This window comes from Anabrus simplex, chromosome 14, assembly GCF_040414725.1.
Source record: "Anabrus simplex isolate iqAnaSimp1 chromosome 14, ASM4041472v1, whole genome shotgun sequence".
NCBI classification, from domain to species: Eukaryota; Metazoa; Arthropoda; class Insecta; order Orthoptera; family Tettigoniidae; genus Anabrus; species Anabrus simplex.
Window position 1 is genome coordinate 71,694,043 of NC_090278.1, and position 144,179 is coordinate 71,838,221.

The following is a 144,179-nucleotide window of genomic DNA, read 5'->3' on the forward strand; positions in this document are numbered from 1 at the left end:
AAGCATCTGTACACCCCGTAGAGCCTGTTGGGAGATGCGAGCAGTGTGTGGGCGGGCATTATCCTGCTAAAACAGAGCATTGGGCAGCCCCTGAAGGTACGGGAGTGCCACCGGCCGCAGCACATGCTGCACGTAGCGGTGGGCATTTAACGTGCCTTGAATACGCACTAGAGGTGACGTGGAATCATACGCAATAGCGCCCCAAACCATGATGCCGCGTTGTCTAGCGGTAGGACGCTCCACAGTTACTGCCGGATTTGACCTTTCTCCACGCCGACGCCACACTCGTCTGCGGTGACTATCACTGACAGAACAGAAGCGTGACTCATCGGAGAACACGACGTTCCGCCATTCCCTCATCCAAGTCGCTCTAGCCCGGCACCATGCCAGGCGTGCACGTCTATGCTGTGGAGTCAATGGTAGTCTTCTGAGCGGACGCCGGAAGTGCAGGCCTCCTTCAACCAATCGACGGGAAATTGTTCTGGTCGATATTGGAACAGCCAGGGTGTCTTGCACATGCTGAAGAATGGCGGTTGACGTGGCGTGCGGGGCTGCCACCGCTTGGCGGCGGATGCGCCGATCCTCGCGTGCTGACGTCACTCGGGCTGCGCCTGGACCCCTCGCACGTGCCACATGTCCCTGCGCCAACCATCTTCGCCACAGGCGCTGCACCGTGGACACATCCCTATGGGTATCGGCTGCGATTTGACGAAGCGACCAACCTGCCCTTCTCAGCCCGATCACCATACCCCTCGTAAAGTCGTCTGTCTGCTGGAAATGCCTCCGTTGACGGCGGCCTGGCATTCTTAGCTATACACGTGTCCTGTGGCACACGACAACACGTTCTACAATGACTGTCGGCTGAGAAATCACGGTACGAAGTGGGCCATTCGCCAACGCCGTGTCCCATTTATCGTTCGCTACGTGCGCAGCACAGCGGCGCATTTCACATCATGAGCATACCTCAGTGACGTCAGTCTACCCTGCAATTGGCATAAAGTTCTGACCACTCCTTCTTGGTGTTGCATTTGCTCTGTCAGTCAGTGTATAATAAAGTATAAGAACATATTCTTTATTTATTCCTAAAAATTACAATCCTTTTGTTACTTACCGTTATCCGGTCGATTAGATTAGAAGTTTGCCTTTTTCTATCACTACGAGCGCTAATGTGAGTCAGTGCAGATTTTCACTTAAGCCCTTATAACTACATAGGGTGTGGACATTCTTTAAAACATGAGGGTGCTGAACGAAGAAACGCATTACGAAATAATTATGTAAACAAGTTAATTTTTCTAGGATTTGAAAAAAAATAGGGAGTAAAGAAACAAGCACTTTGTGTGCTAAGTGATGTCTGCCTGTCAGGTCATCAGCCCAGAGGCTGGTTGGATCCTCAAATAGCACTACCAAAGGTTATGCGGTTATAAGGAAACCCAAAAACCAATGGCAGCACCAAAATGAGGCGTACTAGGCAAGATGAGGAGTGAGGTAGTTTGCCATTGCTTTCCACACTGGGTCAGAAAGTACTATTGCAGCACGACTGACCCTATGAGCAGCACCTTTCATAACACTCAGATGCTCTGAATGTCATTACTCAGCACTACCCATACCCCAGCAGCTTCCATATTGTCACAGCCATGGATGTTGACTGGGACTTCGGTGGAAGCTACACTTTACTCTGGCCTGTGCCAAGAGATGGATGCAAAAGTACTGTATCCATCAAGAAATGACAGCAGGCAGAAGTGATGTCTTCAACATTAAAATACCTTATCACAAAGCAAAAATTATTAATTTGGCCATTTTACTTCCGTAGTGATGAAATTTCCCAAGTTTGTTTTAAGTAAATTGTTACAGTGTAATAAAAGCTAGTTAAGGTAATTTACCGGGGAATCTCACTGTCGGCAGCCCTGAAGATGGTTTTCCGTGGTTTTCCATTTTCACACCAGGAAAATGCTGGGTTTGTACCTTAATTAAGGTCACGGCCGCTTCCTTCCAACTTCTAAGCCTTTCCTATCCCTTCGTCGCCATAAGACCTATCTGTGTCGGTGCGATGTAAAGCCACTAGCAAAAAATGTTAAGGTAATTTACTGATATTTATTATTATTGTTATTATTAACAGATACATCGCAATTGGGAAATATTCCGTTGGTAATGATCACTTACACTAGTATGATAATAAAGTTAAAACATAATTACCCAACAAGAACTACAATAGGAGTGCAACAAGCAATTCCATGGAAAGGAAATATTACAAGAAATACTACTTGTTTAACATTCTAAGTCCAGCATCATCATGTACAAGTACACACACAACTTAAATATTTCCAGTGTTTAACTGTACGGCTTAGAGTACTATAGGTTGAGCTTACTACTAGCTTAACATTACAACACAGTCTAATAGAAATCCACACGTAGCTTAAGTATTTCAAAATTGTACACTATGACTTACAACAACAACAACAACACCACAAAATTCCACTAAATACAGTAATTTTTAAAGTACAACGTCAACTTTACCTTGTACAGTTACGTATTATCAGTTCACATCAATCAACATTTGATGGTTTTGACTTAAGAGATCTTCAACATGTATTGCCCTTTACTTATGGATGTTTGCTAGTGCAAGGTCATTAAGCCAGTTCACTCCCATTGTACTTGTATGTTTTTAGCATACGTAGGGCCGAGAAATTTCTCTCAGTAGAGGCTGTCATGCCTGGAAGTGTGACAAATATATGTAGCATTAGTCTAATATTAGGGAAAATGTCTTCATTACATAGAGCTAATATATCCCAATATTTTGCCTTATATTTGGTTCTGGATGAGACGTTGTCCAATTATCTATCCATAGAGATTTTTCTGTTTTTAATTCAGCACTTGTTACTGTGCAATCTGCTTCATACATCTCTGCTGCTTTAATAATTTCGTCTACTGAAAAATTAGAATAATTACTGGGAAAACCCCTTCTGAATGGGTCACTTTGTTAACATTATCACGAAGTCTTATTAAGGGGTCAACAAAAGGCAAGAATAACCTATTACGTTCCTGAAGTATTCTTCAGGATTCTTAGTTGTCATATTCATTCTTTGAATTTGCCTGCCACAAATACGTGGGAGACAGATTACTTCACCCATTCGAGCCGCCATGTCACTTGCTGCATTAGAACATCTCTTTATTGCCCACCCTAGTTTACACCATCGGCTTACAGGCAATAAAGACAACGAAACGAAAAAAACAATATCTACTATAACTCTCTTAAAACTACTTAACTACATACTCTAACTAATTCAGCAGCGCCCAGCACGTGCGAATGTTAGGGCACCCCCTACATCAACTCTAACGTGCTAACTATTTATTTTACTACCTACAACTAATTAACAGAAAAACAGAAAAACTGGCTGGTCGCGGTATCGCCCTGGTAAGGAAACAGCCCGTCCAGTCCGTGATACCACTGCCAGTCACCTCAGTGGGTCAGATGTCTGCACCCACCTACACCTAGTTGGCAATGTGCTTCCCTCCCATCCTTTGCGTGGCGAATCACAGGAGGCGGAAACCAATCCATCATACGACCCGTCACGCTCTTATCTACAGTCCCGCCTACTGCATCCGAATCGTCTTTCTTACACATTGCCTGCACTTGATGCAATAAAAATGCCTTTACTTCACCCATTGAAGCAGCCAGGTCACTTGCTGCAATAAGAATGCCTTTACTTCACCCACTGAAGCAGCCAGGTCACTTGCTGCAATAAGAATGCCTTTACTTCACCCATTGAAGCAGCCAGGTCACTTGCTGCAATAAGAATGCCTTTACTTCACCCACTGAATCAGCCAGGTCAATTGCTGCAATAAGAATGCCTTTACTTCACCCACTGAAGCAGCCAGGTCACTTGCTGCAATAAGAATGCCTTTACTCCACCCACTGAAGCAGCCAGGTCAATTGCTGCAATAAGAATGCCTTTACTTCACCCACTGAAGCATCCAGGTCAATTGCTGCAATAAGAATGCCTTTACTTCACCCACTGAAGCAGCCAGGTCACTTGCTGCAATAAGAATGCCTTTACTTCACCCGCTGAAGCAGCCAGGTCACTTGCTGCAATAAGAATGCCTTTACTTCACCCACTGAAGCAGCCATGTCACTTGCTGCAATAAAAATGCCTTTACTTCACCCACTGAAGCAGCCAGGTCACTTGCTGCAATAAAAATGCCTTTACTTCACCCACTGAAGCAGCCAGGTCACTTGCTGCAATAAAATGCCTTTACGCTTTTCAGTGCTACTTTTCTTATTATATTCAAACTCCCTATTATGATGCCAATTTAAGACAGTTCAGATGATGAATGTTGTTGAGGATCTTGCAAGAAATTGCTTAGTTTCAGTGTTGGCCAAAGAGTGAACAGCTGTTTCCATACCAATGATGAATTGACTTCTTCTCAAACCAGCGCTTGAGACAACAGCTTTACTTATAAACATCTCGCAATCTGAATTTTCTTCTGGTTGTCCAAGAAGCCTTACAACGAGTAATATTAGTTCATGAAATACAATGAAGCTATCATGTCCTTCTACCAAATGAGTAGGAGAAAGTACTTTTTACTTGGTCTTTTTTGACTCACTAATATCATTACATAAAATGAACTTCATTATAAAGCCTGTATTGTCGTAATTATACTTTGAAGGTTGAGTCAAATGTTCCACCTTTACAATACCAAGATTCTTTATTATCTAATTATTTACATATCATTTTTTAAAATATGACGGGACATGTTTCGTCTAACTTGTAGACATCATCAGTCGCAAAAAGTCTTTAAGAGAAAGAAACAAGGACAAAGCAACACACTAAAATAATTCGGGTCCGTTGAAGACCCCTGTGGGTGGGGGCGGTAGAATAACACCCACGGTACCCCCTGCCTGTCGTAAGAGGCGACTAAAAGGGGCCCCAGGGGCTCTGAACTTTGGAGCGTGGGTTGGCGACCACGGGGACCTCAGCTGAGTCCTGGCATTGCTTCCACTTACTTGTGCCAGGCTTCTCACTTTCATCTATCCTATCTGACCTCCCTTGGTCAACTCTTGTTCTTTTCCGACCCCGACGCTATTAGGTTTGCGAGGGCTAGGGAGTCTTTCATTTTCATGCCCTTCGTGGCCCTTGTTTTCCTTTGGCCGATATCTTCATTTTTCGAAGTGTTGGACCCCTTCCATATTTTCCCTCTGATTAGTGTTAAATAGAGGATGGTTGCCCAGTTGTACTTCCTCTTAAAACAATAATCACCACCATCACCACCACTTCCGTTGAAGACGACCTTGCGAAATCAGCGGAATAACAAGTGTGGAAATCAACAAGAGCCAAAAGAACGTGGTGACATTATTCTCAATGAAGAAATCTTGAAAATGGCCGATGGTAGCAGTTGAAGAAATGCTTATGGAGAAAAATTTAAAGTCTGAGTCTACAAGATGAATACCGTCAGAATGAAGAGTTATGGCTTCACGTCACCATGTGTGCGGCACTGGTATTTTTGAAACTGGAGGACGTAGATGATGGATGGCTCTAGATTCATGCGGAAGCTCCCGACAAGAAAATTCGAGTTTTTCCACTACTTTTTGGATACATGGCTGCAAAATTAAGAGATCCCCTTCGAAATGTGGAATTGCTACGGTAAGAGACACAGAACAACGAATGCTATAGAAGTACGGCACAACAAATTAAATACTATCGTTGAAAAAACCCACCCCAGAGTCAACATGCTGGTGCAATTTTTGACGAAGAAAGCGGAACAAACAAATTGCATGTACATAAGGTTAGAAATACGTCTTGAAGGCAGCCCAGAAGATATTCTTCCGTGGTTTACCACTTTCAAACCAGGAAAATGCTGGGGCTGTACCTTAATTAAGCCCATGGCTGCTTCCTTCCCACTCCTAGTCCTTTCCTATCCCATCGTCTCCATAAGACCTACCTGTGTTGGCGCGACGTAAACCCAATTGTAAATAAAAACAAATAAAATCTTGAAGGGGAGAAGAGAGAAAGAGGAAATTCTTTAAAATGGACGACAGGATTGAGAAAACCATAAAAGTATATGAATAGAGAAGGGAAATTAGGTCAGCTTAAAAGCCATTTCTCATATTCAGAAATTGGACTAAATTACGGTAATCCGCATGTAAATATATACGTATGTAAAAAAAAAGACGAAACCTATAAAAGCCGATTTTAAACACGCCAAAATGGTAAGATGATCATTATTATTTTGACAGTCCAAAGCCTGTGTAAAGTGTGATGGAAATCAGTTTCAGTAAGTTGTATTAAATATTGTTTTATTTACAGGGGTCGCTTATATTACATGTCTTTTTTTCTTTTCGAATATAGTGTTCGCAAATTTCCGGCAACTAAATATTTATCAAGACCTGGGAAACCTTAGTCAGGTATTCATCATCATCATTCCGTGTCCGGTCAGCATTTCCAAAATGTAGCAACTCCGATGGCCTTGTTGTTCGCCTCGATCAGGTCCTGTGTAGTGCAGGGATGTTGTAGTAGGGGACAGATGAGCATTTGGTTCGGATCTTGTGTTACACCACACTCGCAGGATGCATCTCCATCAGCTGGAAGTATGGCCCATTTTTGCATGTTGGTCTTGCAAAGAGGTACGCCCACCCTAAGACGATTAAGTGATCTCCAAATACGGTAGGGCAGGTCATTTCCTGGAGCTAGCTCTTCCTTTGCAGGAGTATCAAGCGACAGCATGCTCTTCCACCTGATGATGCGGTTAGACTCAGGTGTTCCTACCAGTGGTTGAGTCCTGGTTATGAAGCTCTTTCTCGACTTCAGTCGACAGACTATAGACTGGTGATCATGCAGTGGGTGGCGAGAATCATTAGTCTGCTTTGTCCTCTCTGCATCAGCAGCAACAGCCCTTCTGATGGTTGGGGAGCTATTCCAACAATCGGGTAGAGTTTGTCAACTGGAGATGGCTTCAGACATCCCGACAAGATTCGTACGGTCTCTTTGATTGCAATGTCAACCTGCTTGGTGTGAGTGGATGCACTCCACACAGGTGAAGCGTAGTCTGCAGCGGACACACACAAAGCAAGAGCAGAGGTTCTCAGGACGTGAGGGCTTGCTCCCCAGGTGGTGGCTGTGAGCTTTCTCAAAATATTGTTCTGTGAACTAACTTTCAGCCTGGTGTTGTGGCAATGTTTCTTGAAGGAAGTAGTCAGGTATTAATAATCCCTAATATGCGCGAATTTCCGCTTTAATGATGTGTTCCCAAATTCCCGTGATCGTACTTTTCCGCACACCAACACGGAGAGTGAAAAACGCTTGGGTAATCTTGGCACCCCCCTCGGACCCAGTCGTTTACCTAGAAATTGCAAGAACTGCACTTGTACTTATCACAAGGCTAGACATACTGCAGACTGACGAGCAACTATAATCACGAAAACATTACCTTGGTCGTCTACCTTAGATTAGCATACACCAGATAAAACCGCTTCTTATCGAATGCTATCAGCTCACTAGTTTTCATACTGCATAGGCTTGCCACGTAATACGAAGGGCGTACTGTATTGTTTTACACTTTATTATTTTCTACCCAAATGGAGTACATTACACAACAGTTGTTACATCCGCCCTCTCAATATAATATCCCTGTAACGGTATGCATTTTTGCCATCGATGTGTCAATCTCTCCAAACCTTCCTGAAACCATTCTTTCGGAGTGCTGCGTACCCATGCCTTGACAGCTATGTCCAGTTCTGCAAAATCCGCAAATCGGCGACCATGTAGAGGTTTCTTCATGTTCCCGAACATGTGATAATCACTTGGTTCGACATTTATTTGGCGGTGGACTGCCCCTATGCTTCCATTGGATCGATTGTTGCTTCGTTTGTGGCTCATGGTAATGGAGTCATGTCTCATCACCAGTCACAAGCCTAGCCATGAAGTCGGCTGGATCTTGATCGTGGCGTTGCAAAAGTTCTCTGCTTTTCGTCTGCAGACAAGAGTCTAGGCACCCACTTGGATGACACCATCCCCAACTGTAAGTGGCCGTGCACGATCCGCTGCAGGGTGTTTCGGCTAATTCCCGTGGCTGCACCCATTTCCGTAAACGGGTGCGTTCATTTCCTTGGATGGCCTGTTGGCTGCTGTTGACACTGTCACATTCCTTCCAGAACTGGTTCCCTTGTCCACCGATGTTCGCCCTGTTTTCCAACCTTTCACCCAGTTGTAAACTGTTTTCCATGATGGTGCATGTTCTCCACAGACTGCCACCAAGCGAGGATGAATTTCTGCAGTGGTCACGCATTCTTCCCATAGGAACCAAGTCGTATAGCGCTGTCCCTGACAGCTGCTTTCCATGTTGTCTGCTCTTACGCTGACAGTGTTGTTATGAAATGACTATGACGAGTGCATTGGTTGGTCCCTGTGCGCGTGCTGCAACCAAACAACGGTAGAACAAGACACTAGTTACACGTCACCACCTTCAAAAGTGAAAGGTGAACCATATAAGGATGTACAAAAAATAAAGTATAAAACAATATAGTACCCCCTTGTATTTCTTTTCTTTCTCTACTAAGAAGAAAATTATATCTGTTCACTTTCCCTCTCCCTTGGGGAAAAAACTGAAAATTATCACCAGGGCTGAGAGGTTGAAGACCTATACATTGCTTAAAAAAGACCCAAAAAATTCCAAAAAAAAATTCAAAAATTTCCAAATTCATTCATAATTTTAGTTTCAATTTCCTATCACGCGAAATTTCATATCATGTTTAAAAATGGAAAATTCTGATGGTGTACGAGATGCAGTGCAAAACTATATGTGTGAAGTGCTTCTCCTTTCAGACATTACATATATTTCTTTTTAATGTAATTTAAAGAAAGGAATTCCGTGTTTGTAAAAACTGTACTTGCAGAATTCAGAATGAAACAATTGTCCATCTGGAAAGAAAACGAAATATGTATAACTGGATAATATTTGGTTTAACCACGCTAGGGTTACAGAAAATGGAAATCGGAAACCCTACATCAATGAGCTTTGCGGTATATCACAATACACTCATGCTCATAGAACAACTTGAAAGACTAGAGACAGTGAGTTCATATTCATTGGACATGCTCTTTAGTATGTTCTGTAGAAACGATTAGTATTTCAGCCACCTAGGTTCAGCACGTGTCTTATTGCCTAGTAGGCACTAGGTCCTCCATGGGCACTGATAACTTGTTCCATGAGTGATGGTATCGACGCGTATAAGGCGTGAATGGCATCCTGGGGTATAGTCATCCTTGCTGCATTCACCTGGTTCCACAGTTCATCTTTGGTGGTTGGTATTGGGTCACAGCGCCGCACCCGTCGTTTCACCAAATCCCACACATTTTCGATTGGCGACAAGTCCGATGATCGGGCAGGCCAGGGCAACAGTCTGACATCCTGTGACAAGAAGAATGCAGCAACGTGTGGTCGCGCATTGTCCTCCTGGAATATGGCGTCTGGGGTGTCGTGCAGAAAGGGTATGGCTACGGGTCCCAAGATGTCATTCACGTAGTTTACGCACCAACTGTGATTTGTGGTTGTACCCAATAGCACCCCACACCATAAGGCCTTGAATTGGCGCTGTATGTGTTGTGCGAATGCAGTTAATAGGATGCCTCTCCCCGTATCTGCGGCGAACCAAAATGCAGCCATCATTTTCAAACAAACAGAACATGGATTCTCCGAAAACACTATCTGCTGCCATTCCTGTCCCCAGTGACGTCGTTCCGTACACGATTGCAGTCTAGCATGATTATGCACATTAGTCAAAGGTAGGCGGAGAAGCGGACGACGCGCCGATAAACCAGACCGTAATAAACGGCGACAGACTGTCACTGATGACAGTGTACGATATGTTGCACTGTTCCACTGTTACGCCAGAGCCGAGGAGAACGCAGATCTGTCCTGCAATTCCATTCGGATGAGGTGTCGATCTTCTCGGGGGGGAGGGGGTTCTGGGGTTCTGGGTGGTGCAACAAGACCCATCTCGTCGTATTCTACGGCCTTCTGTGAACCATTCTGTACACACCCGTTGCACTGCCACACACTTCGTCCTACACGAGCAGCAATTTCCCGGATGGATACATCACGTTCTCTCATGCCATTTTAAACCCACTCATATGAAGGTCTGGTTCTCGCATACATCTGCGATGCATTTTGCACGTCTGATCAAGTCACAGTGATCCATTACCGTCGGTTTATAACGACAACGAGAGCCTCAGGCACATTTTGCCAGTCGGACCAGGGAGATCTACAGTACAAGCAGTCCACCGTGTTCTCGAATATATTGGAAATTCATTAAGGAAACCAAAAAGGGCACGCTTTCGCTGTATTCATAGACTATACGAAGGCGTTTGTTGGGGTAAACCGTAACATCCTCATAGAGAAGCTCCAAGTAGCTTTAGGACCTGAAGATCATTTCCTCCAGTTAATGATCAACATCATGGAGGGGAATGAAATAAACATTAGTGATGGTCTTCTCCAGTCAAAAGACATCATGCAAACGGATGGCGTATTACAAGGTGACCCCCTGAGCCCTATGATGTTTAATATGATCACAAATGACGTAGTACAAAATAGTAGTAACTGGAGATGTGAATATATACTTATATGCAGAGTATATGGTTATATTAAGCAACGGCAAGAACTCATTACGGGAAACATTTAATAGACTAGTGGAATGGTCTCAAAAGAATTATACGCATACACACCAGAATAAGGGGAAGTTAATGACGTTCCGAAAAGGAGGGAAGCTGTCATCAACGGATATATTTACTTGCGGAAACCAAGCAATAGAAATAGTCAAATCTTTAAAATATTTAGGGGAGTCTCTGCAAGTCACTGGATTCACTTTCACAAGGCATATTGAAGATAGAACAGTGGCTGCGATTAAGGCTGCCATGAAGATTCGCAATCTCAAATCCCTTTCACTAAGAACAGCAATGTCATTATTCAAGCTCAAAGTTGAACCGGTAGCATTGTATGCAATTGAGATAACATGGCCATAGCTTTCATACCGAAATTTGAAAACTTTGGACAGAACTAAAGCCAGATTCATAAAAAGGGCACTTTGCATCTCAACTTTTTCACCAAATCTTCTTGTATAGCAGCTATCAGAAACAACTTCCCTCATAGAAGAAATACCAGGCCTAATTTTCGCGGACGATGTCCTGCTGATGACGTTAACGGCCGGAGGCATGCAAAAGAGCATGAATGCTGTGACAGATTTTGCTAAAAAGTGGTAATTAAAAATTAACATTTCCAAGGTGAAATTTCTGATCTGTAAAAAAGGCTGTAAGCGAGCGAAGAATGAACAATGGACGATAGATGGATGTCATGTGGAGGTCACAAATAGATTATACTACCTGGGAATATATATAGCAAAATAACGGGAAGTGGGTCCACCAAAGAAAACACGCCAAATGGAAGGGTCTTGCAGCATTATCAATAATTAGAATACCGAGCTCGATAGCTGCAGTGGCTTAAGTGCGGCCAGTATCCAGTATTCGGGAGATAGTAGGTTCGAACCCCACTGTCGGCAGCCCTGAAAATGGTTTTCCGCGGTTTCCCATTTTCACACCAGGCAAATGCTGGGGCTGTACCTTAATCAAGGCCACGGCCGCTTCCTTCCCACTCCTAGCCCTTCCTTGTCCCATCGTCGCCATAAGACCTATCTGTGTCGGTGCGACGTTAAGCAACTAGCAAAAAAAAAAAAAATTAGAATTCTTGAAAATAAATTCCCAAATACAGATTACAAGATTCAGAGAAACGTCCTGCAAGCCGTAGTAAAATATCGAATGCTATATGGAGCTGAGCTATGGGGTGTAGAGAAACCAGGTTATAAGTAAGTTCTGTAAAATTGTAATGGGGTAACCAAATTGTACAGCATATTGTGGAGTAAGATGCGAAGAAAATATCCAAGTAGATATTCTTAACAGAATTTTGAAATATCTGTTGAGACTGAAAGGAAGAGAGGGTGGCGAGCTTCTGCAGATCGCAAATCAACATCAGAGAGAAAATACCCATTGAGAGTATTGGTTAACTAAAATTAAAAGTATATTAGACAGGTTGGGATACGGAAGTTATTGGGAGAGGTTGGAATGATCGACGAATAAACTAATCATTAGACGACTCAAAGATATTCAAAGACAGTGGTTGGTATCCGAGTGTAGAAGCAAGGCGACCCTCTCAGAGTTTAATAGGATAAGGCAGGATATGAACATAAATATTGTAAGTGTAAATAGAAGAGAAATCCGGGGTTTGATATGGTGGATGATGGCAATTTATAAAAACAAGGGGTGGATTGGGGAGAAGGGTGCAACAAGGTGCCTTCTCTGTGGTGAAAACAGAGAAGAATTTCACATGTTGAAATAATGTAAAGAAACCATAGCTGTGAGAAGGAAATTTTTGAATAGCAAGGAACAATATATAATAAGTGAGGATGAGAATGGCTATAGGATTATTAGGATGATAAGCAAAGAATGGTATAAGCCTGATAATCTCTGTAAACGGTTAATTGTAATTAGATATTCATGTCGAAGAGTGTTGAAAGAGCCTACAATGAGGGTAGGACAGATTACGGATAGATGATAGTGTTACGAACCGGTTAGTAAAGAATTTGCCAATAGTGGTATGTAGTACAAGGAATATTAGTATCAGTAGCACTGTAAAGTCGGTATTTTAGTAAGCCATAACGTAATTAACTGTTAAATTTGTTTGTAATGAGACTGGGGCCAATGGATAGAATGTTTCTTCCTCAGCTGCTGGCGATCCGTAGTTGTAGGATGATAACATTCACTCATTCATTCATTACTCATTCCCCATTTATTATTTATTCAATCATTTATTTAATTCATAATAAGGGCTCTCTCCCCAGTTACTGGTTATCCGTACTGGGAGTGATGAGTCTTCTCCTTTATCATGCATGCATGAATATTCATGTACCTATTCATAAATCCATCCATACATGTTTCCTCAATACGTTAGGGAATCATTAATTCATTAATTAATTTATTCATCCATTCATGTAGAAAAAATCGTAGGCGTGGCCCTTCCATGTGGTATGGTGATCCGAACGTGCAAGGAGGCACTGATTTAGGCAGGGAATCATAGTTAATTCATTAATTCATGCACTCATGTAAGGATATAACCGAAGTAGGATGGGATAGGACGGGCCTATCCCAATCGAATGGGTAGAGTGACTACAAATGCAACAGAGAAAGAAGAAAGGGAGGGGGGGTACATGGAGAGCGGGATTTTCGCTTACGTGTGCCTTGCAGAAATGAGGGAATGGTGAGAAATTAGTGTTTGACAGCTATTAGATCAGGTGGGGGTCTTCCGTTTGGGCCTCAAGAGAAAAGGCAGGGCGTGTTATCCCTGGGAAGGTGGCTCCTTTTCTTACCAGGGGTGGATAACACGACCGGGCAGTAGTTATGCATGATCCCATCCGTGCATTTATTCTGCGAATCGAATGCTCTCTCCTCAGTTGGTGGCTATCCGTGACTGGGAGAGAAGTGTTCATTTATTTATTCATGCATGCATGACAATTCAATTCAGTCATGGAATCAGTCATTAAAAACTCATTCAGGCATTTATATAGCCATATGTATAGTGTCTGTGAATATGGAGGAGAACTCTGTACAGACATATGAATAATAAATAAAATAAATAGTCAAGCAGCTCGTCTTCTTTCTCCCAGTTTTTCCCAGCACAAACTTTGCAACATTTTTGTAACGCTACTCTTTTGTCGGAAATCACCCAGAACAAATAGAGCTGCTTTTCTTTGAATTTTTCCAGTTCTCGAATCAAGTAATCCTGGTGAGGGTTCCATACACTGGAACCATACTCTAGTTGGGGTCTTACCAGGGACTTATATGCCCTCTCTTTTACATCCTTACTACAACCCCTAAACACCCTCATAACCATGTGCAGAGATCTGTACCCTTTATTTACAATCCCATTTATGTGATTACCCTAATGAAGATCTTTCCTGATATTAACACCTAGATACTTACAATGATCCCCATAAGGAACTTTCACCCCATTAAACGCAGTAATTAAAACTGAGAGGACTTTTCCTATTTGTGAAACTCACAACCTGACTTTTAAGCCCGTTTATCATCATACCATTGCCTACTGTCAATCTCACAACATTAATGAGGTCATGTTGCAGTTGCTCACAATCTTGAAACTTATTTATTACTCTATACAGAATAACATCACCCGCAAAAAGCCTTACCTCTGATTCAACTTTATTCATATATATATAAGAAAACATAAAGGCCTTGAGGAATTCCCCTCTTAATTATTATAGGGTCAGATAAATCTTCGCCTACTCTAATTCTCTGAGATATATTTTCTAGAAATATAGCAACCCATTCAGTCTTTTGTCTAGTCCAATTGTAAGTGCAAGTCGACGTAAATGGCGTCCATTGATCTAGAAAAGTCATCCGATAATGTTGATTGGACCAAGCTATTCGAAATTTTGTAGGTGGTCGCGTCCGATACCAAAAAATAAGAGCTATCTACAATCTGTACAAAAATCAGTCTGCAGTGATAAGAATTGAGGGTTTTGAAAAGAAACAGCAATCCATAAAAGAGTGAGGCAAGGCTGCAGCTAGTCCTACCTTCTTTTCAATGTATATGTAGAACAGGTGGTAAAGGAAATCAAAGAGGAATTTGCAAAGGAAATTGCAATCCACGGAGAGGAAATCAAAACACTGAGATGTGCTGATGATATTGTTATTTTATCTGAACGTGCAGAAGATCTGGAGAAATTGCTGAATGTTATGTACAGAATCTTGGGGATGGAATACAAGATGAAAATAAATACGTCTAAAACAAAAGTAATGTAGTGCAGCCGAACGAATGCAGGCGAAGCAGTAAATCTTATAGGAAATGAAGTCTTAAAGGAAGTAGATAAATATTGTTACTTGGGTAGTAAAATAACTGGTGATGGCAGGATTAAGGAGGACATAAAATGCAGACTAGCACAAACAAGGAAAGCCTTTATTAGGAAAAGAAAATTGCTCGCTTCGAATATTGATATAGGAATTAGAAAGTTGTTTATGAAGAATTTCGTCTGGAGTGTGGATTGTATGGAAGTGAAACATGGACGATAACTAGGTCAGAAAAAAATAGAATATTTTGAAATGTAGTGTTGCAGAAGAATGCTGAAGGTGAGATGGATAGATCGAATCACACAGGAAGAGATACTGAATCGAATTGGTGAGAGGAGATCGATCTGGCTAAATTTGACAAGAAGAACAGATAGAACGATAGGACAAATCTTAAGACACCCAGAACTTGTTCAATTGGTTTTGAGGGAAGTGTAGGTGGTAAGAACGGTAGCGGTAGAGCCACGTTATGAATGTGGCAAGCAGATGTAGTAGTTACGTAGAAATGAACATTTTAGCACCGTATAGGGTGGCATGGAAAGCTGCATCAAACCAGTCTATGGACTGCTGGTCCAAACAAAAACAAATATATTTATACTAACACAGTGCCATCTACATAGTAAATGCACACCTACACCTCAACAAAGTAAATGCCACTTGTTACAGGCAAGTCAATAAGCATCTTCAATGTTGCTCTAATTGTCTTCAGGTTGGCTCTATGACGTTGTGTGTTCACCAGCCGCTAGATGGCAGCGTTGTCTACGTCTGTGGTAGGTTTCAGCGTTTTCAGATGAGTAGAGTAGTGTTGGCTACTGAATGCATGATTCGAAGCAGTGTATCGATTCATTCAAGTGTCCGAGTGAATCGTTTCACAGCAACGGCGAGCTCACGGCACACGATTCTGCTTACTCCCAGCGGACAGTGCTGAGTGGCGCACTCACTGGACGGTGACGGGGAGCCGAGCTTCCGCTGCAGCGAGACAGTGAATGATGCGCGGCTCAGTGAGACACAAGATACACACGGCTCCTTATCGGCTCACTGGACACTGGCGGAGAGCCGAGCTTCCGCTGCAGCGAGACATACAGTGAGCCATGGCACCCCGAAAGAATCGTGAACGAGCACGGCTCAGTGAGACACAAGATACACACGGCTCCTTATCGGCTCACTGGACACTGGCAGAGAACCGAACTTCCGCTGGAGCGAGACACACAGTGCGCCATAGTACACTGGAAGAATCGTATGCTATAATGGACTCTCGAGCTCTGCTCATTTGAAAATAATACCCATTTGCATTCACTGTCCTCTTCTTACAGGGAGGTTTAAATAATAGATGGATTTATTTGCAGTGTTTAAAAGGTAGTCAAAACATAATTCTGAAGTAGCTAGTAAGTAGGTAGGCTATTAGATTATACTATTTATTAGTTTAATGAACCTTAGTATTATAATTTAGTTGACATTTGACAATTAAACTCGAATCTAGCCTGCCCTATGACTATGAGTCATGCTCATGACCATTCGAAAAGTACCTGTTTTATATTGGGAAGAACGGCTCAGTATTCTCTCAGTTCATATGTCACATCGTTGCACAAGTCTTCAATCATATGTGGACAGACGCAATAACTTAACGAACAGTATGTTGAATCAGAAAACCAGCGGGCTACTGTACATCTCGGGTAGCCTATACAAAATATGACGATTTAAAAAATGCTCAGCTGATAAAAAAATACATATTTTCAAATATGACTGAGCGAGTGGTCGTGCGGTTAGTATTGCGTAGCTATGCACTTGCATTCGGGGGATGGTGGGTTCGAATCCCACCGTCGGCAGCCGTTAAGATGGTTTTCCGTAGTTTCCCCATTTTCACACCAGGAAATGCTGGGACTGTACCTTAATTCAGGCCATGGCTGCTACCTTCCTAATCCTAACCTTTCCCACCCTGCGTCACCGGAAACTTTCGATATATTAGAGTGACTAGCATTTTTTTCTAAGGAAGGAGTTCATAGCATGAAGACCAGATGGCAGCTGCGAGCACTGAATGCTGTTGCTGCTGTCTTACCAGCACATACTACACAGATGCAGTAGGAGCGGTGACTAATGTGCCGTAAATCGGATCACTGTATCGATTCAGTAACGTGAACGGAATCAAATAAATCGATTCAGTAAAATGAATCGAATGTCCCATCACTAGAGTAGAGCTTGCGCTGTTGCGACGTAAAGATGGCCACGTCACCCTCTGTTTGCACCAAGGAAGAACAGCATTCCGTAATCCGTTTTTCGTGGTCTGTGGGTGTACCGGGGGCGAAAATTCATAGGAGACTTTCAGGACAATACGGGGACAATGTCTTGCCACAGTGGAATCAACAGTTGAAAAGGGATCGCACGAGCGTGAAATATGAGCATAGATCCGGACGCCCATTTTCAGCCGTAACTGATGCGATATAAGCCTGAATAACAGATGAGTGACTGTTCTATGAATTTCCGCTCCTGGTACATCCTCAGACCACAAAAAACAGGACTACGGAACGCTGTTCTTGCTTGATGCAAACAGAGATTGGCGCGGCCATCTTTACTTCGCAAAAGCGCAAGCTGTATTGCTACCATAGACATACACAATGGTACCATCAAGCGGCCGGTGAGCACATAACGCCATAGAGCCAACTTAAAGACAAATAGAACAAAATTGCAAATACTTATCGATTTGCCCTCGTAGAAGGAATACCACTGTGCAGTGTCCCATAGTATGAGAACCATAGTTCTAAATTCAGTTAAGTCATTTTTTCCTCTACCACGGACTCCAGACTTCATATAGAAACCTCCTATTGGTTAACGGGGTGCTTCTTTTTAGGTTTAACAAATGAACATTGTTCTATTTCTTCACATACATTTATTATTCAAGCCAAGCTGTACTAGAGCTGATGGACATGTATAGGGGTGCTCAATCATCCCTGTATAAATCTTCCAAAAACAAATCATCGGAATAATCACGAAAATCCCAAATTTGGGGGACCGCTTGCCAATCGAATTTGACCCAAGCGCCAATAAAGAAGACGTCTTCATTACTGCAAGTCACTCGAACATCGAACCTCCAGTCCGTATGCCCCGGCACCGCCCTCGGTAAGACAGCACTGTCCAAGTAGAAGTTCAGCATGTCGTATCTACCCTGGAAAAGTAGTTATTAAATTTCCATTTAGGACATTCAGATGATCATAAAATGTGGGAGGCGATGTTACCTAGCAACCGTGCAGGCTGTGATATGAAGTATTTATGGATGACAGTGATACACTGATCCACGGACTGTACACCTTTCAAAATACTGTTGCTAGGTTACATCGCGCTACTTCGTTACACAAATTTTCGGATGACACCAGATCGATACGAATGTACAATAAAATACTAGAGCAAGCCAAGCTCAGAGGAAATCTGGGTGTGGAATGACGCAAACAGTTATTTTAGACTGTTTTACGTTGAGCGTAATTAGATAAGCACAAAGAACACTTCACACTTATCAAGGCATCGAACATAGAATTTCTTCACAACATGGTTTCACACTTGTTTATAAAAACCAGTAACACTTAGACACCGAAAAATTATTGGAAGTATGCACGCATAAGGACTATACTCTGAGCCCCTTTGATGTTACAATGTTATAGGCTATAAATGCCTCATACATTACCTATCCGGTTCAGGACGAGAACCGAAATGGAGAAGAGGAAGGAGAGAAGGTGCTCATACATGGAAGGACATTTCCCTCAGTTCTTCTGTTGACTACCGGTATAACATCAAAGTGACCGCTTACGACTTGAGTTGACGTCGACTATAGACAGAAGACTGATTTAATAAGCTGATAAATTTCTAAAGATAAAGTTGAAGTAGGTGACACGTTATCTGATCTTGTAACAATTAAGACGGTGCTCCACAAGGCAGTATTATGGGACCCTTATTTTTTCTTACATACATACATGTTATGAGTAAAGAAATGGGATTACAGATACAGCTTTTAGCGTTTGATCTTACACAGTATAGAGTAATAAATAAGTTGTGAGTGGCTGCAAAAAATTATTTATTCTTTATTTTTTCCTCAAGATCTACAGTATTTCTACCTTATTGATCCATCAATGGAGAAAAATTAATAGTGCCCAACCTAGACAGGTATTATCTAAGATACACATAGAGCAGATTCTCATAAAATAAATAAAATAACATTAAATGAATTACTGCCAGTTGGCCCGCGGGCATCTCCCTCTTGGAGAACCGATAGCCATGTTAGGGCTGCAAAAATACCTCGACAAAGTTGTGACGTGAACAGCAGATAATGGGATATTGTATGTTTCACCAAGAGGAAGAGTTATCTCAGTTTTAATTATTGCTGTGTTGATGAAGTGAAAGTATCTCGCGGCGATCATTGTAAGTACCTACGTGAGAGGGGAATGCCCTATCCCTACAATGCTAAATTATCAATGTTTGACGTACCTCATCTCAAGTATATTCCATGACAAACATATGAAATTTTTATGGGTTTAGCATATGTATATTGATTAGTTAATGAATTGTGTATAATTAAAATTGTGCCTCAGGTTTAATTTTTAAGTGTGAGAAAGATGTGATTTAATGAATTAATGAATTTTTTTAAGTGTGAGAAAGATGTGATTTAATTAGCTGCTAATTTCTAGACGTTAGATCTGACAAAGTTGAAGTAGGTGATACATTATCTGATCTTGTAACAATTAATACGGTGTTCCACAAGGCAGTATTACGGGACCCTTACATTTTCTTACATACATACATGTTATGCGTAAAGAAATGGGATTACACTTTACTGAACATAAATTTATTAGGAATTGAAATCAAGCAAAGAGAGACCTTTGGTATATGTAGAACAATTTATTAAGCAAACTATGAACGTTTCAAGCTCATACATGGTACATTAAGTAATAAGAAAGTTAAGAAAAGTGTGCGCCTTAACTTGGGAGATCCTCCTCTTTAAACTGGTCTATCAGTTTTCTTTTGGGAGTTCTATATCGTTTTCTGGCCTCCTTGGTTAAATTCTGGAACTTTTGGTCAGCATTTTGGATTCTTTCCTTGTCGCATCGTAGCATGGTCTCAACAGTTCTATAACCGATACCCACTCCCAGCTTTTCCAAAACCTCATCTTGTTACATTTCCTACATTGAATGTTGCTGCTGCATCAAATACTCCGAAGTGTTGGGTATAAATGCCCAAAAAACACAGACTCCATATGGCATTGTTTACACTCTCGTTTCGATTTTGTGTCCATCAGTGCAGTGTTTTTTTTCAACAGATGAGGGTGTGTTAATTCTCTAAACACTGGCTTTATTATTCCCATCACAGCAAGATGTGGACTGTGTGGGTGGGAATCATCATCTATATCAAGTTATGTATACCATGCCAGAAAAACTGCTTGTCTTTTTCGGCAAACCATGCATCAAGCCATTCTCCAACTTCCTCGAAATTTCTGAAGTGCTGCTCTGCGAGCGCGTGCCCCATTGATGAGAAGAGGTGATAGTCAGATGGTGCCAGGTCGGGGCAGTACGGTGGGTGCGTAAGAATTTCCCATCCAAGCGATTTCAAGGTGTCTTTCACTGGTTTTGCTGTGTAAGACGGTGCATTGTCGTGTAACAAAATCACTTTGCCATGTCTTCTCGTCCATTCCGGTCGTCTTTCAATCAATGCGTGATTTAACTTAATCATTTGTTGGAGGTAGTGTTGTGCGTTAACGGTTTCACCGGGCTTCAAGAGTTCATAATACACAATGCCGCTATCAGAACGCGCACTGTCTTTCACATTGAAATCGCCAGGTTTAAGTTGTCTCAATGTTCTAATCGATGGGGCGTATTAATCATATATTTCTACGAGCAAACGATGAATTTCCACAGCATTTTTCTTTTGATTAAATTAGAAAAGCAATGCGTGCCGTAAATGTTCCTTTTCAGGCACAAACATCGAAATGGTCACTGAACGATACAGCACAGACGCTAGTGTTTGGCGGACTCAACTTGTGTGTGTTGGTAGGTTAATGTCAGCCGAACAAACTGACGTATGTGTCAAATTCATACGCTGCGCGCCATCTCTTAGTGAAACCGGAAAAGACTTATGCATACAGTGTAGCGGAGGTACTTACATATATCATTTTAGGCATTTTTACTAGATCCACTGAAGATGGAACACAGTTTCCGAAAGCGGGCTCCGGATCAAATGATTTTGGCGAAGTGTGCTGATACAGACTACATTTTAATTAGTTCAATCCAAGTAATGGAACATCAATGTCCTAAAATGAGCAAGTTTTTCTTCAGAGACAATAAATTAAACAACTGTATCTATATGGATTAAGACTAATGTTACCTTCTTTATTGGGCATGTCGGAGGGAGATTGCTCGCAGCGACCATCGTCGAATATACCTCAGCCCCCTGCTCCATGAGGTCACAACACTTGGTGGGAGGAATCTCCATTGTGCTCCGTCCATACTCTATCCCCATCTTCTCAAAGCCTCTCACACTGCACTGAAACATCAATCAGCCAACAACTAGAGGATTATCAACAGATATTAATATTAAGGAAATAATTTACTGAAATAAATATGCCTTGTGGCTTTGGGTCATCCAAAGCATTGTGTAATAGTAACATATAACAAAATGTGTGATATGACGTTACCTAGCCATAGTACCTTGAGAGCTGCACAGGCCATGGATCAGTGTCATGGCAATCCAGGAATATTTCACATCACAGCTAGCACGGTTGCTAGGTAACATCCCCAATTGTCAAAGAAACTGTTTCATAGTAGATTATGCAACAAGCCTATAATGGCAATAATTAACACACGAGTATGTTTCTAAAACGAGCGAAGCGAGTTTTACACTGACTGACAGAGCAAATGCAACACCAAGAAGGAGTGGTTCGAAAGGGATGAAAGTTGGGGAAAAAACAGAGACGGCACGGACGAATAATTGATGTTTATTTCAAACCGATATGCAGGTTACACAATGCGCACGGCATCGACTCAGTAGGATGTAGGACCACCGCGAGCGGCGATGCACGCAGAAACACGTCGAGGTACAGAGTCAATAAGAATGCGGATGGTGTCCTGAGGGATGGTTCTCCATTCTCTGTCAACCATTTGCCACAGTTGGTCGTCCGTACGAGGCTGGGGCAGAGTTTGCAAACAGCGTCCAATGAGATCCCACACGTGTTCGATTGGTGAGAGATCCGGAGAGTACGCTGGCCACGGAAGCATCTGTACACCTCGTAGAGCCTGTTGGGAGATGCGAGCAGTGTGTGGGCGGGCATTATCCTGCTGAAACAGAGCATTGGGCAGCCCCTGAAGGTACGGGAGTGCCACCGGCCGCAGCACATGCTGCACGTAGCGGTGGGCATTTAACGTGCCTTGAATACGCACTAGAGGTGACGTGGAATCATACGCAATAGCGCCCCAAACCATGATGCCGCGTTGTCTAGCGGTAGGGCGCTCCACAGTTACTGCCGGATTTGACCTTTCTCCACGCCGACGCCACACTCGTCTGCGGTAACTATCACCGACAGAACAGAAGCGTGACTCATCGGAGAACACGACGTTCCGCCATTCCCTCATCCAAGTCGCTCTAGCCCGGCACCATGCCAGGCGTGCACGTCTATGCTGTGGAGTCAATGGTAGTCTTCTGAGTGGACGCCGGGAGTGCAGGCCTCCTTCAACCAATCGACGGGAAATTGTTCTGGTCGATATTGGAACAGCCAGGGTGTCTTGCACATGCTGAAGAATGGCGGTTGACGTGGCGTGCGGGGCTGCCACCGCTTGGCGGCGGATGCGCCGATCCTCGCGTGCTGACGTCACTCGGGCTGCGCCTGGACCCCTCGCACGTGCCACATGTCCCTGCGCCAACCATCTTCGCCACAGGCGCTGCACCGTGGACACATCCCTATGGGTATCGGCTGCGATTTGACGAAGCGACCAACCTGCCCTTCTCAGCCCGATCACCATACCCCTCGTAAAGTCGTCTGTCTGCTGGAAATGCCTCCGTTGACGGCGGCCTGGCATTCTTAGCTATACACGTGTCCTGTGGCACATGACAACACGTTCTACAATGACTGTCGGCTGAGAAATCACGGTACGAAGTGGGCCATTCGCCAACGCCGTGTCCCATTTATCGTTCGCTACGTGCGCAGCACAGCGGCGCATTTCACATCATGAGCATACCTCAGTGACGTCAGTCTACCCTGCAATTGGCATAAAGTTTTGAACACTCCTTCTTGGTGTTGCATTTGCTCTGTCAGTCAGTGTATAATTTCCATACGAGTGTTGCATACGACTGTTCATGCTCGACGATAATTATAACTCTATTTTTTTTTAATATTCATGAATTAATGTCGAGATGTCGCTTGACAGTTGAGTTTACTGAACAGAGCGCATGCGCTGGGTTATTGATTTTCTGTGAGTGGATCAGAGACCTTGACAATGTCATACGTTTTCAAAGCTTTGACAGAAGGTTATCATAACCTAGCATTGTTTCAAATACAAATTGTTTATCGTACAGTTGGTGAAGTGAATTTGCGGGAATGTGCCGTGTGGTAGTGGAATATTGGAAGCAGAAGGTGCATTGATGTCAATATGTGTGTCCGACATGTTTGATTTTGCTATCCTTACCTAATTGGTCAAACAGTTGTATCATACTGAAAATCTGAAGTCTGATTGGTGGAGAACCTGTATCATAATGAAAATCTCAACTCTGATTGGTAGATAATCTGTATCATAATGAAACTTGAACTATAATCAGCCTCATTGAGATTCCGTTTTCTGGCATATAATATTTATATTTCGGCATCGTAGAGCATAAAAATAGTTTATGTTTGGTCCACCTTGTCAATACACTTTTAATGATTCAAATTTATTTATTCTATCATACATATTTCAGGAACAAGATGACAAGGTGGACGCAACATAATCTACTTTAAATATTTTCTTCAATAGATTTAGACAAATCAATACAGGATCAAATAAAATACTTATTATGGTTAAGTTTATCAACAAACTCCAACTATTCAACACTTTTTAATTATGTATAATTTTTATGGAATGCATGTTTCGTCTCCTGTGGAGACATCTTTAGTTCCTTAAGAGGTTTAGAATAAATCACAAGGATAACGCTTAAAATTATGTTTGCAGGTATCGTTTCTAAATTGGTTAAAGTCTTTAGTCTTAATAGTATCATGAGCACCAAACTTGTAATCTATTGCAATGGTTGTAGCGTCATCCATCCTTATATGCGACTTTAGGGTGGCTGTGACCTCATCCATATGGCCCATCCGCTTCCACTTCAACTGTACCACTCGTAGACAAGTCTTCTACGACGCTAGATGTATCCAGCCCCCGAACCATTATGGAACGTTTGGTCTCATATAAAGGTGGGAGACGAACGCGAACCACAGCGAGTGCACGTACGTGATTCCCGCTGAGTCACACTCCTCGCCAGGATATTTGTACTGTCTCCAGGTGATTACATAGCGTTGGAGGTGATTTCTACGTATCCAGAATCGAAAAGTTGGTTGACAGATGTTGTCATAACCGTGTTGCCTATGTGTAGGTGGTTTCAAAAATGGCCAAAACATGGAAGTGTAAGTTACTTTTTGATTCACCCTCGTACATTTATTTTGAGTCATACGGTATCAAGCAGGCGCGTATTATCGAGGATTTATTGTAATTGTAATCCATGATAAATAAATAGGAATGTCTTACCACAGCGTCGGCACAAAGATCCTCTGTTAACACGACCGATAAGTTGGCGATGATGGTAGTTCTGTTGTAGCGCTCTGCTCTAGCTTGAAGCACCTTGGCAGGGGATTTCTCCGCCTTCTCCCCCTTCATGTAGTTCACTATCTTCTGAAATTTTAATTCATATACGCCCTGGAACAGAAAGGTCAATAGAACCAGGAGTTTTATGTAATATCAAAGTTAGTAATATCAAATAAGAGTTTTGTCTGTACATTGCTCAGAATTTAAAAAGAATTGTATGTCTGTAAAGGTCATATCCACAGTAACAAGGAAATGCACATTTTCATTTTCCGTAATTCCTGTCTGTCTGTCTGTCTGTCTGTCTGTCTGTCTGTCTGTCTGTCTGTCTGTCTGTCTGTCTGTCTGTCTGTCTGTCTGTCTGTCTGTCTGTCTGTAGGCTATGTATAAACGCGCATCACGAGAAAACGGCTGAAGAGAATTTAATGAAAATCGGTATGTAAAGTCGGCAAATAAGTCGCTACAATCTAGGCCATAAATTATTGTATTCACGCCGAGTGAAATGGTAGTTTAGGGGAAGGCCTTAAATTTAATTCTCAAATATTTATGTAATTAGTGATCCTATCGAAAAATACTACATAACTCAAGTTATATAGAATTAAATTTACGATCAATTATGTCTTATACATTTTTACGTATCGGTTATAATAAGAGAGCTATTCATGAATTTCGGTTCTAAGTCCATACCAGCGCCGAGCCACGAGAAAACGGGTAAGCAGATTTTAATGAAAATCCGTATGTAAAGTCGGGAAATAAGGAACTACAATCTATGCTATAAATAATGTTATAAGATGCCCTAATATCACAGAGTCGGAAGAAAAGTAAATGTGAAGACGTACATGAAAGCTCATAAAATTGATCAACAATAACATTACTCTGACCATTGTTTGTTATAATGTGCTTTGTGTCTTCTGCTGCCACTCATTTCCGACAGATGGGATTACTGAAGCGTACCGAGTAAAAAATACTGTACTGGTACGTAAACACTGGTTCATCATTACATTCCAGCTATTCAATCCTTACTCTGAGGCACTGATTAGAATGAGCAGTGTTCATATTTAACGGGATAATGACAGAGGAATGTTCTCGGCTGACTGCAGCCTGGTCATTCCAGCACTGGAACTTTGGACTGTTAGATCGGCAGCGTAGAACTGTTCGTTAAAAGTGAGAAAATATGTGGTTTTTCATTTGATCGAGTATTTTGTATGATAACATCGCATTTAATCGCCACATTCCTACTGAGGTCCTTGTAATGTCTTAAGTTGACTTCAGTTGGGGAAACCACCACATCAGACAGACTTTCTGAGAATTCCGTAGCGAAGTACGGGCACATCAGCTAGTATGTGCATACAGAGTGGTAAATATGTGATGATGATTGTACCGGAGGTACACCTGCCCGGCGGATTTAAATTAGGCACCTTTGAGTAGGCCATCTGTAACTTGGACATCAAACTATGTTGTAGAAGAAGTTTGAACATTTATCGACAGATGTCGCTGCTATCAACTTATGTGCGCCCTCTGGGGTGAGGATGAACAATTAATTTTCAAAGTAATTTTTTTGTGTTAAGGTTTATTAAACTGAATTGTTTATAGTTTGTTTTTGGTGTTCTAAGGTTATCAGCGCTTCTATCTCTTCCCGCTACCTTAAAATTGTAGGCAATAGGAAATGTTGTTCCTTTATTTAAGTAACCAATCAGAGTTTTTTATATTTATTTGATTGTCCAGTGAAAATGGGGGGGTGTGTCAGGCTTTCGGCCCAGAGAAACCTGGGACCGTTCGGACCATGTTGTCTTTGTGATCGCTCCAGTCAAGAGGTTTAGAGTGTGTTCCTAGGGGCGGCATGGTGGTGGGGGGCTGCTCGTATGTCTCCGGAAGGCCCACCAGCTCAAGGTAATGGCAGATTTGCCCTGAAAGCTAGTTCGAGGGGAAATTTTCAAAATTCTTCACTGATGTAAATTTCAAACTTGAAATGTGAATTTCAAAGAAGTCTGAGAACTCTAGTCTAATTAAGGGAATAAAGAGTGAGTTACCCTCTTGTATTAACCTTCAACTTGATATTGAGGTGACTCAGTTTTCGTAAAACTTAAACTGATCTCATATTTTTGTAACTTAAAAATTTCTTTTCATCTAGTCTCCTCCGCAGTAAGGCTTAGCATATGTAGCTTAAGGCCATCAGCACAAATAGGGTTTTATGTATTTTTCAAGTGTATTTTGAGGAGTGCATCAGTTCTCCTCCTAACACTTTGAGTTTCGGCCAGTAACTGGACCTATTCTTTTCCAACTAAGGCCATGTAGGATGGGTACGTGTTACCCGTGTTAAAGTTAACTATTATTCATTTACCTTTAAATGTAAATCTGACTGTTGAGTAGTAACCGCAGTGGTCGCCGGACATTTGCTGTCACTGCAGCAGGGGTTGGGCCTCATTAGCTTAATCTCGGGGTATCCCCGCTAACCCGCCTGAGCACCTGCTCGCTCCTTGCAGATCAATATTTTTCTCTCGCGGGCGTTATTTATTTATTCCTTCAGCCACGAAGAATACATCCACGGTTACCCCTGCCTGTCGTAAGAGGCGACTAAATGGGGACCCGTGGCTCACAACTTGGGAGCGTGGGTTGGCAGGATCGAACCTGCCAAGTTGGGGCCAAAAGGCCAGCGCCTCAATCGTGTGAGCCACTGAGTCCGGCATTTTAAATTCTTTTCCATCCCATTTTCTCCAAAAAATATGTTAGAGTGACGTTAGACTACCACAAATAAATAAATTAATTAATTAATGTTGGATTAACTTTTGCTTTTTGAAAAATGAAGGACTGGTGCGGAATAAAACAGTGTATTTTACCTTGGCCTATATTTAATTATTACATGATAAATAAGAAAGAAACGGTTTTTTTTGTTTTTTTTTTGGAGTTAGCCTCTTATGTTTGTATATAAAAATTCACTTTGTGGTGTATTAGAGTTTAAATATCAAATATACAGTATGAGCTTATGTATCTGTGTGACTGTTTATATTGTGGTAGCCACGGTATCTTTTCGGGATGGTGGTGATTACTGTTTTCGTGAGAAGGTAGAAATAGCAAACTAACCAGAAAAAAATGAATAGGTGCGACTCTCTTTTAGGGAAAAAGAGAGTAAAGGCCCGAAGGACGTCAAAATGTAAGACTGCTTGGGCTTGGCAAACATCGTACCGTGGGGGTCGGAAGAGAACAAGAGCTGACCAAGAGAGGGCGGGTAGGAAATAGAATAGAATTTATCTACATGACTAACTCTTCTCCTTCAGACACACCCAGGTGACGATTTTATGTTGACTTTTCCTATACTTTCTGTACATACAACCATTTGCCTTATTAGTAACTGTCAAATCCATTACAGTGCACAACATTAAATACTTACACCAGGAAGTTTCGATATAGAATTGTGTTTGTGTCTGAAGGTATCAGTCTCCAAATAATGCCCGCGAGAGAAAAATGTTGATCTGCAAGGAGCGAGCAGTAGCTCAGGTATGTTAGCGGGGATACCCCGAGATTAAGCTAATGAGGACCACCCCCTGCTGCAGTGACCGCAAATGTCCTGTGACTACTGAGGAAATTCTGCGACTGGGCACAAGTTTATCTCATTGACCGCGAATGTCCGTGATTTTGTGATGACCGCAAATGTCCGGACACCACCGTAGTGTCTACTGTTGGTTTTTTTTAATGTAGAATGTGCCTTTAAGAGGCCTAAACCTGTAAATATTTTTGAATAGTCTCCTGGAGAATAATTGTATGGAGCAAGGACGCTTGTTTTCTATTATCGTAAATTCTGGAACTTGGTCCCCTTGAGTGTTGGTTGAAGGGAGCAGTAATGCTCTTGTTAAATTGGTAACTAGGACGCTTCAAGTTCATGTTGTTAAATTGTTGTTGATTTTTCTAATATTGGTACTGAAGCTCACGAGCTAGACCTTGTAACTAATTAATTGTTATTTGCTTAGCAAAGTGTAATGTTTAAAATTTGAAAAGTAACAGAAGATAAAAGGAAGAAATATAATCACAAATGTTTAAAGTTTTAAATTAACCTTCCATCTTTTCTATATCCGCCCATTCATACCCGCACCTTCTTTCACCTCTGCGTTCCACAGAACCCCCGGAATGAGTGGTAGCAGAGCGTGGTTGAATGGGTCTGGATAAAGCCCCTCTTGACGGCACGTCATAGAATTTGAAACCGAACTCTAAAAAGTTTTTTCTGGAATTTTCTAAAGTTTGTCAGCTTTTCACTCACTATGTCTGGTTATCGAGAAGCCCTTGCACCGGAGTATCGGCGCAAGGAATAATTAATTTATGAACTTTTAATTAGGAAGTTCCAGTCTGGTGGCACGGTTGCGACAGACATTGCGAAAGTTAAAGAATCTTTAGAATTTCCCGTCTATATTCCAGTATTTGGGGAGAAGGATATTGACGAGGCTCTGTCCGCCATCACTGACAATACCACTGAGCTAACGTCTGTTGTAAGTTTCTCTGAAGTAAGTGAGCCTTCTGCAAATCAGCTCAAGCGTGTTCAAGCGAGACTGTTCAATTTTTACAATAGGGCTAGGGACCTTTCCTACATGTCCAATAGGGTTAGTCAATTGTTGTCAGGAGCCGCTAGTGATAAAAGCGACCAAATTCAAACTGTAAATTTAACATTTTTCAATTACCTGCCTCATACTGAAAATCTGATCCTGACAGCCCCTGTGTGGTCTGAAACCACACTGGTTTTCATCCAAGTTCCTCTCAACCACTGATCGCATCCTCCCTTCCAAGATGCCAGTGAATACTCTGCCTGATATACTAATCACTGAAATACCTCGATGGTTGTTGCAATCCTTCCTGTTCCCTTGCTGATAGAGGTGTAGTTTCTGCTTTTGTCCAGTCTGAAGGTACCTTACCAACACTCCATGCTAATCTTATTATTCTATGAAACCGTTTCGTCCCTACCTCCCCACTATACTTCACCATTTCAGGTCTAATTTCATCTATTCCTGCTGCTCTATGAAAATGGAGTTTATTTACCATCCTTTCCACTTCCTCAACCGTAATTTCACCAACATCATTTTCCTCCTCCCCATGAGCTTGGCTGTTCGCAACACCACCAGGATGATTTCCTTTTACATTGAGAAGATGTTCAAAATATTCCCTCCACCTGTCCAGTTATTCCCTGGGATATATTATGAGTTCAACTGAATTACCCAAAACACTGTTCGTTTCCTTTTTCCCTCCTTTCCTAGGATTCTTTATTACTGTCCAGAAAGGTTTTCCCTGCTGCTTGACCTAGCCTTTCCAGGTTATTACCAAAATCTTCCCATGACTCTTTTAGGATTCAACAACTATTTGTTTCTTTCATCTACGTACAATTCTCTGTCTGCATCGACCCTTGTTTGGAGCCATTCATGATAAGCCTTGTTTTTACGTTCACAAGCTTCTCTCACTTCATCATTCCATCAAGATGTTAGCTTTTTCCGATCTTTACACACAGTTGTTCCTAGGTATGCCCTTGCTGTTTCTACTACAGCATCCCTGTACGCCACCCATTCTCTTTCTATATCCTAATCCTGCTTACTGCCCACCGTTCGGAACTTCTCACTAATTATATCCATGTACTGCAGTCTAATTTCATCGCCCTGAAGATTTTCTACCCTTATTCGTTTGCAGACAGATTTCACTTTCTCTCTTCTAGGCCTAGAGATACTTAGTTTACTACAGATCAGATAGTGGTCTGGTTCATCGAAAAATCTCCGAAAACCCGTACATTCTTAACAGATTTCCTGAATTCGAAGACGGTTAAGATACAGTCTATTATGGATCTGGTACCCCTAGCCTCCCGTGTGTAGCGCTGTGTAGCCTTTTGCTTGAAGAATGTATTCGTAACTGCTAAATCCATACTAGCACATAAGTCCTGCAAACGCTTCCCATTCTTATTAGATTTCATATATTCCCCACATTTACCAATCACCCTTTCGTATCCTGCAGTTCAATTTCCAACTCTTGTATTGAAATCGCCTATTAGCACTACATGTCCTTGCTGTTGACCCTGACTACGATGCCACTCAATGCTTCATGAAACTTATTAATGTCATCCTCATCTGCACACACGGGCGCCCATGCTCGGGGACAAGGGCGGGGGCGCGGCTCCCCCTCTAGCTCTCAGGAAAAGGAAAATTGTATTGTAGTCAGGTGTTTTCCTTTCAAGAAAATGATTTAAATGTCTGTATTACGTAGAAGTGGTAATACCGCCCCCCACCAACAGACAGGGGACACCGTGGGTGTTAATCTACCGCGGAATACAAGTCGCTATTCATCTTCCAAATATTAAAAAGACTACATGCCCCAGGTCTAGCCCCCCCCCCCTGCAAAATGTCATATTGGCGCCCATGTCTGCACCCTCACATGGTGAATACACTGATACAATTCTCGTCCTGATTCCTCCAATTGCCAAATCTACCCACATCATTCGCTCGTTTAAGTGCCTAACAGAAACTATGTTGCGTGGCATAGTATTCCTGATGAACATCCCTAAACCATACTCTGCCCTTCCCTTTTTAACACCCGTCAAGTACACTTTATAATCTCCTATCTCTTCCTCGTTATCTCCCCTTACCCAAATATCACTTACTTCTAGCACATCCAGATGCATCCTCTTTGCTGGCTCAGCCAGTTCTACTTTCTTTCTTCCATAATCCACATTAATATTGATAGCTCCCCATCGAATTCCATTTCGTTCGTTAAGTTGTTTCCACGGAGTCCCTCGCCTGTCAAATGGGAGTGGGACCCCGTTACTCCCATAGGTCCGAGGCTTGCTTAAAATGTTCTGAGCTCGATAAATTGACGAAGCAGGATGCTACCCTACTTAAGCATAGTCCAAGTGAGGATCTGTCCTCTAACGGGTTAGGACCACCTGTGGATTGTATAGCCCTAGCCGCAAGGAGGGCCATGACTCAGAATATCTCCGAGATGCCACTCTTCTTTCCAGAAAATGGTATGCCGACTCTCAGGACCCCTTACTAGGCCACTCAGCAGTCCCATGGTTCACGAACTAGAACGTGGCTATAGTAACCCACAGCATGAACCATAAAAAATATCAATATCTCGGTTATTTATCACCCCATGAGAATACGTAGCACATTATTTTACCAGGGGTATCATTTACTAATAGGAAAACAGAATACCGATATCTGTAATGGTTTAGCTTTTATTTTCGTGTAACATCTTAGGTGAATAACCCTGTATAATCCCAAAATATTAGTGTATGAATCTATGGGACGAAACCACTCCCTTGGCAGTAGACCTATTACTTGATATTACCTCCAAATCTGCTTTAATCTGCTTCAGGCCTGGAAGCAAGTATGTATATCCAGTGCTCCATCAGAATATCACAATCTACCATGGCTGAAAAACAAACCAGAGGGTTTTGATCTTCCACGAAAGACCTGGACAACCATCAACAGGATTCGTACTGGCCATGGCAGATGTGCTGACTCCCTCCATAAATGGGGAATACTTAATTTGGCAGCGTGCAATAGTGGTGCGCTGAAGCAAACATTTCGGCACATTGTGGAGCAGTGTCCTCTCACCGCCTACCAGGGAAACACTAGAGACTTTTTCCTGCTCTCACCTTTGTGTGTTGACTATGTAACTGGAACCTGTAAATACTTCACACTGTAAACATTATGTATTACTACTGTATTGATATGTAATGTACGCTAAATAAATAAAACCTCCAAACACTTCAGTGAAGGTCTTAATCGCCCAATAATCAAATGAGGGTAACTAATCAATAGAGCACTAAAAAGGATTCTTATGTAGTTAACTCTGCCTGCTGCCATTTCTTGAAGGATGCATGCTTTTGTATCCGTCTCTTGGCACAGGAAGTGTAGTTTCCACTAAAGTGCCAGTCTCATTCACTACTGTGACAATATGGAAGCTGCTGAGGTATGTGTGGTGCTGAGTAATGACATTCAGAGCTATAATACCAGTGTCTGGCCCAGTGAGGAAAGCAAAGGTAACACAATAGTCATAATGAAGAAAGGCGAGTACGGTACATAGAAAAAACAATATAATTTATCAACAACAACGTTATTAAAGAATTACAATGCGACCCTACAAATAAATTTCAAAACGAAATTAAACAAGCTATCAAGGAAGCGGACTTTATTTTTGCAAAACAAGAAAAAGAAAGCCTTACCATCAAAAATCCCGAACTCCCCACACTAAGAGCCCTCCCCAAAATACACAAACAGTCGTGTCCCATTAGACCAGTAGTAAATTTTAAAGATACGCCAAGTTACAATTTAAGCAAACAACTTAACCTAAAAGAGAAAATTTCACTTAAAGAAGACAGATCAATTAAAACAGCCTAGAACTAATTAAAGAACTAAATAAGCTTAATAAATAACAGAGGGCACACGTGTGATATCCTTTGACATCACTCACATGTACACCAACATACCAATAAATTAATCCATTAAAATTATCAAAAATCTTCTTAAAGAAAACACTCCTCTACAAAAAACCAAAGAAATTATTAGCCTTCTTAGAACAACACTACACCAAAATTGCTTTGCATTCATTTACAAAATCTGTTCCCAAAAACAAGGGTTAGCCATGGACTTAGCATTATCAGGGATAATAGTAAACATTTTTCTGAATAACTTCGAAAACATCTTCTTATGGGCCAGCATTCAAAAGGAATCTTACACTGGAGCAGATACGTGGATGGCGCCATATGCATACATGATAATGACATCAGTAATGCACACTAAATTCTTTACACAAGTCCATCAGTTTCATATTGGAGCCAGAAACTAACAAGAAAATAAACTATTTATACATCACAATCAACAGGAATAATGACAAAGTATACAGAAAGCCCACTCAGACGTCGCACGCTATTGACGAGTCGAACCACCCATACACACACGAAATAGCAGGACTGAATACAATGATACACAGAGCTATTTCCATACCAGTGAGCACAACGGATTTCAATGAAGAGATACAAATCATTAAACAAATCGCGAAAGAAAACAACCACCTTCCAGGCACAGTAGATAAACTATTAAATAAACACAAGAAAAATCACCGGGAAACCACCACACATGACAATGGAAAATACATGGTTCTCAACTACGTTAACTATAACGTAGCTAATATTTTCAAGAAACAAGGTTTAAAAGTAGCCTTTAGAACGAACAACACACTACAGAGGCATATCAGCAAGTGCAACCTAAACAATGAATTTCCATTTTCTTTGAAATCATTTAAGAAAAGTCTAGGATGACAACAGATAGGGGATCTGCCACCTGAGCGACTGCCCTAAATGCAGATCAGGATTGATTGATTGAAGAATGGCAAACTACCTCACTCCTCGTCTTGCCTATAGCTCATTCCACGTCAAAAAAATCAGTATTGCTCTTACGGACCTTAAAGGAGTGAACGCCCCCCTCTGCGGCGCCCATAATTCCTCGTGATTAAGGGATATTATACTGTACTTTGTAATGTACAGTATAGTGAAAGATAAAAAGGATGAAACATTTTTTGCCGTGAGTTATTAAAATAACTACATAACATCAATCAATCAATACTGATCTGCATTTAGGGCAGTCGCCCAGGTGGCAGATTCCCTATCTGTTGCTTTCCTAGCCTTTTCCGAAATGATTTCAAAGAAATTGGAAATTTATTGAACATCTCCCTTGGTAAGTTATTCCAATCCCTAACTCCCTTTCCTATAAATGAATATTTGCCCCAGTTTGTCCTCTTGAATTCTTTTTCACAAACATATTCGTAGGGAGGACGCACAATGGCAGGAACAGCCATCGCTTCGTTGCCTTCTTTCATTTCCCTTCTGTTGTGTTGCTCTGGTACAAGCATCGTGTAGTCCCGCCGGCAGATCGCTTCATTTACAGTATTTATTTGTTGCGTGTGTGTATTTAGGCTTTAAACCGGTGCGTACTTGTCTTGTGTTGAGTGAGAGCTGGTCGTATATTGCATAGTATTTATGTGTTCTATTATTTTCTTACTGTACAGAAGTTTTTACTGTTGCGGTGCGCAGCGATACGTCATGGCATTACTTGTGCCTTGTATTTAATTTGTGCTTGGTTTTGTAATTTAACTGTTCTTTCTTCAGAGCATTTTAATTTTAACACTTTTTTCACGACCACATTCAATTTTTACTATTGTGAGCGATACGACTGCACAGTAGCACCCCGCGTAGGCTGGGAACATTTATTAAATGCAATTAAATGCAACCCTCACCCTTCGAGCCCATAAAAATATTATTTTTCTATTTTCTCCCCAATTTGCCTTACACTTCAGTGGTGAGGTTTCTTACGTGCCGCAGTTTACCTCTGATTCTGTACAAACCAAAAATAGTCTTGTAAAGCCCCCGTAGTCTTTAATTCATAAAAATAATTTGCTGTTTAGTTTCTTCCGTTTTTTATCTTGAACTTAAATACTGAAATTCACAAATTTCTCTGCTGCTATTTTCCAGTCATGGTTTTGAGCACAGCGTTCGATACGGCAACCCTGTTGTCATACGAGCGATACTGTTTACTTAACATGGAATGAACTATAGTACTCCTCATTTTGGTGCTGCGTTTGGTTTTTGTTGATTTCCTATGGCTGAATAGCTTCTGTTGGTGCTATTTGAGGATCCAACCAGCCTCTGGGCTGATGACTTAACAGACACAGACATATAGGTAACTTCACACCCGATTATCAATTTCAATTTATCCAGTCATTGTAGCCAACCCATACAATTCAATGTTCTCTGACAATGCTCAAATTTACCTTCAGACGTCCCAAATTCCCCTCAAAGAAACGACCAAGCAAAGCTCACAGAAGGAAGAAGTGAAGGGAACTGACTACCTGCCTTACATTCACAACACCACAGATCGAATTGCCAGGGTCCTCCGCAAACACAATATAAAAAGCTTGTTTGGCCGTCACGAAAATTTCTCACAGTCTGGGTAAAACCAAGGACAAATTGTCCCCACTTTTACATCCTGGGTTATACGAAATTCCCTGCACTTGCGGTAAGGTGTACAGTGGCCAAACATGCCGGTCCATTGGTTCTCGTATCAAGGAACATGAGCGAAATATTCGTCCCAACCAGCCAGACAAATCAGCAATAGTTGAGCATCTATCGTCGAGTCATGATGCCGTGTTCCAAGAAGCTCGAGCTCTTACCCACACTAAACACTACAGGCGCAGGATAACACGGGAAGCCGTGGAAATACGTAGAAATCCTAACAATTTCAACAGGGACACTGGCTATCAATTATGTAATACGTGGTTTCCAGCCATTAAGGATTTACGTATGTAGTTCCCTACCTGTCCCTTCACTATTGTTATTTCGTTCCGGTGTTTTCCAAATTCGTACGTTCTTCATCGCCAGATGTTTCATTCCAGGCTTGTGTCAATGGCATACTTTCATATGTGTGTACACCCTCTCCGACTGATGGTTCCGTCAGCTTCCGCTTCGAACGCTAGCGCTGTATATTGTACGGTGAACCATCTGGTGACGGATGAACGTACCACTTCCACTTCTATTCTTAACCTCTAAATTAAAATTTCATTCTTGGAGAAGTCTTCCTCGTGAATAGTCGAGATTTTCTTCTGAAGATGCAGAGAAAAGTTCTCTGCGAAACGTAAACCTTATTTCCTTGACACGGCATAAGCCCAAAAGCCTTTATCATGTCTACAATTTTACGTTGTCTAATCACATGAAAATGCCCATAAAACCTAGAATTTCAAAATATGTTGTGATGTTTCAGCTTTATCATAATAATGTGGCCACCTCTGCAGTGTTATGCATTTTTGAGGCGAGATATCACTCAGTAATACAGGGCCCTAGCCTTAGTCTGCGACCTTCCGTATAAAAGTACTCTGGTAAAAAAAAAAATAACGAAATCCGCACCGTTCCTTCCAAAGCTAGTTAGTTTAGAAAAAGTACTTACGTTGTGGCCTAGGGACAGCTCCCATATCACCAAAGACATAATACTACTTGTATATAATATACGACGTAACACACTGCCGACACTCATGGTGAATTCTAAACCGGTCGTGCCTATTTCCTAGCGCCTTGTTCCTAAGAGCAACAGCCACGTCGCTTTTAATATGTTCCGATGAAGTCTTATCGATACTCTCAGTATAGCCTTATCTGTTCATACGTCATGTTTTTCGACCTAGATTTGCATGTCTCGCTAATTAGTGAACTTCTTCATCGCGTGCTCGGAAATGTATGTAAAATTGCACTTTGTGACGCACTTGAAGTTTCATAATTTTAAAACACTATGGTACATAGTACAACGTCAAACAGTCTTACTTACCACTTAATGTAATCTTTGATTTTGTAACATTTATGGTATCCACTTGAACGAAAGCAAATGCAAGTGCATTATTATACTGACGAATGTTCCGGAAGGTTTTACTATCATTCTTTTCCTAATTGATAATTACAGCATATTACAAAGACATAAAACAGGCGTCCCAGCGGCCAAAATATGACGTGGACGGCAATGATGGCGCGTATTTTCCTACAGCAACAGTATTTGCAAATCGCACACTTCGTACAATTTTTAAACACATTTTTTTAAAGAAATTATAGATATTTATGAAATGAGAGTGCAATTCGTCACCGCTAATGTCTGTTCTCTTTCTTTTGAATGCTAATTTGTCACGACCGGTTCCTTGTGACTGCCGCAAAGGGGATCTATACAACTGAAATAAAAGTAAATAAAACAACAAACAGATGACTTGGTTAGTGAAGATCAAGCAGGCTTCAGAAAAGGTTAGATCGCGTTCTGAGCAAATTTGGAGTCTGAAGACGATATTAAGGACACGCCGCATTACCACCACATTTGTCACCTTTGTGGACTTTGTGGACTATCGACAGACAAACTGTTCGGACACCCTAGGAGAGCTAAGTCTGGACAAGAAGACCACAGAATTAGTCCGCCAGACTCTCACAGACACAACATATAAAGTGAAGTTTCTAGGTGAATTATCCAGGCCTTTTGAAGTGCATACAAGTGTTGGACATGGAGATGGCTTCTCCCCTATCCTTTTTAACTTAGTGTTAGACAAAGTCGTCAGGGAATGGGGAAAAGAAATTGAAGGTATAAACATTGGTACTCGGCGAAAAAGAATAAACATGAAGTGCCTAGCTTTTGCTGATGCTCTAGCTATCTCTACCAAGACTAGTGAAGAAACCAGGTATGCCATAGAGAAGTTACATGAGATAGCATCAAAGACAGGCCTAGAAATATCGTATGAGAAAACTCATATTATGGCTAATGGGCAGCAGAATATCCAAAGATCCCCAGTACAGACAAATTATGGAATAATCACATAGGTCCCTTCCTTCAAATATCTAGAGAAATAATTGTACCATCCGGATTGGACAGGAAAGTTAATTTAAAAAGAGCCACCAAACTCCTGGAAGCATAGCGAATAACATGGAATCACTACAATAAAAGAGTGATGTCACGAAATGCAAAACTTCGGCATTACAAGACGGTTGTTCTTCCGAAAACTTTGTATTCCTCAGAAACCACATCTCTAGGAGGCCACTCTAAACTCGATTAAACTGAGAAACAAGAACGAAAAATTCTTAGGAAAATATATGGCCCCGTTCATGTAAATGGTATATGGCTGAAAAGAAAAACTGTAGATTTGTACGAAGCAGTCGACAAGTTCACCGATACCGTACGCAGGAGACCTCTGTAGAATGAACGACACTAGATCTGCAAAAAAAAAAAAAAAATGCTTGGTACAATTAATTCAAAGAAGGTCAAAATCAGCTGATTATGGGAAATAAAGCAGGAATTAAAAGAAATGAACATCACAGAAGATACTATCAGGGATCGCAAGGCTTTTGAAACTCTGGTTGCAAAGCACACGTTCACGGAAAAGGCTAAAAGAACCACAGGGAAACAATGGACGGAAGAGCGCAAGAAACAGCATAGCGAGTTCATGAAAAGATTTTGGGAGCAGGAGAAGAAAGGAAAACCATCATCAAGCTAACAAGTTCCAACGCGCTCTGTAAACGGGCATAACGAAGAAAGAAAGAAAGAAAGAAAGAAAGAAAGAAAGAAAGAAAGAAAGAAAGAAGAAATGAAATAAATAAAATAAAAGTAAATCTCGATTTTTATTACAGGACGAAGGTCGTGAAGGACTAAGACATACAAACGCTGTTACAGGAATTATCTGACCGAACGAGTTGGCCGCGTGGTTAGGGGCGCGCAGCTGGGAACTTGCATTCGGGAGGTAGAGGGATCGAACCCCACTGTCGGCAGCACTGAAGATGGTTTTCCGTGGTTTCCCATTTTCATACCAGGCAAATGCTGGGGCTTTACCTCAATTAAGGCTACGGCCGTTTCCTTTCCTTTCTAGCCCTTTCCTATCCCATCGTCGCCATAAGAAAGTAAAGTATGAGCGAGAGGGAGAGAGTGACACATGAACTCGCCGGCCGCCCCACCTCTAGGCCATGGGGATCTTAACTTGGCAGCGTGGGTTGGCGACCACGGGACCCTTAGCTGAGTTCTGGCATTGCTTCCACTTACTTGTGCCAAGGTCCTCACTTTCATCTATCCTATCCGACTTCCCTTTGTCAACACTTGTTCTTTTCCGACCCCGACGGTATTAGAGCACTCGAGGCCTAGGTAGTCTTTCACTTTCAAGCCCTTCGAGGGCCTTGTATTCCTTTGGCCGATACCTTCATTTTTCGAAGTGTCGGATCCCTTCCATTTTTTCTCTCTGTTTAGTGTTATATAGGGGATGGTTGCCTAGTTGTACTTCCCCTTAAAACAATAATCACCACCACCACCACCACCACGCGCCACCTCTACCTGCTTCCCACCGCTTACATCTGTCTATCATCATCATCATCATCATCATCATCATCATCATCATCATCATCATCATCATCAGTGTCTGAGGGCCAATATTCGCTGTCCTCAACTCCTCGTTTCATTTCATAATAAGAACAATAATGAAGACTGTGTGCCAAGTCTTGAAGGAATTTTTTCCTCGGTCATCCTCGGCCTTTTTTCCCCGTGATTTTCCCTTCCAGCATATTGGTCAGAAAGGTATTATGTCGCAAGATGCGGCCAGTGAATTTAGCTCTTCTTCTCTGTATCGTTAGCATCAGTTCTTCTTCCCTTTATTTTCTTGCAGAATGCTTTTCTTTGTTCTCTTTTCGATCCATTTAATCCTTAGCATTCGTCTCCAGACCCACATCTCAAACGCTTCCAGTCGTTTGCAATCCTTGTCTCTGACTGTCCAAGATGCACAGCCATACAATAGCACACTCCTTACAAAAGAAATCACAAATTTCTTCCTAGTTCCAAAATCTAAATTTGCACTGATTAAATGAGCAAAATTTGACACACCAAAACAGGTACTAATTTGGATATGGCTGAATAAAAGTCGATGTACCAGATCTCAATCAGATCGGAGACTCACATTTGGAAAGGTTTCCTTGTAAGTGACGATGTTCCCCAAGTACATATCAGTCAGGAAATGGCACAGACACCTTCGGGAAACGGGTAGATCGCTTTCGCTATTGGGTCACAACACCATGAACGCCGACGCCGCCGACGCGGGGAGAAGTGCAATCACAGTCTAATATATACAGTCACGAAGCTCTGATGATATTTTTCATCCGAGGCGACTACAGTGCTCCAAGCGGCGAGGTAGAGGCAGCTTGCTAGCAGACAACAGGGAACGAATTACCACTACAGTCTAAAATGGTCAAAACTTCTCAACCATTCATGCAAATAATGTCCTGACAAGGTTATTGTAATCTTTATGAAATAGTGGAGGAGGTCAAACAATTTATTTCGATGAGGAGTTCTAGGATAATATCGAAATATTCCTAAGAGCAACGGCCATGTCGTTATTAATAACTTCCGGCGAATTCTTATTGATACTCTCAGTATGTTGCGCATATCGAGGTGTATTAGGCCGGTATTACACTGTCAAAGAACTTGAATAACAACTTTGACCAAATAATTTGATCAATGTTTGACTCCATGTTGTGATCGAAGATATGCTATTCGGCTCGCTTCACACACACCGGTTTTGACCGGCCGGTTCATGTCAGACGAAGTAGTGGATTATGTAAAATCATTACAACTTTCACACATGCCGGTGTCCGGTAACGCGCAGGGTAGCAGCCGGACACAATCTCTGGAGGATCCGGTTGCCGGACGGTAGCAGGCCTACAGTGGTGCACGTGATTGTATGAGTGTTTTCAGACACACCGGTCATCAATCGTCCGTCTGTTCTCGGAAAGTACAGTTGAGTCAAGTGTGAGGACTCAGCCATTACAGCATGGTAGTTTGTGGTTCCGCCAGGACCCAAAATTATTCCGGATATACGAAGCATGTTTTAAAGTGAGTACCGTTTTTAAATATGGCCCCTGCAGGGCTGCGATCGTCGTTCAGAGATGCGTCCTCAGTACGTACATCTGTAGTCTAGCTACAAACGCCATTGCGGAAGCATTCGCCCGTACTTACGTTTGTTTGAGCGTATTGAAAATCCCTCTGACAATTAACGGTCCCGCCGAGTGTGCCATGATTCGATTTTTAAATGGAAAAGGCGTGAAAGCTGTTGAAATTCATCGGCAAATTAGTGAAATGAATGGAGAACACACTATGACTTAAGGAATGGTAAGAAAATGGGTTATAGCATTTAAAGAAGGCCGTACTAATGTCCACGTCGAGAGACGTATGGGCAACCGTCTGTCAATACTGTTGGTGCTAAAAGTTCAAACAAAGGTTCGAGAAAACAGATCAAAAGTAGCGTAGATTCACGGTGTTCCACACATTCTGGTACTACTCACAAGCATCGTACGTCACACAGGCAACGCATACCTATGCCGTTTCTCACATAATGGCGCCACTCATAGGCAACGCAAACCAATGCTGTTTCTAACATATTGGTTCCACTCATAGGCAACGCAAACCAATGCTGTTTCTAACATATTGGTTCGACTCATAGGCAACGCTAACCAATGGTGTTTCTAACATATTGGTTCCACTCATAGGCAACGCAAACCAATGCTGTTTCTAACATATTGGTTCCACTCATAGGCAACGCAAACCAATGCTGTTTCTAACATATTGGTTCCACTCATAGGCAACGCAAACCAATGCTGTTTCTAACATATTGGTTCCACTCATAGGCAATGCAAACCAATGCTGTTTCTAACATATTGGTTCCACTCATAGGCAACGCAAACCAATGCTGTTTCTAACACATTGGTTCGACTCATAGGCAACGCAAACCAATGCTGTTTCTAACATATTGGTTCGACTCATAGGCAACGCTAACCAATGGTGTTTCTAACATATTGGTTCGACTCATAGGCAACGCTAACCAATGGTGTTTCTAACATATTGGTTCGACTCATAGGCAACGCTAACCAATGGTGTTTCCCACATAAGTGTACTAATCACGGGCGCCGGTATCCCAGTGATGTTCCTCGCATAGTGAGTACTAATCGCAGGCAACGCAGACCCACGGCGTCGCTCATAGTGGTACTTATCACAGGTAGGCCCTACTGTAAGCCCGCAGTGAACCCACTCTTTGCTGCTACTAATCACAAACCTGTTGTGTATCTAACATAGTGGTACTAATCGCAAGTTGTTTCATGCTTCTAATACAATCATCCTTTGGTCACCCCTTTTAGTCGCCTCTTACGACAGGCAGAGGATATTGTGGGAGTATTCTTCATTTGCGTCCCCCACCCACAGAGGGTAGAGAGAGAGAAAAAAGGATGGGATCCGTCACTTCGAAAAATGAAGTATCGGACGAAGAAAGACAAGGACCACGAAGGTCGTGAAAATGAAGGACTACCTAGGCCTCGAGCGCTCTAATACCGTCGCGGCCGGAAAAGAACAGGTGTTGACAAGAGAGGTCAAACAGGGTAGATGAAAGTGAGGAGCCTTACATAAGTAAGGGGAAGCAACGCCAGGACTCAGCTAAGGATCCCGTGGTCGCCAACCCACGCTACCAACTTGAGAGCCCCTGGGGATCCTTTTAGTCGCCTTCTTCGACAGTCAGGGGATACCGTGGGTGTATTCTTCATCTGCGTACCCCACCCACAGGGGGTAATTTAAATAGGCACTAAAATGATAAAGGTGGTTTAATGTAAGCTACGTAACACATATCTGCATCACATTTTAATAATCTTACATCCCCCTGTGGGTGGGGGTGATAGAATAACATCAACGGTATCCCCTGTCCGTCGTAAGAGGCGACTAAAAGAGGGATCAGGGGTTCTTTGACTATCACGGTTCCTCTAGCTGACTCTGGCATTGCTTCCACTTACTTGTGTCAGTTGCTAGTTCTTACCTTTCCTCTCTGACCTCCCTTGGTCAACTCTTGTTCTTTCCCGACCCCGACGGTATGAGGTTTTCGAGGATTAGGGAGTTTTTCATGTTCATGCCTTCGTGGCCTTTGTCTTTTTTGCCGATATCTTCATTTTTCGAAGTGGCAGACCTTTTCCATGGATGGTTACCAAGTTGCTTTTCTTCTTAAAACAATAATCACTACCACCACTTAATCTTATGTAGCAGGGACGGGACCTGGCATCCCTCTCGACCATTTGGCGTGCGGAGTGAGTTTTCAGTAGAGATTTGTGTAATATTAAAAGTAATATATCGTTCGTGTAAATGTCACTTTTCAAACCCCATGGCACTACAGCCCTTGAAGGGCCTTGGCCTACCAAGCGACCTCTGCAGATTATGAGGTGTCGTGTGGTCAGCACGACGAATCCTCTCGGCCGTTATTCTTGGCCGCTACCTCGCTGTCAGATAGCTGCTCAATTCTAATCACGTAGGCTGAGTGGACCTCGAACCAGCCCTCAGATGCAGGTAAATATCCCTGACTTGGCCGGGAATCGAATCCGGGGCCATCGGTAAAGAGGTGGGAACCCTACCCCTACACCACGGGGCCGGCAGAAAACATCCAAAACAACTCAAAGAAAGGCAAACAAAGGTATTAAACTATCGAAGCTAAAACAGGTAAAAAGAAAAGCAAGATAATAACTCGTCCTAAAAAGACAAATACCCCTCCGTACAGGCCATGAAGCCCTTGGGGGAGTGGAACGTAAAGGCTTCCACCATTGTTAACCGCGGCACGTGATGGGGTAGAGTGGTTAGCTCTACGCCCGGCCGCCTTTGCCCCCATGAATTAACCTGGTACTCATTCTTGGTGTAGGCTGAGTGAACCTCGGGGCCACATGCACCTCCGGAAGTGGAAATCTCGTTTTTTTTTAATTTTACGACTTCCTGACAGGGATTCGAACCCACGTCCTTCCGGGCCTGGCAGCCCCTAATAACTCGTCCTATCGTTCCCAAATGTACGAAAATACATTGGTTTATTTTAACACTTCGATACAAACAAGCAAATAAAAGTGAGATTGAATCAAGGTGCAGCTCGCAGTTGCTATCAACAGTGTTCTGTAAGAAGGAAATCAGCTCCAGGACGAAACTATCTTTACATAGGTCTGTTCTCAGACCAACATTGCTGGGTGAACTCAGGATATCTTATTCATAAGTTAGAAATAACAGATATGAAAGGAGCGAGAATGTTTGCTGGTACAAACAGGTGGGATCAATGGCAGGAAGGTACTCGGAATGAGGTGATACGGGCTAAGTTAGGAGTGAACTCGATGGATGAAGCTGTACGCATAAACCGGCTTCGGTGGTGGAATCATGTGAGGCGAATGGAGGAAGATAGGTTTTCTAGGAGAATAATAGACTCTGTTATGGAGGATAAGAGAAGTAGAGGGAGACCAAGACGACGATGGTTAGACTCAGTTTCTGACGATTTAAAGATAATAGGTATAGAACTAAATGAGGTCACAGCACTAGTTGCAAATAGAGGTTCGTAGCGACGTTTAGTACATTCGCAGAGACTTGCAGACTGAACGCTGAAAGGCAAAACTGTCTATAATTATGATATATGAAGTATAAAAAGCATTTTGCGTAACTTCCGGGCTCTAGTGATAAATATTCAAAATGAAAACTCGGCCGATTCATGATTCCTGATCGTGTCTGCGTACAATGAAAAGTGCTCTATCTGAAATATGCACCGACTTTTCCCCTTGCGTGTTCGGACAGAAGTGTTGCAACATCTTAATCTGCTCAGTTAATGATCTCATACAGTACGCTCTGCGTGTATGCTATACTCCGCACGGCTCTACTTCTAAATTGACGTTTTGGCAGATTTTGGCTCCGTCCGGTGATTATGCACTGAAGCATAGGCATCCAACCAATCCCAATCTGCCATTCATATCGATTTATATCGGCAGAGCACGATCTCGAAACCCAGTTGCCAATTCTAATATTTACATTCGCCACGTGGTTAACCTATCTCACGCAAAGCCCATCAAATGATCAAGACAAGGCAACTTATCTCGCTCAGCGTGTATGGTATTTGGTATGCTTCGCGATCTTTTGCATTTTCCTTCAGTAATTAGTGTGTTTTTCATATTGCTGGAGGGTTCTAGTGACCGAGATCAGTGGAGTGTTCCCTTTGTAGGCCATAACCTCCTTTCTGTGCCAGCCATTAGCGGTGAGTGATGTTTTATTTCCTCATTCTCATTTATTCTTATTAATATATTCTCTTATTAGTGTCAGATGTTGTTAGTAAGTGTAGTTTTTGTGAATTTGTTTTCAATCCATATTCATTAGTTTTTTCTGAGTACGGTATTACATTTTACAAGTGCTGTTTACCGCGGTCATATTGCATCAGCTGTTCTCGCGGGCGTAGCGCGCTGGCAACAGAGGAAAGGCGATGCTCATTTGTTTTGCGAAACTTCAATTTAGAAGTAAGGCCGTGCGGAGTATAGTGTGTTTGAGCAAGGCCGCACTAGATAGACAGGCCACAAGGCTCGGACCGTGACGTCATGCCAGTGGCTGGCGTTCAGCATGGTAGTATACGGTCCGCTCTCACTGTCTCCATGATATTATTAATTTATTGAACCTTAACGATAAAATTGAACACGCCTTTAATTGTGGTTTTATTTAGGCTTGTGCACTACATCAGTTTTATGCGGGGGAAAACTAGCGGAACAGTTTATGTACATTTATTTGCGTAAAATTAAGCTGACATCTGTCATTTGTAACGGAACACGGTTTCATGCAAAAGATTAAAACCCATAATACGTATAAAAATAGTTTTAATGTTACTATGCAAATACATGATAGCAATTCACAACAATAGTCTGGAACCTTTCTTAGAAATTAGGCTTCAACTTAAAACTTATCTAACAATTCTTAAGGTTTCAGTTTATCAATTTTCCTTTTCTTTGCCGATTTATGGCTATCCTTACTTGAGGATTTCTTCTTCTTAGCAATGAGTTTGTCTGCGATAACTTTTCTATAGTTATTCAATAATATATTACAAAAGATGTATATACATTTGTCAACGTAATCTTTAAAACTACTTCTACAATCACTGCATGTTTCAAACATGACGTTTTCATTTTCCAGAACTTTGTTGACAAGCAAAATCAGAATGTTTCTTTGAGAATCACCATGTAAAAACCTCGATTCAAATTTATCTCTTATAAGTACACTAAATAATTTAAACCGTGTGATCAAAATGTTAACAATATAATCTGATGGATATTTCAAAGCTCCCCTGTCAATTATATTGAAATAAAAATTGTCCTCCGGCTTTAACACATCTGACGTTACATTATCATTGTTTAACAATAAAACATCTTGACAATTTATACATGTACAATTTTTCATAATTATTTTACAAATATATCCACCAATATAAACTAGACCTAACAAAATGTTTTCAGATACAATAACATAATTTAACTCAACTACCACATTTTCAAAATGTGAAATATCTGTTGGTTTGAAGCTTTTACAATCTGAGCTCTTGCAATCCACATACTTACTTAATGAAATATCACTAATATCTATCACTATCTGCATGTTTAGCAGAGTATGCATTAATTACCGTCAGGGCTTTCAATTTTCGTTCTGACTCAAGGATTTGCTTCACTGAAATATGGTAGCAGGCACCACTCATTTCCCTGTACTGCCCAAATCGTGCTTCCAGTTCGTCAGTTTGAAATTTCCCTAACAATACATACTTAAATCCTAAACTTGTTTTCAAGAAATTTATTAACTCTAAAATCGTTTTTGTAGTGTGAACTAAGGCTGTTTGAGTTTCATTAGTAAGTTTTCCATGACGACTCTCTGTTTTTTGTGTAATCTCCCCTTGAACAGACAGATTATCCCATCTAATTAACCATGTTAAAAACTTGCGCAGAAATAAAACATTGTCGTCATGAATTGAAAATATTGCGTTACATTGAGGGTCGTTAAATCTGTCGCCTTTGAAAGCATGCTTAACATTAACAATCTTCCACCACTGAAGAATTATTTCTAAGAATACAGCTGTGCTTTTAAAACCATCTCCATTTTTTAGTTTATCAAAGTGTTTTAAAGCGGCGACATTTTTCTTATCGAAGAGCTTAGAACAAAGGTTTACATTTTGTCACTCTAAAGAAGTTGGGTACAACACTTTTTGGTTCAGGGCAGGAGCAAGCTTAACTACATCATTCTCTTCTCCTCTGTGGACCTGTTTAAGGTGACCAACACTAGCAAAACATTTTTTGTCTGACTCAGGGTTGTCAAAGTCAGGAAACACGAAAGTTTGTAAGTTATCGGCCTGATTAAGCCAGTTATTTCTTAAGCTTTTAAATAAATGAACAGTATCGAACATTACAAAAATCTTTTGTGTTTCATCAAATGGATTTTGAAAAGTGGTTTGTAAATTGCTTTTGCACAGCTTTTCAAACATTTTTCTATTAACACTGTTATTATCAGAAATTATGCATACTACCTTATAACCTATATCTGTTAATACTTTAAGGACTTGCAAAGTTAGTTCTTCTAAGAAATGTGACGTTAGGTTTTTACATGGAAACAAACCAACAACGTCTTTATTTTTTTAAGAATGGATGACAACATAAAGGTTTGTACAGTTGTAGCTAATGTTGCGTTATTTTTCTCCACTTTTACTACTAAAAGCAACTCCCTCTACCTTTCCTCCTTTATAGTTAAGCTCAGGTTTTACATAGACTTCATCCAACAACAAGTTACAAAATCGTTCATGTTCATTTAACAATTTTACTTTCTTTTTCAAGTAATTCCAATGTGAATCATCTATACCCGAATTTCCCGTGCCTAGTTTTGAGGTAAAAGACTGCAAATACACAGGGTGAGGCATTGTAAGGAACGTTGACTGTCTTATCTTCTTATACGCCCCAGGAAATGCGAAAAATATTGAAGCGAACCATGTTATTAATATACAGGAGTAAGACACTTTCTTTGCAAAGGCTAAATTTAACTGTTCCTTGCAAAATTCTAATTTATCAATAATGATACAGTCATCGACTTCACTTTCAATTTCATCGATTATTTTGTTCACAGTTTCTATTTTGTCGTGGACAGTCACTTTTGATTCACAAGCAAGACTAAACAGGAAGTTACAGATACTTTCCAAATTTGACCATTTTAATATCTTGCCCCCGTTACCTAATGCACGTATATCAGGGTTATCATTCATGAAAATACCATGTTTTATGGCTTTAAAATCAAGAGCCTCGTTTAATGTTAAACAAGTACCAATTTTCGGAATATTTTCCTCAGTCATATAAATATTGAAAATACATAGACTTTGGCCGTCGAAATTGACAAAAACTTTGTCAAAATCTAATTTGCATTTAGTAGTGAAATTACCTTTAACGTCATCGAAGTCCTTGATCCTGTCATCTTCTTCCTCAGCTTTCTTTCTTTCTTCTTCCCGTTTTTCAATTTCTTCTTGTCTTTGAATAGGAGTTTTCCTCGGTCTTGGAAAATTTTTAGACAGATAGGCAGGCACATTTTCAAACTTAGTAGGAACAGCGTTGTTTGAGAGTTTTAAACGGTTACGTTTTACTGTTAAAATAGACCCATCACTTCTTTTAACAGAATCCTCCCTAATTACGAAACGTTCGTCGAAGTGTTTTATGCACACAACTGAGCTTGCTGAAGGGACAAATTCTCTTCGATGGATGCCTAAGATCCACTTTTGTTTCCGAACCAAATCAGTAGGAAATTTAAACACTGAAACACTGGGCTCTTCTGAACTATAGTTGCTTCTACAACCAGGTACACAACACGACGTGGGCATAATTCACAATGTCCACACACGTTTAAGTCATTCAACACCATTGATACCTTACTGCTGCGAGGTTCATATCAGCCTACAAGTCACTGGCGAAAAATGAAGCGGATGGCTCTTGGTGTGACGTAGCGCCGGAAGTGGAGGGGGAGCCTTATGGCCTGTATATCTAGTTGGCCTTGGTTTGAGCTTGGGTACACGCGAAGGAATTCAGGGACGAAATTAACGTGACTGGTGTATCGTCATAATATTGCGAAAATGTTGTGTCTGTAGTCGTACAAAGATATATTTGTCAACTGTTGACACAATTGCCATGAATTCGTGGATTGGTGAAGATTTAAATACCTTCCAAATATGTCCAAGCAAACTTTTTGTAGCGTTGCATCGAACATATATTCTACTTTAAGTATACAGTACAATGAGAAACTTTGCCCGTTTTTGCCCCCTTTCGACAATAAATAAATTGTTCTAAATTCGTGTGTTCTTCTGTCTTTTTCTTTCAGAATCTCAGGAAGAGACGTTAGACATAACCAGAATGAACTTAGATATTCTCATGAGGGGAACAGGGTACAAGAATATTCAAAAACAGTTCTGTTTCTTGAAAGAACACATTAGAGTATTAATGAATTGTCCCGAATCCGCTGGAAATGAACTCAGCTTATTTCTCAATTTGTGTCGCAATATAAGCAGAAATGGTTCGAATCACATAGAATGTACTAGAGATTTATTAATATAAATTAAAGATGACTTGAGACATCACTGTGCTTTTCTATATATAAAGGCAGTGGAGAGAAGAAAAGAGGTCACTCGTCAGTGTCTTTTTCTCGGAAGCTTCTGACTGCACTAAACGCAAGAGGACCCAAGAACTGCGGTAGACGTATTCATGAGAAGAAATAGGTATATGCCACTCAAACGAGTTCGCGAGCTATTGGTGACATAGAGGCTTCAAAGTTAGTGTAGGAAATTACTGTTAATGCATCTCCTTCCCAATCAAGGTGATACAGAAAAGCTATTCGGGATCCTACACAACAGAAGAACTTTACCCTGACTGGAGAGGAAAGTCTTTCCATGATTACAAAAGCGAAACTTTCAAGAAAACAGTATGAAGTTGTGAGATCTAAAGACAGAAATAGATTTCCGTCATATAAAGTGATCCAAGAAGCTATAATGCATTGCAATTTGAAGATCAATAAGCAAATATTGTGTTATTTATGTTGCAGTATCTTTATCCTTTGTTATTAACTCAGTTCAATACTGTTCTTCATTTCCCTTAAAATATTTTAATATCAAATTTGATGCCTTCTGCCCCACTGTGCTTTGGTACTGTTTCCAACGACTCGGCAGGTTTACTCCCAAGGTACATAGAATACAAGGTAGGGTCACGAGAGAGGTGCGCAGTAGTGATGGGACATTCGATTCATTTAACTGAATCGATTCATTTGATTCCGTTCACGTTACTGAATCGATACAGTGATCCGATTCACGGCTCATTGGTCACCGCTCCTACTGCATCTGTGTAGTATGTGCTGGTAGGACAGCAGCAACAGCATTCAGTGCTCGCAGCTGCCATCTGGTCTTCATACTATGAACTCCTTTCTTAGAAAAAATGCTAGTTACTCTAATACATCGAAGGTTGCCGGCGACGCAGGGTGGGAAATGTTAGGATTAGGAAGGTAGCAGCCATGGCCTGAATTAAGGTACAGTCCCAGCATTTCCTGGTGTGACAAAGGGGAAAACTACGGAAAACCATCTTAACGGCTGCCGACGGTCGGATTCGAACCCACCATCCCCCGAATGCAAGCGCATAGCCACGCGATATTAACCGCATGACAACTCGCTCATTCATTTTTGAAAATATGTATTTTTCTATCAGCTGAGGATTTTTTAAATCGTCATATTTTGTATAGGCTACCCGAGATGTACAGTAGCCCGCTGATTTTCTGATTCAACATACTGTTATTGCGTCTGTCCACATATGATTGAAGTCTTGTGCAACGATGTGACATATGAACTGAGAGAATACTGAGCCGTTCTTCCCAATATAAAACGGGTACTTTTGAGTGGTCATGAGCATGACTCATAGTCATAGGGCAGGCTAGAGTCGAGTTTAATTGTCAAAAGTCAACTAAGTTATAATACTAAGATTCATTAAACTAATAAATAGTATAACCTAATAGCCTACCTACTTACTAGCTACTTCAGAATTATGTTGTGACTACCTTTTTTTCTTTTTGCTAGGGGCTTTACGTCGCACCGACACAGATAGGTCTTATGGCGACGATGGGATAGGAAAGGCCTACGAATTGGAAGGAAGCGGCCGTGGCCTTAATTAAGGTACAGCCCCAGCATTTGCCTGGTGTGAAAATGGGAAACCACGGAAAACCATCTTCAGAGCTGCCGATAGTGGGATTCGAACCTACTATCTCCCGGATGCAAGCTTACAGCCGCGCGCCTCTACACGCACGACCAACTCGCCCGGTAATACTACCCTTTTAACACTGCAAATAAATCCATCTATTATTTAAACCTACCTGTAAGAAGAGGACAGTGAATGCAAATGGGTATTATTTTCAAATGAGCTGAGCTCGAGAGTCCATTATAGCACACGATTCTTTCAGTGTAGCATGGCTCACTGTATGTCTCGCTGCATTGAGCCGATAAGGAGCCGTGTGTATCTTGTGTCTCACTGAGCCGGCTCGTTCACGATTCTTTCGATGTGCCATGATTCACTGTCTCGCTGCAGCGGTAGCTCGGCTCTCCGCGTGTCCAGTGAGCCGATAAGGAGCCGTGTGTATCATGTGTCTCACTGAGCCGCGTATCCAGTGAGCCGATAAGGAGCCGTGTGTATCATGTGTCTCACTGAGCCGCGCTCGTTTACGATTCTTTCGGTGTGCCATGATTCACTGTCTCGCTGCAGCGGAAGCTCGGCTCTCCGTCAACGTCCAGTGAGTGCGCCACTCAGCATTGTCCGCTGGGAGTAAGCTGAATCGTGTGCCGTGAGCTCGCCGTTCCTGTGAATCGATTCACTCGGACACTTGAATGAATCGATACACTGCTTCGAATCATGCATTCAGTAGCCAACACTAGTGCGCAGTAGCAAAGCAGAGCTGTGACGTCACGCAGGACCCTCGCGTTGAATCTGCTCTGAACGAGGTAGAGGTAGTTCGAATAAGAATAGCTGTGCACGCAGAAGCTAGGTGCTAATAATACACGATAGTAACATATTTGTGATGTATAAGAAACCGTGTGTGTTTATTTTATGTGATAAAATGTAAAAATCAGTAATAGTGTACACTTTCCAGTACCATGCTTTGTCATGCCATTGCAGGCTGCACAAATCATAGCGGGCACGCAAAGGAACGAAACATACACTTTCATGTATTTCCTAAAGCCACTGACCTAAATAAATGGTGACAGAAGTAATCAATACATTATCGAAAGCTATCCTTATCAGCTTCGATGGTTCGGAAGGCTTATGACCATCCTCTTTAGACAGCTGTGAAGCGAAAGGTGAAATCATTGCTTCTTAGCCTCAATGCTTCCGAGGCGATAAGAAATTCCAACTGTTCTCCGGATGATTATGAAACATTACGCCCAAATATGTTACATGCTACTTGATGAACTCGATCAAAACTCGGATATCGTGTGCCAGTCTGAGGCCAGCGTTGAGCCCACAACATCCTATTCTTTACCGGAGGATGAGCAAGGGTTTGTTAAAGCCCTTGAAGAGCTAATGGAACAGCTTGATGACATCCGCGAAACCAAGGATCGTGATGAGCTGTTTGAAGACTTCACAGGCTATATTGTAACTTTTAGGGTAAAGAAGAAGAACCTTGATACAGAAAGCAATTACGGAGAGAAAACAGGTCAAACTACAAGGGATGGAAATTAGATTTCAAAAAGAGTTCCATTTTTCTGCAAGTTGCTGTGCGTCGCACCGACACAGATAGGTCTTATGGCGACGATGGGACAGGAAAGGGCTAGGAGTAGGAAGGAAGTGTCCGTGGCCTTAATTAAGGTACAGCCCCAGCATTTGCTTGGTGTGAAAATGGGGCAACCACGGAAAACCATCCTCAGGACTGCCGACAGTGGGGGTCGAATCCACTATCTCCCGAATACTGGACACTGGCCGCACTTAAGCGACTGCAGCTATCGAGCTCGGCAGTTTGTTTTACCACGGGAAAGAAGTGAAAGAGGGTTCTAACATCATCACAAACCTTACGGATATCCTGAAGAAGAAATTCCTCGAAATTTATGGGCTTGCAAGTTGCTTCGTGAGAAGCCGTTCTTTTATTCGAATGGATGCTTTAAACAAAAGTAAGACATTCTAGAGACCGAGTTTCAGTTAATACGATACCGATAAAGAAAGAAGAAAAGCAAAGAAATACCACTGATGCTATGGATAAGTGTGTTTGATATCTTTTTTTATATCAGCATTATATCAGGATAGGTTACCTACGAGAATAATGGACTCTGCTATGGAGGGTAAGAGAAGTAGAGGTAGACCAAGACGACGATGGTTAGACTCGGTTTCTAACGATTTAAAGATAAGAGCTATAGAACTAAATGATGCCACAATACTAGTTGCAAATCGAGGATTGTGGCGACGTTTAGTAAATTCACGCTGAAAGGTATACCAGTCTATAATGATAATGTATGTATGTATTTATTCTTTGTGTATAACATACCTGTTATTTTTATATGAAAGGCAATTTTATGTTGAATATGAAACCACTGCTAAGAATGTTAATATAGTAAGGTAAGGTAAGGGTTATTCTGCCCGAAGGCAGGTCCGAAGCCGGAGTTTACGTGCGGTAGGGTGGCCAGTTCCTTTCCGCTCCTCCATTCCCTTACCCCCCCCCCACCAAAAGCACCACGCCCAATGTTGCTTAACTTCGGAGATCTCACGGGATCCGGTGTTTCAACACGGCTACGGCCGTTGGCTAATGTTAATATACAGGCTCATTAATTTATATGGCCTATGTAATGTTAACGTGGAATTTGTCATTTCCTGCCACTTACTGTTTGTGTTGTTGACAGTGTATATCATCATCATCATCATCATCATCATCATCATCATCTGTTTACCCTCCAGGTTCGGTTTTTCCCTCGGACTGAGCGAGGGATCCCACCTCTACCGCCTCAAGGGCAGTGTCCTGGAGCTTCAGACTCTTGGCCGGGGATACAACTGGGGAGTATGACCAGTACCTCGCCCAGGTGGCCTCACCTGCTATGCTGAACAGGGGCCTTGTGGAGGAATGGGAAGTTTGGAAGGGATAGGCAAGGAAGAGGGAAGGAAGCGGCCGTGGCCTTAATTTAGGTACCATCCCGGCATTCGCCTGGAGGAGAAGTGGGAAACCACGGAAAACCACTTCCAGGATGGCTGAGGTGGGAATGGAACCCACCTCTACTCAGTTGACCTCCCGAGGCTGAGTGGACCCCGTTCCAGCCCTCGTATCACTTTTCAAATTTCGTGGCAGAGCCGGGAATCGAACCCGGGCCTCAGAGGCGGACGACAGTGTATATAGTTTCCCAATATTGTTTGTAACAACGGACATATTTCTTGCAGTCATCAAGCTTTAATGTTCGAGTCTGTAACAATTAGAGCCCCTTGTTATTGTTATCATAGGGGTGTTGAGAACATGAACATGAACATATGGACTGCGATCACAGTCTTAGCATTGTTACAACCTTTTATACAGATCGAAATACTTCAGAAACGCTGCTGGATTCACACTGTATTCGACAGTGACGGCTCGTGACGAAATTTTCAAGGGGTTCACAACAAAATTTGTGTTCACGTCTCAAATATACCAAAGTAGAATGCAAATACGAACAAAATCATTTCACTAAAAGTTCCTTGTACGGTAGCTTCTCTACTCATACTATAACCGAGGATACATTTTTCCGAGACTAATTTCTGAGTGTACAAGAAGATTAAAATTACGACTGCCGGCCTGAGTCGTTCAGGCTTTGGCTGAGGTTAAGGCTCTGGCTTTCTGATCCCGTGATTACGAGCACCTGTTCAGAATTACCTACTGGCGAAATCTTCCGGCGATGTAATGCAATAGTAACTTCTGGGAGCTGTGGCCAACAGTAACAGAGGAGGTGGCGTACCCTTGTGGTCAATTGTAATACTATCTCTGGTTTGAGTGTGGTCAAATACAGTAGAGACAATACACGACACTTACGGATTTCGCCTTGCTAAAATGGGAGACAATTCGACGGTGGCGCTCCTAGTGACTTGACCTGAACAAATCGCGCTAAATTCAAATATCAATGGAAATGTATATACGGAAATGGATAAATAAATTACGTCTAGAAAGACAGTGGTATTGAGATATTAACTTCGAAGTTGCTAAAGCAATTCTGGATAAATGAATAAAGAATTATTTAAAAGGTTATTATTCAAAGACTGAAATTAGACATATAAACAAGGTGTGAAATGGACTGCTGTGAAATGGCTTGAGCTTTCATTTATGCATTACTTTTTTAGCTTTAGCATACCTGCCTGAAATCTTACGGTTGGATTTGTCTTTTTTCCTCATTTAAAAACAATGTATCATCACATTAAGACATTTGTCAATAAAAATATCGGCACATTCCTTACACATATGATGCAATGAATTAACATTTAATAGCTGGACAATTTTCCTCTTAACATGAAGCCTACTAACAGAAAGAAAATCTATAAAATCCCGGCTTTAATCTGAGAAGAGGGATAAAAGAAAGAAAAGTTTGAAAATGTTGTCGATAGTGATGCTTTGAGGAATATTTACGTACAATTAGATTAAAAATGTAACATACCCTTGGCTGTATAGTCGAGGATTTTTAAAGTCGCTGGCCTGGAAATGATCTGAACAGATCTTATAATTCTTATACAAGCGTAACGTCCCTTCTTTCTTGTACACTTTACCCAAATCGCTTCTGTGACATTTCAAAACCCACAGATCACACCTACAACAACACATCGGTATTGAAGGTTAACTGCTGCACTATACAATAAAATATGCGTATTATATTTTAAGCCCGTTAAAACATGGGTCGAGCAGGTTAGAGGATTATGAAGTACTATAAAAATCTGTCACTGGAAGAATATATATGCAAACACAATATTACTTACATGTTCTTGTCACGAGGGAACCTGAAGAACGAGCGCGCATTTTTCTCTACTTTTTAATTACTGCAGCCAAACACAGCACATACCTTTCCCCTCATGTTGAGAGGAGATATCAAGAAATGACACATGCTACTATTTAATTATGTCAACTCACTGAAAACGCATAAATAACACCAAAAACCTCACACAAAAATACACGTGCTCTTATGACAGAATCAGTACCGTTCAGGTCTATCCGCTAGAGTGAGCTCCAATAGCTGTCCCTCGATATCTCGCTCAGTGTCGTGTATTGTCTCTACTGTATTTGGTGTGGTTGTAGAAGGAAAGGCACATTCCGTACCGTGCTCCTCGCTTATGGAGATATATGTGCATAAACCATGACGTAATCTCCATGCGCATGCGTATAGAATTAAGGCTTGTAGCAAATTATCCAGTGTGCTCCGTGGCATTGTCAGTCGAAACTAACAGCTGTCAGTGTAACGGAGCTTCGATATAAGTCGAATGCTTTCGATCGATTGACTAAATCAGGTCGCAAAAAAGAAGGATAAAATTTTGAATTACCGGTATCCATGAATGCGTGAATATGCGTTAGAACTGGGTGTTAACGTGCTCATGTGCTCTTGAGAGCCCACCGCCACTGGTATTCGATCTCCTATTATTACTCTACTGCAATAGTGAAGTGCAATGCCTTTCCTGAGGTGATGTTAAAATACCAATGAAGTTCTCTTATCTCTAATTTGTGGCTAAAACAGAATAGCGTACAGCAGGGTATTAGCCTACCTCATACAAGCCGCTGAGGGTTCACGTTGACGTCACCGACGGCCAAGCGTGGTGGGGGAGACCTGCGCGTGATCCCTACCTCTTTACGGCCACACTTGCGTGTTTTCCCGCAGCGGGACTGCGTGTTTTTCACCCAGCTTGACGACAACACGTGGCCACACTTGCGTATTTGTACGGCGTGATTATATTAGTGTGTTTTACATTGTGATGTAGGAGTAGCGTGCCTGCCTCTTACCTGGAGGCTCCGGGTTCGATTCCCGGCCAGGTCAGGGAATTTTACCTGGACCTGAGGGCTGGTACTAGGTCCAGTCAGCCTACGTGATTAGAATTGAGGAGCTATCTGACGGTGAGATAGCGGCCCCGGTCTTGAAAGCCAGAATAACGGCCGAGAGGAGTCGTCGTACTGACCACACGACACCTCGTAATCTGCAGGCCTTCGCGCTGAGCAGCGGTCGCTTGCTAGGCCAAGGCACTTCAAGGGCTGTAGTGCAATGGGGTTTGGGTTTGGTTGTATATTGTGAGTAGCAAAACATCGCCATTGCTCTTCATATGGAAGGCATTCCATTTTTAAATAATAATTCCGTTGTTGTGTTATGTGCTTGGTTGTTCTTCGTCGTCAGCGTCAGCGTCAAAGAAAACATTGGATCCATCCTGTATTAAGTGAGAGGTCATCAAATGGACAATTTGTGCTCTTACACAATAAACTAAAAGACAACCAAGATATTTTTTTTGAGTATTACAGAATGCCCGTGATCTCAATTGAACTGCTTTTCTGTATGTTGAAAAATGCTATCAGCAAATGAAACACAAAGCTGCGGGAATGTATTCCTGAGGAAGAAAAACTCGCATTGACATTAAGGTGTCGTAAAGGCATGGGTACCTTTGTACGTCCAAAATTATCAGTTCACTGTCTAACATTCTCCTACGTGTTAAACACGAATAAAACCGCAGCGTCTTCTTCCCGCAAGTGTGGCCAAGCACTGCTGAGCGGGAGAGCGGGAAACACGCAAAGAAAATGGACTCCGGCCCATTCTCGAGCGGGAGACTTTGAAGACGCGCCTTGTCCGTTGTCCCGCAGCGTCTTCTTCCCGCAAGTGTGGCCGTACCCTACTCTAGCTACCTTGGTGGGAGTATCTGCCTGTTTCCATGTCAGACACGTTACCAGGCGAGATTGTGTTAGGTATATGGTGTTGAAGTATGGTATTGAAGGGTCAGGGAAAAACCACATGGCAGAAAGAAGAAAGAGCCTACATGTAAAACCTGACATCTTTTGATAGCACATGCAAGGATGTGGGCTGGAAAAAGACCAGATGTTGTGTTAGTTAGGAACAGGTAACATGCACAAAACATAAACCTATTCCTCGCCATTCCATCATCTGGGGATCAGTCCGTCTGGGCACTGCTGTGACTAGCTCGGTCCTTGCCGGCTGTGGAGCCATGCGTCGAGTACCACTAGGGCCTGTCGCACGGCTCCACCTCCTTGGGGTACCTCGTACCCAGTCTCCGATCCCGGAGAATGAGGCCAAGCCCGCCGAGCAGTTGGCGCACACCGGCTCCTCCCTAAGTGTTGCGCAGGCCGTGTAGTGGTGATCACCACCACAGCGGTTGCACCTCACCTCGAGCCCACAGCTGACCTGACGGTGGCCCCACCTCAGACAGCGGAAACACTGCAAGAGCTGCTGAGGGTTACGTTTTACTCTCACCTGACTGCCGCTACCCGCTGAGGTCCTCTCCTGGTTGGTTCCTCGTTCGGCTGCTGTCCTGGGAGCAGTCTTGGGTTGCGGCTGGGCGGTCCTCTCCTGATGAGCCAGCATCGCCTTCTGCTTCCTGGTGCGGCGTCGTCGTCTTCTTCTTCTTCCCTGGGGCTGCTTCTCGGCTGGGGAGGAGGCCTCGTCCTGGTGGCCCTCCTCCCGACCTGGTGACCCCGGGGTGGCTGGTGGTTCCGCTGCGTTGCCATCTGCTTCTTCCTCCTGGCTGGCGGCGGCGTCGGTCAGTGCTAACACTCGACTGCGTTCCCTGTCCTGTGGGGCGCACATCGAGGTCTGCATCTCGAACGACATGTTGGCTGGCAGGGCCTGGACGGCGGCCTCAGCACGCCAAGGGGCGTCCTTGCCCACTGCCGTGCTGCCATCCACCATCACTGGCGGTCTCCTGGTTTGCGCCCGGGTTACAGGCCCCTCCTGGTAGGCCTGCGTCTGCGACCACTTCGCCTTGGTAGGTGGTCGACGATCCTGGTTGGCGGCCTTGTTGGTCTGCGTGTACTTCGTAAAGTACCGCTTTCCAACTGGGGTCGCGCCGTCGCTGCGCTCGAGAGCGCCGCCGTCGTCCTCGGTCATGATTAAAGCTTGGGAGAAAGAGAGTCTCACAGATGATTATGGTGAAGACTATTATCTCTTTAGGGTCAGGCTAGAGTGAAACATCAACAGACGATGAAAATGCCAATAGTGACTCAGAAATGAGTGGTGTGTTCCCTTTGTAGGATTATTTCCTTCCTTATGGGAAATTGAATCTAACAACAACGCTAGATATTCTACATGGTGAGTAGAAATTTAATGTAATATCGAGAGCGGTTCTGCTCTTTTCTTTAACATTGTAATTAGGAGCAAGTGCTCCTTGTACTTAGGGGTTTTCTTCCCTGTAGCTCTGTGATTGTGAGCTGAGAGCTCGAGAGTTAATGAATTCGGGCCGTAGCCCAGTAAATTGTGTACCTGATGTAACTTGTTGTTATTTGCTGTCAAAATTCTATACTACCATTGTTAAGTTTTGAAAATATAACCTTGTTAAAATTTTAATTCAGCTTTCATGCTTCGGTAGTTGAGACCTATTCCAGCCAGCACCTTCTTTATCCTCTGCAAATCCACAAAACTCCGTAACAAGTGGTAGCAGAGCGTGGTTGAATGGGTCTCAATTTAGCCCCTTTTGACGGCTAAAGATTGCTTTGGTTTGAACTCTAACAATTTTCTCTGTCGCTGGCATTTTTCGATTTTTCCAAATTGGTATTCTTCTGTCATCATGCCCGGTCCTCGCGATGTCCTCCATCCCGGCTATTTGCGCAAGGAGGAGTTAATTTACGAATTAACCATTAGAAATGTTCAATCTGGAGGCACGGTTGCGTTAGATACTAATAAGCTAAAAGACTGCCTTGATTTGCCTATTACCATCCCGACCTTGGGAGAAAAGGAGATCGATGACGCTCTCTCCACGATCACTGATAATGCTACTGAGCTAGCATCAGTAGTTAGTTTTTTTGAAGGGGGTGATCCATCACCTAATCAACTTAAACGTGTACAAGCTAGATTGTACCATTTTTCCAATAGGGTGAGTGATCTATTGTCTCTTAAATTGAATGATACTCAAGAGAAGGAGGCTAGTGCCGTCCTTGAAAATCTTTCCGATTTATCCAGTAAGGTTGGCCTACTGTTAACGGGGGCAGTGCCTCCCAAAACCGATAATCCCACTCTGGTAAACGTTGTCAGCGAGGAGCGTTCTCCCACCGGGGAAGAAAGTACTAAATCTGTTGGAGCTCAACAAACCTCTGCTCCATTAGACAACGAATCGGAACGACGTACCTCTTTGAATAATGCACGTTCTGAATTAGCTTCTTCGCCACTTAAACCTTTACCTACTATGTCACCAGGGTTCAGCAATTTGCCTCATCCATTAGCAATGTTGCTCAGGGGTATTTCTAAGTTTTCGGTTAACTCCACCAGTGACGTAATTTCATTCTTAAGGATTTTAGTTGAGTTTCAGGATCATGCCCTTGTTTTTTCTCTTTCTCCGTGTCAAATTCTGCAGATCATTTATCCCTATGCAATTGGTGTTCTCTCAGACAAGATAGTTAGGGCAATTGCTGAACAGTCATCCATAGAAGACTTCCACGCCCATTTATTGGCAAATTTTATTCCGGCTCGAGCTAGGTCATCTCTAATTCAGAAGTACTATTATAGAGTACAGCGTCTGGATGAAAATCTGGTGGACTTCATTCAAGATATCAAATTCTATACTAGGGTATTCGCCCTTCATTTTCCCGAAGATCAAATCGTTCAAGCCATTGTGGAAGGAATTTCACCCCCTTACATATCATACTTGTGTTTTGCGTCGCGTCCGCAAACTTTTGCCGAGTTAGAGGCTATGGCTGTTTCAGCCGAAGGAGTTAGATATGCCGATACCTTGCGTGTCGCGATGGAACCCCCTCCATCCTCTAGTAGTTTTCGGCCTTCACCTCGCCTACCTGTCACTCCCCGTAAATGTTATGCTTGTGGGTCTCCTGAACATCTTCGCAATAAATGTCCCTTGATTAAATCTAGTGGGACGAGGAATGGAGCAGGGTCATCTCAAGGCTGTTTTAGATGCGGCGCGTTTTCCCATATGGCCAAGAATTGCCCAAATTCGAATAGCACCCCCTCCTGCTCAACTTCTGGTGCAATTTCCACCAATGCCAAAAATAACAAGTGACTAATGGCTTCGGCTGAGTCGACTAACCCCTCTTTCCGAGGCTCAGCCCCAAGTAAAACCGCCGAAGTCCCAAGGAAAACTCAGTCTTCGCATTCATCTTTTGAAGGCCCTAAAGAATGTCTTAGATTGCGCGGATACCCCCGCACCTGTTCCATTTCTTAAGATTGAATTGAATAATGAGCCTGTAACTGCTCTATTAGATTCTGGCAGTGTTTGTTCTATTATTTCGGCTGAATGGTACTCTAAATTGAAAACTGTTTGCAAACTTCCTAATTTTTGTTCGACTTTGGTTCAATATGTTTCGGCTAATTCTTCTCCTTTAGAAATTTTAGGTTCTTTAAATGCCAAAATTCGTATTTCTAACTTTACTTGGAAGGTTAAACTGTTTGTGGCAAAGCACTTGTCTTGCCCCATTATATTGGGAGCAGACTTCATGTCTCACTCTGGTCTATTGCTCGACCTTCAGAGTAAGTCGTGCACATTCAAATTTGCTGCTAATTGTAAAATCCCCTTATTGAAATGTAGTTCTGTGTCATGTTCATCTATTTCGCCTACCCAGGATGAGATGTTCTTAGATCTTAGACATCTACCTGAGGAGCAGGCAGAGAGTATTCGTAAGCTGTGTCAGTCGTTTCCAGATGTTTTCTCCGATACTCTTGGCGTTACTGACCTTATCGAATATAAGATTGAGGTTACTGATTCGATCAACTTTTGGTGGACTTTAAACAGTTTTTTTCCCTCTTCAAGAATTAAAGTTTTTTTTGAATTCAACTCCTACGAACCTAGCGACCTTTCATCAAAATCTACTACAAAATTTTAAAAAATTGATATCAAACCTATCAAGTGATCTCTAACTTCTGAAAAAATGGGTATTTACTCTGTTAAATTTTTCTTTTGCAAAACTTGGACTTTGTTTTAAAGCAAAAATTTTGTTTTCTTCGGTGTCATCCCTTGGAAGGACTTTTGGGGGGGGGGGGGGGGGGAGGTCTGTACCGGGCGGTACACCTCCACGTTGCTAGTTCAAATATTGCGCTAATTTAATCTACTCTACAGGAGAAAGCCCGAACTTTGAAAAACTGTATTAATTCTACTGTTTCTCCGTAGATGGCTCTATGTGAGTTTCGAGGTGTTTTTGTTTGCTCTGTAGCAAGAAGTGTGGACATTCTCTTCTAGATGTCACTACATAAAAACTATACCTGTGCACTCTGGTGCTATGGAATGAACCTTCTTGAAGAAATATTGTATTCCTAAGTTTTATTTTTACTAAATTTTGTTCTGTGGTTTGGGGGGTTGGCAATATAAATCAGTTCTTTCCGCCCGTTTTGAATGTAACCAATCATGAATTTTCTAAATTAATTTTCCACCAATCCTAGTTTTCTTCTTCAGTTTTGACATGTAATCTTTGGCTGACCAATAAATGCTTGTGGGCGGGTGTTACCATTCATGAAAGGTCTCGAATGTTCCACGAGGGTATATAAACTGCTGATTTTCTGGGGTCGGGGCCACTTCAGTAACATCTTTCTTTGTGTATGGATATGTAGCAGGGGGCGGGAAGCGCCTCTTCCTTCAAGCAGCAGTTCTTCTACAAGGTAATGGCCTGTTAACATCTTCATTTCTAGCTAGCTCAGCAGTTTAACTCTCGGGGAAGGTTCGAAACCTTTAATATGTAACCGACCTTTTAAAATGTAAATTCTTTTCTGTCTATCTATAAAGTACAAGTCTGTAAAGCGGGGATAGAGAGTGCTTATCCCTCTCGAACTCCCCTTCATTTTTGTAAAAAGGAGGTGACTACGTTTTCATAACCGTTCTTCTCTTCTTTTATGTGGTAAAATTTTCTCATACGTGTCACCTCCCTAGTATGGGATTAGCCCCTGTATAACTGGCCGAGTGCCACCTAGGTTTTAGGCAATTTCATGTAGTAGTGCAAACTACGCCTCCAGTCAATTTGGTTTTCTGGGCCATTTAATTAACCCGACATTTTGTTTTCCTCATGTAAAGGCCCTGTAGGTTGGGTATTAAATACCCCTGTTTTTGGGTGTGCCTTGAGGGCAGTCTTAAGTGAAGGTTGTTGTAGCCTTTGATAGGCTTGTAATATCGAGAGCGGTTCTGCTCTTTTCTTTAACATTGTAATTAGGAGCAAGTGCTCCTTGTACTTAGGGGTTTTCTTCCCTGTAGCTCTGTGATTGTGAGCTGAGAGCTCGAGAGTTAATGAATTCGGGCCGTAGCCCAGTAAATTGTGTTTCTGATGTAACTTGTTGTTATTTGCTGTCAAAATTCTATACTACCATTGTTAAGTTTTGAAAATATAACCTTGTTAAAATTTTAATTCAGCTTTCATGCTTCGGTAGTTGAGACCTATTCCAGCCAGCACCTTCTTTATCCTCTGCAAATCCACAAAACTCCGTAACAATAATAATAATAATAATAATAATAATAATAATAATAATAATAATAATAATTTTTAAAAAAGTAAATATCTGCACTCACCTGATCTGTGAGTTTCACTGGGATTAACCCCCTGCCTGCGAGCCGGCCAGCTAAAACTTGTAGGCGTTTTAGTGCCGGGTGCAAACTAGGTGAATTCCCTACCCCAAGGGCCACACACAGAACAGGCCAGTTCATTAAACGGTCTTCCTTCATAGCATAAATATAAATGCTACACTCTCACAGTTTCATTATCTGCCATAATTCGTCAGCTAAGAGATAAGTACCCTTTCCCCACGCATTACAAATTTATGATACCATAATCTCATAACATCAAAATAATACAAATAACATGTTTTCCTCATGTGACTGCTAGCTCCTGTCAAGAAATACGGAATAGCTCGGAGACAGACCGGAGTACAAATTAAAAAAGAACGTAAAATGGATAAAACACTAAATTCCGCTATAATAAATCTAGAATTCCTCCAAAAACTCCGCTGTCCGCTAAATGATATATTTCTCCGCCGACAGTCTTCTAATTCCGCCAAATTTAGCGGAAAATCCGCTAAGTTGGTAACTCTGCCCACTAAGTCCAGCCTAAGTTCCGACAATATTTCCGGATGAATCCAAGAAGAGGAATGTGTCGCCGGGATCCAGTACTGACAACTCAAGCGATTAGAAAAGGAAGAATCAGACGGAAAATTTTCAAGTACAGTTTGCCCAAGAAACATAACCAAGGATGGATTCGTGGGAACAGATGCATCTGAATTTCATTGTTCAGACTCCATGTTTTCTTGTTCAATAAGTGAAAACGACGTAAATACACAAGCATGTATTCCACTTAATTTCGGTCTGGGAGGGGACATTACGAAACATGATAAAATGTGTGGAACGGAAGACCATCATTCAGACATCAAGGGTCTAGGTTTCCAAGGCTACAGTTCCATAAGGAACAATACACAAATGCGTGATTTAACACATGTGAACTTCAACGTCTTTGTCTTGCGTTATTACCAAACTGTAACGTTTCTAAATTATGTAAAGAAACCAGATTATTCATTTTCCTAATGAAAATGAAAATCGGACTGTCCTATTCTGCTTTGAGTGTGTTCACAGGACAACAATTCCACGTATTTTTACGACCGTGCTTATGCAACTGGCACTGCGTACGAAACATTTCATATTCTGGCCTAGTAAGGAAAATGTTCAAGAAACAATGTCTCCAGCATTTAAAAGAAATTACAGTAATTGTCGAGTCATTATTGACTGCACGGAATTTAGGGTTGAACAGCCTCCCCAAGTAGATCAAGAGATTGTATTTCTATTCTCAATACAAGGGTTGCTACACTGCAAAAGTTTTAATTGCAGTCACGCCTAATGGTATGATCGCTAAAATCTAAATGTTACGGTGGAAGAGCTAGTGACTCATTCATTTACTTTCCTTCAACCTGGCGATGAGGTCATGGCTGATAAAGGATTTAGGCATCAGAAATAACTTATCTGGCTGCGGTATCATAATCGTGACACCACCGTTCTTACACGACGGGAGATTAACAGCTGAGGAAGTTGAGAGTACTTACAATATTGCGAGTGTTAGAATTCACGTAGAAAGGTGTATTCAAAGAATCAAAATATACAATATTTTACAGAAATTGCGAACAGAACTTTTTCCACACGTGGATGACATCGTCTATGTGTTGCGTGTTAACGAATTTGCAACCTCATCGAATAATACGAACAACAAATGAACTTCCATAGCATTCTATTGCTTCACTTTCCATTTCACTTCCGTAAGAATGTTCAAAGCAGCTCCCCCAATTGGAGATTCATTTACAAATGCGAGAGCAAAAGTATCAAAGTTATGTCGCCTAGTTTTGATCCGATTTGCTTTCGTGCTAGCAGATATTCTTATCTTTTTTCTTGAAACCATCGAGGGCTTCCTGATTGAGATAGAGTGTCCAGGGAGATTTTAATTATATGATCTGTATCAACCTGCACTTTGCTGGTAAAAAACATTTCGTCACTCACTGTGCGAAAGGTGTATTTGTCTGGCAAGCGCACGTCGTTAGAGACTTGTAAATGTGATAGCTGTGTCACAATTTCCTCTCATTCTTCTCTCTCCACATCATTCAATACCCTGTCTATCAATAAGGTGACTACGGCCCTGCACGATTGTTCGATTTCAGTACTTGCTTCTGCTCGATGCTTTGTACGAAGACTGCAAGGGATGTGTTTTAAAATATCCTCAGATAATTCGAAGGAGGGGAAGAGATGTCCTCAAAGTCTTTTTACCGAACAGTTCTTCTACGCGTTTGCCTTTTCTATATTTTTCTGTTGACATTGTTTTCGGGCTCGGTTTTCCCCACTGTTGCGGGCGGTCTGTTTTGGAGACAACACTTCCATTATTTATACAATACACTACCGCAGCTACGCGTTTGCAAGTTCTTCTGGCGCCGGCAGGACAGGAACATTCGCTGGTAGAGATATTACGATTCTGGTCAACCTGAACACAAAATAAAAATGCGTACAACTTAGCAAACATGCATCAATTAATCCTTACTAAATAAACTATATAAATTTTTACCTAACTACACCTTGCCTGCCTCTAGTTTCACGATATAAGGCGGCAAATTGCCAGGCGTTTGTCGGGTGACTTTTCCTGTGATGTATCCGAAACTATTCGAAATTAACTCTTCAACGCCGTTCACGTGGCCACTGACAACAAGGTTTCTTCCTTTAGTGCATGATGATTCACTTAGATCCCCGAATTGAATCGCTTTAAACCCGCAACTTGTTCGGATGTTACACACGTTGTAATGAGACTCTCGCACTGCGCCACACCTCTTGTTTCAGAACGGGCCACTATGTACGCTAGTAGTAGCATTTCGATCTATCTGCATGGTGCCTATTCGTCCTGGTTACAGTGTGATTTATTACAAGTATTGGAACTGGGTGATATAACAAGCCCGTTCACTACTGGCTGCGAGTTGTAAACAACAAGAAGAAGAAGACGAAGGAGAAGAAGAAGTCATATTTACATGCATTCTGAGGATACTGCAAATTTTTAATCTGTTTACACACGTGTGTTATAGTAAATAATATAGTGTTAATATCGTTGATATGATTATTCAGTAATGAATGTGTGTGTAGTATTGTTAACCTGAAATACTCCTGTTTGAGTGTCGAGATATGGCTTTGCGCATTCAAGAAATATCAACATCAACTATGGATTTGCACTGAATAATAATTGCTGCTGTAAGTACTATATTACGGTTTATCAGGCATTACCGTTAAGAGTGCGTCATTGACGATGTTTATGTAAGAAAAAGTATGAAATCACTGTTAAGCTTAATGGTAAAGGAAAGAGGCCTTTGATATAAAGATCGCATATAATTTATTTTACTATTGCCTCTCAATTGAGGTAGCTCTATGGATTCGGCATACTCTGCCATAATATTGCTGTAATTATGGTAGAGCATAAGGGATTAGTCTTCTACTGTCTGGCCATGCTTGCCATGCTACGGTAACCGAGTAGACCGTACAGCCAGGGACTCGACGCCGAGTGTTGGGCGGCGGAAAATAACCTGACTCCCCACAAGAGCCAACGGCTTCGGGCGGATGAGCTCTTGTGGGAGGGTAATGGGCCCTCAGCAGAGGAAATGCTGCTGAAATACCATTGAGCTGCAGCGTCTGTACCCCAGAGGGGCGGCTACAAAAGGCGTCTGTTCTCCAGGTTAGGGGCGGCCTAATTATATGCTGGCAGCAGCTATAAAATGCCCTCAACGACAGACGAAGCGACCCGTCGGTTGAGGAATCATTTGTCGCATCTATGGCTACGTCTCTTCTAAATTCGGAACATACTAGGGCGTCCCCTCAAAGCGACGCGCGCCACTTACGCTCGAGTGACGTGATAAATGAGCAAGGGTTACCTACTCATGGACGGGGTAGGCTAAAGAAGCTAGTTCAACCCAAACAACTACTGAGATTTGCTACTCTCAATATTGGTACGTTGACAGGCCGACATCGTGAACTAGCAGAAATGCTTAAAAACAGATATGTCAACATTGCCTGCATCCAGGAAACCAAGTGGAAAGGTTCAAAGGCAAAAGAAATCGGAGATGGCTACAAACTCATCTATCATGGTACCAGTACACGAAATGGTGTAGCAATAGTCGTCGACCAGAACTATCGCAACAATGTCACCAGTGTCAACAGGATGTCAGATAGGCTTATGTCTATCAAGATTGACTCAACTTCCATCACTGCCCACATTGTATCTTGCTATGCACCTCAAACTGGATGCACTGAGGATGAGAAGGATGAATTTTGGAACAGTCTGGATGCCCTCCTTCGAGCAATTCCGAGGGTGATGAGTCCATTATTCTTGGAGGAGATTTAAATGGACATGTCGGGTCTCACAAAGAAGGATATATGCGATGCCATGGAGGACATGGGTTTGGTGTGCGAAACGATGACGGATGTCGGATACTCGATTGCGCAGAGGCTCATGATCTGATTGTTACCAACACATATTTTAAAAAGAGGCCAACACATCTGGCTACTTATACAAGCGGTGGTCATGCTACTCAGATTTATTATTGGCTAATCCGTCAACAAGATTTTAAGCTGTTAACGGACACTAAAGTAATTCCGTATGACAGCATTGACCCTCAACACCGATTGCTTGTCCTCGATATTCGTAGCAATGTTACACAACCCAAACCTAAACCTAAGACTGGACCTGACCGAATTAAGTGGTGGCGGATGAATGCCCAACGAAACGAGTTGATGACAGCCTTGGCAAACTTCTCCGTGAAGTCCGATCAATCGGTTCAAGACATGTGGAAAGATGCTGTGGAACCGATACATCAGGCGGCGACAAAAACGTTGGAAAAAACCATACCCGGACGAAAATATATTGATAAACAAACCTGGTGGTGGACAGACGAAGTCAAGCAAGCAATCAAGGAGAAAAAGATAGCCTACAAGACTTGGTGGAACTCACGTCTTGATACTGATCTTAAGCAATATCGCGACCTGAAATCTGCAGCAAAAAGAGCTGTAGCTGCAGCAAAGGACCATTATTACCAGTCACTATACGACCAGCTCGACACACCATCAGGAGAAAACAGTATATATCGTCTTGCTAAGCCCCGTCACCGTTCAACTCAGGACATTGGACACGTTATGCACATCAAGGGAGCCGACGCCAAACTGCTACGAGATCAACAATCCATTCTCCAGCGTTGGGCAGATTACTTTAATAACATCAGCAACAAAGAATTTACGCATCCACCAATTTCTAGTCCTGATCCTATCATAGGCCCTGTTCCCTCAATTACATCCGAGGAAGTAATGCTTGCCATTAGCAAAATGAAAAATGGAAAACCAACTGGTCCAGATGACTTACCAGCGGAAATCTGGAAAATGCTCGGAAAGCCTACTTCAGAGTTCCTTGTCTCACTCTTCAACCAAATCATCGCCGAGAAACAGCTTCCAGACTCATGGACAACTAGCACAACGGTTTCCAGTCTGGAAGGGTAAAGGAGATGTGAGTGATTGCTCGACCTATCGCCCTATACGACTCCTCTGTCATACTTTCAAGATCTTTGAACGTGTACTTGACAGCAGACTCAGATGTATTGTCTCTGTAACACCAAACCAGTGTGGATTTGTTAAGGGATGCAGTACCATCGATGCTATCCATGCCACACGCCTCTTGATGGAAAAGCACAGAGAGAGACAGAAGAGTGTACACATGGCATTTCTAGACCTAGAAAAGGCTTTTGACCGTATCCCACACGAACTTATTTGGCGAGCTCTTCGCTGTCATGGCGTCCCTGAAGAGTATGTAAGCTGGGTGCAACTTCTGTATCGCAATTCCACTAGTGTCGTCCGGAGTCATGCTGGAATCTCTCCGCGTTTCGATATCACTGTGGGTGTTCATCAAGGTTCTGCCCTTTCACCATTGCTATTCATCCTCTGCATGGATACGGCAACAGCTGACATACAGACTTCACATCCCTGGACCCTTCTTTATGCCGATGATGTGGTACTTGCACAAGAAACCCGTCCTGAACTCCAGCGTCAGGTTCAAACGTGGAAGGACAGACTGGCTGAAAATGGACTGCACCTCAATATCCACAAGACAGAATACCTGGAATGTGGCCCCCAAACCAGAGGTACCGGGCGAGTTGGCCGTGCGTGTAGAGGCGCGCGGCTGTGAGCTTGCATCCGGGAGATAGTAGGTTCGAATCCCACTATCGGCAGCCCTGAAAATGGTTTTCCGTGGTTTCCCATTTTCACACCAGGCAAATGCTGGGGCTGTGCCTTAATTAAGGCCACGGCCGCTTCCTTCCAACTCCTAGGCCTTTCCTATCCCATCGTCGCCATAAGACCTATCTGTGTCGGTGCGACGTAAAGCCCCTAGCAAAAAAAAAAAAAACAGAGGTACCATAAGTATCAGCGAAGAAGACCTGCAGAAGACCATGCAATTTAAGTACTTGGGATCCGTCGTCACCTCAAACTGTGACACCACTCCTGATACTCGGATGAGGGTAAATGCAGCTTGGCTCAAGTGGAGACAGGTCACTGGAGTTCTCTGCGATAAAAAGATGCCTCAATATCTAAAGGCAAAAGTTTATAAGAGTGTGGTACGGCCAGCAGCGATCTATGGGACTGAATGTCGCCCCATGACGAAACAACAGGAGCAAATGTTGACAACCATGGAGATGAAGATGCTTCGATGGTCCATGGGGCTGACCAGATGTGATCACATAAGGAACACGGACGTCCGGCAATGGTTTGGTGTTGCGCCCATCATAGACAAAGTGAGGGAAGCCCCTCTCCGCTGGTACGGCCACGTCATGAGAAAACAGGACGACTCAGTTGCCAAAACAGCGCTCCACATCAACCCAGAGGGAACAAGACCACGAGGAAGACCGGCAAAGAAATGGACTGACAACATCAGGGCAGACATGCACAGTGTTGGCTTAACACCAGAAGATGTCAACGACAGACAGAAATGGAGGAGATGTAGCAAAGCAGCAGACCCTGCAAGTCGGGATTAATGCTAAGAAAGAGAGATAAGGGATTAGTCTTCATTCAGGCTTTTATATAGGACTACATTGAAATTTCACAATTGGTCGAGATGAGTAGTTTCCAGTGAATGAGAATGGTAGTGGTACCAACTGTTCAAGAGTTTTACTGTAGTATCTAAATACAGTATGTGAGAAAATAAGAGAGTGTAGGTCAGTGACTTGTTGCTTTTAATTGAGCTGCAGGTCCTTGTCATCGACTTCAATCGTTACTTCCCAAGAGCCTTTGTAGGTTAAGTGGGTGAAAAAGCATATAAAAATTACGTAAAACGATACCTGAAGTAGCGTAGAAGAGGGATCCTACTTTTTTTTGCTTGCTAGGGACCCACCAACCTTCCCCTAGAAGCACATGGGAGAATTAAAATGGGTGCATTGTAAATCTCAGATTTGCAACCTTTTTCTGTGTTGCTGTATGCTTAATGGTAAAGGAAAGCTTGGGTTTTCTATTGCCTCCGATAGAGCTCACATCATGTGCGCCCACAAGGCTGCCTGCACCTTAGTTGAAAATAAGAAAACCATTCAGTTTCAAGTTGTCATGGTGTACGCCCATTTCAGTTCTTACAAATTTTAATTTTAGGTCCACCTTTCAATGCTTGATACATTAATAGGCCTACTTGCAATTTAAGAGATAAATTTAGTCATATTTTCTTTGGTACATGTTTTGACCTTTTGTGATCATTTATTTATTTTATTTTCATGCCTTCATTTGTGGCGAAGTTAAGGCTCACGGCCCTCTCTTACACTTAACCACATATCTAATAAACTTCATATAACAGAATAATGAAATAATATAACAAAATATAAATCCTAACCTCATTCATACTGCCAATCATACAAGCTGGTTATACATTTAATAGGTAATCTCGGCAAGACCGCTTGAAAGAAGCTAAGTAAGTGCAATTCCTAACACTAACTGGTAGGGAATTCCATAGCCTTGCACCAGACACTTGAAAGGAGTGGTTAAATGAAGATGAGCGATGCACAGGAATTGAGAGTGTAGTAGTCGATCGTGTGTTGTGTTCATGACAGGAGGAGATGAAATTAAACTTTGAGAATAAATACTGGGGTTTAGATTCATTCAACAGACAAAATACGAGAGTTGCAATGTGAAGATGTCGTAGTTTATCAATTTTTAATCAGGAGAGATTTTCATAATAGGGGGAGATATGAGTTGAAAATTTAATTGAAAATATAAACCTAATGTATGAGTTCATTGCCCTCCGTAATTTTAATGTCTGTTCCATGGTGGCATCTATCATTACAATATCACAATAATTAAGTATGGGAAATATGAGGGTCTGGATAAGTTTAATTTTCAAGCTTAGTGGAAGAAGTGATTGGGGGGTTTTGAGAGGGTGAAGTGACGAGTGAATTTTCCTACAGATGCTTATTATGTGCTCACTCCAATCTAGTGTGTCACTTATGATAATCACAAGATTTTTTACCGACTTCTGAAATGGTATAGCTACACCACAAAGCAAAAGTGAAGGCAATAACTTCTTATTAAGGTTATTTAACTGCCTTTGTTGCCCTATTATAATAGCTTGTGTCTTTTAAGGATTAATTAATAAACAGTTCTTATTAGAATAGGAGCTAATCAGATTTAAAATAGAATTCATCGGATGAATTCCAAACTCAATATCAATAGCTTTACAGTGATAATATATTTGTAGATCATCTGCATATAAATGATACTTACAGTTACTGAACTGAGAAGATATATCATTGATATATAGAGTAAACAGAAGAGGTCCAAGCACAGATCCCTGTGGGACACCTGTATGCTTCGTCTTCCACAAGACGAAAGTCAGATGCTACATTAGCTGGCGACCTTTTTGGAACTGGGACAACTTGTGCATCTTTCCACTTTGTCGGAAAATAACTACGGGAGAGGCATGCATTAAATAAGTCAGTAATAACCGGCAATATTATATCCATAATGTTAGGGTTCTCAGGAATGTCTGGGAGAATAAGGAGGTCCCTGAGGATTGGCAAAAAGGAATAATCATCCCAATTTTCAAAAAAGGTGATAAGAAAGTTTTGAAGAACTACAGGGGAATTACTCTAATATCCCATGTTGCTAAGATAATGGAAAGGATACTGGAAAGTAGAATAAGGTTGAGGGTTGAGAAGCAGATACAGGAAAATCAGTTTGGTTTCAGAAGTGGAAGGTCAACAATAGAGCCCATTTTTATTATGAGACAACTAATGGAAAAGCATTGGGAGTACGGGAATGATATGGTGATGACATTCATTGATATTGAAAAGGCATATGACAGTGTCCCTAGGACGAAAGTTTGGGACAGTCTGGTGCAAAAAGGAATTGGACAGGAATTAATAAAAATGATCATGGCATTGTATAAGGAATGGTGTAGTTGCATGCAAACACAAGTTGGCAGGACAAGTTTGTTCAAAATAACTAGTGGGCTGAGACAGGGAAGTGTTCTATCACCAATCCTGTTTACAATAGTAATGGATGACATCATGAGAATGGCAAAAGCAGCATATGGAGGAAGAGAAATGAACATGATGTTATTTGCAGATGATATTGTGATTTGGGGAGAAGACGACAGGAAGGTTCAAGAACAGTTGAATGTGGTGAATGGGAAGATTGGAGAATGTGGATTGAAAATAAGTGTAGAAAAGAGTAAAACTCTTGTTATGACTAGAGGGGAGAAAGAAGGGAAAGGTCAGATTAGACTTGCAGACAAGTCCCTGGAAGTAGTGGAAACGTTTAAATACCTGGGGAGTGAATTAATGGAGAATGCTCGACTGGATGCTGAGATTAGTAAAAGGATTCAAGCTGGAAGTTGTTTCTATCATAGTGTAAGAAATATGTTATGGGACAAAGATGTGCCAATGGAAGCAAAGGATACTATGTACAAGATGTATTACATACCCATAACAACTTACGGAGCAGAAACTTGGACAATGACAAAGAAGGATGAGAGTCGAATACAGGCAGCCGAAATGAAATTCTTGAGGAGTATGATACAGAAGAGTAGAAGAGACAAAATAAGGAATGAGAAAATCCGGGAAGAAATTGGAGTGGAAAAAATGAATGATAGAATAGAGAAGAGCCGACTAAGATGGTTTGGGCACATAAAGCGAATGAGCGACGAAAGAATGCCAAAAAAGGTGATGGAAATGCAAATCCAATGAAGGAGAGGCCGTGGACGACCACGATTGAGATGGAAGGATACCATCCAACGCAGCATTATAGAAAGAAACCTGGACTGGGACGCAGTGTTGGAAGAGGAGTGGTGGAAAGACCGAAGAAAGTGGAGAGGAACCATATTTGCCCCTACCTGGCTACAGCTGGATAAAGGGAAATGATGATGATGATGATGAATGTTAGTAATAAAGAAAATAGGGATTTCATCAGCCCCCGTTGCATGAGATTTAATTGAAATCAGTACTCGTCTCACTTCAGACTGTGAAACAGTTCAAAATTCGAAACGTGGGCGATCAGATGATTGTTGTCGTATTATAGACTTGATGGTGGCCTGTGTTCAGGAGTAAAAGTATGTTTTGAAAAGTGTCTATTAATCTCATCAAGCGGTATTTCTGGTTTAGCATGGTTCACAGGAGGCCTTCCAATACCTAATGGACGAAGTTGTCACCAAGTACTACCAGCATTTATTGTTATTGGATAGACGCCGGAAGTAATCGAATTTCTTATTGCGGATAATTTGTTTAATTCGATTTTGCAGTACATGGTATTGTTCAAATGTGTCAGCTGATAAATTTCGTTTGTAATGTCTATGTAACGAATCACACTGAGCCATCAGAGATTTAATTTCAGTTGTCAGCCACGGACAGGGCGGGCATGTTACTTTCACACAGCGCTTAGGAGCATGCTTATTGTAAAGTCCATGAATATGAGAATTAATATTTTCCAGTTTTTCATCTATATCATTCATTAGTATTATGTCACCCCAAGGAATAACAATTAAAAATCTATTAATGGATAAGTAAAATGATGGGTATCATGATTGGGTGAAAACATTATTTAAGAAACTCAGTAAATTGTCTGTCATAAAATCTTCTTGCTTCTGTCTGTATTAAAATTCACAGTATAACTGTTTAAACTCCTCTTGTTGATTAACAAGTCGTCTTTGGGAAAATTTCTTTATTCTGTATGTACGCTGATGACATGGTCCTAGGTTTGCAGACCAAAGGTGACCTTCAAGAAGCCTTGAATAAACTGAACATTTGGAATGAAAACAATAAATTTGTCATAAACCAGGAAAAAACGTACAAGTTATATAGTTTTCCAAAAAGGGGGCAGGGTACCAGCAGAAGACAAGATATTACTAGAAACAGAACAAATAGATCTGGTAAATTCATTCAGATACTTAGGACTAACTCTACAAGCATCAGGAACATCATACAGAATCCACATCAGGGAAAGAGTAACTGCTGCAATAAGAGCCATGTACGATCTGAAGAATATAATGAAGCCATCCCTGACACTGACTCTGTTCAGCGCTAAAATAGGACTGATCTGGGAATTCCTAACTATCAAACATCTAGAGACAATAGAAAAAGTAATAGCCCGCTTCCTAAAAAGAGCCCTCGGAATAGCAAAAAACGCGCCCTCAAGGCTTGCATAGGAACTTGCAAGAGAAACCTTCTTCATTGAGGACTTGAGATGTCACTTAATGCTGCCATCAACCAGTCAAAAGAGGAAACTACTGACCCTCCAACGAGACAAGCGGATGAAAATAGAAGAAAATTTCTACTCTACAGACGCCATGAATGATGGAGGATGGACAAAAGAAAACCACGACATGCGTTCTGCACTGACAAGGCAGGCAATACATGGATTGTACCACAGAATATGCAAGAATACGAAATACCATGAACCCAACAAAGACTGTTGATGTAGTTTGTGTGATCAGTTCTGTGACAAATATCACTTCTCCTGGTGCAAGAATTGCAAGAGAACCTTACTAGATTATAGCAGAGACTAACCACCCACAATTCTCTATGAACGTTTGTATGCACTTATTAATTAATTAATTAATTAATTAATTGAAGTGGACCTTGAAATTGTATAGACAGCTTCTGATCAATGAACATCAATGCAGAAACGTGGGTGTCATGAAGTTTATTGTTTGCAACTTTACTTTTTGCCACTTTGTCACTTTTTGTCACATTTAGCAAGACTCCAGGGGATGCTGAAGACCTCTTAACCTGTTTGCGGCCCTAACATGGGAATTTATGCTCCCAGATACTCTTTACTTGCCCCCGTTCCAGTGGTCTTGTCACCTGCTGGCCTAAAGCTGGCAGCCTTGTGTAGCATGTTGTGACATCGTCCAAGCCACGCCATGTTAGATCTGTAACTTGCCTTTCACGAAGGCTCAACAGAAGCTTTACCCAGTTTCTTGCAATTTATTTTAGGTACATGCATTTGTTGTTAATTCACAGCTTATGTAGTGCTAATGGATCATTACATTTTTGTGGGGTTGGTGTTGGCCATCATGCCTGTTTTTGGTACCGTAGTTAGCATGACATGAACATCAAGATAGGTCCAGGGTGTTGGTTGATTGTGGGTATATTGCAAGAACGAACAGAGGTGGTGATGAGGCCGAGAGCTGTGAAACATACTACATATCCCTGCAGAAGCTTGGGTGTAGTTTCATGGCTCTGTATATGACTTACTTGACTTAATTCCTGTTGTTCCTTGTGGAACATAGGGCATCAACAAAGCATCTCCATCTGATCCTGTTGCCAGCCAACCTCTTCACCTCTCTCCAGGTCCTGCCTTCTTCCATTGCCTCCATGTGTACAGATCTTCGCCACGTTTGTTTGGGCCTTCCTCTCCTCCTTTTACCCTGCGGGTTCCAATCCAGTGCCTCTCTCTCGATGGTTTCATTCCCTTTCCTCAACGTATGTCCTATCCATTTCCATTTCCGCCACTTTATCTGTATGGCCATCTCGGTTTCACCCGTCCTTCTTCATAGTTCATGATTGGAGATTACCGTACTTCCGGCCAGTAGATGTTTAGAGTCTTCCTTAAGCAACGGTTCACAAAGGTCTGCAACTTGGAGGTAATCACTTTAGTCACTTTCCAGGTCTCGGACGCATATAATAGAACAGCCTTGACATTACTTCGGAAAATGCGAAGTTTGGTCCTGATAGATATTTTGTTGTTCTTCCATACCGGGTAGAGTCGAACAAAGGCACCATTTGCTTTTCGTATACGTTGAGAGACATCCTGTACTGCTCCTCCATCTTTGGTAACTACACTGCCCAAATAGGTGAAACTATCCACATACTCTATAGGTTCATCGCTGAAGACAAATGGATCTAGTTTGTTGGTGTTAGTCCTTAGGGCCTTGGTCTTCTTTGAGTTGATCGTTAGTCCCACCGTTTTCCCTTCTTTTACCAAGTCTTCAAACTTTGATTGCATTTCACCATGTGCCTCAGACAGGAGACACACATCATCAGCGAAGTCTAGGTCTTCCAACCTATTAGCCAATCCCCACTGGATACCACTTTTCACATTTCGCGTTACGTTCCGCATGACCGCATCAATCACCTTTAATTCCATAGTCCCCCAGTATAGCGAACACCCTGTCATACGCTTTCTCTAGATCTACGAAACATAAATACAACTGTCCATTCCTCTCGTAGTATTTTTCAGTTACCTGGCACATACTGAAAATCTGATCCTGACAGCCTCTCTGTGGTCTGAAACCACACTGGTTTTCATCCAACTTCCTCTCAACGACTGATCACACCCTCCCTTCCAAGATGCCAGTGAATACTTTGCCTGGTATACTAATCAATGAGATACCTCGATAGTTGTTGCAATCCTTTCTGTTACCTTGCTTATAGATAGGTGCAATTACTGCTTTTGTCCAATCTGAAGGTACCTTACCAACACTCCATGCTAATTTTACTATTCTATGAAGCCATTTCATCCCTGCCTTCGCACTGTACTTCACCATTTCAGGTCTAATTTTATCTATTCCTGCTGCTTTATGACAATGGAGTTTATTTACCATCCTTTCCACTTCCTCAACCGTAATTTCAGCAACATCATTTTCCTCCTTCCCATAAGCTTGGCTGTTCGCAATACCACCAGGATGATTTCCTTTTACATTGAGAAGATGTTCAAAATATTCCCTCCACCTCTCCAGTGATTCTCTGGGATCTATTATGAGTTCACCTGAATTACTCAAAACACTGTTCATTTCCTTTTTCCCTCCCTTCCTAAGATTCTTTATTACTGTCCAGAAAGGTTTCCCCTCTGCTTGTCCTAGCCTTTCCAGATTATTACCAAAATCTTCCCATGACTTCTTTTTGGATTCAACAGCTGTTTGTTTTGCTCTGTTTCTTTCATCTACGTACAAATCCCTGTCTGCCTCGGTCCTTGTTTCGAGCCATTTCTGATAGGCCTTCTTTTTATGTTTACAAGCTGCTCTCACTTCATCATTCCACCAAGATGTTCGCCTTTTCCCATCTTTACACACACTTGTTTCTAGGCATTCCCTTGCTGTTTCTACTACAGCATCCCTGTATGCCACCCATTCACTTTCTATATCCTGAACCTGCTTACTGTCTACTGTTTGAAACTTCTCACTAATCATATCCATGTACTTCTGTCTATTTTCCTCGTCCTGGAGATTTTCTACCCTTATTCGTTTGCAGACAGATTTCACTTTCTCTACCCTAGGCCTAGAGATACTTAGTTCACTACAGTTCAGATAGTGGTCTGTATCATCGAAAAATCCCTGGAAAACTTGTACATTCCTAACAGATTTCCTGAATTCAAAGTCGGTTAAGATATAGTCTATTATGGATCTGTTACCCCTAGCCTCCCATATGTAGCGGTGAATAGCCTTATGCTTGAAGAATGTATTCGTAACTGCTAAACCCATACTAGCACAGAACTCCAGCAAACGCTTCCCATTCCCATTAGCTTCCATATCTTCCCCACTTTTACCAATCACCCTTTCGTATCCTTCAGTTCTTTTCCCAACTCTCGCATTGAAATCATCCATTGGCACTATTCTATCCTTGCCGTTGACCCTGACCACGATGTCACTCAGTGCTTCATACTGCACCCTCACATGGTGAATACACGGGACAATTCTTGTCCTAATTCCTCCAACTGACAGATCTACCCACATCATTCGCTCATTTATGTGCCTAACAGAAACTATGTTGCGTGCAATGGTATTCCTGATAAAGAGCCCTACCCCAGACTCTGCCCTTCCCTTTCTAACAACCATCAGATACACTTTATAACCTCCTATCTCTTCCTCGTTATCTCCCCTTACCCGAATATCACTTACTCCTAGCACATCCAGATGCATCCCCTTTGCTGACTCAGCCAGTTCTACTTTCTTTCTTCCATAAGCCTCTTTAATATTGATAGCTCCCCATCGAATTCCATTTCGTTCACCAAATTGTTTCCAAGGAGTCCCTCGCCTGTCAAATGGGAGTGGGACTCCGTTACTCCCATACATCCGAGGCCTGCCTAAAATGTTCTGAACTTGGTAAGTTTATGAAGCAGGATGCTACCCTACTTGCACATAGGACAAGTGAGGATCTCCCCTCTAACAGGTTATGGACCACCGGTGAATTGTATAGTCCTAGCCGCCTGAGCACAAGGAGGGCCATGACTCAGAATATGTCCGAGATGCCCATTCCCATTCCTTAGCAACTGGTATCCCGACTCTCAGGACCACTTTCTAGGCCACTCAGCCGTTGCCCATGGTTCACGAACGAGGACGTGACTACAGTAACCCACACCATGAACCATGACACACAGGTTAAGAGAGAAAAATCAGGACTAGTGGTTCAGCACAGAATCAAGCTATGGCGACCCATCTAGAAAGCCAATAATAATCACCGAGAGGATTTGTCACATTGACAATATGTCTCATAATCTGCAGGCCTCCGGGTTGAGCAGTGGTCACTTGGTAGGCCAAGGACTGTTAGGGCTGTAGTGCCATGGGAGTTTTGTTTGATGAACAGTGTCCACGATGGTATAGTGGATCCAGACTTTCTTTTTATGAGTGATGAAGCATGATTTCATTTGAGTGGCTATGTCACTTCACAGAACAATAGGATCTGGGATACAGGGAACCCACACATTTTATAGCCAAGACCTCTCCATGATCTGAAGGTGTGGGTGTATGGTGCGGTATTAGTGCCCAACGAATTATCGATCAGATATTTTTTCAGGACATGATTACTTTCAACCACTATATTCACAGCATTCACACCATTTTTTGCTGAACTGACTGAAGAAGAAAAAAAGGTAGCCTATGGCTATTTCTAGTAGGATGGTGTGAGAGCCGTATGGCGTGTAGCTCTATGCGGCAGTTGCAGGAAGCGTTTGATGATGATGAGATCTTCATTAAAGGCCTATGGTCCCCTCGTTCGCCTGATTTAAGCACATGTGAATTTTATCTATAGGGAACTCTCAAAGGAAAAGTTTAGAAGAATAATTCTGAAACTGCAAAGTCTGTTTCTGAATCTCATAAAATTTGAAGCTTGCATTGCAGCTTAACAAGATAACTTTCAACATCATCTGTAAATACTGGTGAGCTCAGTTTCATTAACTAGTTTATTTGTTTCCTTCATTTATTTATTTATTTGTCCTACGCATGTATATAGCTGGCAAGTTCAGTTTCATTTGGTTTCTATAGGCGTAATTATGCTGCCTATTTGAAATGAGTATGAACGCTCACCATTGTGGGACTGCGCTCACTGTCGCTGCTTCTCTGGACTCCTATGCCTCAGTACTCCGCTCTGAAGTCTTAAAATATACTCTGTGTATATACAGAGCCTTTCCCCATAAGTCCAACCTCTTGTCCACGTCATGGGGGACGGGCAGCGGTACGAAGTAGGGTCATCCTGTAAGGGTGAAGTACAGTGGGGACCTTGTGCGCCCCAGGAGTGCTACGGTAGCTGTGAAGGCCTTACAAGAACCCCGAAAAGTAACGGCTAACGGGGCTCTGGTGAAGTCCTTAACAGCAACTGAGGCGGAGATGGAGACCTTTGGTATGGCAAAGTTGGCGGAGGAGCCAACCCTTCCTCATCATCATCATCATCAACAATGTCCCATTCCAGTCACCCGGATGTGGTTAACAAGCCTCCTCCACTCCTTTCTGTCCTTCCACTTTTCCTGCTCCATTACTTCCACCACATCCAATCCAGCTTCTCTAATGTCCTTCCAAATCTGATCCATCCATCTTCTTCTCGGTCTTCCAACTGGTCTCTTTCCCTCAACTTCTCTTTCTAATTCCCTTCTTGCACCCTTTCTCTTGGGCTAAACTAAAGAGGAAAACCACTGCCTTGTGGTGAAGAGGGATCTTCAAAGGCTAAGGGAGACTACCCCAACAGAAAACAGAAGGCTTGGAGGCGTAGGTGGCAGCCTCACCACCAAGCTCGGGTGCTGTGGGCCAATTATTTGCACAACCTTGAATTACCTTATTACAGAAACATCAACAATGAAGAACCGGACTTGGCTTGAAAAGGCTAACGAAAATTGGGTTATAGAATGTGAGGACTCTGCGGGAAAGTGGAAGGGTACAACAGGCAGTGGCATGTATGAAGAGTTATGGTCTGATAATAATAATGTTATTTGCTTTACGTCCCACTAACTACTTTTGTGGTCTTCGGAGACGCCGAGGTGCCGGAATTTAGTCCCGCAGGAGTTCTTTTACATGCCAGTAAATCTACCGACATGAGGCTGTCGTATTTGAGCACCTTCAAATGCCACCGGACTGAGCCAGGATCGACCCTGCCAAGTTGGGGTTAGAAGGTCAGCGCCTTAACCGTCTGAGCCACTCAGCCCGGCTGGTTAGTTATGGTCTGAACATCCTAGGTTTGAGTGAGGTGAGATGGAGTGAGTTTGGGGAATTGGCAACCCATGATGGAGCTACATTTGTATACTCTGGAAGACCCGAGGGCGACAGAGCGAGTTATGGAGGTGTGGATATATTACTGGACAAGGAGACCAAGAGGAGCCTTGTGGAGTGGTACCCAGTGACGGAGAGGACATTAGTGGCACGTTTTAAGACCAATATTAGAAACGTTGTGTTGATAGTATGCTATGCACCTACAGAGTCGGCAGAGGAGGAAGACAAATAGGCGTTCTATGGACTTCTTAATAATATGGTTAAGATACACAAAAGGAAGGATATCATCCTAGTTGGAGGAGACTTGAATGCAAAAGTGGGACAGGACAACAAAGGACTTGAACATATTATAGGAAGGCATGGTTTAGGAGAACAAAATGAGAATGGACAGCTGTTTGTGAACTTCTGTGCAAGCCACAATTTGGTTATTGGTGGTACTGTATTTTCACATAAAGAGTGCCATAAAGTGACATGGGTATCACCGGATCATAGGACAGAAAACCAGACAGATCATGTGACTATTAGACAAAGGTGGAGGAGTTCGTTGTTGGATGTGAGAAACAGGAGAGGTGCGGACATTGGTAGTGATCACCATCTTGTTGTGGCTACCTTTAGAATGAAGATCCAGGCACAAAAGAGAAGGACAGAGCAGATAAGGAAGCGATATGATGTTGGAAATCTAAGGGATGACAGAAATGTGAAAGAAGCCTTCAGGATAGAACTAAAGAACCGATTTCAAGCACTCGCTGAGCTGGAGGATGAAACTATTGAGGAAAAATTGGTGAAGACTAGATCTGCATTTACTGAAATAAGTGAAAATATCCTGGGTTTTAAGGACAGGAGGAAAAAAGACTGGATGACTGACCAGACATGGGAAATTATCAGACAAAGGAAACAGATAAAGGAAGTAATGAACGCATGCAAGGCACGAGCAAGGAAGGCAGAATTGCAATAAAAATATTATGCTGCGAAGGATAAGGAAGTGAAGAGAAGTGCGAGGAGAGATCAAAGGAAATGGATAGATGACCTATCTCAACAAGCAGAGGAGGCAGCCAGAAAGGGAAATCTTGGAGAACTCTATACCATCACCAGAATTCTGGCAAGGAAACAGATGCAGAAAAACCATCCAGTCAGAAACAAAGATGGTGTCCTCCTAACAAACTCTGAGGATCAACTGAAGCAATGGCAGGAACATTTTTCTGCTGTGTTAAACCACTCCTTGGAGGAGCAAGTAGATGCAGGCGAAGAAGAAGAAGAAGAAACCCACCTAGAGCAAGGATTAAAGTCTGCATTCCAACAGTGGAGGAAATCAGGCGGGCACTGAGAGAGTTGCATATTGGTAAGGCAGCAGCAGTTGCCAATATTCCAGCAGAAGTCATGAAGGTTGTTATGGATACCACTGCCAATATGTTGCAGCCGCTATTTGAGAAGATATGGGTTAATGGAGAAATGCCAACAGATTGGAGATGTGAGTTGCTGGTGAAGTTGCCAAAAAAGGGTGATACGTCAAACTGTAACAACTGGAGGGGCATTACGCTTCTTTCAATCCCTACCGAAGTCTTCATCAGAGTTCTGCTGAACAGAATTAAGGAGTATATCAACTTGAGGCTCCGACGGGAACAGGCAGGCTTTTGATCGAATCGCTCCTTAAGGATAATTCTGGAGCAGTGTGGTGAGTGGACACCTCTATGCATCGTTCATCGACTTCGATTGATTTGATCAACAGAGAAGCTATGTGGAAGGAAGTGAAGCGATATGGAGTGCCATCACAAATTATCAACCTCATTCAAGAACCATGTTCCAATCAAAGGCATTTATGTTGACAATTGGGCTTCAGTGAGAATTGATGGTAGAATGAGTTCTTGGTTCAGGGTACTTACAGGGGTTAGAGAAGGCTGCAATCTTTCATCTTGGTCGTTCGTAGTTTACATGGATCATCTGCTGAAGGGTATAAAATGGCAGGGAGGGATTCAGTTAGGTGGAAATGTAGTAAGCAGTTTGGCGCTGACGACTTGGTCTTAATGGCAGATTGTGCCGAAAACCTGCAGTCTAATATCTTGGAACTTGAAAATAGGTGCAATGAGTATGGTATGAAAATTAGCCTCTCGAAGACTAAATTGATGTCAGTAGGTAAGAAATTCAACAGAATTGAATGTCATATTGGTGATACAAAGCTAGAACAGGTCGATAATTTCAAGTATTTAGGTTATGTGTTCTCCCAGGATGGTAATATGGTGAGATTGAATCAAGGTGTCGTAAAGCTAATGCAGTGAGCTCGCAGCTGCGATCAGCAGTATTCTGTAAGAAGGAAGTCAGCTTCCAGACGAAACTATCTTTACATTGGTCTGTTTTCAGACCAACTTTGCTTTACAGGAGCAAAAGCTGGGTGGACTCAGGATATCTTATTCATAAGTTAGAAGTAACAGACATGAAAGTAGCAAGAATGACTGCTGGTACAAACAGGTGGGAACAATGGCAGGAGGGTAGGGTAGGGAGGGGTAAATATGAGACAAAAAGAAAACTTTCACTTTTTGGAATATGAAGAAATATATTTAAATTATTGTAAGTGATTAAAATGATGTTAAATGGCATGCTGAATTCAATTTTAAAAGCAATTTTGCTCCAGTATATATACTTCTCTGTTTAAAAAAGTAAAACTGTGTCTTATTTTTACCCGACAATTGGGGTAAAAAGAAGGCAGTGTGGGGGCAAATAAAAGACAGCATTATATCTCCATACAAAAAAGGCCTAGAGCAATATGAGTGCAAAAATTGAGACACAGCATGTTTTCTTTTAGTATAATGTGCTGAAAAAAATTATGATTTTCTCCAACAAAAGTCAGTTTTTACAAGAAGTAAATAATGGGGGATGTGATTCAGGCACTAATTTATGACAATTAACAGTTCAAGAAAATACTGAAAACAAACATTGTAGTTAACCTGCAAACATTCTTCAAATACATCAATAGGCTGTGAGAGCCTCCGTGGCTCAGGCTGCAGCGTGCCTGCCTCTCACCGCTGGGTTCCGTGGTTCAAATCCTGGTCACTGTATATGAGATTTGTACTGGACAAAGCGGAGGTGGGACAGGTTTTTCTCCGGGTACCCTGTGTTTTCCCTGTCATATTTCATTCCAGTAACACTCTCCAATATAATTTCATTTCTCTGTCATTCATTAATCATCGTCCCAGAGGAGTGCGACATCGGCAGCTGGCACAATTCCTATCCTCATCGCTAGATCCATTCCTGACGCAGTCAAATGACTGTAAACAGGCTGAGAATTTTCATCAACAGGCTGTGGAAAACAATATTTCTCTTTAATAGTTTCACTAGTATCAATATAGGCCTAGGCTAATTCTGAACTATCTTTTTTTCCTCCTCTTGATTATTTACTTTTTAAACTGAATAGGAAATCTGGAAACCGCACTTTTCACTATTAATTTGGTAGCACTCCAAAGATAAACCAATCTAGATGCCTTTCAGCATAAAAACAGAGCAGCCAACTATTCAAATACAAAATAACAGGAGAAGTTTGGCAAGCACATTTGAAAGTTTTCCTGCCAAAATTTTCATGCATACAAAATTTAATTTGATGCAGATCTATTAAATCTATTTTATATGATTTCACTGTAGGATATGCTTCTATGCATATTAAAGAATGCTGTGAATCAAATACATTTTTTCTCCCTAGTAAATGGTGCTCATAATAAGCTTGTCTTTTATTTGCCCCACCTTCTGTGTGTCTCATATTTACCCCTCCCTACCCTACTCGGAATGAGGAGATAAAGGCTAATTTAGGAATGAACTCGATGGATGAAGCTGTACGCATGAACTGGCTTTGGTGGTGGGGTCATGTGATGCGAATGGAGGAGGATAGGTTACGGTACCTAGGAGAATAATGGACTCTTATGGAGGGTATGAGAAGTAGAGGCAGGCCAAGACGACGATGGTTAGACTCAGTTTCTAACGATTTAAAGATAAGAGGTATAGAACTAAATGAGGCCACAACACTAGTTGCAAATAGAGGATTGTGGCGACGTTTCAAGTGGATTTCACGTCACCACTTTGCTGACAAATGGCACATTAAGACCAGTTAAATTTAAGTTGCTGTGGACATGTAAGTTATATAACACCTTTTTTTGTTATGCTAATTTAACTTTCGTGCTTCGTTAGGCTGAAGATGTCGCCAAGAGAAGCGAAACATGTACCTTTAACTTCGCTTTAAGAATAAAAACCTTTGTAAGTCATATAAAGGTGGAACTTTTAATGTTAATATGTTTAAACTGTTCAAAGTTGACAATATGGACTGAACACGCCATACATTACTTGTAATTTAATGATTGTTCTGTGAAAAATGAGGTTGTTATTCTAAAATTAAATGTGTCACTATTTGTGCACCACCCTGTAGTGTATCAGCCGTGTGGCTGGTTTGCTCCTCTAATAACAGTTGTCATGGCAGTGGGCCTTCTATTGTAATGTCCCAAAAGTGTGAACTCCCACTTCTTGCTTCTGTTGGTCAATGAAAATGATATAGAGGTTGATTCCCATAGGAGTTCCGAAATATTTGGTCTGAATGAGTAAAATAATACAAGTATAGTCGGTCCATTATTGGGCATTATAAATTTTCCCGCTAACTCATTTCTGATTGCCAGCGTTTCGCCCCAGTGTGCTAAGTTGGGCTCACCAGTTGGTAAATTTTAGCACACCTACCAAACGCATGGCTATTGCATACCGTGGAGGCCACTGTATAGGCTGCTTGGAGCCACCGGCAGTGCCTGCCATCAAATATGAGACAAAGTGTCTCATAGTGCTCTTATAGCATTGGGTCGGTGGCTCAAAGTAGCCTACGCAGTGGCCTCCACGGTATGCACTAGCCATGCGTCTTGGTAGGTGTGCTATTTACCAACTGATGAGCCTAACTTAGCACACTGGAGCGAAACGCTGGCAACCAAGAATGAGTTAGCTGGAAAATTATAATGTCCAATAACGGACCAACTATATTGGTATTACAATGAAAATATGCCGTCTTCTTCCTTTGTTTCTGTTATGTCTTGTAGTAAGCCTGTGTGTCGCTGTGTGCCCAATCCTGGCAATTCGTCTTTCACAAAGTTCTCCAAGCAGTACACTTCCTTCACCAACTCGATTGTGTACCTCAGTCTGTCTAAGGAATCTTAAGCAGATGTCTCCAACACCAAATTTCAAATATGTGAATAGGACTAGTGAAACTGATATTCAGCATCCACATTTCTCCACAGTATAACACCACTGACAAAATTAATATCTTAAGAAATCGGTTCCTCAGCTCTAGGCTCAAGGCACTGTGTAGACCCTGCTCTTGCCATTCCAAATCGCACCCTTGATATCTTGGTGACAGTAGTCACCCTCGGATATTATTCTTCCGAAGATACCTGTTCGAGTGCCACACCATGAATGGAACTGTTGGCATCTTTCCATTGATTTACTTGAATTAATTTAATTAATTAAGTGACTTAACCAGTTGAAAACTCTGGCCGGGAATGGAACTGATAGCCCTCAGAATTGAAGGCCGATGTGCTGACCTATCAGCCAGGGAGCTGGACAATGCTACCGGCATTGTATTCATTATTTAAAGAAATTGTTTCTCTGGTGATAGGTGTAGGGGCCTACTTGGCTCAGGCGGCAGCGAGCCAACCCCTCATCACTGTGTTCCGTGGTTCAAATCCTAGTCACTCCATGTGAGATTTGCGCTGGCCAAAGTGAAGGCGGGGCAATTTTTTCTCTGGGTATTCCAGTTGTCCCTGTCTTATTTCATTCCAGCAACACACTCCAGTATCATTTCATTTCATCTGTCAGTCATTAATCATTGCCCGAGATGAGTCCAACAGTCTTCAGCAGCCGGCACAATTCCTATCCTCGCCACTAGATGGAGGCTTCATTCATTCCATTCCTGACCCAGTCATAATTATAAATTGAGATTTCTCACCTAATCAATACTTAATTAAAAGTATTGATCAAGTGGGAAAATTCAATCTATAATTGTGACCATCAAGATGGAGCTATAATGATATTAATAACTCATGATTCCTGACTGGAAACAGGCTGTGGATATTTTTGTGACAGGTGAAAGGGAAGTGCTATGCGAAATATCGTGTCTATTACGTATTCGAATGTAAATGTAAGAAGATGCTGCAGGTATTCTATCAGATATTCAAACCAAAAAATGCATTTTTTTTTTTTTCTGTTTCTCCAAACCCAGATACGAAACAAAGTTAATTACTTTTTTTTTAATAGCACAACAGCCCCGAAGGGCTACAGCCCACCAACCGGCCGCTGCTCAGCCCAAAGGCCTGCAGATTACGAGGTGTCTTGTGGTCGGCACGACGAATCCTTCCAGCCGTTTTTCTTGGCTTTCTAGACTGGGGCTGCCATCTCACCGTCAGGTAGCTCCTCAATTATAATCAAGTGGGCTGAGTTGACCTCGAACCAGCCCTTAGTTCCGAGTAAAATTCCCTGGCCTGGCCGGGAATCAAATGCAGGGCCTACTGGTAAAAGGCAGGCAAGCTACCCGTACACTGCGAGGCTGGCTAAAATGAAAAACTAACCTATGTGAAATATAATACACAATCTATGGAACAACTGTATGTAAAATAAAATAAATATCACTAATATTAATTACTACAAACAAACACTAGTATGCTGGGGTTTTTTTTCCTACAGATCCTCCTACCAGTTGTGGTCACGAGCTTCTTCACCTTTCTACAGGTGTTTCTGTGAAACAGTGTCATGTCAAATTGATATTCTCAACAATCGGTGAAATCAATTAAAGTTTCCAACTGAGTTTTGATTGAGAATCTAGTTGTACTGTTGTTCGTCTTGCGTACTACTCCTCTTATGTCATTTTTCTTTATCGATCTGTTGTTGTCCTACCTTAATTGTTCTAAGAATGGCAAGTAGGCTGGTCTTTAAGAAGAAATGGAAACAGTATTCGGGAGATAGTAGGTTCGAACCCCACTGTCGGCAGCCCTGAAAATGGTTTTCCGTGGTTTCCCATTTTCACACTAGGCAAATGCTGGGGCTGTACCTTAATTAAGGCCACGGCCGCTTCCTTCCCACTCCTAGCCCTTCCCTGTCCCATCGTCGCCATAAGACCTATCTGTGTCGGTGCGGCGTAAAGCAACTAGCAAAAAAAAAAAAAAAAAAAAGAAATGGAAAGTATTATGAACTTTCAGAGTGGGTGGTACTTTAGACATTCCTTGAAGTATGAGAACATATGTCAATAATAGTGTAACACTCTTGTACATGGATTATTTATCATATTGCCAGGCTGAGTGGCTCACATGGTGAGGCGCTGGCCTCCTGACTCCAAATTGGCAGGTTCTATCCTGGTTCAGTCCAATGGTATTTGAAGGTGCTCAAATACATCAGCCTCATGTCGGTAGATTTTACTGGGATGTTAAAGAACTCTCGCAGGACAAAATTCCAGCATCTCAGCATCTCCGAAAACCACAGAAGTAGTTAGTGGGACGTAAAAATGATAACATTATTATTTATCATATCAACGTCCTAGTTCTAATACCACGTATCTGACAATGCTGCTCCTATCAGTTATTTTCCTTAAGACTAGTCACCCCTTCCAGCCAGATGTGGATATTTAGTAAATCAGAACAGTTTTCTTTGTGTTCATTTTGCTATGCCTATGTGTAAAGGAAAATGAACCTCACCGTACCATACTGTAGGAATATATGTCTGTATGAAGTATTTATGAACTCCTACAGTATAATGTACGGTATTTTATCTAATAACTAATATTTTTTGGGTTAATGTAGGTCAGCCAGTCTTCTCTCAGTTGCCCGCAGAGTGGAATCAGAACATCCAGATCGGTGGAGTTTTAATTCTTAGGTGAGTACTTGTAAGTTGTATCGTTTTATACAATGTACGGTATTTTATCTAATAACTAATATTTTTTTGGGTTAATGTAGGTCAGCCAGTCTTCTCTCAGTTGCCCGCAGAGTGGAGTCAGAACATCCAGATCGGTGGAGTTTTAATTCTTAGGTGAGTACTTGTAAGTTGTATCTTTTTATACAAAGTACGGTATTTTATCTAATAACTAATATTTTTTGGGTTAATGTAGGACAGCCAGTCTTCTCTCAGTTACCCGCAGAGTGGAATCAGAACATCCAGATCGGTGGAGTTTTAATTCTTAGGTGAGTACTTGTAAGTTGTATCTTTTTATACAAAGTACGGTATTTTATCTAATAACTAATATTTTTGGGGATAATGTAGGTCAGCCAGTCTTCTCTCAGTTGCCCGCAGAGTGGAATCAGAACTTCCAGATCGGTGGAGTTTTAATTCTTAGGTGAGTACTTGTAAGTTGTATCTTTTTATACAATGTACGGTACTTTATCTAATAACTAATATTTTTTTGGGTTAATGTAGGTCAGCCAGTCTTCTCTCAGTTGCTTGCAGAGTGGAATCAGAACATCCAGATCGGTGGAGGGTTTTTTTTTTTCGCTAGTTGTTTTACGTCGCACCGACACAGATAGGTCTTACGGCGACGATGGGACAGGAAAGGGCTAGGAATGGGAAGGATTCGGCCATGGCCTTAATTAAGGTACAGCCCCAGCATTTGCCTGGTGTGAAAATGGGAAACCACGGAAAACCATTTTCAGGGCTGCCGACAGTGGGGTTCGAACCTACTATCTCCCAAATACTGGATACTGGCCACACTTAAGCGACTGCAGCTATCGAGCTCAGTCGGTGGAGTTTTAATTCTTAGGTGAGTACTTGTAAGTTGTATCTTTTTATACAAAGTACGGTTTTTTTATCTAATAACTAATTTTTTGGGGGGTTAATATAGGACAGCCAGTCTTCTCTCAGTTGCCCGCAGAGTGGAATCAGAACATCCAGATCGGTGGAGTTTTAATTCTTACGTGAGTACTTGTAAGTTGTATCTTTTTATACAAAGTACGGTATTTTATCTAATAACTAATATTTTTTGGGATAATGTAGGTCAGCCAGTCTTCTCTCAGTTGCCCGCAGAGTGGAATCAGACATCCAGATCGGTGGAGTTTTAATTCTTAGGTGAGTACTTGTAAGTTGTATCTTTTTATACAATGTACGGTATTTTATCTAATAACTAATATTTTTGGGGATAATATAGGTCAGCCAGTCTTCTCTCAGTTGCCCGCAGAGTGGAATCAGAACTTCCAGATCGGTGGAGTTTTAATTCTTAGGTGAGTAGTTGTAAGTTGTATCTTTTTATACAATGTACGGTACTTTATCTAATAACTAATATTTTTTTGGGTTAATGTAGGTCAGCCAGTCTTCTCTCAGTTGCTTGCAGAGTGGAATCAGAACATCCAGATCGGTGGAGGTTTTTTTTTCGCTAGTTGTTTTACGTCGCACCGACACAGATAGGTCTTACGGCGACGATGGGACAGGAAAGGGCTAGGAATGGGAAGGATTCGGCCATGGCCTTAATTAAGGTACAGCCCCAGCATTTGCCTGGTGTGAAAATGGGAAACCACGGAAAACCATTTTCAGGGCTGACGACAGTGGGGTTCGAACCTACTATCTCCCAAATACTGGATACTGGCCACACTTAAGCGACTGCAGCTATCGAGCTCAGTCGGTGGAGTTTTAATTCTTAGGTGAGTACTTGTAAGTTGTATCTTTTTGTACAAAGTACGGTTTTTTTATCTAATAACTAATTTTTTGGGGGGTTAATATAGGACAGCCAGTCTTCTCTCAGTTGCCCGCAGAGTGGAATCAGAACATCCAGATCGGTGGAGTTTTAATTCTTACGTGAGTACTTGTAAGTTGTATCTTTTTATACAAAGTACGGTATTTTATCTAATAACTAATATTTTTTGGGATAATGTAGGTCAGCCAGTCTTCTCTCAGTTGCCCGCAGAGTGGAATCAGACATCCAGATCGGTGGAGTTTTAATTCTTAGGTGAGTACTTGTAAGTTGTATCTTTTTATACAATGTACGGTATTTTATCTAATAACTAATATTTTTGGGGATAATGTAGGTCAGCCAGTCTTCCCTCAGTTGCCCGCAGAGTGGAATCAGAACTTCCAGATCGGTGGAGTTTTAATTCTTAGGTGAGTACTTGTAAGTTGTATCTTTTTATACAATGTACGGTACTTTATCTAATAACTAATATTTTTTTGGGTTAATGTAGGTCAGCCAGTCTTCTCTCAGTTGCTTGCAGAGTGGAATCAGAACATCCAGATCGGTGGAGGTTGTTTTTTTTTTTTTTTTTTGCGCTAGTTGTTTTACGTCGCACCAACACAGATAGGTCTTACGGCGACGATGGGACAGGAAAGGGCTAGGAGTGGGAAGGATTCGGCCGTGGCCTTAATTAACGTACAGCCCCAGCATTTGCCTGGTGTGAAAATGGGAAACCACGGAAAACCATTTTCAGGGCTGCCGACAGTGGGGTTCAAACCTACTATCTCCCAAATACTGGATACTGGCCGCACTTAAGCGACTGCAGCTATCGAGCTCGGTCGGTGGAGTTTTAATTCTTAGGTGAGTACTTGTAAGTTGTATCTTTTTATACAATGTACGGTATTTTATCTAATAACTAATATTTTTTGGGGTTAATGTAGGTCAGCCAGTCTTCTTTCAGTTGCCCGCAGAGTGGAATCAGAACATCCAGAACGGTGGAGTTTTAATTCTTAGGTGAGTACTTGTAAGTTGTATCTTTTTATACAGTGTACGGTATTTTATCTAATAACTAATATTTTTTGGGTTAATGTAGGACAGCCAGTCTTCTCTCAGTTGCCCGCAGAGTGGAATCAGAACATCCAGATCGGTGGAGTTTTAATTCTTAGGTGAGTACTTGTAAGTTGTATCTTTTTATACAAAGTACGGTATTTTATCTAATAACTAATAATTTTTGGGATAATGTAGGTCAGCCAGTCTTCTCTCAGTTGCCCGCAGAGTGGAGTCAGAACATCCAGATCGGTGGAGTTTTAATTCTTAGGTGAGTACTTGTATGTTGTATCTTTTTATATAATAAGAAAGTAGACGACAGTTCTTTAGACATTCCTAGAAATAGAAGTACAGTCGAAACCGCTTATGACAACTCTGAATGGACCGTTAATTAACAGTCATTGTAAGCGATAGTCGCACAGACTTTTTTTGTTTGGTTGCTAAAAATGTCATTTGTAGGTTTTGGGCTGCACACTTACATGTTTATTAACAGAATAAAGTTATACACAAGAACGTCGTTTATCTGGATTAAGTGGGACTGGAACTGATCCGGATTATTGAAAATCCGGATAATCCGGAAAAAACTAAAAAACAAATACAGTACACGTTATATATAATTTATTAACATAAGTTGTACAGTGATACCTTTTTTTAATTGTACAAAAAATATCAGAACACTTTTCGTTCATTTACGACTCTGTTTTCTGCACTAAAATAATGTGTGAGTTTTTTCTGTTTTACATATGTATAGGGTTTGCGCGCAGCACGATCACAAAGACATTGTACTAACAACAGTTCTGCCGGTGTGGTTTCACTCAAGGATTCTAAATAGGCCATCGATTTGTCCAGGTGCATTGTTGCCTCTCCATGAGTCATTGTTTCACACCGGTTTCATTTTAGAATTCACCATCATTGAATTAATAGTGTGTTGCATTCAGAAGAGCACGGGTTCGAATCCCACCTCGGCCGTCCTGGGAATGGTTTTCAACGGTTTCCCATTCCCAATTCCAGGTGAACGCCGGGACGGTATGTTTGATAGACCGTGGCTGAATTACTCCCAATTCGTGTCGTTAACTATCCTTGGCGGAAAAGACACTCAGGAAGAGTTGATGCCGTAAAAGAAATACTGTACGCTTACAGGTAAAAATAAATGTTTATTATTTTCGATCCGGATTAATAAGGGCCGGATAAACGAGGTTCTTGTGTAACTCCTGAAAGCATAACTAAAATAAGTACTGTATTTGCGGAGTGGGACTGAGAGGAATTTTTCTTCGAAAGTTTTCACATTACGTACACGGTCTTGGCTAACAAATGGAATGTTCTCTCTGTCCTTCCAGATTGTACAAATCGGTGTGTATGGTTCACACAATTCGTTCGCGATGCTGACGTTTGTTTACCCAATTTGTAATCACTATATTATTTGTGTCTTATCTTCACTATTAAACACTTTCTCTTTCTTTTGTGACATCTTCACAGCGATGCTTGCCTTGACTATTTAACAGAGACTGATTTAAATCTACTGTAAACAAGAGTTTGAAAATAAGCTTTGCATTGTTGTCAGCAATCCCAAAATGCATAACAAAGAAAAATAAACATTGGACGTTATAGCCAATACATTTATCTTCTTCTTCTTTCCTGGCCGTATATGCATCCATAAAACTGGCACTCCCGAGCTCACTCAGGGTCGGCTCGTCTGACTCGAAGAGAGTATGTCCGACGTTCTTGTACCAAGTCTAATGGCACTTCACTTTTCCGTAAAGCAGCCTCTGCAGTTTGTTTCCATGTTGTCTTAGGATGCCCCCTTCCTCTCTTCTGCTCTTTGATGGCAAGAGCTTTCTGTACTAAATGGTGTTCATTTGTTCTTCTGACGAGACCACACCAACAAAGCTGTTTCTCCCCCATCTTGTCGCTGATGGGCACAACTTTAAAGGATCCTTGCACGTTTTCATTGCGCACTTTGTCACACAAAGTGTCTCCTACCGACCATCGTAACATCTGCACCTGTGACATGTATTCGGTGGTCATGCATTTTCTGCCTTACCCAACATTCGGAGCCATACATGAGGGCTTTGTTTTTGTACGCTTTGCCCTTTAATTTGACTGGCAACCATTTATCACACAGAACACCTGTAAGAGACCGCCATTTCATCCAGCCAACACTCATGCGGTGCTTGACATCTGCATCGATATTACCATCAGTTCTGATGACTGATCCAAGATATTTGAACTTGTCGGTCATCATCAGTGGTTCTCTACCAAGGAAGACAGTGTTCTGTTGGCCCGCTTGCCCTGGCTGGCTGCGCAAAGTTGAAGAATATGTACTCTGTCTTCTTGCGACGTATTCTTAATCCATTTGCCTCTAGTATTACTCGCCATTGTTCCAAGACTGCCCCAACCTCCTGACATGACTCGTCAACCAAAACAATATCGTCTGCATAAAGTATGGTCCACAACAGGCCTGTCATCAGTTGCTCCGTCAGGTAGTTGATGACAATGTTGAACATTATCGGGCTCAGTGGCGACCCTTGATGTACACCAGTATCAATGCGGAAACTATCTTAAACACCTGCATTGGTTTTCACCATAGTAGATGGACGTAGGTACATATCTTGGATCATCTTCACATACACCTCAAGCACTTTTTGATGTTGTAGTGCTGCCCAGACAATATCTCTAGGGACGCGATCGAAGGCTTTCTCCAGATCGTTGCATACCATATGGAGGTCTTTACGTATCTCACGATGTTTCTCAATCAAGATCCACAGAGTCTGAATTACGTCACTTGTTGACAGACCTGATGTGAAACCGCACTGGTTCCAGTGGATGTTAATCAAACCCTTGATGCAGTCTCCTATGACACGCTCCGAGATTTTGAGTAAGAGTGAAGTGAGTTTGATGCCTCGGTAGGTCTGACATTCTCAGACATCACCCTGTTGCTTGTAGATGGGCATAAGGAAGCTTTGACGGAACTGTTCTGGCATTGGAAGTTCAGCAAGGATTTCATTGAACAATTTCGTCAACCCCTTATTTCCTTCAGCACCTAGGACTTTCCATAGTTCAGCTGGAATATCATCAGGGCCAACTGCTTTGCCGTTCTTCATCTTTGACACAGCTACTGCAATATTAGAAGGGGTGACTTCAGTATATTTCTCTGAAAACGTGAAACAAATATGCTGTTTTGTATGATAATAAGCTATGTTGTGCTAAGCAACTTATTAAAATACAATGCTTATATAGGATCTAGACAGGACCGTTAGATTTCACCGTTATATCCAGTACGTCTTTAAAAGCGATGTCGCAATAAACGGTTTCGACTGTACTTAAATCTGCAGTATAGACTGAAAAACGCTAACATGATTTTTTTAATTGTATCTGAGAGGCCTAACTAATATTTCTTGGGTTATAGGTCAGCAAGACTTCTCCTATTTGCCAACAGAACGGACTTGGAACTGATTGGTGAAGTTGTAAAATTATGGTGAGTAATTGTTCATTGTGTTTTATTAAATTGACTGTTAATGGCCTGTGATTCTTGCAACAGTAACAGTGTTGAGGAACAGTGCTTGGTTGTTATTGATGTTTGCAGTTGGTCAGGAATTACGGAGAGCTATCGTGTTGACTATTCATGTCACAAATATATCTTGAAGACAGGTGACGTGTGAAAAACCGGCTTATTAATATAAAGTCATTGTCATTGAACCTTCCAGGCTATTTTGGATCAAATAATTTTCTTTCAGAACTGGAGAGTTTATCATAAAGACAGGAGGGATTCAGTAGAAAGGGGAGTATGCATGCTGATGAAAGAAGAATTTGTAAGCTACAGAAAAGTGGAGGTTGTGACACATGAAATTCTAGATGGAAGGTTCTACTCTAAAATTAATAGGCAACTTGATGCTTTTGAGGTGTACAGACCTGAAAGGAAGGATGCTGACACACAATTATTTGATAAGATATTCATCTTTGTGGGGTACGACACAGAAAGGTACTTGATTGCCTCGAATGATCTCAAATATTAACTGGGAAGGTAATGCAAATGACGGAATGTGACCAACAAACGGGAACTAAGTTAATCCGCGAAGGAAAGAAAGCTGTATGTAAAGCTAGTTGGCTGTAAGGATAATATCCAGGTAGAGGAAGTAGATTTATGTATGATAACAAAGATATGTAAAAGTTAAAAACTAGAAAAGCAGCTGGAATTGATAAGATTTCTGGGGATATACTAAAAGCAAAGGCTGCCACATTGGACAAAATGTAATGTCTGCATAGAGAGTATAATATAAATATAATGAAACATTGCAGTTTACATCCACAAATCTGTCCTTTTAACAAACATGGTTGTAGGCTTGGGATTTTCTAGGTACAGCTTGTACTACTGCCACATTAGCTACTATTTTTCTATCCCACTCACTGTGTGTTAAACCATGATGATTAGAAATGCATTTATGTGTTGGTAGGTACTCTTTGATATCTTTGCCCTTTACTGGTAGATTACAACACTTATCAAATTCAGAATTCCTAAGCTTAATTTTTGGGTACTTAGGAGGCTGTCTCTTAGATTTTTCTGACATATCTTCTGTGAAGCCAAGATTCTGAAGATATTGTATACTCCCCTGATCAGGTTTTCTTGTGTTGTTGACATAAGGGCTATTTACTCTTTAAGCCTCTTAGCCCATTCATTGTTGAAGGGTCGCTTCCCATCTTGCTCTGAAAATACCAAGACCCTTAAATTTCCTATGGGTGTAAATCGTGGTGTCCGGAGAGTCGTTAGGCAGACTTAAGATCTCTTTAAGATTTTCTGCAAGAATTGTCTGAAAAGCATAGCCGAAAGATGGGCTAATTGAAGCACTGAAATATGGAGGATTTTCGGTTACGGTGAAGGACTGGTGCTTGTGCTAGTGTATCATCAAGTTCCATTTCAGGGTCTCCCTGAATGATTGTACAAGTGAAGGTAGTAACACCAGTGTATCAAATAATTTCCTTTGCAAGTTCCCCGATGGAGATATTTATCAGCACAGACTTACCGTAATTGGGATTCAGATGAAGCCCGGCTTCCTTGAAACTTTAGATTGCCGTTCTTGTTAGCTCAGTATCATCAGTGAGCCTGAGAACAGTTAAGAGGGCTAGGACTGTTCACAAATTGAAACCCAAATTCTGGGGCAGAATATGATCATTTCTAACTGTTAGGGTCTTCAGCCTGCCAAAACTAACTAACTAACTAACTAACTATCTATCTATCTATCTATCTATCTATCTATCTATCTATCTATCTATCTATCTATCTATTTATTTATTTATTTATTTATTTATTTATTTATTTATTTATTTATTTATTTATTTATTTATTTATTGTAAAAGAAAACATATTGTAACAGAATTACAACTGACCAAAAAAAAAAAGTAATTAAAGTAGAATACATGTTTAGTTCTTGAAAGAATATCATCAGATTCTATCAGATCACACTGAAAAATTTTTAGAAATGTATAAAATGTATGTTTAAATTCTGTTTAAATTGTTAAATACTTCAAATATGGAGCTTATCTTAATGAAGTCCTCACTTCTCTCCAGTCTAGTATTGAATACAAGATGGTGTAACAGCAGTACTCAGATGTTGGCATGAGTCCAGCCGGATAGTTAGTGCGTTAACCCTCCGCCTGGCTAAGACAATGACATGCTGTACATTACTTTTAGGTTTCTTTTTCCTTTTTATTACTATTTTTTGTAGTGCTCCCCTCATGATTATTATTATCATCTATATATTAAAAGAGTTTGCTGAAAACAGCTTTGGCAAATCCGTCTGTCTGTTCTACTGGACCGATTTGCTTCATTCTTGTTTTATTCTCTCCGGAATTACCTGCCGCTCAATCATGAGACATTGCTAAGTCTCTAAGTTCAGCCAAGTTTGAGTAAACATAAGATCAAATCATTAAATGAATACTGCAATAATTGCAGTCTGCTAGGCTGAATGGCTCAGATGGTTGAGGCGATGGCCTTTTGACCCCAACTTGGTTCGATCCTGGCTCAGTCCGGTGGTATTTGAAGGTGCTCAAATACGTCAGCCTCGTGTCGGTAGATTTACTGGCACGTAAAAGAACTACTGCAGGACTAAATTCCGGCACCTCGGCGACTCCGAAAACCTAAAAAGTAGTTAGTGGGACGTAAAGCCAATAACATTAATTAATTATTATAATTGCAGGCTGAGGCTTACCCTAACCTGCAATAATTCTGTACTTAGCAGGTTGCTAAGCGACTAACATTTTCGTGATGTAAGGGATTTCCATTCTTTGTAATGTATTTGTATGCAGCCATCTTTGATTTCTACTTGCCAAGCCAGAGAGTATACACTTCCTCTGATTCTCTAACCTTTCCCATCTTCCGAATAACTTACATGCTGCTGAGATTTAAAAATGTCTACGTACAAACAGACCCCATCATGACGTCCGTCCACTAGCTACTCTAGAAAAAGTGAAGGCCATGTATCTTAAAAATGTTCTCTGCCTGGCAAATGGATAGATTTTTACCAGACAACATGACGACGTCAGAATGAATGAATTCTGACTACGAACTGCGGCATACCATAACGCGCTTCTTATTAAATGTTCATAAAACCATTGAAAAGGGCAAGCAACACTATGACTATGACAGGCATTTCGAGACGAGTTATCGTAATAATAACGAATGCTGCGGAGCAGTACGGGTCCTCTAGTTATTATTATTACTACCTTTCATTTTGTCTGGCTCCGTGGCTAAATTTTAACCATAATTGGTTAATTCCGGTGGCACGGGGAATGGGTGTATGTGCCGTCTTCATCATCATTTCATCCTCATCACAACGCATACGGGTGTCAAATTCAAAGGACCTGCATCTGGCGAGATAGAACCCTTACCAGGAGAGACACACCGGGGCTTACATAGGCAGGGCTGCCTCCAAAGAGGGTCCTTACCTGCTACTTTTATTATTATTACTATATATATAATTCGCTGAGGCCATCAAGGACCACGTTAAGTCTTGTTGCATTTGACACTGAACTTGGCTTCTTTAGAGCCCAAATTTCCCTCATTCTTTGTGAGTGGGCCTGCTTACGCTCCTCTGTCCAAGGGGCACCATGTCTTCTCTTCGGTTGCTCGTCTTGGTTTAGCCCGTTCGTCAATATTTTCTTGCAGAAGAGATCTCTGTTAAGGGCATCTTCAGCTGAGATATGTAGCATTTGCAGGTCTTCTTTGGTATTTCTAAACCAGGGAATTGTGGTTTGGGGGTTTGAATCAAAAAAGTGAAAGATTTCTGTAGTTAACTTTCTTCCGTCCATTCTTTTCAGATGACCGTAAAATCGTGCCCGTCTTTTTCTGATTGTGTCGGTGATTTTATCTATTTTGCTCTAGACTTCCTTGTTGGATCTCTTTTGATGGATTACATTTCTGTACTTTGATCCCAAGATCCCTCTCACAATTTTGCGTTCTCTTTTCTCCAGTTCTTCAAGGAGTCCTTTGTTGACATTTAGAGACAGGGTTTCGGCTGCATATAGGGAATTTCATAACTGTTTCATAATGACGTATCTTGGTGTTTTGGGAAAGGCATTTTTTGTTGTAGAATGTGCGTGATGTTTGGTAGGCTATTTCCAGTTTGCGTACTCGCTCCTGAAGTGCTTCTTTGTCCAGTCCATTTTTCATGATGATCTCACCCAGGTATTTGAATTTGTCTACTCGGGTGATGTCCCCGTATTTTGTATGGAGTTTTGGTGGAGCCTCTTTGATGTTAGTCATTACTTCTGTTTTCTCAAACGATATCTGCAAACCAGTTTGTTCGGCAATTTCCTTTAAAATTTCAACTTGAGTTCTAGTGGTTTCTATGTCGTTTGAGAGAACAGCAATATCATCGGCAAATGCTAAGCAGTCTGTTGCGATCCCCTTGGATTTGGTTCCTATTCTCAATGGACTGTAGTTGGTTTCCTGTAATCTCACCCCCCAGGTTCTGATGATCTTTTCAAGAACACAGTTGAAGAGTATCGGGGATAGCCCATCACCTTGTCGGACTCCTGTTTTGATGTCAAAGAAATGCGAGAGACATCCGTGGAACTTCACCTTGGATTTTGTATCGGTCAGGGTGGCTCTAATTAATGCCAGCAGTTTCAAATCAACTCCAAATTCATTTAAGATGTTTAGCAGGACTTCCCAGTCAATGGAGTTGTACGCTTTCTTAAAGTCCACAAAGACAGACCCATACTGCTTGGACCTTAGTGTACAATATCTGATGATCGTTTTGAGATTTTGTATCTGTTCAGCTGTTGAGCGACCTTTTCTGAACCCTCCTTGGTATTCACCTATTTGATGTTCGACTTGTGCTTCCAAACGCTCCAGGATGGCAAGTGATAGAATTTTGTAAGTCACGGGTAGCAAAGATATCCCTCTGTAGTTGTTGATGTTCTTCATGCTGCCTTTTTTGTGTAATGGATGGATCAAAGCTATTTTCCAATCTTCGGGTAGGGCCTCCTTGTTCCAAATTTCTTCTATTTGCTTTTGCAAGATATCAATTGATTCCTCTGGGGTATATTTCCATAGTTCTTCTACTACTGAGTCTTCCCCCGATGCTTTGTTATTTTTGAGATGGGCAATGTGGCGCTTGATTTCATCTCTGTCGGGTGGTCTGGAATCTGGGTACCTGAATAAGGGTTCCTTGGTCTCAATGGCGCTTTGCGGTTGAGAGCAATTAAGTAAATTCTTGAAGTAATCTGCCAGAATGCTGCAATTTTCTTCATTTGACGTTGCCAGTGTGCTGTCCTTTCGCTCAAAGCATAGAGATGGTGGTTTATAGCCAGTGAGATTGCGTTTGAATGAGGGATTTTTCGTATTTACGTTTCTCAGTTCTGAACACCCTAGCTGCTTGGGCACGTTGGGTTTTGCAGGTTTCCCAATCATTTTCTGATTTCGTAGAGTAGTACTGTTTCCACGCATTGAGTCTTTCTTGGAGGACTGATTCGCAGGTACCATTCCACCAGGCATGCTTTTTGCTTCTCTTGATTTCTGCAACGTCTTTGGCGGCCTCAACAAGGAGACTCTTGGCGTTGTTAAAGTCACAGTCATTTGGTCTAGCCTTCTCCTGGAACTCCTCGACCCTTTGCCGAAGTTTATCATTGTCAAAGCGTGTGATCTGTTTGGTTGTCTTCCTTGTGTTTGCGGGAATTGGTTTGAATTTGATAAGAGACATATAATGATCTGAGGCCACATTGATGCCTTTCTTTACCTTGACATTCATAATCTCAGGGCTGTTTCTCCTGGAGATTGCAACATGATCAATTTGGAACTCTCCGAGAGCTTGGACGGGAGAACGCCAAGTCATTTGCTTTCTGGGTAGATGGCAAAAGTGGGTCGACATGACCTGCAGGTTGTGAATTTCGCAAATGGAACCAGTCTTTTGCTGTTGGGATTGGTTCTTTTGTGAGCAGGGTAATTTCCTATAACTTTCTTGTACTTCTGTTCACGACCTAGTTGGGCATTGAAGTCACCCAAAAGAAGCTTGACATGGTGTTTGGGGATTTTGTTTAATTTTTCATCCAGTAGGTCCCAGAAATCATCAACTTCGTCTGGATCAGACTTGTTCTTATCGTTTGTAGGAGCATGTGCGTTAACTAGGGCATAGGTTTTGTTCGCGCATTTCATTATGAGTATCGACAATCTGTCATTCACAGGTTCGAAATTTGCAACCAATTTAAGGATCTTGGTTCTAACAGCAAACACGGTTCCAAGCATCACAGCTCCATTGAGGATTCCTCTTTGCGCTTTGCTCTTGAAAAATCGGTAGCCTTCGGATTCAAAAATCTCTTCATCTGGGTACCTTGTTTCCTGTAGGGCCATTATGGATATCTGAATTATTATTATTATTATTATTATTATTATTATTATTATTATTATTATTATTATTATTATTATTATTATTATTAAAATTGTTTTGTACACACAGTAGGAATTCTTAATTGAAGTATTATGTTCAATATATGATCTGTGTTCTTAATACGAATTGAAATGGTGCTCCTCACTACTATCTAATAAAATAAGTTCACTACAATTTTCAACTTAACTTAGGTGTATCCTAATTATAATAATAATGTTGTTGGATTTACGTCCCATTAACGCTTTTTCGATTTTTGGGGGTTCCGAGGTGCCGGAATTTAGTCTGACAGGAGTATCTTTAGATGGCAGTAACTCTACCGACACGAGGCTGACATATTTGAGCACCTCTAATACCACCGGACTGAGCCAGGATCAAACCTGCGAAGTTGGTGTCAGAAGGCCAGCGCCTCAACCGTCTGAGCCACTCAGTCCGGCGTATCCTAAATATCACAGGTTAACTGAAACAGTAGGCCTGGAGCCAAAATTAAATACTTGATACATAGAAGGATTATTATTTCCTTTTCTACCTACGTGTTAAGATAAATTAAAACTGCCCTTAATTGCTGAAATATCAAAAATGAATCAGTGAAAATATAGGGGAAGACATCTAAAACAGAGAGACTACAACTTTTTTTCAAAACTATGCCTGAGACTTGAACTACAAATGTAGAATTATACGAATCAGTTGATTTACCGGTACTGAACTGAATGGAAATAGAGGAATATTTGGTTTGACAAGCAACAGTAATCACTAACAATGAAAGACCATTAACTATTGTAATAATACCTATGTATGAGTGAAACTGAATAACGAACTTATTTGTTCGACTTATCTGTCCAGAAACTGCTTGTTCAAAATTCGTGTCATGTTTTCAATGTCCACTTGAACTGCAGTGTTCTCCCCAGAAATTTTCATCAGCTACTGGCAGGAATGAGTAGCCAGGCGGGAAATACTATGTAAAAAATGAATATGATAAAATTTCAATTCCCCTCAGGGCATTAACAATAATATTGGATAGGTAAACATTACCTACAAAATTGAACTATTTTAGTGTTATCACGAAGAAGACGCAACGGAGTATTTTGAACTTCTAGTGTTCTACTGCTCGTTCATAACCACTCGATTGCTGTGGAGTGCGAGATGGGTTTGTTACGTCCCACAGAATTGAGTGCTAGCATGCGATTCCACACTAATCCAGACACCGCTTGCGCACAACACTGTGTGATAAGCTAAACATTTAAACTCCGATATAACTCGTGCAATTATGCTGACAACAATGAAGATTTTTCATTTAAACAGTTTACAGTATTTACATTTTAATTTTGAACACACAAGGACTCAAATATGTATTAATATTACGTAAACCGAGTGAGTTGGCCGTGCGGTTAGGAGCGCACAGCTGTGAGCTTGCGTTCGGGAGATAGTGGGTTCGAACCCCACTGTCGGCAGCCCTGAAGATGGTTTTCCGTGCTTTCCCATTTTCACACCAGGTAAATGCTGGGGCTGTATCTTAAGGCAATGGCCGCTTCCTTCCCACTCCTAGCCCATTCCTATTCCATCATTGCCAGAAGACCTATATGTGTCGGTGTGACGTAATGTAACTTGAAATATTATGTAACTAGCACATATCTACGTTATGATAGCCAGGCGGTCAGTGAAAACGGCGTCCATCAGAAAGGTCCTAGGGAGAATACTGAACTGGATCATTTCCATTGCGGATTAACTTACAATACCTCAGCTGATATCAACAGCATGCAGCTATGTGTAATATAACACTTATCTCCCTAATACAATATAGTATTGACAACAACAATAATATCAAGTTATGTCCGACTCATTGGCTGAATGGTCAGTTTACTGGCCTTCGGTTCAGAGGGTCCCGGATTCGATTCCCGGCCGGGTCGAGGATTTTAACCTTAATTGGTTAATTCCAATGGCACGGGGGCTGAGTGTATGTGTTGTCTTCATCATCATTTCATCCTCATCACGACGCGCAGGTCACCTATGGGTGTCAAATAGAAAGACCTGCACCTGGCGAGCCGAACCTGTCCTGGGATATCCCGGCACTAAAAGCCATACCACATTTCATTTCATGTCAAGTTATGATGAAAGTCAACTCAGGAGTAATTTTGATCTGCACACCCAGTTTTTATATATAGAAGACAAGAGATTAAAGACAGCAATTTTAATTATGTGTCAATAATATATTACCAGAACACTGCCTTTATGTTAAATAGTTTATTCAGAAATAGTGTTTTATTGAAACTTATGTCTTTAAGGCTTAATTTTCACTGAAGATGACTTTAAAATAGGTTAAAACATCTATATACTGTATATAAAATAAGAGTTTTGTCTGTACATTGCTCAGAATTTGAAAAATATTGTATTTCTGTATCGTTCATGTCCACAGTAACAAGGAAACTCACTTTTTTCTTTTCCGTAATTTCTTTCTGTCTGTCTGTATGTATGTATGTATGTATGTATGTATGTATGTATGTATGTATGTACACGCATCACTTGAAAACGGCTGAAGAGAATTTAATGAAAATTGGTATGTAAAGTCGGGGGGTGAGCCACTACAATCTAGGCTATAATTTTATTCACGCTGAATGAAATGGTAGTTTAGGGGAAGGCCTAAAATTCATTTCTCAAATATTTATATTTTAAGTGGTCCTGTCAATAAATACTACATAACTAAAGTTACATAGAATTAAATTTCCGATCATTTATATATTATACAATTTTACCGTACTGGCTATGATAACACTGATATTCATGAATTTCGATTTTTGTTGCTAAGTCCACATCAACGCCGAGCCACGAGAAAATGGGTGAACAGAATTGAATGAAAATCGGTATATAGAGTTGAGGAAGAAAGAACTGTAGTCCAAGCTATAAACAATTTTACTGGACCTGGGTGAAATGGTAGCTTAGGGGTAGGCGCCTAAAATTTAATTTTTAAATTCCTTCGTTATTGCTCCTATAGAAAAGTACTACATAACAACAGTTATAGAGAATACAATTTCCGATCATTTATGTTTTATTCAGTTTTACCGTACCGACTGTGATAAGAGTAGTATTTCAGAGGCGAAGAAAACTAAATGCGAAGGCCTATAATATGGAAAGCGCATAACATTGATCAACAATAACATTACATTGACCATTGTTTGTTGTGATGTTCTTTGCTTATTATCGTGCCCTCAACTCTGATAGATGGGATTACTGTTGCATACCGAGTATAACAGCCTGACTCAGTATTGGCGGGAAAGAGCTGGAGAGTTAAAAAACTGTTTTCTTTAGCATGCCATTCCTCTGGTTCATACATTGTCTGATACTGCTGGTACGTAACACACTGGTTCATCAGTATTCCAGCTATTCACTCCCTACTCTGACGCGCCGTTTTGAATGAGCAGTGTGCAGCAGATTTGGCAGAGGCTCACTTGGTAATAGTAGTATGACCTGGTCTACAATTACAGTCTAAGCCTATTCCAAATTACAGCGCTACAATTCATTAATAATTCAAAATTCAACCCTGAAAAGAGACGTTACTTAAGAAAAGCGTCTTCCTCTTCACTTTTATTAAATTCTACATTAATTTTGTTCGAAATTAGCAGTGAAGAGGGGTTTTCTCCTCTGGCTTGGAGGAAAAATTTGCCTCCAAGTCAGATAGATTTTTCCGCCATCAGTGTAGTGAAATTAGATTTTCCGACTCATCGGGTACTCCTAGGAAAGAGTTTAGTAAAAGGGCATAGATTTGTCCTCCTGGGACACCCCGCTATTCGAACCCCCCCGAACGAAAAAAGACGAAGAGTGTTCATGGATCAAGGCTGTGCAGCTTGGCCATTCTAGCTCTGGAACTTTGGACTGTTAGATCGGCTGCATAGTACTGTTCGTTAAGAGTGAGAAAATGTGTTGTTTTTCATTTGATTATTTCATATTGCTTTTAATCGCGCCATTCCTACTGACGTCATTGTAATGACCTATGTTCATTTAACTTGGGAAAACCACTAAGGCAGTCTTTCTGTGAATGTAGAAAAGCAGGTGGAGAGTGAGTGTGTGCCATTATAATGAAAACTCCCCAACCTGATTGTGACAGAGTAGGCAAGCAGACCTACCATCACAATGAAAATTCCCTAACCCAGTCTTCATATGAGAAAAGACGTTTGGCGACTTCCCTGTCGCGTTTCTAGGGTAACGTTCCTGTGCAATATAATACAATCTTGCTCACAAGGTGTACACTACTTAACATAGAATTCTGTATACAGTGTAGAATTCCGTAGCGAAGCACGGGTACATCAGCTAGTCTATATATATAAAATAAGAGTTTTGTCTGTACATTGCTCAGAATTTGAAAAGAATGGTATATCTGTATCGGTCATGTCCATAGTAACAAGAAAATGTACTTTTTACTTTTCCGTAATTTCTGTCTGTATGTATGTATGTATGTATGTATGTATGTATGTATGTATGTATGTATGTATGTATGTATGTATGTACACGCATCACGAGAAAGCGGCTGAAGAGTATTTAATGAAAATCGGAATGTAAAGTCGGGTGATGAACCGCTGCAATCTAGGCTATAAATTATTTTAATCACGCTGAGTGAAATGGTAGTTTAGGGGACGGCCTGAAATTTTATTCTCAAATGTTTTATGTTACTAGTGGCCATGTCTTAATGAAAATCGCTAGACAAAGATGGGAAATAATTCGCTACAATATAGGCTATACACGCTGAGAAAAATGGTAGTTTAGGGGAAGGCCTAAAATTTAATTGTCAAATATTTATTTTATTAGTGGTCGTATCTTCACGAAAATTGGTATGCAATGTCGGGGAATAGATCGCTATAATCTAGGCTATCAATAATGTTATTCGCACTGAGTGAAATGGTAGTTTAGGGGAAGGCCTGAAATGTAATCTATATATAAAATAAGTGTTTTGCCTGTGCATTGCTGAGAATTTGAAATGAATGATATTTCTGTATCTGTCATGTCCACAGTAACGAGGAAATGCATTTTTTACTTTTCCGTAATTTCTATCTGTCTGTCTGTCTGTCTGTCTGTCTGTCTGTCTGTCTGTCTGTCTGTCTGTCTGTCTGTCTGTCTGTCTGTCTGTCTGTCTGTCTGTCTGTCTGTCTGTCTGTACATGCATCAATAGAAAACGGCTGAAGAGAATTTAATGAATCGGTATGTAATGTCGGGTGATGAACCCCTGCACTCTAGGCTACAAATTATTTTATTCATGTTGAGTGAAATGGTAGTTTAGGGGAAGGCCTGAAATGTAATTCTCAAATAAGTTATTTATGTTATTAGTGGTCGTATCGATAAATACTACATAACTAACATAACTTTAGTTATGTTGTAAGTTAGTAGTAGTTATGTAAGAAGTTATTAATTTTCCGATCACTTATGTCTTATACATTGTTACCGTACCGCATATAATCAGAGATACAGTATACATGAATGTGGATTTTTGTTACTAAGTCCATATCAGTGCCGGGTGACGAGAAAATGGGTAAACAGAATTTAGTGAAAATCGGTATGTAAAGTCTGAGAATAAGGAACTGCAGTCTACGATATAAATAATTTTGTAAGACACCCTAATATCACAGAGTCGAAAGAAAACTAATGTGAAGGCCTGCAATATAGAAAGCTCATAAACTTTATCAACAATAACGTTACATTGACCATTGTTTGTTGTGATGTGCTGTTTGTCTTCTGTTTCCTCTCATCCCCTATAGATAGGATTACTGCAGCGTATCGAGGTTTTTTAACTTTGCTTGATGTCACACCGACATAGATAGGTCTTATGGCGACGATGGGATAGGAAATGAATAGTGGTGTGAAGGAAGCGGCCTTGGCTTTAAGGTACAGCCTGGTGTGACTGGTGTGAAAATGGGAAACCACGGAATACCATCTTCAGGGTTGCCGGCAGTGGGGTTCGAATCCACTATCTCCCAGATGCAAGCTCACAGCGGCGCGCCCCTAACCACACGGGCAACACGCCTGGTCGTACCGAGTGTAACAGTCTGCCTGTATATTGGCGGGAAGTAGCTGGGGAGTAAGATAACTTTCTTCTTTAACATGCCATTCCTCTGGTTCATACATTTTCTGATATATCTGGTACGTAACACACTGGTTCATCATAGTATTCGAGCTATTTAATCCCTACTCTGAGGCACTGATTGGAATGAGTAGTGTGCATATTTAACGGAATAATGACAGAGGAGTGTTCATGGCAGTCTGCGACCTGGTTATTCCAGCTCTGGAACTTTGGACTCTTAGATCGGCACTGTAGTACTGTTCGTTGAAAGTGAGAAAGTGTGCGGTTTTTCATTTGATCGAGTATTTTATATGATAACATTGCTTTCAATCGCTACATTCCTGTTCACGTTTTTGTAATGACCTATGTTGAATTCAGTTAGGAAAACCACCAAGTCAGTCTTTCTGAGAATCCTGTAGCGAAGCACGGGTACATCAGCTAGTGTAGATATATTATTTTAATGGACGTAATCTATTACCGGTACGATGTGTTGAATAGGAGGAGGGGAGTGGGACAACATTGAAGGAGGAGAAAAGAACAAAGACAGAAGTTGGTGGAGGAGCTTCATTCGCCGACCCACCGTATAGATGGAACGATATGGGATATGTATGTATGTATTGAATAGGAGAATATTTTACATTTTAATTGGTGTAATTGAAAAGCCAGAAGGCCAAAAACCGTCAATACGGAATTAAATTTATACTGAGTGACCCTGTAGCGTATCAGCAGTCTGGCGGGTTTGAACCTCTAATAACAACTCTCCAGTTCTCAGTCCTATTTTAATGGCCCAAAAGTGCAAACTCCCACTTCTTGCTTCGCTGTTGTTTTCCTCTTTGCTTCTTGTAGCAAGCCTCTGTGTTGCAGCGTGTGCCCAATCCAGACAAGCCATCTTTCACAAAGTTGCCCAAGCAGTGCTCTTCCTTTACCAACTCGATTGAGCACCTACGCATTTGTGACTCAGTGTGTCCAAGGAATCTTAAGCATGCATCTCCACTAACACATTTGAAGTGCCTGAATACGACTAGTCAAGCTGGCATTCTTCCCAAGTATTTATAGGAAGATACCTGTTCAAGTGCCACACCATAAATGGAACTGTTGACATCTTTCCTTGTCAAGGGTTATGAATTTCATGTTGTTGGTCCGTATTGAACTGAGAATAACATATGAATAGTAACACAGTAAAGGTTTCCACCTATTCAATACTAATATGTATTTACAATATTATAAATTACATGGAACTAGTTTCGACCCACCTAGGGGTCATCATCAGCCATATTAAAGCATACATAAGTTTTTTGTCGAATCCTAAAACATGTTATTTAATAATTTATAAAGTGAAGTGTGGTAATGAGATGAGAAATGTTAGTATGGTACAGGTGAGTGGTAATTAATAATAATATGAGAAATATATATACAAAGAAGTTTGGAACAAAGTACAAGTGGTGTAAAAATATAAACTATAAAATATAAAATATATAAAATATATTTTTACCCCACTTGTACTTTGTTCCAAACTTCTTTGTATATATATTTCTCGTATTATTATTAATTCCCACTCACCTGTACCATACTAATATTTCTCATCTCATTACCACACTTCACTTTATAAATTATTACAGTTAAAAATAACATGGTTTAGGATTCGACAAAAAACTTATGCATGCTTTAATATGGCTGATGATGACCCCTAGATGGGTCGAAACTAGTTCCATGTAATTTATAATATTGTAAATACATATTAGTATTGAATAGGTGGAAACCTTTACTGTGTTATTATTCATATGTTATCTTTCCTTGATTTACTGGAATTAATTTAATTAAGTAACCGGCTTAACCAGTTGAAATTTCTGAGCGGGAATCAAACCCAGAGCCCTCTGAATTGAAGGCCAGTACATGACCAATCAGCTAGGAAGCTGTACAATGCTACTGGTATTATATTAATTATGTAAAGAAATTGTTTCTTTTGTGATCGGTGTGACAGAAGTGCTACGTGAAATATCATGTCTAGCACCTACACGAATGTAAACGTAGAAAGTGATGCATGTATCCTAACAAGAACACTGTAGATATTCAAACCAAAAAATGGAATATTATTTCCTACTTCTCCAAACAAAAGCTTTAGTTATAGTTGTGGCCATGATCCTTTCTACAGGATATTTTGTAGGTATTCCTATGAAGCAGCAGTGTCTCGTTGAATTGATATTCTTAATCGGTGAAATCAAATTAAGGTTCCCTACTGAGTTTTCATTGAGAATCTAGTTGTACTTTTGTTCCATCTTGCATAGTACACCTCTTACATGATTTTTCTTTATTGATCTGTTGTTGTCCTAGCTAAGTAGGCTGGGCTGGAAAACATTAAAAAAATTTGGAGTGGGTGGTAGTTTAGACATTCCTAGAAATAAAGGAACATATGTCTGGTAATAGTGTAAAGCTGTTATACATTGATTACTTATCGTATCTAGGCCTAATAACTAATATTTTTTGGGTTATTGTAGGTCAAGAAGTCTTCTCTCAGTTGCCAGCAGATTGGACTTGGAACCTCCAGATTGGTGAAGTTTTAATTCTTAGGTGAGCACTTGTAAATTGTATCTTATTAAACATTAAGAAAGTATAGGACGGTACTTTAGACTATCCTAGAAATAGAAGTACAGTCGAGACCGGTTATGACGACTCCGAAGGGACTGTTAATCGTTATAGGCGATAGTCGCACAAACCTTTTGTTGTTGCTAAAAATATCATATCTTTAGAATTTAGGCTGCGCACTTACATGCTTAATGAACAGAATAAAGTTAAAAATTCAAAAAACCTAATTAAAATAAGAACTCTATTTGACATTTGTGGAGTGGGACTGAGAGGGATTTTTCTTCTGCTGTTTACACGGTACGTACAATAGCAATATGTCAGCAGAATATAAAATTAGGGAAGAAGTAGTGACAATGTGAATTGATCAATAATGTCACATACACAGTCTTGACTAATAAACAAGATGTTCTCTCTGTTCTTCCAGATTGTAGAAACCGTTGAGTATGATACACCTAATTCCCTCGCAATGCTGACGTTCATTATATATTTACCGTAAACCTTTACAGTATCTATGGAAGGCCAGGGGAAAAGGACAGGCCCCGCTACACTTACTGCCCCCTGACCTTTTTATAATAATCACCTAAATCCTACACTAAAACATCATATACACTATCTACAGGTAAAGTAACAAAGTATAATTTATAGATATTTCTCATTCACACATTCTTTCATTCCTTGGTTCATTCTTCCAACTATTCACGTACATTTTCTCACCGCATGTGCTTCCTAACGTAACATTTAACTATATTTAAATTTAATTTTGGCGGAGAGGTTGTTCCAAAGCCACGTTGAACGAGCAAAGAAACCTAGTTTGTAGACTCAGTTCGCGCAATGGGGTCTATAAGACACACCCCTTTGGCCTGCGGACAGAGCTGTAGGATATGGAGGGTCTGGTGAAAGGTGAATGGCTCCTACGAGGAACTTGTGTAAGAATGTGACGTCGCTTTGTTTACACAAGGAGGCGATTGACGGGAGCTGTTTGTGTTAATTAGTCATTCAGCGCGACGTTGGATTCCTTCTAGTTTGTGAAGGCTAGCTCTAATGGTATGGTACCAGGCTGGTAGACCATGCGTTAGTGTCAGGTATGGCATTCAACTTGCACCCACGGAGACTTCTGTGCATAAAACCGAGCACCCTGGCAGCTGTGTATCTCACTTCCTTAATGTTATATATATACATTCTATTGTGTTTCGAGACTTACTCAACCTAATGTATTTACATTTGCAGCATTAATGTTGAGACTGTTGAAGTAACACCACTACCGCTATAGTGTCCAACTCCGACTGTAACTTCAGGCAGGCATCTGCATTGTATATCCCTGTTACATTACTGTGTCATCAGCATACTGGGCCATGGTTGAGGTCACGCATTTAGGTAAATCAGAGATGAATGCATTAAATAATAAAGGTCCAAAGATGGTACTTTGATATACTCCTAAGGTTACTTTAACGGTCAAAGATCGAACTCCATCAAACACAACATTCTTTGTTCGACCCTCGAGAAATGACTGCAACCATGCCAGTACACTTCCCCTGATATTCATCTGTCTTAATTTTAACAAAAGTCATTCATTAAGAAGTTAGTAAAATAACCACCTAATCGATACTTTATTATTGCCTCAGGCAAAATTGAATTTAAATTAGCACTTACAGGACATGTTTCGACCACTTAGTGGTCCTCTTCAGCTATATAAAGAAAGAATTGAAAAGAAAAAACATTAGGACAATAAGCACAAATAATAAAAGTTCTTTGGAGACTCCTTTGTTAAAAAATGGAGGTCATCACAACAGGACATCTTGCCTCTCGTTCTTGTTTGGAAAAGATGTTTATTCTGCGCTGTCTAGAGGGTTTGTCTTTGAGCGCGACCTGGTGAAGTAACGATGTGACACAGTCTGACAGTTCATGCAAAGCTCTGGAGAGAAGGGAAGTAGAGTTTTGTCGTCACCTAAAATGTCATGTGAGGGAGGAGGGAGATTGGGCTGTGCTTCTGCGATGTCGTGTTTGATTGTCCGTCTTGTCTGTTTTATGTGTACTAATTCCAAGTATTTACTAATATTCTTGTATAAGATGTTTTTTTGCTCATTGTTTTCGTTAAGATTCTCTTCACCGTTTTCTAATTTATCAAGAACGATGTGGATGTTTTCAAGGTTGTTCATTAGATTTCCTTTATTTATCATAGAGATAATTTTAAGGTCCTGTCTGATATTGGTGAATTTGTGGTTGGACTCTTTCATATGGGATCCCATGGCAGAGAATCTTTTGTATTTTTCAGCATTGACGTGTTCTTGATATCTAATTAAGAAGTTCCTTCCAGATTGTCCCACGTAAGTTTTTTTACATTGAGCACAAGTTAGCTTATAAATACCAGATTCCTGGAATTCGTCATCTTTAAGTTTATTCGCTTTATTGTGACTAAAGAACCTATGTTTCGTGTTGTTGTTGGTTGAGAAGGCTACTTTGGTGTTGTGTTTCTTGAATAAGTTGGTGATTTCGTAAATCTTCGGGTTATTAAAGGTGAATTTGACATATCCTTTTTCTTTTTCTGAATGGTGTTTAAGTTTAATTTGTTGTTGGTATTTGCATTTAGTACTGATTTTATTGGTGAATTTTAAAACTGAAACCGTTATGTAGGGCTTGCTGACGAATGAAAGATAGTTCCTTCTTTCTGTCTGTTTCTATTAACGGAATTTCAAAGGCTCTGTTGACAAAACTATAATAAGCAGATTTCTTTTGTGAGATGGGATGTAAAGAATCACTTCTGATTGTGGTCGGTGTAAAAGTGGGTTTCCTGAATATTTTAAATTGGAAATGGTTGTCTTTCCGAATTGTTTGGATATCTAGAAAATTGAGTATGCCTTTCTCTTCTTCTTCAGCTGTAAATTTTATGTTTGGGTCTAAATTATTCAAAGTATCTAGAATATTGTGACTGTCGTTGGTTTCCTTATTAATTATGGCATAGGTATCATCAACATATCGAAGCCAGAGATCAAGTCCTTTAATGTGGCCTACTATCTGAGTGTGCTCCAAATAGTCAAGGTATATGTTAGCTAAAATTCCAGAAGCCGGCGCTCCCATTGGTAGTCCATCTTGCTGATATATTTTATTATTAAAAGAAAAGAAATTGTGGTTCAAAACGAATTCCAAGATAGTTATGAAGTTTTCTATTTCGGGTATACTGATACGTTTGTGAACTAATAGATTCGTCTTTATAATCTCAGTGGTGTTTTTAATAGGGATGTTCGTGTACATGTCCTTGATGTCGAAGGAACTTGTTACATGAGATGAAGTTAACTTGAAATCTTTAATGGCCATGCAGAACTCTTTGGAGTTTTTTTATCGAAGATTTTGTAAAAAATACGTAGTTTTGGGTCAAGAACTCATGAATAAACTGGGATATTTTGTATGTGGGGCTTCTCCGAAAATTAATTATAGGCCTCATAGGTGCATCCTTTTTATGTAACTTAGGCATAGATCTTGCTTTAGGAAGTCCTGGATTCATATTAATGAGTTTTTGAATTTCTTGGTCGTTAAAAAGGAAGGAGCTTTGCTTCAGTATCCCTTTCAAATTCTTTTGAATTTTTAGGGTGGGGTCTTTCTCAATTACCTTTAATTTGTTGTTAGTGAAAAAAGTTTCCATTTTATTGATGTATTCGGTTTCATTTAATATTGCCATTGTTCCACCTTTATCAGCTTTCGTTATAACTATGTCACTTTGTCTAAATTTACGCTGAAGATCCTTCTCGAACTTAGTGTTAGCGGAATTGGTCAGTAATCGTTTATTTACGGAGGGAACTTTTTCTTTGCTTCGTACCGTACGTCATTCTGAATGTCGACTGGAAGGGATTGTATGGCCGTCTCTGTTTCTGCTAAAGTTTGTATTAATACTTGTCTGTTATCGAAACTATGCCCATTGTGATTAGGCTCTTTGGTTAATAATTGTAGTTCTTGTTCTGTAAATGTCGTGATCGACATGTTCATGATGGGGGGTGGGAATATTTCACAATTAAAAGAAGATTTAGGTTGATGCTTATTTAGATTTGTTGGGGCATTGTTTTTTAGGTTTTCTAACTTCTTATTTAAAGTTGTATGTTTCTTGTTTATTAGATTTTCAACTTTATCTCTGCAGTATTTTTGTACGGAATCGCATTCTAACGGGACTAAGTTAATTGAAGCAGAAAGGTGTGCTAGGTAAAGTTCTCGGTTGAGGAAGGATTTCTTCCTATACATAAATTTAATTTCTCGTTTAAGCCATATGCGCTTAACTGTTCTCTGTGTTTCTGCTTCAATTAACTTAGTCCCGTTAGAATGGGATTCCGTACAAAAATATGGCAGAGATAAAGTTGAAAATCTAATAAACAAGAAACTTACAACTTTAAATAAGAAGTTAGGAAACCTAAAAAACAATGCCCCAACAAATCTAAATAAGCATCAACCTAAATCTTCTTTTAATTGTGAAAAATCCCCCCCCCCCCATCATGAACATGTCGATCACGACATTTACTGAACAAGACTTACAATTATTAACCAAAGGGCCTAATCTCAATGGGCATAGTTTCGATAATAGACAAGTATTAATACAAACTTTAGCAGAAACAGAGACGGCCATACAATCCCTCCCAGTCGACATTCAGAATGACGTGCGGTACGAAGCAAAGAAAAAATTCCCTCCGTAATTAAACGATTACTGACCAATTCCACTAACACTAAGTTCGAGAAGGATCTTCAGCATAAAATTAGACAAAGTGACGTAGTTATAACGAAAGCTGATAAAGGTGGAACAGTAGTAATATTAAATGAAACCGAATACATCAATAAAACGGAAACTTTTTTCACTAACAAAAAATTTAAGGTAATTGAGAAAGACCCCACCCTAAAAATTCAAAAGAATTTGAAAGGGATACTGAAGCAAAGCTCCTTCCTTTTTAACGACCAAGAAATTCAAAAACTCATTAATATGAATCCAGGACTTCCTAAAGCAAGATCTATGCCTAAGTTACATAAAAAGGATGCACCTATGAGGCCTATAATTAATTTTCGGTGAAGCCCCACATACAAAATACCCAATTTATTCATAAGTTCTTGACCCAAAACTACGTATTTTATACAAAATCTTCGATAAAAAACTCCAAAGAGTTCTGCATGGCCATTAAAGATTTCAAGTTAACTTCATCTCATGTAACAAGTTCCTTCGACATCAAGGACATGTACACGAACATCCTTATTAAAAACACCATTGAGATTATAAAGACAAATCTATTAGTTCACAAACGTATCAGTATACCCGAAATAGAAAACTTCATAACTATCTTGGAATTCGTTTTGAACCACAATTTCTTTTCTTTTAATAATAAAATGTATCAGCAAGATGGACTACCAACGGGAGCGCCGGCTTCTGGAATTTTAGCTAACATATACCTTGACTATTTGGAGCACACTCAGATAGTAGGCCACATTAAAGGACTTGATCTCTGGCTTCGATATGTTGATGATACATATGCCATAATTAATAAGGAAATCAACGACAGTCACAATATTCTAGATACTTTGAATAATTTAGACCCAAACATAAAATTTTCAGCTGAAGAAGAAGAGAAAGGCATACTCAATTTTCTAGATATCCAAACAATTCGGAAAGACAACCATTTCCAATTTAAAATATTCAGGAAACCCACTTTTACACCTACCACAATCAAAAGTGATTCTTTACATCCCATCTCACAAAAGAAATCTGCTTATTATAGTTTTGTCAACAGAGCCTTTGAAATTCCGTTAATAGAAACAGACAGAAAGAAGGAACTATCTTTCATTCGTCAGCAAGCTCTACATAACGGTTTCAGTTTGAAATTCATCAATAAAATCAGTACTAAATGCAAATACCAACAACAAATTAAACTTAAACACCATTCAGAAAAAGAAAAAGGATATGTCAAATTCACCTTTAATAACCCGAAGATCTACGAAATCACCAACTTATTCAAGAAACACAACACCAAAGTAGCCTTCTTAGGTTCTTTAGTCACAATAAAGCGAATAAACTTAAAGATGACGAATTCCAGGAATCTGGTATTTATAAGCTAACTTGTGCTCAATGTAAAAAAACTTACGTGGGACAATATGGAAGGAACTTCTTATCTAATGAACAACCTTGAAAACATCCACATCGTTTTTGATAAATTAGAAAACGGTGAAGAGAATCTTAACGAAAACAACGAGCAAAAAAACATCTTATACGAGAATATTAGTAAATACTTGAAATGGGTAGACATAAAACAGACAAGACGGACAAGAGATATAATCAAACACGACATCGCAGAAGCACAGCCCAATCTCCCTCCTCCCTCACATGATATTTTAGGTGACGACAAAACTCTACTTCCCTTCTCTCCAGAGCTTTGCATGAACTGTCAGACTGTGTCAAATCGTTACTTCACCAGGTCGCGCTCAAAGACAAACCCTCTAGACAGCGCAGAATAAACATCTTTTCCAAACAAGAACGAGAGGCAAGATGTCCTGTTGTGATGACCTCCATTTTTTAACAAAGGAGTCTCCAAAGAACTTTTATTATTTGTGCTTATTGTCCTAATGTTTTTTCTTCTCAATTCTTTCTTTATACAGCTGAAGAGGACCACTATTTGGTCGAAACATGTCCTGTAAGTGCTAATTTATATTCAATTTTGCCTGAGGCAATAATAAAGTATCGATTAGGTGGTTATTTTATTTACTTCTTAATTATATTCATCGATACGGTCATGAAATGGACAATTTGTAAAAGTCATTCATGCGGGGTTTTAGATTTAGATTTCTCCTGGGAGAACTGCCTTTGCTATTAACTCTTTCCCACGGGTTGCGTACTAAAGCGTACTGGAGTCGCACATTGTCTCCCGCGGGTTCCATAGTAAAACGTCCTCGACATTCAAACTGACTTCCTCTGCCATCTGTCTGCCAAACATATAACTTTTTGGAGGCGGTGAATTCCCCACGCTTCCTTAGAAAGAACAGATAGCCGACTGACACATTGCAGCAACATGGCTGCTCATAATCAGTTGAGTGCGGAGGTTATTAGTTACAAATTAGATCAATATGTTGACAAATGCAATGGTAGTGATTTTGACGTTGTAGGTGTGATAATAAAAATGGTATGGGAAGCAGTTAAGACAGGATATGAATCTGAGAGAAATCGAATTGTGGCACAGGACAGGAAATGTTGATTCAGTTACCATGCCCTTTTAAAATATTAGGCCTACTTGTACAAAACGTAATTATCAGTTTTGATTCTCCAGTTAATTCTGCTTTGGACTGTGAGCCTCTACGTAATTACGTAATATTCCAACTAATGTCAGTTTATCTTCCAATCCCATTCAGTGAAAAATAGTTTATAATTTGTATGTCCGAGAGGAAGTATGATTTGCTACCTAATTATCTTCATCCGACGGATCCCGAAAATGAAATAAATTAAGAGATCCAGGGTAGATTCGTGCGTACTTTGCATTACCAAGAAAATAAGAGCCCCATCAGCTCCAGCAGTTCAGACGACTTCAAGAACAAGCAATTTAACTTTATGCACCATATTGGATGCTTCTTGATGTATCATTCTGAATGGGTGGGGGGGTTCTTGTGTGTAATTAGGTGATCTCATTGTCTCGTTTTAAAATAACTATAGTGTATTTTTCATTGTTACAAAATTTGAAAGCGATATCTTAGGTGGTTTTCACAGAATAAATTATTTAGTGAAGGTACTCCACAACTATATCTGACAAGCAAATTATTACCCTAGGTTTCGCCAGACAGTGAGTCAAAGAGAGTGCATGGGAAAGGGTTAAAGTATTACAGGATCTTTCACATAGCAGATTACCTTCCCGGAAGTATTCCCAGTCGTTCCATACATTTACATACGTGGGATGCGATACCGCCCGATAGTTGTCAATGAACGGTTTGACCCCTTTCTTGAAAATCAGAACTACATCAGCACTCTTCCAATCTTGAGGCAGTGATCCACAGTGAAGTTTGCAGAGATATGGTGCCGCTGACTCAGCATAGTCACAGAGTATACGGCTGGGTATTTCGTCAGGACCACTCGTTGCATGGGGTCGAAGCCTCTTCAAACGTTCGAGATGTAGGGGCTGGAGGGAGGGGCATTATATACATGTCCCCAGCGGATTGTATCTGGGAGAAATTCTGTTTACATTTTTCACTGAAGGCTGAGGCATTGTCTGCAGGCGTGGAGATGGATTTTCCGTTAGCTTGAAAGGAGCTTGGTGGAGCACTGGCACAGTTCCTTTTTAGCAGTTTACACTTTATTTATTATCTATAAATTTCATTTTTATTCTGTATTGAAGTGCAATTATACGAAGTAATTTATAGTTTACACTTTCCCTTTCTTTTGCAACATTTTCAAAGTGATGCTTGCCTTGACTATTTAACAGATGGACTGATTTGTTTTCTACAATCTACTGAAAACAAGAGTTTGAAAATAAGCTTTACTTTATTGTCAACAATCCACAAACACATAACAAAGAAAAACATTGGACATTACAGTCAATACATTTCTCCGAAAATATTTAAAAAATACGCTATTTTATAAGATATGTCAACTAAGCGATTTTTCGAAATACAATGCTTATATAGGAATTAGACAGGACCATTCGATTTCGCCATTATATCCAATACGTCCTTAAAAGCGATGTTGCAATAAACGGTTTCGACTGTACTTAAATCTTCAGTACAGAGTGAAAAACTCTTACGTGGATTTTTTATCATATCTGAGATGCCTAACTAATATTTCTTGGGTTATAGGTCAGCAAGTCTTCTCTCATTTGCCGACAGAACAGACTTGGAACCTCCAGATTGGTGGAGTTTTAAAAATATGGTGAGTGCTTGTTCATTGTATTTTATTAAATTGACTGTTAACGGCCTGTGATTCTTGCGACAGTGCTTCGTTGTTATTGAAGTTTGCAGCTGGTCAGGACTTACGGAGAGCTATTATGTTGACTATTTATGCCACAAATATATCTTGAAGACTGCTAATGTGTAAAAAACTGGCTCATAATGTAAAGTCATCGTCATTAAACCTTCCAGGATATTTTGGATGCAAAAAATTTTCTCCCAAAACTGGAGAGTTTATTTATCATAAAGACAGGAGAGATTCAGTAGGAGCGGGAGTATGTATGCTGGTGAAAGAAGAATTTGTAAGCTCTTGATTATATAAATTTCATTTTTGTTCCATATTGATAGCCACCAAATACCATAAAAAGGAAGGAAGGTTCCACCTAATCAATACTTATTTATTATCACATGTATGATGGAATATCACATGTATAATAGGACTGGTTTCGACCTCTTACAAGGTCATCCTTAGCTACATTAGAATCCTATGTTTGCATTTTGTATTATGCCTCATTCCTAAAAGCTTTATGACATATTCTGAAATTTAACAACATTATGTTGATTACACTTTTGTTAAGAGTTCCAATGTTACAATATAGCTAAAATTATGACAAGTTAAATACTCTTATTACATAATATAATGACGCAATATACACATGTAATTATAATAAAATGGATTCGTCTTTTCTTTCTAATGCATAATGTAAGAATAATTTACCATAGGCTTTTGCCTATTCAGTTAAAACAAGTTCCATTCTTATAAATGTTTAGTCATATATGAGGCGATCTTTGTTGATATTTGTGAATATTACAGTAGTAAATTAGCAGTAAAATACGCCAGTCAAGTGTAAGTATGCTAATGGCTCAATAAAATATATTACTTATCTACATTAAAATATTAGCTAACATGGTTGAACTTGCTTAAATGCTCTTTTGAAAGTCTTAAACAGTTGATAACAATAAATCTTGCATTGTTTTGCGTTACGTATTACATTGAAATAATGTGAAATTTGCCCATTATACAAACATATAAACACATTAAAGTATTTAAAACATTGCAAGGTATGCTTAGATGCAAATGTCTGTTTGTGGTTTAAATTAACAAGTGACAGCACATTCTTATGTTGTTTTAAAAAAAGACTGATGAACATGCGAGTTAAAAGTCTGAATTTGCATAAGTCTTAGCCGATACACTTTCTGTAAAACTCAACCACTTTATCTTCTAATTTTGTTTTCGTGACTTGAACCTGGCTTGTTTGACTTGGCTGATGTTCTGGAAATTGTTCAGTTTGAATGACAAGGTCGTAATTGTTGGTGGCTCTTTCCTTTCTTATGATGTTGGTGTTAATCAATGTAGTTGTGGAGTGGTTGAGATGTATGCTGCTTGGTTGTCTGTCGCGTATTGTTCAAATTGAACAATTTCCAGAACATCAGCCAAGTCAAACAAGCCAGGTTCAAGTCACGAAAACAAAATTAGAAGATAAAGTGGTTGAGTTTTACAGAAAGTGTATCGGCTAAGGCTTATGCAAATTCAGACTTTTAACTCACATGTTCATCTCTCTTTTTTAAAACAACATAAGAATGTGCTGTCACTTGTTAATTTAAACCACAAACAGACATTTGCATCTAAGCATACCTTGCAATGTTTTAAATACTTTAATGTGTTTATATGTTTGTATAATGGGCAACTTTCACATTATTTCAATGTAATACGTAACGCAAAGCAACGCAAGATTTATTGTTATCAACTGTTTTAGACTTTCAAAAGAACATTTAAGTTCGTTCAACCATGTTAGCTAATATTTTAATGTAGATAAGTAATATGTTTTATTGAGCCATTAGCATACTTACACTTGACTGGCGTATTTTACTGCTAATTTAATACTGTAATATTCACAAATATCAACAAAGATCGCCTCATATATGACTAAACATTTATAAGAATGGAACTTGTTTTAACTGAATAGGCAAAAGCCTATGGTAAATTATTCTTACATTATGCATTAGAAAGAAAAGACGAATCCATTTTATTATAATTACGTGTGTATATTGGTTCATTATATTATGTAATAAGAGTATTTAACTTGTCATAATTTTAGCTATATTGTAACATTGGAACTCTTAACAAAAGTGCAATCAACATAATGTTGTTAAATTTCAGAATATGTCAAAGCTTTTAGGAATGAGGCATAATACAAAATGCAAACATAGGATTGTAATGTAGCTGAGGATGACCTTGTAAGAGGTCGAAACTGGTCCTATTATATATGTGATATTCCATCATACATGTGATAATAATTAAGTATTGATTAGGTGGAACCTTTCTTTCTTTTTATGAATTTGCAAGCTACCAAAAAGTTAAGAATGAGAAACATGAAATTCTAGATGTAAGGCTCATCTCTAAAATTAATAGGCAACTTTATGCTTTTGGGGTGATGCTGATGCAGAGTTATTTGATAAAATAATCCGCTTTGTGGGGAACAACACAGAAAGGAACTGGATCGTCTCGGATGATCTCAAATGTTATCTGGGAAAGAAATGCGAATGACGGAAAATATGGCCAACAGATAGTAACGAAGTTAATCTGCGAAGCACAGAAAGCAGAAATATTTAGTCAGCCATATGTAAAGGTAATTGGATGTAAGGATATCTAATATCCAGGTGGAAGAAGTAGATTTATCTATGATAAAGATATTTACAAAAAGATGTAAAAGTTAAAAACTAGAAAAGCAGGTGGAATTGATAAGATTTCTGGTGATATACTGAAAGCAAGGGCTGCCATATTCGACAAAGGGTAATGTTTGCATATATATTATAAATATAAATGAAATATCGCAGTTTAAAAGTACGTCCACCAGTCTGTCCTTTTAACAAATATAGCTAAAGCTGCGGAAAGTGTTGCATTTATATCCGGTAGTGGAGGTATCGCCTCTTGTGGCTTGCAATGGAAGAAGACATCGTTGGTGTAGGTGGTGCCTGAGTATTGCAATATATCCTTTTAAGGGCTGGAAGGGCTACTTTCTTCATAATTCAGGGTCTCTCTTATGAACCCAGACTGAGCGCACAGTGTTTATACTCTGCGCTACAGCAGCTGCCTCAGCCCAACTTGTCGCGTTTGGCCGCCCGCCCTGCTTTAAGCATGTATGAAATCTTATAAAAGATGCTGTAAGCGTCATCCTTCATACTGAGGGACTTCATAAATACCATTAGGGTTTTCTGCACACCAATAGCGAGAGTTATGACATTCACACGACCAGTAAGATGAAGCCAGGCCTCACCCAAAAAGAACACAAGCTGCAAGATACCACTCACTCTTGTAGCTGGATCAGCAGGTTTAAAACAGTGGGCCCATGTAAACCTGTACAGTTTTGTAGCTCTGTGTGCAGAAGAAACCGAAACACCTACTTGATGTGCTAATTTTGTGAGTAATTTATTCAGTGACCGTTCAAGATTCGTACCAGTTTCATCTAGCTTTTCCTCTGTTAGAACTGTTGGTGTGCGTGCATTTTTTTTTCAATTGAGTACTGAGCCAGTAGTTTCAAATTTATTTACAATTACATGAATCTGTGCTCTTGAAGGTGGCACTTCACCAGGAAATTGCTGAACAAATGCATCGTGTACCCGTCGAGCTCACTCGTACTTAAAATAACTTTTACTTACGAAAATATGGTGTTGTAATGATATCTGTCTCACCATGTAAACAGCTGAGATTCAGACTGGCTACTGATGCTAGGTCGACCAGGTGCACGCACCTTACAAGGTCAACAATTATGCGCATGCCTCCCGTACAGCTGCTTAGGTCTCGGAGACTAGAAACGCCGCTGGACGGTCTGGCTTTATAAGGGAGACCCTGTACTGTTTGGGAAATGTAACCTTTGCAAAAGATAATTTTAAAGAAGGATGTTATGGTTCTCCTTGTGCCAACCACGCATCCGATAAAGTCAGTCCTCTTGCTTTTATGTCTTTCAAAGCCATGGGGGACAGTCGGATTGTACACTCTTTTTTTCTCTTGGTGCATTTCTATATGTTGGTTGGCATCAGATTCGAATATGATTGTTGGATTGATAATGAATGGAGATCCATCAATGCTTTTGTAGGTATTGATGCCTGTACACTGTGTACTTCTTTTATCAGATAGACCATGGAGTTCCCCAGGAACAATATACCCAATGTCATTAAGCCCTGTTGCAATCGATGAACAGATTTGGTAATGTCTACTGTATTTACAAAGCATAAACGTTTTAATCCCACCTAATCACTACATTAATTAGCATTAACTCATTCAAAGGTTTTGAACTAATTTCAATCACTGTAATGACCATCTTCAGTAAATCAAAACAAGATTTCAAAAAACACAACCAAGAATGAAACATAGCTCTCTAAACACATAACGGTGGAATGTCTGTTTAAAGAGGTCAAATGGGACTGTGGAAGTCCTGTAAGGAAGAATACAGTGAGCAAGAGATATATGTTGGCTTAAAATCTTTATGTCTAATTAAAATAAAGCGACATCCTCATTTTAACTTCAATAGTTTGCTGAACATGTAGACTGTTGTTGAACGTATAAAATGGGCATGTAAGATTGTGTGTCGGATTGACACGGGTTGATTGTACAAGGCTTCTGCGTGTAGCCGTAGTCTTCTATTTATATCCAAGGTTGTAATGGCGTCCAAATTAGTGCTGAACAAGGAACTCTAAGTCTTAAAGGGATATCCTAGTTGAGTGAAAATATAAAGCCACATCGATCAACCTGCTGAATGATGTGTGTGATAGGATATCTAAAAAGAGACCAAATGACCATGACTGAGAAAAGCCGATAGAAAGATGGATTCAGAAAAGGAAAAAAAATGAGCGATGATTTCAAATAACATAAAATGTTTAGATGTTTTAACTGAAGATATAAGTGGCAAATAGCTTTCTGTAGGAATATTTTGAAGTGATTGGTTTCGAGACCAGTTCTGGGAAGCCAAATTTTGTTATTTCTCTCATACAGTGATGCAGTATAATTTGATAGGATGAGTCTCATGTCGCACAATCCTATTATCATCATTTGATCACTCAACAAATGATAATGAAAGCACTGTTTTAGAATATCACAGGTCTGTCCAAATCATAATTTTGAAAGGAAAGGAGCTACCTCTAGAATATAGATTATATTCCTGGGTCACCAAGAAACTGTTTAATTCCTTGTAGTAAAAAAGAAACTTAAAAGTAATGTTTAAAGCATTATTTTTTGTTGTTGTTTTTATTCATCTGTTTTGTTGTTAGCCCTGCAAATAATAAGGAATTAAGCTTTGAAAAATTTGATTTGGAAACAGAATAATTTTAAATTGATTAGTTAGTAGTTAAAATCTGGTTGGAAGAATAACTTGAGAAATCTCTTTCTGTGCTTTATGCTGACTGGTTTCAGACTTTCTTTCAGTTCTTTTTCCTTCCAGTCTTTCAAGTTCTCTTGATTTATTTGTTTGTTACAATGGTATGTCTAACATTTCCTCATGTTCCTACATTGTAACGAAGGTATTCAAGAGAATTTTATCATTTTGAAGCAAGTATGGACAACCTTCTTGAAGCAGTGTGTGGATGTAGAATTTTAACCGTGTTCTTCTGTGGACTGCTTTGGTACAAAAGTACATTTATTATATTCGATCCTCAAGGAAGTACGAACAAAGTCTTTGGCTAATTTATTTATTTTCTCTCTCATTTAGCTCTTTAGTTAGAATGTATATTATTTTACAGATGATATTGCCTTGATCTTGTCTCAAGGATTGAGGTTTATTATTTTAAAAACCGTTAGCAGAGCCTTAATAAAAGTAGGTAAGATCACAATATGAAGATAAAGTCCGAATTCAAGAGGACAAATTGGGACAGCTATTTGTTTATAGGATGGGGGTAAGGATTGGAGTGATGTATCAAGGAAAATGTTAAATGAAAAGGATAGATAAACAATTGATAGGTAATCTGCCACCTGGGCGACAGTCCTAAATGCAGATCATTGATTTCTTCTTGGTTTTGAAGTGGTCAGCGTAATTCAGTTTACTCGTAGGTGTAAACTTATCATGGCCAACAGTATCACTGGTTTTGATCTTCAGATGTAACTTGTTTCGCTGTAGTCCTCCTTGTGTCCATATTACATGAATATCTCAGAAGTGGAGAAAAGTTTTTTTTTATTTTATTTTTTTTTTATTGCAAAATTACCAAAGCGACTGGATGATGTTGAATCCAATCATAACAGTCTACAGAATATGTCAGGATGGAAGGGAATGCAGTTTATGCATCTGTGTTGAAAAGTGTTGGCAACATTCAATTAGATTTTACTAAATACTTGCAAAAATTAAACAGGAAGTAGGGGATGCTCTGATGAACATTTTGAGATAGCAAACCTAAGGTCTGAAGAGGAAGGGGTTAAATATGTCTATCATTATTTTCTGGATTATTTACAGCAACGTTTTACATGTATTCAGCTTTATATTATTTCTAATGGTCAGAAAATTGGGTGTTCACAAAAAACAGTAATAATAACATTAAGTAAAATGATTGTCACTCGTCTAACTGCACTTGTAAAGGTATCCCGTTTTAGAATTGAATCTATCGAGTTCATGATTTCATTGACTGATCAAACTAAATGTGTATGAAAACTCGATACTTTACTGTACTTCTTTTGAAGGTGGTACATACACAGTGACTGAGCGAGTTGGCCGTCCAGTTATGGGCGTGCAGCTGTGAGATACTGGGTTCGAACCCCACTGATGGTTTCTCACGTTGATACCAGGCAAATGCTGGGACTGTACCTTAATTAGGGCCATTTCCTATCCCATCGTCGCCATAAGACCTATCTTTGTCGGTGCAACGTAACGCAACTTTCAAAACGGAAAGACATGGAATTCATTACCAGGATTGTAGTCGCCTGCGATTTGAAAGGGTACGCGAATATCATGCTTGCATTGAAGTTGGTGACCGTCATTTTGTTGCGAGGTGCAAAATTACACATAAACTCAGATTTGTCAGTGATATGGTACTGTAAAAGCTGGATGTAGCCTAAATAACATAACACGTTTAAGCTGGTTCCTCAGATACTACGTTTCTATCTCGAAATGTTTAGTAAAGCATGTCATTTTTCCCGTCTAATTTTTGCAGGCTTGTACCGAAAAAAAATCGTGTATGTATATTAGGTCTGGTGTCAAAGTGACTCCCCACTAAAGGACGTATGGCCAGTGCATGTAGGATATTAGAATTTCATGTAAACCTTATAGATATTGTAGCTGTCATGTAATTATCAACAATTTATTTGTACATTCCCTTGAGGATCATTTTTCAAAGTTTCTATTTTTTTTTTTTAAAGAGAGCTATTTATTGTTGAACTTTGACCTTTGTTATTTGGACTCTTAATGTAGAAAGGGGAGTTAGGGATTGGAATATGTTCAATAATTTTTCAAATTCTTTGCATATTTAAAAAGAAAAGTCTAGGTAAACAGATAGGGAATCTGCCACTTGGGTGGCTGCCCTTATTGCTGATCAGTGATGATTGATTGATAGTGTAAATCTAAAATATAATATGAGGACTTGCCAACTTGTCGCACCTATCAGTGATCAGAAAGTTGTCCTTACTTGTTAGAAATGGTGTGTGATTTTCTTTATGTAGTAGTATTGCCAACTCTTGGAAGTGTTGAACAGTTATTATTGGAAATGGTGTCAGGCTCCATGGCTAAATGGTTAGCGTGCTGGCCTTTGGTCACAGGGGTCCCGGATTTGATTCCCGGCAGGGTCGGGAATTTTAACCATCATTGGTTAATTTTGCTGGCACGGGGGCTGGGTGTATGTGTCGTCTTCATCATCATTTCATCCTCATCACGACGCGCAGGTCGCCTACAGGTGTCAACTTAAAAGACCTGAAACTGGCAAGTCGAACATGTCCTTGGACACTCCCGGCACTGAAAGCCATACGCCATTTCATTTCCTTGGAAATGGTACAGATAATCTAAACCTAAAGTTAATGAGCTTAAGAACTTACCAATCTTGGTTCAGTTAACATGTATGTGTAACCCTTGCCTTGTTTCTTTATGGAGTCTGGTATGAAGAGAGTTTTTACAAGTGGGTGCTCTTTCTGACATCAACCTCATCAGAGGAGCTAATGAGATGAAGTGAATGACATGATAGTAGGAAGGGAGAGGGGTGAAATGCAGTGCTGGCACATAGACTACTTCTGTTCAATAGCACCAAGTGGCCTGCTTGACGTCTCCGTCTGACGGACGAATCACCATTGTCATGCCCTCACTCCATACGAGCACTGCAGATAGGTTTAGAATTTAATCCAGGCTTTTAGCACATAATCTAGTGATTAGAAATTGTATACCACCACCTCTCCTACCTGCCGACATTCGGATGGTGAATTATTTTTTGACCAGTGTGACTCGAACTGGCTAACCACGGTGTCAGAGCATATAGACTTGACGCCTTAATGATCACGTCCACCGGGCGGACTGTTTCGAGAAATCATCATTAAAAACTTTTACATTTAGGCCTACTAACACGAAATAAATTGTTAGTGTTTGGACCTCCCAGGAAGCTTGATTGAATAGTGCAGTCTTTCAGCATTTAAGAGTACAAGAGACGTACGCTAACCAAGCGAGTTGGCCATGCGGTTAAGACTGCGTAGCTGTGAGCTTGCATTTGGGAGATGGCGGGTTCGAGGCACCTCTAAAAATGGTTTTCAGGCATTTCCCATTTTCACACCAGGCAAATCTTTGCATCGCTGAAAACCTCCAATGTATTTGTGCGATCTTAAACCACTAGCAAAGAAGAGGCCTAATCTAATGAGATAATAAGTCTCTTAAGAATTATAGTAGTTGAAGAGATGATAAACACATGCCCTTTCAATCTCTCGTGCCAACAAAACCTAAGAAATAACAGCGCCATTTTAAACTGTGGTAAAATTAGGGTGGTTATTAAAATATTCCGAAAGATTATTTCTTCAGTAATAGGCAATTATAAAACCTCATTGACTCAGGAGGCAGTGTGCCAGCCTGTCACCACTGGGTTCGGTGGTTCAAATCGTAGTCACTCCATGCGAGATGTATGCTGGATAGGTTTCTCTCCGGTTTTCCTTCCAGCAGCACACACTAATATCATTTCATCTATCAGTCATTCATTAATCATTGCCCCAGAGGAGTGCGACAGGCTTTAGCAGCCGGCACGGTTCCTGCTCTCGCTACTAGACGGGGGCTTCATTCATTGCATTCGTGACTCTGTCGAGTAACTGGAAACAGGCTGAGATTTTTCATAGTAGGCAATTTTGTGCATTATATTTACATACACACTTCCAATTGTTGGCAGTACTGCTATGTTTAATGTTTTAATAACAGCTATCGTTGCACCTGCAGAAACACCTGTGTGAAATTTTTCCATTTGAGATAACAAAACCCTAAAAGTTCGATACTGAAAGTTGCTTCAAAGAATTCTGACACACAGTTTTTGTAGGTGCTTCGATGATATGTATAGAGTACTGCTATTGCACAAGTGGGGGAGTAAATGTGCTCTTCTTGTGCAATAGCAGTACAGTATTAGGTGTACTTTGTAATTATTTTTTTCGATTTTTTTTTTTTTTCTTGAACAGGAAAGTCCGTGATTCATAAAAGTTTCGACGCTGAACCTGGACACTTGAAATGAGGTGTTGGACTTAGGGTATATTTTTAAGCTGTTTTTCTGCTCAAAATGCAGTTTTTTTTATCAAAATTAATTATTTTTAGGAAAATTTCAGAAATTTAGTGGAATATTCTAAGTTTTTATAATTAATATTTTTATTTTTGATGTAATTGTAAAAAAAAAAATAAAGGAAAAAAAAAAACTAAGTCCAAATTTCCATGATTTTGATGCATTCAGAATGGAAAACCTGAAATTTTAATTATTTCAATATAGAAACCTGAGCTAAAGCTGTTCTTGGTGCAATACAGATCATTAACTAAAAGGATAACATGAAAAGGAAAGTGTAAGGAGCATATATATATAAAGAAGTCCTTTGTTCTTTCCATCCTTTATTACATAATTTTCTCATTGTTACAATAAGTAATACAATTGATGATTAAGACTGACAAAAATCACCTGAACATTCAGTTTACTTTTTGTGAAAATTTGCAGACAACCAAATTGTTCTCTAAATATAGGAAAACTGACAGTTACAATAGCAAATGTAAAGAAACAGTTGCCAGCTTCCTATTAGAAACAGGTCACAATAAGTGAACACCTGAACATAATAGGAAAACCACAGATGCCCTATTTGCAACTCTGCATTATGAATCACATTTCAAGAGACTCTCCCACAAGCAATATGATGGGATGCTAAAATGTGAGTTATACAGCTAAGTCATCCACATCAAATAACTCATGAACCATTCAAGATAACATTCTCTTTCCACTTTCAGTAATGGCACTGTTTTCTTAAATGGAACTACACATAGCCTTACCCCTACAAATATTACAAATTAAGTAATCACAGAGCTGAAATTTATAATGTTAAGGCTGTATACAAAACAGTGTATTTCCATTTTTTAAAAGTACCATTATCTCAAAATATTGCCACAAAAAAAAAAAAAAAAAAAAAAAAAAAAAAAAAAAAAAAAAAAAAAAGTACTGTAAGTCTGATTAACCCCTGGAAAATTATTTCAAGCAACTTATTCCACTATTTCATCCACCCTCATCTATAAAAATAACTGAAAATGTTCAGCCATTTGCAATATTTTTTTGAGACATATCCTTATCAATTTAAAATATAGATTACAAACAATCCAGAAAAAAATAAGAGTAACTGTGGAGCAGTTTTTATTTACTTTGCATTTGTCAAAAACTATAAAATTTACTGCACACTAAGTCATCAAAAAGTACCTTGGGCAAAAAATACAACTATTTTCCCAATGATAACAGTTAAAATGCACTGTTATGCCACAGTAATAACACAATGTGTCCCTAAACTTTCTTGCAACATGAATGAAAAATTAAGCCACTATTTTCTTGTCTTGATTGCTGAACAATTTTCTAACAGAAATAGCAGCTCATCCATGCAGTAAAGGAAAATACAGCTCTCAGCAACTGCAAACAAAGAAAGTACACTTTAAAATTAATCCCTTAAACTGGAATATTACTTTGGATGTATATGGAATTATATACAATCACACCAATGAGAAACAAATCTGTCAAGGTTCATTTATAGTTGGGTCCACAAGCAATGGAGTCTGATACTTGAGCAGCAAAAGCAGTAACTACAAAGTATGCTGCATTGTCAGTTACTTTCATCTGCAGCATATCACCCTTTCATACAGGCTGAATGTTTAACCTTTAAGCAGGCATGACAAGTTAATTCATCTACCAATAGTTGTTAATCAGATAATGATGAGTCAACTCTGTCTAGAGTCCTCAAAAATTATCTGCTGGGCAGAACGTGTTATCTCGTCTTATTGAGTGTAGTTCTGTGATCGCTTTAGAGATGTCCGCAGGTTTCAGATTTGCTGCGCCACAGTGAGCCAATATTTCATTTTATTTTCTTCCATACATAATTGCTAAGCACACTCGTTTGGATGATAAACTATGCTTCATCTTATTCAGATGACAAATCAACAATTCTTTGGATTGCAATGATAGGACAAGTAGTGAAAGTGACAGTAAACTTTCTTCTGAAAATGAAGATATTAGGTTGCCTAAGGGTTATGCTGATACTTCACACTGTCATAGCCAAGGTAATCCTCGTGCTCCTTTTAAGTTTCAGTCTGATAATAGAATAAATATTGAACCAGTTGCAAGAAGCCAAATCAAATACTCAATTATGGTTTGAACTAAATGCAAATCAAAGGAAACCACTTTTTCCTCTGCAAAAATCAAATGATCATAAGCATGTCTCTCGGTCATGGTCATCCGTCAGCAGCTTCTACTTTCAGATGACCACCACCCATAAGAAATAGCCAGCACAATTGCTAGGTAACACTGACCAATCTATACCCTACATTAAAGCCTGCAAGATTTACACTTCCAACACTCCTTTTGTGACTAAATTCCATAACATGTTCAGATGACCACCAGCCCTAAGACATTTTTTCTGCCTGTTTTGACATAAATAACATCTTCCACAAAGGAATGCAGCATAATGTGCAGGACTAGTTCCTTCGTCATTCACAGAAGCATAATGGGCATGACAAGATAACTCTGCATGTACATAACAGGCATGACAAATTAACTGGTTTTCAGTTAAATGTCAAAATATATTCCCCACTAAGAATGTTTGTTTCTCAGTGGAAACTCCCTGGTTAAGAGGTTAATCAAATATGTAGGTCTAATGCAATTCAATAAATTTTGACCCATTCATAAGCTTGTACTAATAATTCTAGCATTTGAGACAGAACAAGTCATTGCCAATAAATTACATAGATTACATCACTAAAGTGACAATATCCTCAACAAATGTGCATGTTATATTCTCTAACTGTACAACAACCCACTGATTAACTTACAAAGAAACTAAAAATAATATTCAGGAAGCATATGTAAATTACATAAACCAGCAACAGCTAACAGTACCACTCTAAATAATATCATAAAAGCAACAGAGCAAGTCAACCCACATGGCAATAGCTTCCTTAAATGTAGCATCTTATCATTGCCATAACAGACCATTTGAGCAGTTAGTCAACTTTCTCACCAGTGGCAGTAAACATCAGACTCCAACTCTCATAGGCCCAACTATAGTGAAGAGGCACATGTCATGGGATCCATCAACAGAATTTTCACTCAAATATTAATTGTTGTACAGGGATGTACCACATCCATTACCCAGTGAAAAACCTCTCCAATCAACCACCCAAAGGCCCCCAGCATGAGGCACAGAAGACCTATTAGAATAAGTTACTCCAATCCCCTAATTCCTGAAAATGGGGAGAGTGATAATTTATTGTTTAAATTGTTTTTTTATACATGCACAGTTTATTACTACATTAAACATTTAATTAAAGCCTAATAACTGTTAGCACCCATTCTCCAAATTGTCAAGAGTTATCTTTCTCAGATGTTAAACAGTGCCCATTAGTTAAATGAGGAGCATACAAGTGACTGCTAATGCTAAAGGTGGCAAAACAGTAAAGTAGTGTGCAGCCCATGCTGGTTTAACTAACACACAATGTGGTGCTGACTGAAATTTACTTGTCTGTATAATACCAGGTGTCCACAATTTAACTGTATTCAGCACAACACAGCACAGGCTGTGATGATCATAGGAATCAGAAATTTCATGGATCTGCTAATTAAGCAATGCACTCACAAATTGTGCCACAGAAATTATTAGTTTCCAATCTTCCACCATGTAAAAATGGCACTGCAAGCACTCTGAACATGCAATTATTCATAACTCATGACATTAGAAAGTTCTTCCAGTGGAATTCCATCATCAGTTCCTTGGTTGTCATAGAAACAACCATTGCATCTAGCATAAGTGACTGGCATAGTTTTACAAACTCATTCATTCTTTTACAGTTTTCATTCTTCTTTGAAGAGATGACCCCTCATAGGCCATACATGATATGTACATATTTTTATGTCACTGACACTGCACTGTGTCTTAAATTGCTTGAACTCTCAACAGAATTTTATTTTATGTAACCAGTCTTAACTTCAATTCTATGAGTTGTGCATACAGTGCAGAATGCACATAATGACACTTATCACAAACACCCAGGCCCATAGTGTTTCTCATATAATAGTACTGGTTCTATGTAACATACCCATGGTTTTCCTCACAAGCTGGTACTAGTCTCAAGTAACATCAGCCTATGGTGTTCTGCACATAATAGTACTAATCACATGGTTCTAATATCATTCCTTGGTTGCCCCTTTTAATCACCTCTTACAACAGGCAGGGGATACCATGGGTGTATTCATCTGCATCCCACACCCACAGGGGGTGGAACAGGTAGATAATTTCAAGTATTTAGGGTGTGTGTTCTGAAGGGGAACAACAGACATGAAGAGGCCAGGAGGGAAGCACAAAAACTCCATGCAGCAAGACACCCTCCTCCAACAATTCTGTGCAATATGTGTGGTAGTATAGTAAGAGATTTAATCAGGGTGCAGCAAAGCTAATGCAGTGAGCTCACAGTTGTAATCAATAGTATTCTGTAAGAAGGAAGTCAGCTCCCAGACAAAACTATCTTTACATCGGTCTGTTTTCAGAACAACTTTACGAGAGTGAAAGCTGGGTGGACTCAGGAAATCTTTTTCATAAGTTAGAATTAACAGACATAAAAGTAGCAAGAATGACTGCTGGTACAAACTAGTGGAACAATGGCTGGGAGGGAGATAAAGGTTAACTTAGGAGTTAAAGAGGAACTAGCACCATAAGAGACTCTTACCAAAAATTGATGCCTATGGTCAAGCAGGAATCATGAACTTGGTGCTCGAGGTCCGTTTGATTCGAGATCTTTCCAGAGCCACGAAAATCCACCTGAAAATAAGGCATTTTCAATGAAATCTCATCTTATCAATTCACAGCCTCAAGTTTACCAAATAGTGTTGGATATATTATTAAAATATAGGACCAAAACTAAAGACACACTATTAAGTTAAGCTGATTCAGTGAATCCACAGAAGATATATGCCATTCAATCTTTTAATCTAACCAGAAAATCTGAGCAATATAGATGGTTCATTGACTACATTCTGTGAGGAACTGTTTTATAGAAAAAATGGTCACTGTAAATGGTCTACCTACTTACATTTTACAATACTCTAGAATGAAACCAACTGTTAGTGTATTATTGTAAAGATCACTCATGACAATGTTTTTATACCTCTTCAAGGCTAGTTGTACATCTTTAACAGCTGAATTAGACAGACTTAAAAAGGAAATTTTATCTGAAACTTGGGGTTATAATTAATCTTATGTATAGTTACAAACAGTTGACAATGCAAGATGTACATTTAAAAGATTGTATATAGAAAAAAAATGTATGGCTTTTTAAGAACCTCATAAGGAGGGATTTAGTCTAGTTTTTCAACTGCATAGTTTTACAGTATATACACAATTGTAAATAACAAAACTTATTTTAGAAGGTTCTGTTTATGTACATACATGTGTTATAAATATTTTAATGTAGGTATCAAATGTCCTGCAACAATCTCTTAGCCTGATGATAGCCAATAAAGTTGCCAAAACCAGTACCAACCAAAAATAACAAAAATGTGATGTTTTAATAATTTCACTATTTTGTATTATTGAACAGGTGGAAAACCCTACCTTTATCTTTGATTGTAAATTGTGTATCAATAGAGCAAAAATGAAATTTTTGACATTAAAGACATGAAAGTAAGGAGAATCATTGCTGGTACTAACAGGTGGAAACAATTTCTGGAGGGTACTCAGAATGAGGAGATAAAGGCTAATTTAGGAATTAACTCTAAGGATAAAGTTGTACGCATAAACCAGCTTCAGTGGTGGGGTCATGCAAGACAAATGGAAGAGGATAGGGTACCTAGGAGAATAATGGACTCTTATGGAGGGTAAGAGAAGTAGAGGTAGACAAAGACAACAATGGTTAGATTCAGTTTCTAACAATTTGAAGATAAGAGGTATAAAACTAAATGAGGCCACAGCACTAATTGCAAATAGAGGATTGTGGCAACATTTAGTAAATTCACAGAGGCTTGCAGACTTAACGTTGAAAGGCATAACAGTATAATGATCATGTATTTTTTCTTTCTATTTGTTTTACGTCTCGCCAACATAGGTCTTATAGCGAGGACTAAAAGTTTGGGACAGTCTGGTGTAAAAAGGAATTGACAGGGATTAATAAAAATGTACAAGGAATGTTATAGTTGCGTGAAAACAAGTTGGCAGGACAAGTTGGTTCAAAATAACTAGTGGGCCGAGACAGGGAAGTGTTCTATCTCCAATCCTGTTTACAATAATGGATGGCATCATGAGAACAGCAAAAGCAATATATGGAGGCAGAGAAATGAACATGTTACAGACGATATTGTGATTTGGGGAGAAGAGAAAATACCTGGGGAGTGAATTAATGGAGAATGCTTGACTGGATGCTGAAATTAGTAAGAGGATTCAAGCTGAAAGTTGTTTTTATCATAGTGTAAGAACATGTTATGGGACAAAGATGTGCCAATGGAAACAAAGTAATCTATGTACATGATGTATTACATACCATAACTTACAGAGCAAAAGCTTGGAAATGACAAAGGAGGAGAGTAGAATACAGGCAGCCAAAATGAAGTTCTTGAGGAGTATGACACAAGAGTAGAAGAGACAAAATAAGGAATGAAAAAATCTGGGAAGAAATTGGAGTGAAAAAATGAATGATAGAATACAGAAGAGCTAACTAAGATGGTTTCGGCACATGAAGAGAAAGAGTGATGAAAGAATGCCAAAAAAGGTGATGGAAATGCAAATACAAGGAGAGGCCGCAGACAACCACGATTGAGATCGAGATGGAAGTACACAATGCAAGCCAGCATTAGAGAAAGAAACCTGAACTGGGACACAGTGGTGGAGACTGAAGAAAGTGGAGAGGAACCATATTTGCCCCTACCCAGCTACAGCTGGATAATGAGAATTGATAACATCTCAAAAACTGAAGATGATACAGACCTGGAAATTTGTATTTGAAATCTCCTTTAAAAATAAAGGCTTATTCCTTTGTTTTTGGAAAATCCAGTTAAGGCTGGGATAAATTAATTAAAAAGTGAGTTGAATTCTTTGACGATACTAATATCTCAAAAATGAAGGATGTTACAAGAAAATTGGTATTGGGAATCTCCTTTAAAAATAAAGACATTTTGTGGTGAGGGAGGGGATGGTGGAGTCAACTTAAGAGGGGTGTAGAAGGAGTTTATTTTTATAAGGATACAAATAAGTGGACTTAAAACAATACACCCCTAAGGGGGTTTTGACTAGGGGGGTGAGGAATGACTACAAAAATATGCATTTATATGAAACCATTTGAATTATGAAGTTAAAATTTCAAATGATAGGGCCTATCCTAGGCATTAAATAAAGTTTGAAACAAATTTAACCACTCAGAGAGTTAAATGGGGGTTAAGATCCAAAAACAAATATTTTCATTCCCTCATCCAAAACAGTTAAATGTATGAAGACAAAATTCCAAATAGTGGTATATATTTTAAAAATCCTAGGTGTGAAATAGGAAATATTTGTTAACATACCCCTAAAGTTTTAAATGAGGTTAGCTCTAAACAAAATTATTCATCCCTCCAAAACAGTTTGACATACAAAGTTGTAACTGTTCACTCTCCTTTGCTTCACACTTGGGGAGACAAAAGTTAATAGCTGGGAACACATGTATATGAATATAAACTATATGTGGCTTGCCCACAAATATAATCAATTATCACTCCATGGTTTCCCATTTCTCTATATAATGTTTGGGTGCCAGCCTTACAGTTTTAAACAAAACTGTACAGCAAAATTTATATTTACTAGCATAAAGACTTAAATCACAGGGGTAGGATTTTAAATAATTAACCATTAAGTATCTCTTTGAGAAAGAAAATTAATGCAATATCTGGTCAAATGAATTTAAACAATAATGAGACGAGTCGGAAAAGTGCCTTTTAGCTTGGAGGGAATTAAGAATTTAACGTTACTGTAATTTACTGTTGCTTGCATTGTCTAATTGTGGCTCACCAATTGTAACTTCCATTGAGGTCATCTGTATTCCATGGTTACTTGTACCTCTTTTCTCATTCCAGACTGGCTCCATGGACATCATCCTGAGATATGGTTTGGGCTATCTGGACTAGCACTCCCTAACTGCCTAGTCTTTAGACATTGGCCCTATGCTTGTGAAAATTGATCACCATTAATTGTATGAGGAGAAAATTCAGTGTTGTAAATTTTTCCATGTTATCAGAAATCTTAATCCAACTTAGCTATTCCTCTTTGCATTTAGGCCATCTGGACCACGGTGCTTGTGTTCTAGCTGTGTTTTTGTCGTCTGCCCCTTTTAGCGTACTGGATTGTGTTCTTAGTGGCCTCTTGAGCCTTCCTGTTGGCCCAGTATTCCTTCATTTTCTCACTGAATTCTTTCCTGCGCTCCTCTGACCAATTCCCAGCTCCTTTGTGGCTAGCTGATGTAAGGGATGTTAGGAAAGGTTTAGTTTTGACCATTAAACGGTATGCATTTCTGTCAGTAATGGCAGCTTGATTAATATTAAGCTCTGCAAGATCTTTGCCCACTTGTTTGGTCCAGGGGAATCCAGTAGCTTTGCCTTTGTTAGCAACCTTGAAGATCTTATGGGATAATCTATTAGGATCCATTCTGTATAGGTGTCCATAGAAAGTCAAACGTTTTCTCCTGATGGCATCTATGAGGTTTTCTTGATGCTGGTAGAGCTCATTGTTGGGTTTGTACCATCACCTTCAATCTGGTATGATCCTTGGCCCTATTATTCTTCTCAGGAATTTCCATTCTTGCACTTCCAGGGCTCTCAGTGAGGTTTTTTTAGTTAGGGATAGGCATTCTGCTGCATAGAGGACTGATGGTCTGACTACTGCATTATAGTGTCTATTCTACTGATACAATACAGACTTGTACCAAGTACCATGGACTTGAATTAACGTAGTTCTTCGTCCAGAATAATTATAGAATATATCACAAGCCGTATGCTTGTTTCGTCTCACCCTGATCCAGCAACATCACAGCAGCTACGTACTGCGTCTCGAAGCGACAACTCACCGTCCCGAAAATAATTGTCTCTCGAAGCGACCACTCACTGTTCCAAAATACTAAAGTAGTTCTGTGTTGAGGATTGCTCCGCACCAGATAATATACGCGAGCTCTCTCCACTCTTGGTAAAAGCTCCATACCCAGTCTATACAACATAGCATCTGATTCGTTGATCTCATATCACATCTTCCCTCTCTTCATTCTTCACAAGTAACCAGTAGGCATGGTGATGACGTAGTCTAGCTTGCTAGCCTTGCACGCGGGTCGCTGTATAGTACAGTACTCATGAGTTAAACCCAAGTGAGTCATCCGAAATTTCCAGCGTCAAGAATAACTTTTCAGTGTACACAGTATGAGATGAAATGACAAACTCAGACTCAACATATTGACCATATTTACAGTACATAATGAATTCCTATCTTATAATTTAAATAAATTATGTTATATATACAATATGATTCCAAAAGCCTTATTTACAATTGATTGAATAATAGCCGTTGACAGATAATCTCGATATCGAGTGATATCACTTAATTGGACTGTACAATAAATTAGTATGGCTGGAGAAGCCTGGACGGTTACAAAGTTGTAGCTTTATGAAAAGGGTGTTTCTTTATGTCCTAGGTACTTAAATATTTCTCCCCTGAAGGGTTTAGATGGGGGTTGACTCAAAAACAATATCCATTCTTCCAAAACCATTTCAGGCACTAACTTATGTTTTTCTTATGAAGGGTGGTCTTCTATACCTTAGATTTTAATAAATATTTAAAAACATTCACCCCTTAAAAAAGTATTTACTCCTCCATTACTGTTCGACGTACAAATTCTTCACAGGTTGATCGTTTTTTACATCGTAGATTTTAAATAAGATAGGGTTTTAAACATTAAAATTATGTATGCAGTTCAAATGAGTGTTAGATCAGAAAATAAGCATTCCCCCCAAACCGTTTGACGTACGAACTGAGGGCATATTTTACAGGCTCAGCTGACAGTGGACTCTCCAAAATGTAAAACTTTGAATAATTTTCAGTTTAAAACCATAGCAAAGTACAGGTATCTTGCTAGTGTGTATTATATATATATAGTACAGTACATATATATACACACACACACGTATACATACGGAAGGTTAAATTCCAGGAGTTCAATCTCAAGATAAGCGAACCCAAAACAGTAGTGATGGCAATAAACACAGGGACAACCAGCGAACATCATGCTAGGAAACAATCCACTAGAAAGTGTGGAAAACTTTCTATACTTTGGCAGTGTAATATAGAGATACACTAACCACGAAAGAGGTGGCAAATAGAGTGCAGAAGAGTTCTCACTTTTACCAACAAAATCAAAGGTGGTGATGTTCAATCAGTACTTCATACAGATCTTAACCTATGGTATCAAAAACTGCACCCTCACTAAGAAACACTCACAGTTGCAGGCATCCAAGATGAAGTTCCTGATGTCCACAATTCAAAAAACAAAACTGGACAAGTTAAGGAATGGCATGGTTAGACAGGAAGCTGGGATTGAGACATTGTTAGATCGGGTCAGCATGTCCAGACTGAGGCGGTTAGGGCATGTAATGGATGGAGCCCACAAGGACAACTTATGTTAACTTGGAGAGACATGTGACAGGAAAAGTGATGGTGGGAAGACCAAGAACCCACTGTATGGATATCGTAAAGATTGACATTGCAGATCGGAGAAGTGTTTTCTGTTAACATGCAGAAAAATATCAGCATCAAATCATGTAACAATGACTCGCTTATTCAATGAATCTCAGCAGTTATGGGGTGCAATTTGATCATGTTTTACTCTTAATTATGGATGCTGCTCTGTGTATGAAAAAGCCTCTCTGAACTTCCCCTACATGATATACTTGGCTTGTGTGGTGAATGGTTTACACAGAGTGTGTGAGCAGATATGTACATTGTATCCTGAAGTTGAACAAATTGATTTCAAACTGACTTTTTTCTGAAAGCGCCAACAAGAATCAATTTGTTCAGAGCAAAAACTCCAGGTGATACACCTCCCAGCTAGACCCATTGTTACTTGCTGGGGGACATAGTTGGAAGCAGTATGTGAACCATTTTGAAAATGTTAAATCAGCGAGATAAACTAAAATACTAACGATGGGTCGATGTTACTTGCAATTAGTACCACCATGTGAAGAACACTATGGGTCTATGTTACCTAGGAGTAGGATCATTCTGTGAGGAATATCACAGGTCTGGGCAATGCCTGTGATACCACTATGTGAGGAACACCGTGGGTCTGAGTTGCAAGTGCTAATCTTACGTGAGAACACCATGAGTTTACGTTACCTGTGATTAGTACTATTATGAGGGACCGATGACCTGAATTTTGGACCCCTTTGGATAAGTAGCATCATCTCTGAAAATAAGGTATTGAGAATCTGATCCACTGATTATTTTGGATTCATGGTCATCTTTTGATCATTTTTTTTTTTATTCTACTTAGTGGATATTTAATTATTGTTTCATTTTGTTGCAGTTGGGCCCCTTTAAGCAACGATCAACATCAACTGAAATTCTGAATTAAAATTAAAATCCACAACCAGTTTCCAGTCATTCAAGCAGGTCAAGAATAGAATGAATGAACCCCCCTTCTAGCAGCAAGAACAGGAATTGTGCTGGCTGCTGAAGCCTGTCTCGCTCCTCTGGGGCAATGATTAATGAAGGACAGATGAAATGAAATACTGGAGAGTGCTGTTGGAATGAAATATGACGGGGAAAAGCAGAGTACCCAGAGAAAAATCTGTCCCACCTCTGCTTTGTCCAGCACAAATCTCACATGAAGTGACCAAGATTTGAACCACAGAACCCAGTGGTGAGAGGCCGGCGCGCTGCCACCTGAGCCGGAGGAGGCTGTAATTGAAATTCTATTGGACTTACACAGTACATTAAAAGATTAATTATATATCTGCAAATTTGAGTTTTTGTCTTCTTGCATCAAAAAATCAAATAAACCAACTTGTTAACCAACACAATGAGATGCATGACAATGAAGAAATTCATTCACTTAAGAGGTCCTAAACTGGAAGCTATTAAACAAATGTAAATGTGTTTGAAAAAATTACAGATTCCACTATGTGCAAGATCACTGAATTTTTAGAAGGGCAAGAAGACAATAGTGAAATTGAAATACTGAGTGCAAGTGTCATTCCTTTGATGAAATATGCAAGACTGTCTCCTTGTGATGTTGAAAGGTCCTTTTCCCAGTATCATGCATTGTTCTGAGACAATGAACATCAGTTTGATGAAAAACTTGGAAAATGTCTTCATACTTTAATCTGCCACTGCCTCAACTTATTTGCTGAGTTATGTGTAACTTAAGTGTTTACATAGTTCACTTCTTTACAAGTAATGAAAAACATTTTTTCTGTATTGAAAGAATCTTAAAATGTAAGGAATTTATTTTAACTTCAACCTATTCAACACAGTACAAGATGTTAACGTGTTAGTTAATCATTAAAATAGTCAAGACATGTTTTGCCCCTTTTTTTGGGGGCATCAGTCATATCAATACCTCAATACCTCAAAGTTCTACCAGATGTCTGCTTGGAAAATTGTAAAACATGTATGAGTGAATACATTAAAAAACTTTATAATGTCTTATCATTAACAAAATATCAAATTGATTAAAATTATGTTGCACTAGTGAAACAATGCTTGTGAATTTTCACTTAAACAATGGCCATCACAAGTGCAATAAATGACAATAGCAATAGTCTAAAATCTTATGCGATGCTAAAGTTCGAAGACAGTTTAAAATTTATGTACAAATATTGAGGATGAATGCAGATAATAATAATAATAATAATAATAATAATAATAATAATAATAATAATGCTATTTGCTTTACGTCCCACTAACTACTTTTCAGGTCTTCGGAGACGCCGAGGTGCCGGAATTTAGTCCCGTAGGAGTTCTTTTACGTGCCAGTAAATCTACCGACACGGGGCTGTCATATCTGAGCACCTTCAAATACCACCGGACTGAGCCAGGATCGAACCTGCCAGGTTGGGGTTAGAAGGCCAGCGCCTTAACCGTCTGAGCCACTCAGCCCAGCGATGAATGCAGAATACGTACAATTACAAATACTGTATATGTATTTTACATGCACTCAGAGAGTGTCCAACAGAGTTGAATAGCCCAAGGATACTTCAGTGAACTAACTTGTTTGGGTCTAAATATAATTATGCAACTTACACATCTAGGTTGAATTACGACGTAAAGCAACGTTTTCACATGAGCTGGTCAAAAACCACATATAAACTTTCACATCTTGATGCTAATTCCATTAGACCACATGATCATAACATCAAGATCAAATTTAAGTGAAATTAGCACAAATTTGGAATGCTTTCCAACATCATTTCACATGTAAAATTGGTGTACAGTATTTGTAATTATATGTATTCTGCATTCATTCTCAATATTTGTACATGAATTTTCAACTGTCTTCAAACTTTAGCATTACATAAGATTTTAGACTATTGCTATTGTCATTTACTACACTTACGATGGCCATTGTTTAAGTTAAAATTCACAAGCATTGTTTCACTAGTGCAACATAATTTTAATCAATTTGATATTTTGTTAATAAGATATTATAAAGTTTTTTAATGTATTCACTCATGCAACATGTTTTACAATTTTCCAACCAGACGTCTGGTAGAACTATTAGTCCACTTCTTTTCAAGAATGAGTAGTGCCATCTTTGAGCTTAATTCAGACAATACATACAGTACACGATTCTATGATTCTGTCCGGCACAAAGTCCATAGTCACCGAGTTATTGAAGGGAAAAGAATATTAGGTCACTGGTAAGTGATCAAGGTCTGTGTGCTGACGAGCAGCAACCAATCACGGTCCATATGCTTTGCCCCTCCATACCACCATTACAGCTGTTCAGTTCACACAGAACATAACCTACATACATCAAGCAAAGTACATACTTCACTAGAACTGTTTTGATAGTGTAAAAGTTGTTTTCCAAATATGCGGATATTCATATATGGAGGACAAACATCTCAAGACAGTCCTACACGTGTAATCAATATTTCAAATAATAGTTTTTGTTCCAAAAGGAGTGTGTATACATTTTTCTGGTGGACTATCCACGCACAACTAGAACTGGTTGATGAAAACTTTCAATGTGTTAAAAACCTAGAGATACTCTGGATGTCTTCTAAATTCTCAATGGGAGTTATCACAATAAGTCTGCGGTAGAATCAAACAAGCTTGGAACACTTTCAACAGATTGAAGAAGTTATTGACCAATGAACACATCAGCAATGGGCTCAGGTGTCACATGTTGTGATGTAATGAGTTTTGAACACTTTTCTATGATATGGATGGACACTCACTTCAAACTTGTGCAAATGATCATAGGCATTTGAAATGTGGGCCTATCAACAAATGCTCTGTACCTCATGGACAGAAAGAGTTACAAATACTTCAGTTTTGAAGTATATGGGAACTTGGACAAGTTCTGCTGACAATTAAAGAGCAGAAATCTGACATGTAAGGCAAGAATTATAAACTTTTGCAACCTGTTCTGCAAGAGAAAATAGATTGCACACACAATCATGGCAGAAGGATGTTGGTAGAAGATTGAATGGAGAAGGCATCAAAAGAAGATGCAGTGTACATCATTTGACATACTGTATATAT

The 144,179-nt window shown here is 40.3% G+C and overlaps 1 protein-coding gene and 2 long non-coding RNA genes across 8 annotated transcripts; 2 read left to right on the forward strand and 1 right to left on the reverse strand.

The window, feature by feature from the left end:
* Positions 1–17,761: 17,761 nt before the first annotated feature.
* LOC136885505 (uncharacterized) lies at positions 17,762–36,796 on the reverse strand. Its single transcript, XM_068230343.1, has 4 exons — positions 36,661–36,796; positions 24,644–24,811; positions 21,261–21,419; positions 17,762–18,060 (listed from the first exon to the last, which is right to left on the reverse strand). Exons 1-4 carry the CDS (start codon positions 36,745–36,747, stop codon positions 17,836–17,838), a joined length of 639 nt encoding a protein of 212 aa, XP_068086444.1. The 5' UTR covers positions 36,748–36,796; the 3' UTR covers positions 17,762–17,835.
* A 29,926-nt stretch (positions 36,797–66,722) lies between these two features.
* LOC137502960 (uncharacterized) lies at positions 66,723–91,597 on the forward strand. 2 transcript variants are annotated; one of them, XR_011018958.1, is made up of 6 exons: positions 66,723–66,941; positions 89,472–89,544; positions 90,082–90,575; positions 90,806–90,878; positions 90,959–91,295; positions 91,377–91,597. It is a non-coding gene; the product is annotated as an uncharacterized lncRNA (long non-coding RNA). The 2 variants fall into 2 exon arrangements; XR_011018959.1 differs by lacking the exons at positions 90,806–90,878; positions 90,959–91,295; positions 91,377–91,597 and having other exon boundaries at positions 90,082–90,421; positions 90,503–90,723.
* Positions 91,598–91,709: 112 nt separating this feature from the next.
* Positions 91,710–119,744, forward strand: LOC136885214 (uncharacterized). 5 transcript variants are annotated; one of them, XR_011018956.1, is made up of 7 exons: positions 91,710–91,892; positions 92,170–92,335; positions 92,415–92,487; positions 92,567–92,639; positions 95,775–95,843; positions 110,785–110,857; positions 119,666–119,744. It is a non-coding gene; the product is annotated as an uncharacterized lncRNA (long non-coding RNA). The 5 variants fall into 5 exon arrangements; XR_011018955.1 differs by lacking the exon at positions 91,710–91,892 and having other exon boundaries at positions 91,900–92,182; positions 92,263–92,335; XR_011018953.1 differs by lacking the exon at positions 91,710–91,892 and having other exon boundaries at positions 91,900–92,335.
* Positions 119,745–144,179: the final 24,435 nt, after the last annotated feature.

Coding starts and splice junctions, on each gene's coding strand:
- LOC136885505 (XM_068230343.1), bottom strand. CDS start 36,747: ATGAGTGTCGGCAGTGTGTTACGTCGTATATTATATACAAGTAGTATT. Junction 21,420..24,643: donor ATCTTTGTGCCGACGCTGTG/GTAAGACATTCC, acceptor TTGATGTTTCAG/TGCAGTGTGAGAGGCTTTGA. Junction 18,061..21,260: donor CGACATGCCCAATAAAGAAG/GTAACATTAGTC, acceptor CTACTTTTCCAG/GGTAGATACGACATGCTGAA.